Source organism: Anabrus simplex, chromosome X, assembly GCF_040414725.1.
Source record: "Anabrus simplex isolate iqAnaSimp1 chromosome X, ASM4041472v1, whole genome shotgun sequence".
In the NCBI taxonomy this organism is placed as follows: domain Eukaryota; kingdom Metazoa; phylum Arthropoda; class Insecta; order Orthoptera; family Tettigoniidae; genus Anabrus; species Anabrus simplex.
This window is the reverse complement of record NC_090279.1, coordinates 215044846-215169967: the sequence shown is the minus strand read 5'-3', so window position 1 is coordinate 215169967 and position 125122 is coordinate 215044846. Positions and strand designations below refer to the sequence as shown.

At 41.3% G+C, this 125122-nt stretch overlaps 1 protein-coding gene across 1 annotated transcript; it reads left to right on the top strand.

The window, feature by feature from the left end:
- The first annotated feature begins 27793 nt into the window (after positions 1-27793).
- Positions 27794-111813, top strand: LOC136886791 (phospholipase A2 imperatoxin-1). The gene is made up of 6 exons (XM_068230514.1): positions 27794-27840; positions 33139-33278; positions 36954-37081; positions 44051-44348; positions 103021-103185; positions 111687-111813. Exons 1-6 carry the CDS (start codon positions 27835-27837, stop codon positions 111769-111771), a joined length of 822 nt encoding a protein of 273 aa, XP_068086615.1. The 5' UTR covers positions 27794-27834; the 3' UTR covers positions 111772-111813.
- The last annotated feature ends 13309 nt before the right edge of the window (positions 111814-125122 follow it).

Genomic DNA, 125122 nt, shown 5'->3' with positions numbered 1-125122 from the left:
TAAATATAAAAGCTACTCTCTCACAGTTTCATTATCCGTCGTCATTCGCCAACTAGGGGATAAGTACCCTTTCCCCACGCATTACAAATTTATGATACCATGATCACATAACATCAAATCCAAATAGGGGCCTAACATGTTTTCCTCATGTGACTGCTAGCTCCTGATAAGAAACACGGAATAGCTCAGAGACAGAAGTACAACTTTTTTTAAAAACGTAAAAGGGATAAAACATTAAATTCCGGTATAATAAATCTGGAATTCCGCCAAAAAATCCGCTCTCCGCTAAATTATATATTTCTCCGCCGACAGTCTTCTAATTCAGCCGAATTTAGTGGAAAATCCGCCAAGTTGGCAACACTGTTCGGGAATAATGTTTTAAAATTCATAAATGTCCTCCTGTTTTAGAAATGCACAATATTCAGTCATTAAAAATGTACGAGTGATTTTCAACAATGACAGAAAGAATAAATTTGTAAGTGCAGTAGTTTGACAACAGTTTTTGGACGTGAAATAGTTTTTCAGATGGTTACTGTGCGTGTAACTGGTAATCAACGGTTGTGGTCTTAAAATATCGTTAGAAGCGACTCGGAAGTGAGAAGGGAGAGCGATGCTGCGTGATGCTCGGAGAGGTTGGTAACTGGAAGAGTGTTGTGACAACATTCGTGCATTGCATTCTTTCAATACTTTGTTAAACATAACTTCCGGATTGTTTGAAGCAGACGAACGTGATCGTTAGGGCTAACACTGTTGTTAGCCGGTTCGAGTCCCGTTGGTCAAAAACATTTTCACCAACAGAATGTTGGCCGGCAGGATAGGGGAGGTGGTGGTATACAATTTCCAAGAGCCTGGATTAAATACCAAACCTCTCCGCAGTGCTCATATGGAGTGAGGGCATATGACGCTGTTGATGGTGATTTGTCCGTCGGATGGAGACGTTAAGCCGAGCAGACACCTTGCTGCTATTCAAGAGTAGTAGGCTATGTACCGGCACCAAGTTTCACCCTCTCCCTTCCTACTATCATATATCACGTCATTCATTTCAGCTCATTAACTCCACTGATGAGGTTGACGTCAGGAAGGGCATCCGGTCATAAAAACCCGCCACAACAGATTCATCTCACCTCATACCCGACCCCGTAGAGAAACGCGACAAGGGTTGGACAAACAAAGATCGTTTGGAACACACAGTGCCGGTGTGTGTGGTATGAATGATCTTTTGCATAAATATACCAGTATAACATGCAATACATATTGCTTATGTCCATATTTTTTGCTTTTATCGAATAATTTCCTGGTGTCCTACATTTTCAGAGCATTAAGTAACCTAGTAACCTCGCCGCAAGCATAAAACAGTCTCCAAGATCTCCGCTGACATCAGTATTAACACATGTAAATGATAAAAATCAATCTCCGTAAACACCTGTCCTGCTCATAATCTATTTCTTACCCGCAATGTCGGTGACTGCTTACTTTGCCGGAATTGTAAATGGGTCCAGGGCGCCAATATTTTGGGGTGCAAAGTTTGCCAGAACTTAATAATTTATTTTGGTTTTTCTATAAGGAAATACTATTTTAATGTTAATTTATTTATCACCATTTTTTAATTTTTATAATTCACATTACGTCGCACCGACACAGATAGGTCTTATAGCCACGATGAGACAGGAAAAGCCTAGGAGTTGGAAGGAAGCGGCCGTGGCCTTAATTAAGGTCAACCCCAATATTTGCCTGGTGTGAAAATGGGAAACCACGGAAAACCATGTTCAGGGCTGCCCACAGTGGGGTTCAAACCCACTATCTCCCGAATGCAAACTCAAACCTGCGCCCCCCTAACCGCACGGCCTACTCACCGGGTATTACTATTATTATTACTAGGGCTCGGATGTTTAAGACCTAAAAATAAGGCAAATAAGCAAGCAAATATTACCTCAAAAGTGACTAAATATGACCCGAAAATGATTAATCTAAATATGGCTATTTTAAAATAAATTATACATCGAAACGGCAATGCCTTTGATGAATATTTGTTAACTAAATTATTTATTCTTACTTTCATGTCAATTTTCTGAATATACATGTTTAGCAGTTATTCACAGTCGATTGCGCTTGATTCACTCATCAAACATTTGTGAATGCATACCTATAAAGTACTAAGTTCGTTAAGATCACACAACATTTTAAAAGTATAGACATGTTTGCATTCTGCATTTCGAGAAAAATAGAAATCAATCTACTTTTAAATATTTTTGGGACGTTTAAGCCCAGATTTCATTAATATTATTCAAATGCGTTAACATTTTAATTGAGCATCACGAAGCGAATTGATGATGCTTGTTGTTTAAAGGGGCCTAACATCTAGGCCATCGGCCCACGAAGCAAATTAAGCAGATGTCTTTCAATACATTATGGTAGAAAAATGGGTGTTTCAATCTGCAGCTAAGGCTAAAATGTTTTATACACTAATTCGAAACAAAACAAAACAAAAACGCGTGATTTCACAAATGCTACAAGTTTAGAAGTAAGTGGAGAGAGGCTGAGGTTCAAATATCTAAACAAAGACAAGTGAGCGATTGCTGGGATGAGTTTTTCACGATTGTTTCTGTCTCTTCCTGGGTGACTGGGTTGCCGAGTACAGCGGGTGAGGTCTATGACTTTCACTCTATACAAAGAGTATTCCACTTATGTGATAACGAGAAGCAGTTTTGTGATCACTAGTTCGCACTCGGTGAGTCGAAGATTACTTTGCACAGCTACAGCTGTCGTCAAACCGCCGAAATATGACATTTCTACGAAAATAACTAAAAATATGACCTTATGACAAAAATAGCCCAAATATGCATTTATATGACAAATAAAAATCACTTAATTGTGACATTAATCACCTGATTTGCACCAAAATCCAACCCGGCAAGAAAATACATGCAAAGAAAAAATATGACTTTTCCTAAACATCCGAGCCCTAATTATTACCTATTCTCAATTTCATGGTATCGGGATCTAAACATATTATAGTAGACATGACTCATTGGCTTAATGGTCCGCCTTGAGGCGTTCGGTTCAAAGGGTCCCGGGTTAAATTCCCGGCCGGGTCGGGGATTTTAATCGCGTCTGGTTAATTCTTCTGGCTCCGAGACTGGTTGTTCGTGTTTTTCTCAACACTTCTTCTTATTCTTTTCCTACCGCTTTTCCCAAACCTGTGGGGTCGCGGGTGCAAACTGCGTCACACATATGTAGATTTGGCCCTGTTTTACGGCCAGATGCCCTTCCTAACCCCAGCCCGATATGGAGGGATGTAATAACTAGCTTTCTGTGGTCGTTGGTAGTGTGGTGTGTTGTCTGAATATGAAGAGGAGAGTGTTGGGACGGACACAAACACCCAGTCCCCGAGCCAGAAGAATTAATCAGAAGCGATTAAAATCCCCGACCCGGTCGGGAATCGAACGAGAGACCCTCTGAACCGAAGGCCAGGACGCTGACCATTCAGCTAAGGAGACGGACTGTTCGTCTCAACACTCTCATCTTCCTATTCAGACAACACACTACACTACCAACCACCACAGAAACACGCAATAATAATAATAATAATAATAATAATAATAATAATAATAATAATAATAATAATAATAATAATAATAATAATAATAATAATAATACGACTGACAGAAATAAATACTTTGTCGTCTCTCCGTGCTCCTGCACGATCGAATTCTCTAGCTGGATAAACAATCCTGGACAATAATTTTTTGGATGGCCTTATTGGGTTATCAAACACACCTACATAAGTACCCTCTTATTTCGCAAGGTCACCTGCAATAACCAATTATAGCAAGATTACTGTCCCACATTCATTTGCATGTCAGTATTGCGGGTTGGAGAGCTTCGATAAAACTCATTGGTATTGGTACAGTAGGTTCTTATCCTGTTTTCATGGGTTCATTTAATCCCCAGAGGAATAGTGCAAGAGTTTCTGCGTAGTATGGGCGGCTTTATTGAGCTGGTGAGTTCCATATACAGGGTCCCTCTTCTAAGCTCAGACTACGCCAGTTGTAGCATGGGAGACATGCAAGTGTTCGACCTGGCAAGCATGAGTCGCCAGTCTGAATATCAGCTGTTATCATTGCAACACCGTAAACGTTACTTGAAGTACGAGGCGGTTCGACGGGTACGCGATGTATTTGTTCAGCAATTTCCTGGTAAAGTGACACCTTCATGAGCACAGATTCACATAATCGTAAGTACAGTACTGCCTCAGTGCTCCATAAAAAACATGCGCGCTCATGGACTGTTGATGACATTGGTGCGAATCACCGAATAAATCACAACAAGTAGGGCTTTCGGTTTCTTCTGCAAACAGAGCTACACTAGTGTCCAAAAGTTAAGTGTAAGTTACGAGTAAGCAGGGCAACAGGAAATAGACCGTAAATCGTACCTCACGTGTTCGCTCTTCATAGGAAAGGAGTGTTCCCTGCCTTGACTAGCGGCGTAACCGCAAGGTAAACACAGCCAGTGCCTGCGCCCCATATTCCCTTAGTCGTGTTTTCAACCTGTTGTCCCGGTGTCCCGACGCCTCTTTGCCCCGTTTTGTTAGAAAATGAATTTTAATTTTAGTCTCTATTGTCGTCAATGTAATATTTTAAATGGTGCCGCTTCCGAACCCGGTGTGCAGACTTAGGGATGATAAAAATCATATAAGAATGATGTGCAATGATATCTTAAGTAGCAGAAAGGAGAGATCCTTCCTTCATGCTTGCCAGAAACCCACCATCCCGCCCCAGAAAGTATTGTTACTTATATAGAAGAATTAAAACTGAGACTGTGTAAATGAGCTGATCGCGACCATGTGCTGTGTTCCTATTGGCCGGCCAATGTTCGCGACGAGTTCCCATTCGCCGGGCAAGCTTTCTAATGCCCCCGACAGAGCTCGCATCGTGTGCAAGTACAGGGCTGCCATATTCGCTAAAAGTTAGAGAACCATGCATTTCAGATATATACTGTATAAATTATACCTTAAAATGCTTGTAGAAGAGGGATGTGTTCATTACCAATGCCACGGACCCACCCAGGCACATTTACTTTTATAACGTAATGGAAGAATTCATTCGTCGACATGATGTCATTCCCAGAATTATTAACTCGCTGATTCCATTACCAAACCGTGTAAAATAAAAACACGGTGTTACCTCGCACGACAAGAAAAAGAAAATGTAGCTCTAACCTATCTTTGCAAATCCAGGCCAAGCTCTGTCATGAGAACAGTGGCCACACTCGCTTCGAGAGGCTCGTAACTATCGCCGCGGCGCATACTGCCCGCACGGCAAGAAAAAAAATGTAATTTACTATTATCGTATAATGTCGTAACAGCAGATCGCTGGTAGACGCTCCTATCGGCAATCTTGTGAACGAAAAAGAAAAGAGCATCACCCGCCGCAGAGCCTCCCGAGTCACGCCATGTTGGATGTCTAACCTCACTTTCGCACACTGGGTATGGAAGCTTTACGTTTTAAATTATTATAGATACTGAAATTCGTGTATGGCAAGGTACCTGTTTTTATGTCCATAACAACTAAGCTAGCTGAGTGTAAAGAGGGAATATAGGAGGCTGTGACAATATTCGTTACGAGCAACAACAAATATGGCAACCCTGCTACTCTGCCTGCATTTGTTTTCCTTGCTTGAAGCGAGTCCCTGGTTAATTCTCTCAACAACAGCAGTTGGAGTGTCGTATGATGCAGGATTAAAGATGCCGGAACGAAAATGTATGTTCACTACTGCGTTGCAAGAAAGGTAAGTGCCTTATTAACTTAGAATTTATAGCGAATTTAATGCAATTCAACTCCCAGTAAATATGTATAGATCAACAGATACTTATTTTCTATCGTAGGTACACGTTCATAAAGAAACCACTGACCGATTGTGATTGTGATGTTCGTTGCACCATTTGTAACACCGAATTCTCTGTGTCCCATGGAGGGAAAAGCGACATTGAACAACATCTAAAATCAAGGAAGCATAAAAACGCAGAAATTGCGGCATCGTCATCCGAAATTGTAACTTCATTTTTTCGGCCAACTTCAGCAACAGACCGTGAACTGCACTTGGCTGCAATTGAAGGAGCCTGGGCTTACCGCATGGTTGAAGAAAATCATATCTTTCGCTCAAATGACTGTGCTTCGAAACTAATAAGAAATTGGTTTGAACAGAAATTCTCTTGCGCTCGTAAGAAGTGTGAAGCCATTGTTGTGGACGTACTTGCACCTCATTCTTATGAAATATTGCAGAAGGAATTGAATGAAGTCAGGTTTGTTACAGTGTTTACAGATGCTTCTAATCATGGGGAGAAAAATATTTTTTCCTGTTATGGTTAACCACTACAGGGTGTCCGTGTTCGAATTTTGGAAATTAATGAACGTCCTGGCGGAACAGCAGATATTGTTACCGTACAGATTATCTGATTGACGAGTTCGCAAAAAACAATCTTAACAACAAGATAATTGCATTCTGTGGTGACAATACTAATAGTAATTTTGGTGGGACAGCACGTAAGGGTTCCAGAAATATTTTCCATAAACTTAGGATGTTATTACATCGTGAAATCCTGGACGTTGGATGTGCAGCGCATATAGTGCGCAACACAATTAAGACTGTTGCTGATAGTTTACCTATCGATGCAGAACTTGTTATTCACAAAATATATTACCATTTTCACTCATACACTATAAGAAGTAGAATCACTAAAGAATTTCTGCAGTTTTGCTGAGATTGAGTACCAGAAATTGTTAGGTTACAGTAACACCAGGTGGTTAGCGTTGATGCCAGCACTTGGAAGAGTTCTTGCAATTTTTGAAGAACTGAGATCATATTTTCTGAGTCAGGAAAAATGTCCAATGATAATGAAAGATTTTTGTGAAAACCCATTGGCGAAAATTGTTCTTTTTCTGCACAACCAAGCTACAACTTTCCACCAGGCAGTTCTCCAAGTAGAAGGTGAGTTTACAACAGGAGTTGAAGTAGCCATGGCACTTTCTATGTTGAAAGTAAACATGACTCAGAAAAAGGAGAACAGTTTTATCCCAGATGTTGTAAAATGTGCTTTGCAAGAACTACAAGATGAGGGTAAGGTGAAAGTAGAGGATTTCCAAAAAATGGCTAATAGTTTCTATGATTCATGCATTCAGTACTTAAAAGTCTGGACTGACAGATTTGAAGTATATAAGAAATTTGAATGGATCTTGCTTAACAATATCCTTTATTAAAATTGTATCTGGGGAATCAAATGTTGATGATTATGCTATTTTCAGTGAATTTGTTTATCTCAAGCAATTTGCTACTGCAGACAAAATCACTCAGTGGAATAAAGAAGGAAAAGAAGTCCATCTGAGATGGGTGGAAATGTGTCAGTATTTCTCTTCTCAAAAACTATCATTCAGTACTTTTTCTAAGGTTGTAGAATTTGGGTTATCCTTGCCAGGTGCTAATGCACCTGTAGAGAGAGTGTTTGCAAGTATGAACAAAATATAGACATCAGAAAAAAATTAAAAGTTGGAACGCTGAAAGCATTGTTGCTTACCAAGTCAATCTAAAATAAAGTTGCTTTGAGTTTTTCAATTACTTGAAGCAAAATGAGAAACTTCTGAAGAAAATCCATTCTTCAGAAAAATATGTCCTCTAGGCTAACTGTATAACATGTTGTAAAATGTATGCGATTTTTATAGTAATTGTAATGCTTTAAATGTTCTACCTTCATTAGGCCTATTATAATAATTTTGCCTTATGTTTGTAATAAATAGATAAACAGGCATATAGTTTTCTATTATAGAAAATTATAGACCAAATAATACTTTTTTTAAAGTCAGTTGATAAGTGTTCCGTTTTCAGCTTGAGAAAATGTGGTCACATTATCTTAATGGACGATAATGCCCGACCGCACCGCGCTGCTCTGGTGGATGAATTTCTGGCTGAGAAAGACATTCATCGCATGGACTGGCCAGTGAGATCTGCGGATCTGAATCCTATAGAACATGCCTTGGATGCATTGGGGAGGCGAATTGTATCTCGTCAGCCTCCACCAAGGACCCTCCAAGATCGCATTACCCTTTCGGAGGAATGGGATCAACTGTCACAAGAGTTCTACCTGACAGTAGATGATAGCCAAGAGAAGGTGACAGGCATTGAGAATTCTCGTAATTTCACAGCTCATAGTAGTTGATAGCCACAAGAAGGTAATTAAGGTACTGTTATCTAGTAACCGTGCAGGCTGTGACGTAAGGTACTGTTACCTAGCAACCGTGCAGGCTGTGATGTAAGGTACTGTTATCTAGTAACCGTGCAGGCTGTGATGTAAGGTACTGTTATCTAGTAACCGTGCAGGCTGTGACGTAAGGTACTGTTACCTAGCAACCGTGCAGGCTGTGATGTAAGGTACTGTTACCTAGTAACCGTGCAGGCTGTGACGTAAGGTACTGTTACCTAGCAACCGTGCAGGCAGTGACGTAAGGTACTGTTACCTAGCAACCGTGCAGGCTGTGATGTAGAGTAGTGTTATCTAGTAACCGTGCAGGCTGTGACGTAAGGTACTGTTACCTAGCAACCGTGCAAGCTGTGATGTAAGGTACTGTTACCTAGTAACCGTGCAGGCTGTGATGTAAGGTACTGTTACCTAGCAACCGTGCAGGCAGTGACGTAAGGTACTGTTACCTAGCAACCGTGCAGGCTGTGACGTAAGGTACTGTTACCTAGCAACCGTGCAGGCTGTGACGTAAGGTAGTGTTACCTAGCAACCGTGCAGGCTGTGATGTAAGGTACTGTTATCTAGTAACCCTGCAGGCTGTGACGTAAGGTACTGTTACCTAGCAACCGTGCAGGCTGTGACGTAAGGTACTGTTACCAAGCAACCGTGCAGGCTGTGACGTAAGGTAGTGTTACCTAGCAACCGTGCAGGCTGTGACGTAAGGTACTGTTACCTAGCAACCGTGCAAGCTTTGATGTAAGGTACTGTTACCTAGTAACCGTGCAGGCTGTGATGTAAGGTAGTGTTACCTAGCAACCGTGCAGGCTGTGATGTAAGGTAGTGTTACCTAGCAACCGTGCAGGCGGTGACGTAAGGTATTGTTATCTAGCAACCGTGCAGGCTGTGATGTAAGGTACTGTTACCTAGTAACAGTGCAGGCTGTGATGCAAGGTACTGTTATCTAGCAACCGTGGAGGCTGTGACGTAAGGTAGTGTTACCTAGCAACCGTGCTGGCTGTGTTGTAAAGTATTGTTACCTAGCAACCGTGCAGGCTGTGACGTAAGGTAGTGTTACCTAGCAACCGTGGAGGCTGTGACGTAAGGTAGTGTTACATAGCAACCGTGCAGGCTGTGACGTAAGGTAGTGTTACCTAGCAACCGTGCAGGCTGTGACGTAAGGTAGTGTTACCTAGCAACAGTGGAGGCTGTGACGTAAGGTAGTGTTACATAGCAACCGTGCAGGCTGTGACGAAAGGTAGTGTTACCTAGTAACCGTGCAGGCTGTGATGTAAGGTACTGTTACCTAGGAACCGTGCAGGCTGTGATGTAAGGTACTGTTATCTAGCAACCGTGGAGGCTGTGACGTAAGGTAGTGTTACCTAGCAACCGTGCAGGCTGTGACGTAAGGTATTGTTACCTAGCAAACGTGCAGGCTGTGACGTAAGGTAGTGTTATCTAGCAACCGTGAAGGCTGTGACGTAAGGTAGTGTTACATAGCAACCGTGCAGGCTGTGACGTAAGGTACTGTTACCTAGTAACCGTGCAGGCTGTGACGTAAGGTACTGTTATCTAGCAACCGTGGAGGCTGTGACGTAAGGTACTGTTACCTAGAAACCATGCAGGCTGTGACGTAAGGTACTGTTACCTAGTAACCATGCAGGCTGTGACGTAAGGTACTGTTACCTAGTAACCATGCAGGCTGTGACGTAAGGTACTGTTACCTAGTAACCATGCAGGCTGTGACGTAAGGTACTGTTACCTAGTAACCGTGCAGGCTGTGATGTAAGGTACTGTTACCTAGTAACCGTGCAGGCTGTGATGTAAGGTACTGTTATCTAGCAACCGTGGAGGCTGTGACGTATGGTAGTGTTACCTAGCAACCGTGCAGGCTGTGACGTAAGGTAGTGTTACCTAGCAACCGTGGAGGCTGTGACGTAAGGTACTGTTACCTAGTAACCATGCAGGCTGTGACGTAAGGTAGTGTTATCTAGCAACCGTGGAGGCTGTGACGTAAGGTAGTGTTACATAGCAACCGTGCAGGCTGTGACGTAAGGTACTGTTACCTAGTAACCGTGCAGGCTGTGATGTAAGGTACTGTTACCTAGTAACCGTGCAGGCTGTGATGTAAGGTACTGTTATCTAGCAACCGTGGAGGCTGTGACGTAAGGTAGTGTTACCTAGCAACCGTGCAGGCTGTGACGTAAGGTATTGTTACCTAGCAACCGTGCAGGCTGTGACGTAAGGTAGTGTTACCTAGCAACCGTGCAGGCTGTGACGTAAGGTACTGTTATCTAGTAACCGTGCAGGCTGTGACGTAAGGTAGTGTTACCTAGCAACCGTGCAGGCTGTGACGTAAGGTAGTGTTACCTAGCAACCGTGCAGGCTGTGACGTAAGGTACAGTTATCTAGTAACCGTGCAGGCTGTGACGTAAGGTAGTGTTACCTAGCAACCGTGCAGGCTGTGACGTAAGGTAGTGTTACCTAGTAACCGTGCAGGCTGTGATGTAAGGTACTGTTACCTAGTAACCGTGCAGGCTGTGATGTAAGGTACTGTTATCTAGCAACCGTGCAGGCTGTGACGTAAGGTAGTGTTACCTAGCAACCGTGCAGGCTGTGACGTAAGGTAGTGTTACCTAGTAACCGTGCAGGCTGTGATGTAAGGTACTGTTACCTAGTAACCGTGCAGGCTGTGATGTAAGGTACTGTTATCTAGTAACCGTGCAGGCTGTGACGTAAGGTAGTGTTACCTAGCAACCGTGCAGGCTGTGACGTAAGGTAGTGTTACCTAGCAACCGTGCAGGTTGTGACGTAAGGTACTGTTATCTAGTAACCGTGCAGGCTGTGACGTAAGGTAGTGTTACCTAGCAACCGTGCAGGCTGTGACGTAAGGTAGTGTTACCTAGTAACCGTGCAGGCTGTGATGTAAGGTACTGTTACCTAGTAACCGTGCAGACTGTGATGTAAGGTACTGTTACCTAGTAACCGTGCAGGCTGTGATGTAAGGTACTGTTATCTAGCAACCGTGGAGGCTGTGACGTAAGGTAGTGTTACCTAGCAACCGTGCAGGCTGTGACGTAAGGTAGTGTTACCTAGCAACCGTGCAGGCTGTGACGTAAGGTAGTGTTACCTAGCAACCGTGCAGGCTGTGACGTAAGGTAGTGTTACCTAGCAACCGTGCAGGCTGTGACGTAAGGTATTGTTACCTAGCAACCGTGCAGGCTGTGACGTAAGGTAGTGTTACCTAGCAACCGTGCAGGCTGTGATGTAAGGTACTGTTACCTAGTAACCGTGCAGGCTGTGACGTAAGGTAGTGTTACCTAGCAACCGTGCAGGCTCTGACGTAAGGTACTGTTACCTAGCAACCGTGCAGGCTGTGATGTAAGGTACTGTTACCTAGTAACCGTGCAGGCTGTGATGTAAGGTACTGTTACCTAGCAACCGTGCAAGCTGTGACGTAAGGTACTGTTACCTAGTAACCGTGCAGGCTGTGATGTAAGGTACTGTTACCTAGTAACCGTGCAGGCTGTGATGTAAGGTACTGTTACCTAGTAACCGTGCAGGCTGTGACGTAAGGTACTGTTACCTAGCAACCGTGCAGGCAGTGACGTAAGGTACTGTTACCTAGCAACCGTGCAGGCTGTGACGTAAGGTACTGTTATCTAGTAACCGTGCAGGCTGTGACGTAAGGTACTGTTACCTAGCAACCGTGCAGGCTGTGACGTAAGGTACTGTTACCTAGCAACCGTGCAGGCTGTGACGTAAGGTACTGTTATCTAGTAACCGTGCAAGCTGTGATGTAAGGTACTGTTACCTAGTAACCGTGCAGGCTGTGACGTAAGGTACTGTTACCTAGCAACCAGGCAGGCTGTGACGTAAAGTATTGTTACCTACCAACTGTACAGGCTGTGATGTAAGGTACTGTTACCGAGCAACCATGCAGGCTGTGATGTAAGGTACTGTTACCTAGTAACCATGCAGGCTGTGATGTAAGGTACTGTTACCTAGCAACCGTGCAGGCTGTGATGTAAGGTATTGCTACCTAGCAACCGTGCAGGCTGTGATGTAAGGTACTGTTACCGAGCAACCATGCAGGCTGTGATGTAACGTACTGTTACCTAGCAACCATGCAGGCTGTGATGTAAGGTACTGTTACCTAGTAACCATGCAGGCTGTGATGTAAGGTACTGTTACCTAGCAACCGTGCAGACTGTGACGTAAGGTACTGTTACCTAGCAACCATGCAGGCTGTGATGTAAGGTACTGTTACCTAGTAACCATGCAGGCTGTGATGTAAGGTACTGTTACCTAGCAACCGTGCAGACTGTGACGTAAGGTACTGTTACCTAGCAACCATGCAGGCTGTGATGTAAGGTACTGTTACCTAGTAACCATGCAGGCTGTGATGTAAGGTACTGTTACCTAGCAACCGTGCAGGCTGTGATGTAAGGTATTGCTACCTAGCAACCGTGCAGGCTGTGATGTAAAATATTGTTACCTAGTAACCATGCAGGCTGTGATGTAAGGTACTGTTACCTAGTAACCGTGCAAGCTGTGATGTAAGGTACTGTTACCTAGCAACCATGCAGGCTGTGATGTAAGGTATTGCTACCTAGCAACCGTGCAGGCTGTGATGTAAAATATTGTTACCTAGCCACCATGCAGGCTGTGATGTAAGGTACTGTTACCTAGTAACCGTGCAGGCTGTGATGTAAGGTACTGTTACCTAGCAACCGTGCAGGCTGTGACGTAAGGTAGTGTTACCTAGCAACCGTGCAGGCTGTGACGTAAGGTAGTGTTACCTAGCAACCGTGCAAGCTGTGATGTAAGGTACTGTTACCTAGCAACCGTGCAAGCTGTGATGTAAGGTACTGTTACCTAGTAACCGTGCAGGCTGTGATGTAGAGTAGTGTTACCTAGTAACCATGCAGGCTGTGATGTAAGGTATTGCTACCTAGCAACCGTGCAGGCTGTGATGTAAAATATTGTTACCTAGCAACCATGCAGGCTGTGATGTAAAGTACTGTTATCTAGCAACCGAGCTGGCTGTGTTGTAGAGTATTGTTACCTAGCAACCGTGCAGGATGTGATGTAAAATATTGTTACACAGAAACCGTACAGGCTGTGCTGTATTGTTACCTAGCAACCGTGCAGGCTGTGATATAAAGTATTGTTACCTAGCAACCGTGCAGGCTGTGATGTAAAATATTGTTACACAGAAACCGTACAGGCTGTGCTGTATTGTTACCTAGCAACCGTGCAGTCTGTGATGTAAAATATTGTTACACAGAAACCGTACAGGCTGTGCTGTATTGTTACCTAGCAACCGTGCAGGCTTTGACGTAAAGTATTGTTACCTAGCAAGAGTGCAGGCTGTGATGTATTGTATCCTAGCAACCGTGCAGGCTATGATGAGAAATATTGTTACACAGAAACCGTACAGGCTGTGCTGTATTGTTACCTAGCAACCGTGCAGGCTTTGACGTAAAGTATTGTTACCTAGCAAGAGTGCAGGCTGTGATGTATTGTTACCTAGCAACCGTGCAGGCTGTGATGAGAAATATTGTTACCTAGCAAGAGTGCAGACTGTGATATGAAATATTGTGACGTAGTAACCGTGCAGGCTGTGATGTGAAATATTGTTACCTAGCAACCGTGCAGTCTGTGATGTGAAATATTGCTACCTAGCAAGAGTGCAGTCTGTGATGTGAAATATTGTTACCTAGCAAGAGTGCAGGCTGTGATGTGAAATATTGTTACCTAGCAACCGTGCAGGCTGTGATGTGAAATATTGTTACCTAGCAACCGTGCAGGCTGTGATGTGAAATATTGTTACCTAGCAATCGTGCAGAGTGTGATGACGAGTATTGTTACCTAGCAACCGTGCAGGCTGTGATGTAAAGTATTGTTACCTAGCAACCGTGCAGGTTGTCTTATGGCTGGTTTCCATCTGAAAATAGGATCGTTGATGGATGACCATGATTGGGAGACATATTTATGATCATTTCATATTCGCAAGGGGAAAAGTGGTTGCTTTTGAATGTGTATTTTCTTTCTTTATTTCTTAGTCTGTTTACCCTCCAGGGTTGGATTTTCCCTCGGACTCAGCGAAGGATCCCATCTCGACCCCCTCAAGGACAGTGTTCTGGAGCGTGAGACTTTGGGTTGGGGAATGAAACTGAGGAAGATGACCAGTACCTCGCCAAGGCAGCCTCACCTGCTATCCTGAACAGAGGCCTTGTGCGGGATGGGAAGAGGGGAGGAACCGGCCGTGGCCTTAAGTTAGGCACCATCCCGGTATTTGCCTGAAGGGGAAGGGGGAAGCCACCGAAAACAGTTATCTTGTTCAACAATTTCGAGAATTGCTGATAAAGAATTCGAACTCAGTTGGTTTCCCGAGGCTGAGTGGACCCCGTTTATTTGTATCTGAGAGATTGTTCTTATTGTAGTTATCTTTAGTGAGTTGGTATGCTAGTTCCAGTTTCTTTGCGTTTGATTTGTTTGCTTTCTTATCGAGTCCATTAATCTGAATTATTTCACTTAGGTATTTAAATTTATTAAGCTTGCTGATTTTCCCGTACTCTGCTTTTAGCTCTGTTGGCGAATCCCTAACATTTGACATTTTATTCACTTCATTTCAATTATTTTCCCATATATCGGCAATTTCGTAGGAAGGGGCAGAGGCATTTTGTTAATGGCCTGGGGCAGGAACAAATGGTAAAAACGGTCCCGAATAAGGCTAGGGTGTGCAATAAATAAAGCAAGGAGTAGTAACCCTTGTACTACAGAGAACAGGAAGTGGGATTCTACTGTCATCAATAGAGCTTCCTTCATTTACTTGAGACAACTGAAGATGGAAATGTCGGCGAATTGTGGTTTTGACATGTGTTTCATTTTATATATTTCTACACATTCTTAGTAATTTTACATATCATGTGAAGAATGTAATATTTTTGTACATCTCTAGGCAAATATTTAAAACAACTAAAAATTGTGTCAGCTCGTTTAATTTACAGACTATAGTAAAGTAATTGGCGAATTACATTTCATATAGAATATATTTCAATTGCTAAAGTTGGAAAAATTGTGTTTGCTGACCATTTGTCTGTGAAGTACAGTAGGTCCGAGTGTTCAACAACAGCACTAATCGGTCAGAACATTTCTAAGTGGCCAAAAGTCACGGGAAGACACTCAATGTGATGTTAATAACGAGTTGCTCCTCAATATGGCGGGACATTGACACTACAAGGTGTTGGAATGGTTCTGGAGGGATTTGGACGCACGCGTCTTGCACTGCTGCCCACAGTTGGTCTGTGTAGTTGGTGCGGGGTTCGTGGAGCGTACAGCAGCAACGACAGCATCCCATAAATGCCCGATTGGATTAAGATCGGGAGATCTGGAGGGCCAATCCATGGTCGTAACTTCACTGGAGTGTTCCTGCAACCACAGAGCGCTGACATGGCGCATTGTCCTGTTGAAACATGGATCTCCATCAGGGTTCTCTACGGCCAGAAAGGGATGCAGATCCTCTAAAAGAATGTCCACATAACATGCACCTGTCAGCGCTCCCTGCAGCTGGACAATGGGACCTACTTGCGACCATGAGAACCGCCCAGATCAGAACTGACCACCACCCGCCTCGACACAACCTTGTTGACATCTATAGCTTCATGGGGCATACGCTACACTCTCGCTCGATACAACTGGAATCAGGTTCATCGGACCATGCCATACTGCTCCATGGTCCATAGCTGATGTTCGCGGACCCATGCACATCGTTGAGCTCTGTGTCGAGGTGTCAGCAAAGGGACACGAGTTGGTCGTCGGCTGGTGAAGCCTATGCGGTGCAGTTGCCTCCTCACAGTCCTGGTAGAAATGTGTTCCTGACTACCAACATTCAACTGGGCAGTGATCTGACTCACAGTAGCCCGTCGAGCGCCCAGTATGGTTCTGTGGAGCCGACGTGATGTCCGTGGTCTTCCCGTGTAGAGGTTTACGCCGGTGATATTGAAGGAAACACGCTCGGCACTGTTGACCCGAATTCGCGGTAATCTCTGCAATGCTATGACCACGTTTAAAGTCGGTTAACCCGCGACGTGTTGCCATTTTCACGAAACTGGTGTCTGTGACAGACTGCTCAGGGGTCATCCACGGCACATTTTCTAATCGGACACCCCTTCCCGTGACTTTTGGACACTCAGTGTATACTCCCCAATCATTCCATTCACATCCTAAAGGCAAGGTCTTGTCGCTGCAACCACATTTGTCTCTCCTCTGCTGAGCGTTTCAGGTCAACACATTTTTTCAAATTCAGCCTGTCCATCACGGAATCCAGATGCTTCTTTCTCGGCCTTCCTTTTCCCTTCTTACCCGGAACTTCTCCTTCCAGCATAGTCGCGAGGAATGTGTTATGGCGAAGTGTGTGGCCAAGGAATTTGGTTTTCCCCTTTCTCACAGTGTTGATCAATTCCCTTGTTTCATCTATTTCCTTAAGGACCGTATTGTTTGACTTTTTCTCTGTCCAAGTAATTTTCAGCATCCTCCTCCATATCCACATTTCCATTGCTTCCAGGCGTTTTACGTCCTGTTTTGCTAAGACCCATGTTTCGGAACAATACAACAAAACACTCCACACAAACATTTTGATAAATTCTTTCCTAATTTTAATGTTAATGTTCCTGCTTGTCAGAACTGTTTCTTGTTATTTAAGGCTTGCTTAGTTAGAGCAATCCTCCTCCTGATTTCTGCGGTGCACCTGCTGTCCTTCCCAAGTAGCAAAACTGACTTACATGTTGTACATTTTCATCATCTACCTTAATGTTTATTGGCGTTTCCTCAGTTGATTTCTTCACAGCTAATACTTTTGTTTTCGAGCAGTTCAGTTTCAATTTTAATTCTTGTAGTGTTGATATTAAAAGTCGTAGCATTTTACTTATTTCCCTCTCTGAATCTGCAATTAATGCAATGTCATCGGCAAACCTTATACAGTTGTCCGTTAATTTTAATTATTTTTTGATATTTGAAGTATTTCGGATATGCCTTGTAATTTTATTATTTAATGCTGTCAAAATTATAAATCAGTAGACTATATAAATAAAGGAATATACGAACATTTTTTAAATTTAATGCATTAGTGGGACCGAAGACTGAAATTTTCAACTACAATTTTGCACATATTAGCATGACATTTTTTGAGCACGTTCATGAAGTAAATATTACGTACAATACAAAGTTGCAAAGCAGTGTGTTGATTCAATTTTCTTCAATTATTATTTTTTGATATTTAGTTACGAGTTACCGGTACTGAAAAAAGTTCCCTGAGACACACTTTTGGTTTCTATGACTTCGGTATTTGATAATGGTGCTTACATGCATATATAAACATCATTTACTTAAACATGTATCAGACTGGAAATGTTTGAAATTCTGGTTTGTTAATTTCTTTACAAAAATTATATACTGCCGTAATCAAATCAATCAACAATTACAATTCTTTACAAGTATCTTTTGTTAGTTGAAGATATTACGATAACTCCAGATAGCTTCATATCAGTCAGACAAGAACTGCCACTATATGGAGCTTTTCACAAGAAGCAAAGCATTGAAAAAATAAAAGGTGAGAGTTTTGAATGCACCTGTTATTTTTTTTTAAAGATTATGAGGTAAACAGTAGAACACCGTAAAGCGCTGACACCATACAACTGTCATTTGTCAAACCTTGGAGCCAAATTCGAACGGAAACGACAAAATATTGTCAAAAAATTCGTTAATGTGCCATCAGTGGCAGACACCCCCACACCGCAGCCCATTATAATGTCGGTACGGCCTTTAAAATTGGTGAAGCTTGAACTATTCCGCCATTTCCTGATAATAGAAGGAATGGTGTTATTTTTTAGCAATAATTTCGAAATTCAATTTTTTGTAAGGAAACCAGGAAATTTTGGTCATCGGTCCCCTTAATACTAATACATATTTAATTACGCATTTCACTGATAGTTACTACACATTTTACACTTTGTTATGACTTAAACAGCTGGCCCCGTGGTGTAGGGGTAGCGTGCCTGCCTCTTACCCGGAGGTCCCGGGTTCGATTCCCGGCCAGGTCAGGGATTTTTACCTGGACCTGAGGGCTGGTTCGAGGTCCACTCAGCGTACAGTCGCTTGGTAGTCCAAGGCCCTTCGAGGGCTGTAGTGCCATGGGGTTTGGTTTTATGACTTAAATATCCGGGCCCAAGTCATGAAGCACACGTCGTGGGGGAAGACCACTGTGTATAATAATCTCAATGTCATGAACTTGTTTTATAAGGTCCTGAAGACATGTTGAAATCCGTCCTTGTACCTTCCGCCTGAAAGTCTGTGCGCGGAAGGCCGATCTTAAGCTGTTAGCTGGAGGCCAGGACGGTGTGTTGAACTAGATCATTATTTTCAGACTGAGAGCGCTAATTGTAATGAGGGTACCGACCTTAGTCTTCATGGGGGCGTGTCATGGCCGCTAGAGGGATATACGAGGTGCCGACACCGCGAGAACCTGCTAGTTGGTGACAAGTGTATCGCCATGGTGACAGCTCGCTGCGTGAGCGCATTGCGTGTGGTAAGTAACACCTGTCTTTGCCTTTCTCATACTAACTTGGAACTTTCCATACCTCAAACAAAACAAGACATTTGCTGTTATGTATCGTGCGTACGTTGTTTTGAACGGGAATAATTCTGTTCCACAATTTCCTTGCCTCAAAGGCAAGAAGATCATCACGCGAGAGTATTTGTTTCTGTATCTAGTGTTATGACTGCATGCCATGTGTTGTCTACAGTGCTGCCAACACTTGATTACTTAAGTGCTAATGGCTACGGAGTAGTGGCACCGTGCCACGATTTAAAATAAATAAGTACCAGTGGCACTGCTGTATAAATACATATATGTGAAATGTTTACAAGAATAAAAAGGTATGTGACGTGAATATTTACCTTAAAGGGCAACTTCTTATTTATTGTGTTAGTAAGCGCAAGAACACACATCAATCAAGTCTGCTTTTCTACATAGAACAATGTGGCGGGCACTGTTGTGTGCTCACGTGACTGCCAACGGCACGGCACGTACAGGCCAGAGCTGTGCCGGTGTCAGCGGTAGTGCGTCAAGAGACATCGCTTCTGCAGTACCTACAAGTTCTGCCGGACCATGCCACTCTCTACCCGTTCTTCGCTACGGAATTCTTCATGCTATACAGACTTGTAGGTTACGTAGTGTACACATTGTGAGTAGTAAGATTGTATTAAATTGCATAGCTCTCAACGTTACCCTAGAAACGCGACGGGGAAGTCACCAAACGTCTTTTCGTAAGTGAAGACGGGGTTATTTTCACTGTAATGGTAAGCCCTCTTGTCTACCATCAGTCACGGTCAAGTTGGGGAATTTTCGTTATGACATCTTAGCGAGCACAGAAGAGAAACTGAAGGAATGGATGGAATATGTACCCAATCATTTCTTGGACCGCAGAAATGAGGATCATGGTGCTTGGGCAGACGATGGCGCGGGTATCACACGTGCAGAAGTATGCCATAAGAACAGCGAAGAATGGGAAGTCTCCAGGCCCTCATGAGGTGTATGCTGAGATACTGAAACTACTTGAGAAAGAAAAATCCCTTTCATTATTAGTTGACCTATTCGACAGTATCACCGCAGTGGAACCATTCCTCGAGACTGGCTCAAATCAACTTGCGTAATATTGCCTAAGTTAGCCAATGCAAAATTCTGCAATGAAAATAAGTTAGAACAATTAGTTTGATGAGCCACGGTCTGAAAGTATTCCTAAAAGTCTTGCATTCGAGAATTTACCATAAATGTGAGGAGAATACCGGAACCTCACAGTTTGGCTTCAGACATGGTTTTGGTACTAGAGAGGCAGATATTAGTCCAACGGTGTCGGTATGTCAATGTCGAAGTTTTTGCTTGTTTCATCGACTACGAAAAAGCCTTCGATACAGTCCGTCATGACGAACTTATGAACATTCTTCGATAATTAAGACTTGATGGGCGGGACATCCGTATTATTGGTGATTTCTACTGGAACCAGAGTGCTGGCATAAGAATTGATGGTCGTGTCTCGGAAGAAGTCTCAATTATGAAAGGAGTTCGCCAAGGCTGTACTCTTTCCCCCATGCTTTTCAACATCTATTCAGAAAAGGTTTTTTCAAGATGCTCTTTACGGAAAGACTCAAGGAGTTGTGGTTAATGGTTTCATCATAAATAACATCAGGTATGCCGATGAATCTGTGCTACTTGCAAGCAATCTCCAGGATCTATAGGAACTGTTTAATACTGTCACTGAAGCCAGCAACGCCATGGGCTTGAGGCTTAATGTATAGAAGACCAAGTGGATGGTTATAAGCAGGAAATAATAAGGCATTAGAGGTAATCTCACATCAGCAAAAGACCAGATCGCAAGAGTGGCAACATTTAAATACCTGGGATGTCACATGTCAGTGATGACTGGGACCTTGCTCATGAGATCCGATGCAGAACTGAGCAGTCCAGAACTTTTTTCAGAGACCTAGAACACTTTTGACAAGCCGTGACCTTTCCATTACACTACGGACACGACTACTCCAGTGCTACGTCTTCAGCATTCTGTTGTACGGCATTGAGGCATGGATACTGAGACCATGTGCAAGAAGTTGCAAGCATTTGAAATGTGGACGTACCGAAGGATGCTGAAGATACCTTCGACAGCTAAAATGACCAATATAGAAGTTTTGCACCGTAAGAACAAAGAACCAGAAATTCTCACTACCATCAAGAGAAGGAAGCTAGACTACTTTGGTCATATGATGCGGAACAGTAAATATCACCTACTGCAAGTAATACTCCAAGGGAAAATTAAAGGAAAACGTGGTCCGGGGAGAAGTAGGACATCGCGCTCGGCAACTTGAGCCAGTGGTTTGGGGTGACAGAGCTTTCTCTGTTCAGAACAGCTATGAACAAACAACATATCATGCTACTGATCGCCAACGTTCTGCGAGGGCATGGCACATGAAGAAGAAGAAGAAGATGTAGTATTTATCGATAGGATCACTAATAACATAAATATTTGAGAACTACATTTTAGGCCTTCCCCTAAACTACCGTTTCACTCAGTGTGAATAAAATGATTTATAGCCTAGATTTTAGTGGCTCATTCCCCGGCTTTACATACCAATTTTCATTAAATTCTCTTCAGCCGTTTTCTCGTGATGCGTGTACATAGAGCCAGCCAGCCAGCCAGCCAGCCAGCCAGCCAGCCAGCCAGCCAGCCAGCCAGACAGACAGACAGACAGACAGACAGACAGACAGACAGACAGACAGACAGACAGACAGACAGACAGACAGACAGACAGACAGACAGACAGACAGACAGACAGACAGACAGACAGACCTATTTCAAACGCTAACAACCAGATGACGGTTACTGCGTTGGTCAAAAGAAAACTAATTGATCCTCAAAAGAAGAAAATAGACCTCACGTTAGCAAAAAAGATCTTCATGGATTTACAGCCGTACAGTTTGGTTGAGGACACTGGATTTGTGGAGTACACTCAAGCTCTGAACCCTGACTATGAACTCCCGTCAACATATGTTTTAAATCATTCGCTGATAAACTCTCTGTACGAATCTTGTCAGCTTAAAGTACAAGAGTACCTTCATCTTGCACCTCCTGTCTGTCTAACTACTGACTGTTTGGCATCATTTAATACGGAAAGTTTCATGGCTGTCACCGGCCAGACACTATGACCATGTAAAGTATTGTTACCTAGCAACCGTGCAGGCTGTGATGTGAAATATTGTTACCTAGCAACCGTGCAGGCTGTGATGTGAAATACTGTTACCTAGCAACCGTGCAGGCTGTGATGTGAAATATTGTTACCTAGCAACCGTGCAGGCTGTGATGTGAAATACTGTTACCTAGCAACCGTGCAGGCTGTGATGTGAAATATTGTTACCTAGCGACCGTGCAGGCTGTGATGACAAGTATTGTTACCTAGCAACCGTGCAGGCTGTGATGTGAAATATTGTTACCTAGCAACCGTGGAGGCTGTTATGTAAAGTATTGTTACCTAGCAACCGTGCAGACTGTGATGTAAAGTATTGTTACCTAGCAACCGTGCAGACTGTGATGTAAAGTATTGTTACCTAGCAACCGTGCAGACTGTGATGTAAAGTATTGTTACCTAGCAACCGTGCAGACTGTGATGTAAAGTATTGTTACCTAGCAACCGTGCAGACTGTGATGTGAAATATTGTTACCTAGCAACCGTGCAGGCTGTGATGTAAAGTATTGTTACCTAGCAACCGTGCAGGCTATGATGTAAGGTATTGTTACCTAGCAACCGTGCAGACTGTGATGTAAAGTATTGTTACCTAGCAACCGTGCAGACTGTGATGTAAAGTATTGTTACCTAGCAACCGTGCAGACTGTGATGTGAAATATTGTTACCTAGCAACCGTGCAGACTGTGATGTAAAGTATTGTTACCTAGCAACCGTGCAGACTGTGATGTAAAGTATTGTTACCTAGCAACCGTGCAGACTGTGATGTGAAATATTGTTACCTAGCAACCGTGCAGGCTGTGATGTGAAATATTGTTACCTAGCAACCGTGCAGGCTGTGATGTGAAATATTGTTACCTAGCAACCGTGGAGGCTGTGATGTAAAGTATTGTTACCTAGCAACCGTGCAGACTGTGATGTAAAGTATTGTTACCTAGCAACCGTGCAGGCTGTGATGTAAAGTATTGTTACCTAGCAACCGTGCATGCTATGTCTTATGGCTAATATGGCTTGTTACAGTGTTTTTCACATTTAGAAAGACATACTGAGGACAATTTATCTGTTCGGCTTAAAGGCACACAAATGAATGGAACATCGACGAGAAAGTTGTAATTGTTGTGTCCGACAATGCTCCGAATATTGTTCGCGTAATCGAACGAAGTAAATTTACTAAGTTCGGCTGTTTTGTTCGTAGTGCAATTTGCGTTGAAGCAGAGTGAGTTACAAGTTGTTCTGAAGAAAGTGAGAAGCACGACAGCAAGGGCAGAACGACCTCCCACGATGTTCCAGCTGTGTGCAACTCGACATTTTACATGCTCGAACGCTTCCACAAAGTTTCAAGTGCTGTGAAAAGCACGGCTGCTGTAGTGGAAGAAGGCTCATTGTTCGGGACATGTGTGCAGTTTTGAATGGCGAAATAAGTGCAGACAAATATGTATCGGCGTCGAAGGTGGTTCTTTTAAGAAAGGGATTACTTTCTTCCTGCCAGAAAATGAAGTTTCATGGCTAGTGGTCGATTTAAACAAATACTGCTGAGACATTGAGAAGTGCCTGTACATTCTTCGATCCTAGGTTCAAGAAAGAAAGCGTGTTATACGACCTTCTTGATGCCGGAAAGATAAAAAAAGATGTCATCGCCGATGTAGCAGACCTACTTTGTACTTTTAATATCCCATCCGGGAGATGTTCGCGGAGAACTGGGAGTCCTGTTGCTACAGACACAGTTCCTGATGAAGATGAAATAGGCGTATTTTCACCATGGGCTACCTACAAATTTCAACACCCATGTCTCAAGCTATTGTAGAAGTAAACAGGTAAGCAAACTGCTGCTATCATTTCAATAACTTTAAAATATTCAGAGTGGCATTCTACTAACACAGAAACTCGGTTATTGAACACTCAGATTAGAGAAATAATGTTTATATTTGTCTTTTTATTACAGGTAGCTAGACAGGCAGATCCGAACGTATGTTTTCGAAAGCTGGTCAAATTTTGACTAACAGACGAAACAGACTGTCAGTAAATGAAGTGAAAAAAACCCCACTGTTCTTGAATGTGAATGGAAAACGTATCTGAGGGTTATTTTGTAGTAAGTTATGGATGGATGGCCAGACAATGTTACCTAGCAACAGTGCAGGTATGTCTTACGAGTATGACTGATTGTCATCTAAATTAGCAGCTCTTGACGAATGGCCATGATCGAGAGACATATTTCATCATTTGAGTTTCCCATTGGTAACTTTGACACCATTATTATTGTTATTTTTATTATTATGATTATTGACAACGTTGTGCGCAACTAAGTAGCGGGATTGAACTTATTTACGGAGATAAATTCGCTTTCTTGTCTTTTTTGTCTTTCTTGCCTTCATCATCGCACTGTGTTTTTTCTTCCGTCTATGCAGTGGCGGTTCTCATGTTCGGTTTTTCAGAAAAATGGTGTTGATAGTGCGTTGCTCACCGTATGGTCGATGTGCAGTGTAAAACATTCAGAAGGAAACAAAAGTACAGGGAATAGACAGTATGGGAAGTGGTTGCAAAGTGTTTGTTGCATTTTCTTTCTTCTAGTTTCCTATGCGATGTTATTGCACGCATTCTATTGAAATTTAGTCTTTTTTCGTACTGTACGGTTTTATGATAAACAATACGGTTTATTTCGAATTTCTGCGCGGTTTTTCAATTTTCGGCGGTTGGAAACGCTGGTGTGATATTTTCTCAGAACGGTGCTATAACTCAGATTTTCTTGTTTTTAATTAGTTAGTGATACGCCTCAAGTGATCCAGTTTCTAAAGTGTATAGTGCTTCAGGCTTAATTACAGTATTATAGTGTTTCAATTTACCGCGTTCCGAGACAGTGATTTCTTGCTGAACCTGGTCAATGTGATGTCCCTTTGTTTACTTCACGATTTATTTGCATGAGGGATTTTGTCAAACTGAGTTACAAGGGGCTGCTTGTTTAAGTATGGAGGAAAACCTTCCACGCATCAAGTTTTCTCATTCGAGTCCAGTTTAACATACAATTACACGAAGTTTTTCCAGGACTGACTTGCTTCTATCCTATTATTGTTATTATTATTATTATTATTATTATTATTATTATTGTTATTATTATTATTATTATTATTATTATTATTATTATTATTATTTTAGGACTCGAAAACTGAGGAAAAATCCTCTTTTTCTCTCGAATGTTGGAGGACGCAGCCCAACATTATATATGCTCATTGTGGGTCGTTGTAGACCAGAAAAAAAGGTGACTTTATTTGTCCTTTTTTTGCCTTTTGCGGCGCTTATTGGCTTATAGGTCCTTTTCAGAATTTTTTAGGTCCTAACGGCCTTTCTCCTTCTTTTGACTGCATTTGTACTGCCAATTCTCAATCCGAATCATCCTTAGTTCATACATCACCTCTTAAACATCTTTTCTCTACTAAATAATATATTTGAACCAGATCTGAAGAGAGAATTGAAATGAAATAGTGAAACTAATGCTTGAAAAACCACGGGGAGGTTGTGGGTTTCATAAATAGGAAATGTCCTCTCAGTTTTAATTACTGCGTTGATGGGGTGAAAGTTCCTTATGGGAATCATTGTAAGTATCTAGGTGTTAATATAAAGAAAGATCTTCGTTGGGGTAATCACATAAATGGGATTGTAAATAAAGGGTACAGATCTCTGCACATGGTTATGAGGGTCTTTAGGGGTTGTAGTAAGGATGTAAAGGAGAGGGCATGTAAGTCTCTGGTAAGACCCCAACTAGAGTATGGTTCCAGTGTATGGGACCCTCACCAGGATTACCTGATTCAAGAACTGGAAAAAATCCAAAGAAAAGCAGCTCGATTTGTTCTGGGTGATTTCCGACAAAAGAGTAGCGTTACAAAAATGCTGCTAAGTTTGAGCTGGGAAGACTTGGTAGAAAGGAGACGAGCTGCTCGACTAAGCGGTATGTTCCGAGCTATCAGTGAAGAGATGGCATGGAATGACATTAGTAGACGAATAAGTTTGAGTGATGGCTTTAAAAGTAGGAAAGATCACAATATGAAGATAAAGCTGGAATTCAAAAGGACAAATTGGGGCAAATATTCGCTTATAGGAAGGGAAGTTAGGGATTGGAATAACTTACCAAGGGAGATGTTCAATAAGTTTCCAATTTCTTTGCAATCATTTAAGAAAAATGCTAGGAAAACAACAGATAGGGAATCTGCCACCAGGGCGACTGCCAAAAATGCAGATTAGTATTGATTAATTGTTTGATCATGTGCAACCGGGCGAGTTGGCCGTGCGCGTAGAGGCACGCGGCTGTGAGCTTGCATCCGGGAGATAGTAGGTTCGAATCCCACTATCGGCAGCCCTGAAAATGGTTTTCCGTGGTTTCCCATTTTCACACCAGGCAAATTCTGGGGCTGTACCTTAATTAAGGCCACGGCCGCTTCCTTCCAACTCCTAGCCCTTTCCTATCCCATCGTCGCCATAAGACCTATCTGTGTCGGTGCGACGTAAAGCCCCTAGAAAAAAAATGATCATGTGCAAGATAAGTGGAATATTGACAGGAGAAAATTTTGAAGTGAGTGTTTTTGAAGAGGAAGATGTCATTTGCTTCAAGTATAAACGCTTAAAATCTGTTTATGCGTACTTTGTGGATGTTTCGCAACGTGCTGTCTGAAAAACGACGATCCTATACACCCCTGGAGATGACTATTGTGATGTACTGCAAAGCCAACTGAGGTAAGGTTTCTGAATTCCGATTTCAGTAACCCTAGTGTGGTTAAGATAAATATGATTCCAGTTATACTAATTTCAATTTCTTTCCCCAGGATATCCATTGCGGGTTCGCTGAATTCATTGGAAGTGGGAAAAATATTTCATTCTAAAGTCTGCAACCACTTTTTTTTTAACGAACAAGGAATTCCTTTCTTTAAACGGAAGAGAACACAATAAAATATGAAGAACTGAATTGAAATTGGCACGTGGTCCTTAGCAGGCCTCATCGGAAATAAAATAATAATAATACCGAGCTCGATAGCTGCAGTCGCTTAAGTGCGGCCAGTATCCAGTATTCGAGAGATAGTGTGTTCGAACCCCACTGTCGGCAGCCCTGAAGATGGTTTTCCATGTTTCCCATTTTCACACCAGGCAAATGCTGGGGCTGTACCTTAATTAAGGCCACGGCCACTTCGTTCCCAAGCCTAGCCCTTTCCTGTCCCATCGTCGCCATAAGACCTATCTGTGTCGGTGCGACGTAAAGCAACTTGTAAAAATTATGTTATGGCTTTACGTCCCACTAACTACTTTTTACGGTTTTTCGGAGTCGCCGTGGTGCCGAAATTTAGTCCCGCAGGGGTTCTTCTACGTGTCGGTGAATGTACCAACACGCAGCTGACGTATATGAGAACCTTCAAAAACCGCCGGACTGAGGCAGGATCGAACCTGCCAAGTTGGGGTTAGAAACCAGCGCCTCAACCGTCTGTGCCACTCAGCCCAACTATTATTATTATACTCATCAAACCAAACAAAAAGCATATTTGAGCTTGAAGTTGGTGTAAATGTGTAAGTATTGAGAACTTATATTTTAGGGTGTATATGACAAAATGCGTTCGGAACTAAGCTAGACGAGTATCGGTAAGAACTCGCTCACCCCAGTCAAGTTGATTGTAGATGAATTGACATCGCGGCTCGTAAATTGCCAAGGTCAGGGTCGGGGGAGGCTTCAGAGACGTCTACCGTCGGGGCGCAGAACTAGGGCGGCGGCAATCGATAGGGTCAGGTGTGGAAGTCGTGCAGTGAGGGAGGGTTTGTCGTTCACGGCTGGCAAAATGAAGGTGAGTTCTCGTGTTGTGTAACAGACGTGAGCTGTTCTCTTGATCATGTTATTCAATTAAGGAAGAAAAATAAGGTGTATTGGTGGCCATAAAGTCTGCAACTGTATTGTGTGTGTTTACAAAGCAAGAAAAACAATGTCAAGCAGTCGAATAAGGGAGGAATGAAAGAGGAAGGTGTTAATAATAATAATTATTATTATTATTATTATTTTTTGGTTCGATTTCGCCTTCTAGTGAGGACGATGATCGTCTTAACTCTTAGCTATGTTTTTTCTTAGCCCAGCACGCTTTCATTTTCCGGCTGTGCGCCTGCTTGCTGCCATCCGTCCACTTAGGTCCCTGTACTCTTTTTGCTTGTGAGGGACAGTGGGAAGACTCCCTGTAGGATGACCTGTTGGTACTGAAATCGGTTCCCTTTGATATGTAATGGGATCTGAAGTTCCTCTAGGTCTGACTTTACTGAGGTGATGGAAGCCTTTATCCTACTTGTCACTGTGATGGTGATCCTGCAGGCTCACAGGCGGGTCATGTGCCCGTAGAAGGTCAGTCGCCTTTTCCTCATACACGTGACCATGTCTTCCTGATGTTCGTACAGATCGTTGTTGTGCCATCCTCCTTTCTCATGGGTCTTAGTATCCTCCTCAAAGATTTTCCTTTGTGTAAGTTCTAGTTCCCTGAGTGGCCCCTTTCCTTTCATGAAGAGGCACTCAGAGGATTGGAGTGCACAGGGTCTAACTACTGCTTCAGCTTCAGGTTCTTGGAGGTGTAGGAATGATAGGCCCTCTCTGACTTGGTACACCTGGCGTCTATGGTCAAAATAATAATTAGAGCCCAGATTTTTATTCATTGATAGCTTAGAATGCTAACTTACTGAAGCGAGTAGCAAATATAGTCTACCTTCACAACGACTAGGTTACGGTCTTTGCATAAACATTAGGGGAACGGCCCCATCAGAACCCCTGTAATTTATGTTACTCTTGCTACGTTATGGAAGAGCGGGTGGCCGCACTTCCTACTAAACAAATTAGTTTCCATTCTAAACGGGCTTTAATACTACTACTACTAATAATAAAATTATCTTTTATGTATGAATAAAGACTGTACCAGTACAGAAGAGAGAGAGAGAGAATAAGAAATATCAAAGAAGGCAATAGAAGATAATTATATAATAATAATAATAATAATAATAATAATAATAATAATAATAATAATAATAATAATAATAACAAGTAGGAAACGAAATTTAAATAAGTATAATAAGGTAACAATCGTAATAAACAACAATATTAAGTATGAACGGCAACAATAATGGGCAAAGGTCGGTTAACAGAGTTAGGAAAAGGAAAGGTCACGGTTTTGCAAGGACATTAGAAAATTAGAAACCTGGAAAGGACTTCAGAGGAATCTCATAATTTTGTGTTTGAAGGATGCGAAAGGTGTGGATATGTCAACATCGGGTAGTGAGTTACCAAGGGTTGGGAGACGCTGGAAGGGTCGCGTGCTGAGTGTTGGACAGGGAGGGGAGGTATATTTAGTTCGTAAATGACACAGGTAAGTACATTTCTGCTTAATTACCTTCGTACTGGAACAAAATGTAATAAGGAACAAAGCACTGCAGGGGCATACTTTGCACAATGAAATAACATTTTCATTTCCAGATGGTAAATTTGAAGTAGAGTTATATACCACCAAGTTACCCCACTCTAGCCTGTGCAGTTCTAGTTCATTATTCTTTCTTTCTTTCTTTCTTTCTTTCTTTCTTTCTTTCTTTCTTTTTTCCTTCGATTTTGCCCTATTTTGGACCACGGTTGGTCCTTTTTCCTTCTCCCAGAACTTCTTCATCATTTTTCTCTGGTTCCCCTTCCTCTCGCCTGACCACATGTTCTTGGACTTTTCATTTTTCTTCCTGGAGCCCCTTGAATTTATCAATTTTAGCTCGAAATATATTTGTATTAAATATTTATTTTGGATTGATGCCAAGTTTCAGCATGACTTTTCTTGTTTCTTCTACGCATTTAGTAGTTACTTTTAATTTGATGATGTAGTTAAAGACTCTCCTTCATTCCTCTGCGGTGCCTACTCTCCTCTTACGTATGATGTGTGTGAACTCTGTCTGTATACATCTTCATTCTTTCTATTCGTCCATCTTTTCTTTTTTACGGGTCCTAAGATCTTCCTCAAGATTTTTCTTTCTTTCTTCTCCAGCACATACATTTCCCCTTTCTTATTTAGTATCAGACATTCTAAACTGTTCAGTTTCTCTGGTTTTATAACCATGCTCTGTAGGACACCGTTCTTTTGTTGTATTTCTGTACTAATCTGTAGGCTAACGCTATCTTTGTGGCCCTTCCCTTATTTCCTTCTTTATCAAGCCCATTCGGCTGGATCCATTCATTAAAATATTTAAATTTATTTATGACCTCTTAACTTTCCGGTACTTTGTTTCCAGATGCTTTTCTTTATTATGTTTGTATTTTATGTTCTTCGTATTTTCATATGAGATCCTGAGTCCTTGATTTCTCTACCATTTTTCGAGCATTATCTGGGCTTCTTCTTTATTATTATTATTTATTTTGTAATCGTCCAAGTACAAACAATATATGTCAGTGCGCTGGATTTTTATTTCTGTTATAACATATTTTAGAGTAACGATGGAAGAGAAACACTGATCCAACAATACTGTTTGAGAGTAACAACTCACAGGCCAAAGCAGGTGATTCTGAGACACTACCAAGCCTGTTTCAAGTACTTTGAAGAAACGTATCACAAGCCCACCAGTTGCTCTTCGGTGCGCATTATCAGTTCGTTTTGGTCTCTTCTTTTGTATTTGTTCACATGTTTTACGTAATTCTGAGACAACATTATGTTAATTCATTGCCAGCGGCAAATCCCCATTTATACGGTTCACTGGTAGTAGTGCCCAGCCCGCCTCGTGGCCCCGATCGTTAAGGCGCTGAAGTCTAAACGGTCTGTCACCGAGGTTAGCCGGTTCGAGTCCCGTTGATCGAAAACGTTTTCACCATCAGAATGTTGGCCGCGAGGATAGGGGAGGTGGTGGTATACAATTTCTAATCACCAATTGCCTGCCAAAACCGTGGACTAAATTCCAAACCCCATCGCAGTGTTCATATGGAGTGAGGGCAGATGACACTGTGGATGGTGATTTGTCCGTCGGATGAAGTAGGCTACGTGCTGGCACGGCTAATATCACCTCATACCCGACCCCGTAGAGAAAGGGGACTAATGAACTAACACTAGGCGGCGTTGTTGGGGCAGGCACATAGCATGTGCAATGTTATCTCACTTCTCAGCTTCTTTTCGCCAATATTTAGGCAAGCTGCTTTACACGGGACACATCCCATCTATCGGAGATGAGTGGCAGCAGAAGAGACAAATCACATCACCGCAATGGTCAATGTAATTTTACTGTTGATCATTGTTATGAGCTTTCCATGTTGTAGGCCTTCACATTTAGTTTTCTTCCGACTCGGGTTATTAGAGCATCTAATATAAAGACACTCCTTCCTTCTTTCACGGCCCCTTTTGTCTTATTCATCAACTGATTGTTCATTTACAATTAGAAATTTTTTAATAATCATTTTCACAATTTTCCTTGTCGAAATGGACCGATGACCGATATTCCCATGTTTTCTTTTACAAGTTGTGTTACGTCGCACCGACACAGAGCGACGATGGGACACGAAACCCTAGGAGTGGGAAGGAAGCAGCCGAGACCTTAATTTGCCTGCTGCGAAAATGGGGTTCGAACCCACTGTCTCCCGCACTTACGCGACTGCAGCTTTCGAGCTCGGTATATTCCCATGTTGGCAATACTCAGTGTTGATATGGACTAAGCAATTAAAGTCTAAACTCATGAATTCTATTGTCATAGTCGGTACGGTAAAACTGTACTGCCGGGCTGAGTGGCTCAGACGGTTGAGGCCCTGACCACAACTTGGCAGGTTCCATCCTGGCTCAATCCGGTGGTATTTGAAGGTGCTCAAATACGCCAGATTCGTGTCAGTACATTTACTGACACGTGAAAGAACTGCGGGACTAAATTTCGGCAGCTCGGCGTCTCCGAAAACCGTAAAAGCAGTTAGTGGAACTTAAAGCAAGTAGCATTATTATAATAAACCTGTATAGGACATAAATGATCAGAAATGTAATTCTACATAACGTAGTTATGTATTGTTTATCGTTAGGACCACTAATAATATAAATATTTGAGAATTAAATTTTAGGCCTTCCCCTAAACTACCATTTCACTCGGCGTGATTAAAATTATTTATAGCCTAGATTGTAGTGCGTCATTCTCCGACTTTACATAGCGATTTTCATTACATTCTCTTCTCCCATTTTGTCGTGATCCGCGTACCTACATACATACATATAGACAGACATGAAAGAAAATCAAAAAGTGAATTTCCTTGTTACTGTGGAAAAGGCCAGTACAGAAATAGCATTTTTTTAAATTCTGAGAAGTGTACAGACAAAACTCTTATTTTATATAATACTTTTTGCTAGTGGCTTTACGTCGCACCGACACAGATAGGTCTTATGGTGATGATGGGATAGGAAAGGGCTAGGAGTTGGAAGGAAGCGGCCGTGACCTTAATTAAGGAACAGCCCGAGCATTTGCCTGGTGTGAAAATGGGAAACCGCGGAAAACCATCTGCAGGGCTGCCGACAGTAGAATTCGTATCCACTATCTCCCGGATGCTAGCTCACAGCCGCGCGCCCTTAACCGCACGGCCAACTCGCGCGGTATTTTATATACTATAGAGATGTAAATAAAAATAAAGTTTTCCTGATCGGAGATAGCTGTATAACAGAGGAATTTCAAAATTTTTAAAATACGCAAGCTCATTTATCTTAAGGTACATAGTTTGAAAATTGGAATGGCATTAAGTAGGCCTATATTACTACCTTGTTCTAGGCAGCTATCCCTTGTGGATTTTCTCTCCTTTACGAACACATTAATAATCATTCTAATGCACGATAATGGTTTAGTGTGGCCTTTACCATGACAATAACATTTATAACAATGAACACGGCAGAAAACATGCATTTTGACTAAGTACGTCTTTCGAATAAAACGTACTGGAAGGTACATAAAAATATGAACAGTTTATTACGACTCTTTGTATGTTACGTATAGAAATACCAAATGCAGCCTCTACATTCTACACGGCCGTGGAGCGAATTCCTTGACTTGGATGTCTCGCTCAGTGTCGCGACCTCAGAGAGAACGTTCTTGGCACGATAACATATTTCCTGTTTTCTCGCTCGTTCCAGGCGTGGCTGCTCGGGCTGCTGCTGTCCTCAGTTCATCCCCAGTCTCTCACCATGTCCGCTGTGCTCATCACGGACCCGACAATGACTCGCATGGTGGCGCTCACGGAACGTGGTGGCAAGTGCACGTACTCGCTTGACAGGTGAGTTTACATTTCTCGCAACAGGTGGCCTTACTGATACCACAGCCGACTAGCTAGCTGATACTGAACTTCTTCACTGGCTTTCTATTCCTTGAGATTCTTCGCCCAACATTGGTTTTGTTCATGCTGCGATGGCTTTTTATTTTATTAGTCCTACGGACCTTCTCATGTGATTGTTTGCGATGGAATCAATCAATCAATACCATCTGCAATATCAAACCTTAATGAAACTTGTCTTTAGAAACGGCCATAAAACTCTTTCTTCTAAAAATCAGCCCTATAGCAACATATGGCTTGGAAAACATTTGGGAACATTTGAGTATGAAACAGTTAGATAAAATCGAGAAGTTGAAGACAATCTACTTGAAACGGGCTCTGTGCCTCTCCAAATATTCTCCTTCCCGGCTCGTGTATGAGCTATCCAGACAGGGATTTTATGTGGAAGAGCTAAGGCTACAGTTGTTATTTCCAGCAACAACACCCTATATACATCTGCTTCGAGACCTACGACCGAAGAAGGCTGACATCTGGGAAGATTTCTACTCTACCGATGCCATGCTAAATCGCGAGTGGGTTCAAGGTGGATATGAACAGCGACACCTGCTGACAAGGTTCTCCGTTCATGGGTTCCATTATAAACTGTGTAATATAAAGCGTTATCATGAACCAGGTTCGAACTGTGTATGTTTAAGATGTGGTGCACATTGTACTAGGTACCATGTTTTAAGTTGTAAACAGCGATCAGAATCACTGGTTAAATTTTGCAACGAATATTAATGTTTTATATCGTAATTCTTTGCACATTGTGCGCGTTAAATAATTTATTATAATGAAGCTATCGATAGCCTACTGGTTAAATCTGTGAAAATAACTTCTCTTTCTGCTCTGTTGATTCGATTAAGAAACCTGAGTTTTGACATTTGGTTTTAAATCTAGCACGGTGTATTACAGGACGTCTTTTGTGCTGTGAGCCAGGATGTCACTCATATCAAATACAGTAGAGACAATACGCGACACTCAGCGAGATATCGAGGGACAGCTATTAGATCTCTCTCTAGCGGATTGACCTGAGAACTACTGATTCTGTCATAAGAGCACGTGTATTTGTGTGTGAAGTTTTTGGTGTTATTTATGCGTTTTTAGTGAGTTGACATAATTAAATAGTAGCGTGTGTCATTTCTTGATATCTCCTCTCAACATGAGGGGAAAGGTGTGTGCTGTGTTTGGCTGCAGTAACTATGAAGTAGAGAAGAATGCGCGGTCTTACTTCAGTTTCTCTCGTGACAAGAAAATGTTAGTAATATTGTGTTTGCATATATATTCTTCCAGCGACAAACGGATTTTTATAGTACTTCATAATCTTCTGACCTTCTCGATCCATATTTTAACTGGCTTAAAATATAATACGCATATTTTGTTGTATAGTGCAGCAGTTAACCTTCAATACCGATGTGTTGTTGTAGTTGTGATATGTGGGTTTGATTTAATTCAGGAAAATACATATACATATGTGTGTGGCTGGTTGTGTTCCAAGTTACTCCATTTGGAATGTCGTAATGCGTTGTAAAGCACTAAAGAAAATATGGGTGATTTAAGAAATGTACACATTTTGTTGAAACAATATGATGATGCAAATTTTGCTTTACCCTAATGTAATGGCAAGTATTGCTTATAGGGAAAGTTTGAATGTTTTTGAGGCTAAATTATAGAGTCTCTTTCTGTTAGTAGGCTTCAAGTTAAAAGGAGAATTGTCCTGCTCTTAAATGTAAATTCATGGAATCATGTATGTGAGGAATGTGCCGATATTTTTGTTGACAACTATTTTAATATGATGATACAATGCTTTTAAATGAGAAAAAGGAAAATCTAGCCGTGAACGTTCAGGCAGGAATTCTAAAGCTAAAAAAGTAATGCATAAATGAAAGATCAAGCTCTTTCACAGCAGTCCACTTCACATCTTGATTATATGTCTAATTTCAGTCTTTAAATAATAACCTGTTAAATAATTCTTCATTCATTTATGCAGAATTGCTTTAGCAACTTTGAAGTTAATATCTTAGTAACACTTTCTTTCTGTACGTAAAAAAAATTATCCATTACCGTATATACATTTCGATTGATATTTGAATTTAGCGCGAATTTTCAGGTCAAGCCACTAGGAGCGCCACTTGCAACTTGTCTCCCATTTTAACAAGGCTAAATCCGGAAGTGTCGCGTATTGTCTCTACTGTATTTGGTCATATTAAGGCAGTTGCATTCACGAATTAAGTGTATTCATACAGAAGGTCGTTCGGGATCTCTGGGGGCGATGTTTGAAGAGTAATTAGCTTATGAAAAGTCATGTCTCCAGCAACGATCACGCTCAAACTATAGCCCGACAACGTACTTCGCATTGCAGCAGACGTTTCTGCAGGGCTGTCATGTCTATCATCCCAATCCTCCACAGACTTTCCAAAGGCCATCGATAGTTCGTGGACGTCCATTTCCTAAGGCCTTTTTAGGGGTCCAAATGCACAAAGGTCCATGCATGATTCATCGGGTGCCTTCACCGGAATGTCAGTAAAATAATTACATGTATTCCAGTTTCCATCTTCATTCTCTCTAAGAACAGACGAGTGGAAAGAGAGGTGTGGCTGGATGCTTTATCTTGATGTACCCATACCTTATTTTTCGCCCTCTCACACAGTGCTGGGATATCTGTGTTGTAAATGGGCGCTAAAAGCAGTTTCTGATACTATGTTCACTGTCACACCGACACAGACAGGTCTTATGGTGACGATGGGACAGGAAAGGCCTAGGGGTGGTGAGGAATTGGTCGTGGCCTTAACTGAGGTACAGCCCCAGCATTTGCCTGGTATGAAAATGGGAAGCCACGGAAAACCATCTTCAGGGCTGCCGACAGTGGGGTTCAAACCCGCTATCTCCGGAATGCAAGCTCATAGCTGCGCACCCGTAACCGCACGGCCAACTCACTGGTCTTAAAATAATAATCACAACGACAAAGAACACCGCCACCACAACTTTCCCCCTACTTCTCTTATCTTCCATGGTCGAGTAGGTAACATAACCTCCTCCATTCGCATTACATGATCCTATCATCGAACTCGATAAGTTCATTCCTAACTTAACATTTATCTACTCATTTCGTGTATTCTCCTGCCATTGTTCCCACCTATTATTATTCTCGCTACCTTCATGTCTGTTACTTCTGACTTATGAATAAGATATTCTGAGTCCACCCAGCCTTCACTTCCGTCAATCAATCAATCAATCAATCAATCAATCAATCAATCAATCAATCAATCAATCAATCAATCAATCAATCAATCAATCAATCAATCAATCAATCAATCAATCAATCAATCAATCAATCAATCAATCAATCAATCAATCAATCAATCAATCAATCAATCAATCAATCAATCAATCAATCAATCAATCAATCAATCAATCAATCAATCAATCAATCAATCAATCAATCAATCAATAGATAAATAAATAAATAAATAAATAAATAAATAAATAAATAAATAAATAAATAAATAAATAAGCATACATCTGAACTGAAGTTTTTTCCCACTCTTGCGTATTACGAAGTGTGGGGCTATCGTCTGATGTGAAAACATACATTCACAAGTTTACTTTTATAGAGGGAATCTCGTGTTCTTGTTACAGATCGTACATAAGACGGCGTGTGCTGGACGCCCCACGCTACATGGTACGAGAGGAGACGGAAGATGGAATGGACGCACTCATGGAGGCCTGTCAACAACGGGACGATAGTTCTGGGTTCGTCTATCCAGGTGAGTAATTGTACCGTACCTTACGTGTGACGGACGTGTTGTCGTATTCCTAGTGAGCACAATTGTTAATTTTCTCATGTCACAGATCCAAAGACTTACGTAAATCTTTATGAACATCTACTTTTACGACTAGAGTATGAAGAACATAGATTAACTTCATACAAATGATATCTTCAAACACTAATGTGAGAAAGGGCAATTTGTGTGCCTTAGTAACATAGCACTCTGAGGTTTATATGATATCAGAGCAACCTCTAAGAGAGGTACGTGTGTTGAATTTCATTGCATTCATGCGCGAAAAGGCAGATTCACAAACCTACATTTCAGGTTTCAGTCAGTATAATTCCAAAACTGAACTGTTCCTACGACCGAAAGCAACCATCCAGTGCAGATTATGATTTCCAGCTGCAGAGAGCCTCCATTGATCTCAGAGAGAAAAGCTGTTTACATTTTGACATAAATATGTTTTAGGGATGGGGTCATCCGAACATTCGTGTAACGTGATGCGACAAAATGTGTGACGGTAGTGTAACCATAGTAACCGTGCAGGCTGTGATGTAAGATACGGATGGATGGGCAGACAATGTCACCTAGCAACCGTGCAGGCTGTGATGTAAGATATGGATGGATGGCCAGACAATGTTACCTAGCAACCGTGCAGGCTGTGATGTAAGATATGGATGGATGGCCAGACAATGTTACCTAGCAACCGTGCAGGCTGTGATGTAAGATATGGACGGATGGCCAGACAATGTTACCTAGAAACCGTGCAGGCTGTGATGTAAGATATGGACGGATGGCCAGACAATGTTACCTAGCAACTGTGCAGGCTGAGAAGTAAGATATGGATGGATGGCCAGACAATGTTACCTAGCAACCGTGCAGGCTGTGATGTAAGATATGGATGGATGGCCAGACAATGTTACCTAGCAACCGTGCAGGCTGAGAAGTAAGATATGGACGGATGGCCAGACAATGTTACCTAGCAACCGTGCAGGCTGTGATGTAAGATATGTACGGATGGCCAGACAATGTTACCTAGCAACTGTGCAGGCTGTGTCTTACAGCTGGTTGCCATCTGAAATTAAGAGCCGTTGATGCATGTCCATTACCGAGAGACATATTTATGCTCATTTGATTTTCACAAAAGGAAAAGTGGTTTCTTTTTCAGACACATTTCATCCCTCGAATTTGTATGTACTTTTTTTAAACAATTCCCTTTACGTCACAACGACACAGGCAGGTATTATGCCGACGATGGGGCGGGAAGGAGCTAGGAATGGGAAGGAGGAAGGCGTTAATTAAGGAACAGCTTCTGTATTTAACTGGTGTCAGAATGGGAAGCCACCGAAAACCATCTTCAGGGCTGTCGATATTAGGGTTCGAACTCACTATCTCCCGAATGCAAACTAATAGCTTCGTGACCGAACCACGCGAACACTTGGTCAGTTTGAATGGTTTCCTTATTATATATAAAATTAAGTATTTTGCCAGAGGCCAGTCTTAAGTGTGTCGCAAATTGAACAGCCTGTTTTAACGAGCAGTCATCAGCCTCAACGGAATCCTGGAGCACAGAACGCTGTCCATGACCTCGGCGTAGGCTACAGTACTCCGCCCTTTACTTGCTCAATTGTGCTCCTTTAACAAAACGTTGAAGGTTTATTCTCCATTTCCGCATCCGTTCGAACGGTAGAGGAGTGTCAATCGTGAATAAACTCCGTGTTCTGCTTAATTTTAAAAGGAAACTCTACATTGCGAGGAGTCATGTGCACAGCGCGACAAATCCTCTCAGGCGTTATTCTTGGCTTACTAGACTTAGGCCCAGTTTCATCAACACATGTTAGTACTTAACAAGGTGTTAAATCATTTTAACATACGATTTAAGGAAATTTGCGTTTCATCAACAAATGTTAACATTAACAAATGTTAAACTGCGTATTAAAGTTAACATCAGCCATTTCCAATGTTAAATGGCTAACATTAGCATTTAGCAACCTGTTCCAAAATGGCTGCTGTGAATTTCGCTTTCGAGGCGGAATTGCTCTATTTAGATCTTTTACAAAACAATCCTGATCGAAGAAGAGTTCAGCGACGTAATGACTTTGAAAATTTGACGGATCTGAAATTTCTTCATAGATATAGGTTATCGAAAACAGTCCTTGCTAAGGTTGTTGACGAAATTCAAGTGAGGTTAGAATATCCTACGAAGAGAAACTTACCTCTTTCTCCAATGTTGCAGGTACTGATAATATTACGAGTTTTTGCTACTGGTTATTTTCGCATAATGGCCGGGACAATGCTGGAATTTCTAAAGCCACTGTTAATAGAGTTGTTTGTCGAGTGTCTGCAGCAATAGCATCCATGAGAAGGAGGTATATAACATTCCCTTCAGTAGAAGAGCGTCAGCAAATTATCCGCGACTTCTATGAAATAAGCCGTTTTCCTGGTGTTTGTTCTACGTGCAATATATTGCACACATGTAAGAATCCAATCACCTGGAGGCAATTGGGCCGAAATATATCGTAATCGAAAGGGATATTTCTCAGTTAATGTTAATGTTCAGGTGATTAGTGAGCCTAACCTCCAAATCAGGAATATACTTGCTAGGTGGTCTGGTTCTGCACACGACAAAACAATATTTAATAACTCCCATATCGGAACACAGTTTGAAGTGGGACAATTAACGAAGTGATTTTGTTAGGTGACAGCGGATACCCACTAAAAAAAGTATCTGTTTACCCCATTGAAAACCTCGCGGACTTTTCCCGTGCCTCGTCCTTCTCTTTTATCGTCAAGCCATCTGTGCGCTTGCACTCAATAACTTATATATATATTTACTAACTAATTCAATTAACAACTCTTCTTCGAAGGAGGAAAAATTAGAACTACGATTCCGTTTCACTTCACGCGCCATATTTTACAGCTGTGCTCAAACAAAAGCGCATCGGAGCGCGTTGTAAAACAGCATTTTCGTACCACTGCCTCCTTGATTCGCACCAGTTCGCGATATTGGGAGAGTTAACAGTCGATTAGTTAACATTTCACAAGAAAAGTTTGATGAAACGCAAGAAACCTAACAAGATGTTAAATTTCTAAGTCCGTATTAACTAACTACTTGTTAGTATATATTTAACATGTGTTGATGAAACCGGGCCTGAGGCCGCCATCTCACGTAGGCTGAGTGGAGCTCGAACCAGCCCTCAGATCCAGGTAAAAAACCCTGACCTGGTCGGGAATCGAACCCGGGCTAAAAGACAGACACGCTACCCCTACACCACGGGGCCAATTTCGTCTCGAACTCAGGATAATAATACTAATACTAATACTAATAATAATAATAATAATAATAATAATAATAATAATAATAATAATATATTTCATCCGTTTACCCTCCAGGGTTAGTTTCCCTCGGACTCAGCGAGGGATCCCACGACTACCGCCTCAAAGGCAGTGTCCTGGAGCGTGGAACATTGGGTCGGTTATACAACTGGGCAGATGGACCAGTACCTTGCCTAGGCGGCCACACCTGCTATGCTGCACAGGGGCCTTGCGGGGGAATGGGAAGATTGGAAGCGACAGGCAAGGAAGAGGGAAGGAAGCGGCCGTGGCCTCAAGTTAGGTACCATCTCGGAATTTGCCTGGAGAAGAAATGGGAAACCACGGAAAACCACTTCGAGGAGGGTGGACGTGCGAATCGAGCCCCTTCTAATTAGTTGTCCTCCCGAGGCTGATTTGACCCCGTTTCAGACCTCGTACCAGTTTTCAAATTTCGTGGCAGAGGTGGAATCGAACCCAGGCCTCCGGGGGTAGCAGCTAATCACACTAACCTGTACTCCATAGACGCAACATATTATTATTATTATTATTATTATTATTATTATTATTATTATTATTATTATTATTATTATTATTATTATTATTATTATTATTATTATTAGCAGTTTCCCTCTGGCTCCGCCCGCAATGTACAATGTATGATGTTGTTCGTTACTCTCCTCACGGATGTATTTGCAAAGTTCCGACTTAATGAAATAAAGCACATGATCTGCTGCGGTAATAGAATGTAATATTATGTCAACAAAACACTTGAAAATACATCAGACAAAGAAATTGAATTAAACGTTCCTTGGAACAACACTACGCGCCGAACTATTAAAAAGCCCTTCAAAGATCTTCGTCATGGAAGCAAATGTACTCATAACTTTTCTCAGAATCTACCAATTTAAGTAGTTATTACCTCAAAAGAAAGCGCTTGATCCACTGAGCGTTTTAGACCAAAACGAACTGCGTACCTCAATTAGAACCACAGATATGTTTGTTTCAAAGAAACAAAAAATTGAAAAAATGAAATAATTTGAGGAAGGTGGAAGTTAAGTGATTTATAGTGCCTGATGACAAATTTGTGCATGAATACCTTTAAGATAAAACAAAAATGAAGGAAATCGACCGGATAGAATGGCCGGACTGACTGACTTTAGTTTTCATAATTTTTTTAAATATATAGATTATTATTATTATTATTATTATTATTATTATTATTATTATTATTATTATTATTATTATTATTATACAGCCCCGAACCACCGAAATTAACTCTACGCAGTTACAATCTTAGCTTGTATCCGGGGCATAGTGGATTCGAACTCCACTGTCGTCGGCGCTGAAGATGGTTTTCCCATTTTTCTCCAGGCAAAAGCTGGGACTGTACCTTAATTACAGCCGCTGACTTTCATATTGCACCATCGCCACAAGACCTATATGTGTCAGCGCGACGTAGAGTGAAAAAAAGTAAATAATCGACGGATAAATGGAACTCATAATCGGGCGGCTCAAAAGCCAGAAAGTTCGTTTTAAGCTATGGAGTCATACCATGACGCTTCAGTGCCTTCTTTCCATAAACGTTTATTTAAAACTAAAGCATCTCTGATTGGCTGAACTCCGGCTCGCTTACTAACAAGTTCTGAACTTCCCTCCACGTTTACTCTTTGTTCGCGTGCTGTTGTCTGGACTGTTCGCGCCGATCACGCTTTATTTGGGTCGTGATGTGTCCAACGCGAATGATAATCAGATCCTGGATTTTTAGGCAGTAGCTAGAAAGCAAACAAGGAAGTGTCGTCTCGTGCGTTCTTCGTAATGTAGTGAGATTAACATAAATTCTAGGGGTTCTGATGGGCCGGACCCCTACTGTTTATGCAATACTCATAGCATAACCGTTGTGCAGTTTAGTGTGTACTTGTTATTCGCTTCAGTAAGGTTGCATTCTAACCCATTACTGCCTGTCATTCTGGGCTCTAATGGTTATTTCTAATAAAATATATCAGTAAAATTGCACGCAAGAGGTGCACCTCACTCGTAACGTAAAACATCGCGCTCTCTGGCTGCCTGACAGAAATATCTGAAGCACCCAGAAGGGGAGGAAAAACTTCACGTGTAGTGTTATTTGAGTGACTACAAAATCGAGTCAAACTTGCAATGAAGTTGGCAGTACGAGTCCACTTGACCCCGTCTGGCCTGGGAAGGGTGTCATAAAGCCGTTGTGTCCCCTCCTGGGGCAAGCTGGCCACTGGAGTATCTCAACACCTCACAGACAGTTCATAGAGCCACATACCGGGGTGTATGAGAGGTAACACATGAGGACGTAGAATGTCTGTGACGTACCGCTGAGCTGTCAAGAGTTCCCTCAATCACAACCAGCCGTTGCCTGAAGTCATACCCCATGGCTTCCCACACCATGACGCCAGGTGTACCTCTCCTAAACGTTGGAATAATGGGATCTCCTCCCCCCCCCCAGGCCACCGCCATACTCGCAGACGATGGTCATATGTTGTAGTGCAGAACCGCTATTCATCGCTGGACACAATGCGACGCCTTTCATGAGTAGTGAATGTTTTCTGGTGACGGTACCACGCAAGGGACGGTAATTCCCCAGTCCAGCTGACCAGCAGTCTCTGACCAGTGGTGCGGAAAGACACAGAATATTGCAGAGGTGTCAAAATACGGCGATCATCCCTTGTGGTGGTGAGTTGTGGTCGGCCGGAACCTTGACGATGAGTATACGTGCCCTTATGTTCCAACATCTGGCCCCTGTCATATCAGAGAGCCCCACAAATCTCAACATTCGACCAACCGACCAAATGGAGACACAAAATGAGCACCTTTCAAACTCTGTCAGATGCTGATAACTGTCTCACACGTGTATGCTCCGTGTTCTTCACAGTGACGACTCAACATCGGACGCTGTACACGCTCCTGGTATGTGGTGGCCGTTCTACCCGCCAATGGTGCGTACGTGTACGCAGTTACATTGACATCCGACCATTTTTCTGAGTGCTTCAATTTTTTTCTCACGCAGTGTATGTGATTCGAAACTTGTGTTTTTTGTAGACAGTGCTGCAACGCTGTATTGAGGGAGGTCCACCTTGAGAGGGGCTCTGCTGTGGACCAGGCACTACCGTGCTGCAACGCTGTATTGAGGGAGTTCCACCTCGAGAGGGGCTCTGCTGTGGCTCAGACACTACGTGCTGCAGGGCTGTATTGAGGGAAGTCCACCTCGAGAGGGGCTCTGCTGTGGACCAGGCACTACCGTGCTGCAGGGCTGTATTGAGGGAAGTCCACCTTGAGGGGTTGTCTCTTCTGTGATCCAGGCACCACGTGCTGCAGGGCTGTCTTGAGGGACTTCCACCTTGAGAGGGGCTCTGTTGTGGCTCAGACACTACGTGCTGCAGGGCTGTATTGAGGGAGGTCCATCTTGAGAGGGGCTCTGCTGTGGTCCAGACACTACGTGCTGCAGGGCTGTCTTGAGGGAGTTCCACCTTGAGAGGATCTTTGCTGTGGTCCAGACACTACGTGCTGCAGCGCTGTCTTGAGGGACTTCCACCTTGAGAGGGTCTCTGTTGTGATCCAGGCACCACGTGGCGCTGTGCTGTCTTGAGGGAGGAGTACTTTCAGGGGCTACGTGTTTTGTTGCAGGCACAAAGTGGTGCGGTCCTGGCAATAAAGCTGTGTCCTACGAAGACCTCGGCCGTCTGGAGGCTGAGGACAGGTGCTGCCGTGAGCACGACCACTGCCCAGCCCAGTTGGCGCCCGGAGAGTGCAAGAACGGTATTTGTAACGACTCGCCCTTCACGAGGTCCCACTGCGACTGCGACGCCCGCTTTATGCGGTGCCTGCAGACTGTGAACTCGTCCGCGGCTAACACCATTGGAGCCATCTTCTTCAACGTCGTGCAGGTCATGTGCTTCAAGGAGCGGCGAGCTTGCGCCTCGGAGTGAGTACACAATTTTCTACCGTACTTCTTATCTCTGCTGGAAATATGTAAACGTCAGATTAGGACGCTATGAGATTATGCATTTGTCAAAGGGATATCACGGGCGCTATCAGGATTGAGATTAACCCATTGGATGGGCGTCAAGAGCACTTCCATACGTCTTTAGAAGTTTTCGAAATTCAACGTTCATTTGTAAGTTTAATTAGCCGCCCATTGCGGGTGGCTACTTTCTAATCGATTCTGCCATCTCTCTTTGAAACTCTTTTCTCTACCTTAGGTTTGAGTATCATTCATATTTTAATAGATTATCTGACCTTCGTCAGGCCAATATACGCGCTCGTGGTATTGGTTTGTGAATTAGGCAATTTCTTCAGTATACAGGATGCCCAGGAGGAAATAGCAATATTCTAGGATGTGGTAGTATTCGCCATTGTGATCAAAACAGTTCATATGAAAATGGGATCAATATGACACGGTCGTCAAGAGAACCCTGTTTGAACGTAAACGTTGATGACCTGTTAAACTCTTTGTATTTTTGGTTAGTACCATTCCCTGGCCACCCAGGTTTCCCTACCTCAACCCCTTCGATTATTGTTTATGGGGCTGGGTGAAGAGTGAAGTCTACCGAAGATAAGTTAATACAAGAGGCGAACTGCTCGCTCGCGTAATGGATGCTTTTGCTGGCGTACGGGAAGGTTCACGATGATCTTCGACGGGCAACACGTACCGTAAACATTGCTTGGATGGGATAGACACTGAATTCGATCACCGAATTCGTTTATAAGAAGGTAATGGCAATGGTGCAGTGAATGAGTCTGGGAAGGTCAACCAGATGGAAAGGGCCATTCGGAAGGCTAAGATAAAGTAGAATACTACCCCCATTCCGTTATGAATAGCTTCTTTATTTGCTGGTAGTTCATATTAGCAGTAACACATTGAAAGTTTCGGCGATGCGAGAATGGGAATGGGCTAGGATCGAGAAGGCAGCGACCGTGGACTTAATTAAGGCATAGCCCCAGTATTTGCCTGGTGTGAAAATGGGAAACCATGGAAAACCATGTTCAGGGCTTTGGAAGGTGAGAGTCGAACCTTCATCTCCCGAATGAAAGCTTAGGATAGTTTATATCCGTCATTTATTTTTATTTATTTATTTATATTTTCATGCCTTTCTGTACAGGTTATGCCAAACCATATTATCTACCTGCATAAATATATTGAGAATTTTAATTGTTTAAAGTTAAAAGTAAGTTTAATTGAATTTAAAGTTAACGTAAAATGTAATTTAACTGAAATTTAAATTTTCAAAAATCATTTTAAAATTATTAAATGAATGTACGGTATTTACTATGATCACAAACTAAACCTTGAACAATTTAAATTATAACTACTAACTTCATATTTACATAATATTTATGTAATAATCTAACTTTTGAGGGTGCTTCTTTGTGTCATTAATCTCATAACACTCTATCACAGAAGTTTGATATCTGTACATGTTTCAGATAACACAAAATCCTATATATTTCATAGCAATGATGGCACCTGTAAAATATCATTGATATCGTAATTAATTATCGTAATGTCAGTTCTAATTTAAATATTTAATAATACTAAATTAAATTAACAATTTTTAAAATTAATTACAATCAATTAATTATAGTGTGGCTGTTCAGTTGATGGATTCCTTCCGCCTAGTATTTGAAGATTTTCTCTTCAATGGGGCAGGTGAAAGGGAGTAGGGAATCCCTACCGCCCTTTTGGACAGTTACAGGGAGGGAAAATGAAAATAATATATTCTTCGGACAAGGCAAATCTTAATATACTTGAAGTGCAAGAGTGCTTCAAGGAAGATGGGGTAGAGGAACGCCGTTCGTCTACGGGATCAGGTGTGAAGTGAGATGAATGTTCGTAGCGAGGTTTTATGACCGAATGCCCTTCCTGACGTCATAAACATTTAGGGAGCAGTTCATTCTCTCTCTCAGTATGTTAACCAAATTTTACCGCCATCTAACGTTCATTCGCAAGGAACGAATCACTCCCATGGGCATGCAGATTCAAAAACATCCGTGAATATGGTCTACCACTCCACTGATAACTACCTGCCTCAAGGTTGCTACATTCTGCGACACACAACATGTAAAATAAATAAAATTAACTGGAAAATATAGGCTACGTGTAACTTCATGATTAATCGTGGTGCCGGGCATTTCACGATGCCAACAACACGAAACCCTCGACTCTCGCGCCATTATGTTCGCAGATACCGGACTTACACAAAATTGAGAGCGGCTCATTAAAAATTGAATATATCAGTGAGAAATTATAACACAATATTCCTAAACGTGCTAATCAAACATGGTACTTCTTTATAACCGTGTTCCAAATTTCATGTTTCTTGAGAACATGATTTAAATTCAATGTCGAAATGCATATTTCCGTTTGAATAATATCAAATAAATGTATCTTAATTATGACCTTAATTTCGTGAAATTGAATAGGGTGGTTCAGGTTCAGACTTGGGTTCGCCTACTTTCTGTCCTGACGATGGAATGTGTGTTGGGTGAGAGTACTGCATGTGACATGGGGCACTACACTCTGGTTATGGTTTCTTCCTCCACCTCACTTACCCCAGCACTGTATATGCAATTGCACAGCACCTTGGTTATGTTCCAGTCCATGTAAACTCGAGTTCCAGGAGATGCCGGTCTTCAAAGACTCCTCCAGCCAGCAGCCGCCACTCACTCTACTATTCTCCGCCATTTCCAAGTTTCTTGGCCACACGTGACCAATATGTGGAGGAGGACACACGTCCTCTCGAATCGCCATTATGAACGCCGGGAAGGTATGCATAACCACTTAATTGAGCGGACGGATAAGTTGCCGGCTTGACTCCTAGTCATTCTAGTGCAAGGACACCTGTGTAACGCTGCTGTAGAGCGGGTTGTGGCCTCCGCAGGCTGAACATTCCTGATGTATAGATTACATTACACGGCAAGCCATTTCTATGTGTACACGCGAAGCAATACAGAGATCTGGGTCCGCCTGACGATTTTTATCAATCTGGCGTATTCTTCTCTGTTTTCTGCAAGGTGGAAGAGGTTCTCAGGGTTAGTTTAACTGTCGCGTCTTGTGAATCCACCAAACCCTACTGTGATCTTCCACCGAACTCTTCAATTAATGCGCCGTTATTGTCCTGAAAATGAAGATTGACGCAGAAGCTACCACTACTTGTGGAGATGAGGATCAAAGAACAGTGAAAACAGGGCAGTATCTGCAGTTGTCACTTCCTAGCTCTGCATCGATCTGAATTTTAGAAAATTAAATGCTCTACTATAAGCTTATTTAAGAATAAGATATAGATCATAGTCACGTAGCAAGCTGTGAAGGCACATACGAGAGTTGGAACTTTAATAATGGCAACTATTTGATTACATCTGATGCACAAGAGATACATGTTATCAAGTTTTACTGTGCTTCAAAGTAGTCACCAGCATTGTGTACAACCCATCGCCAGCGGGGAATCTGTATTGCCTTGCAGAACAGTGGCACAGTGGGTAAAAGCTTTCAATAACGGATCCTGAACTGTGGCATGTATGCGTCGCCAGGTCATCCTAGTACGCTACTGGACACAGTGAGCTGGCGCGAGGCACCGGATTAGCGCATACGACTGTGATTCACATTTTGAAGGAGCCCCTGGGCATGAGAAAAATCGTTGAAGGCTTTTACCCAGCGTGCCACTGTTCTGTAAGGCAATACAGACTCTTGAAGACCTTGACGACAATCACATTGAACTGCATTCGCTTCAGAACTGTTCCAGAGATCCGTCAGGCAGTAGACCGCTCCATTCGAACTAACAACACAACAGGCGCTGCTAAAGGTATCCTAGGACTTCCACATCGCTGGAAACGGGTTGTGACTACTTTTAGGGACAGTAAAACTTGGTAACATGTATCTATTTTTGTAATTAAATAGTTGCCACTATTGAAGTTCCAACTTTCGTATTTGTTAGAGTGACAATATTTTATTTATTTGTAGCCCATATGCAACATAGAAATATATACTTGAGTAACAACGATTTTTAATTAATTGATTCCTTTCTTCACATATTTCCGAGACGATATTTGGTTATTAAAATGAACAATTTTTAAGCTTTTCACCAAGGTTGTCGCTGTTCCCTATCCTGGCTGTTTTATCTGCGATTTTGATACTGACAGTCATGTCCTTGTCATTTCTATTGCTTGTAACATTGTGTTTTATGCTTATTTGATTATGCTCCCTGCAAGCAATAATAAAAAACCAGACATTGAACGCTCCTGAGAAGTACAAAATAAACAAACCTTCCAGTATTCACAAACTCGGCACTAAGCGTTCAATGTCTGGTTACCTTTGCCTCCAGGGATGAACCTGCAACTCATTTTCGATCTTGGATGAATAAATATTAGGAAAATTTTGCGTATTATGAAATGAAAAATCATATTTCCAAGTTTTTAGACTTCCTGACTGGGAATCGAAGCCATGTCCTTCTGAGTGAACTAAGAACGTATTTGTCACCTCTGATAGGCTACCCTCCGCAAAATATTATTTCGAACCCCCTTCCTAAAATTCTGACATAGTTTCCTACATCAATCAAACGTACTAGAGTTATGTGATACTTATCAGAACTGGCATCCACCATAAATGTTTCGAAGCTGCGTTGTTTCCCGGATGCTGTTATGACCGGTAAAGTGAGATAAAGTTGCAGCACTGTACAGAAATGAGGGACACTATTAGCAGTGGCAGAGTTTTATTACTATCAGAAGTTCGGGCAGTGCTTTTACAGTTCACAGGTCAGAAACTTTCATTTCCAAATATCTGTACCGGGAACGATGTTTCAGTTATATATTTCACACTATCAGTTCCAAAATCACTCTGTTGTGTCGAGATGTCACTTCAATACATTTCAAAATCATTCTGTGCTGAAATGACACTCAGACAAACATGGCATTCTGCTGCATTCTCACATCAATTTTCAACCGATACGCGGATTTATCACATTACGTAACACTATTGGTATTGGAACCTGTTATAGAACCTGCACGTACACGCTTGAAGAGACAATCAATTTTTCTCAATATTTTAACAGATTCTTCCACTTAAACATTTAGATGTATTGCTCCTTGAACTTATAAACTTGTGCATACGTCACAAGTCACAAACTGAGCTGACCACAACTGACTCTGATTAATTGCGGGTTTCCCTCTCAATGATGCAAGTGTGGGTTCCGAGTTCAACAGGAGGGGAGAGATGTAGCCTACAGCCTCATTGATTGCGGGAAAGTACCTCGGGAGATATGGCGACACTGACTGACAATCAGGTTCACTATGTTTGTGCTTGTGTGTGAATGTCCCTTGCCAGCCCAGCTCAACTGCCAGTTAACAGACAGCTCGAAGATTCTACAAATTACAATATTATTCTACAATATTATTTGCAACATGAATCACATCTGTAAGTAGGGGATGTTTAAATGGCATATCAGTACCAAAAAAAAATCATGATTTTAACTTAGAAGTGAAGCTTCCATGGTGTGAAGAGGTATCTAGTTCTTGTTGCGGATTGAGCCGCGTTGTTGTTTTCTGTACATTTCGTACCGATTGCTGACGTTTCGAATACATTCCACTATTCTTTTTCAAGGCGATTGAAGTACCCAGTCTCCCAGGCAGCAATCAAACTTTTGATTATTACATATTGCCAATGTTGCCAACTTATATTTTCAAGATCCGCTAAATACTACTAAAAATCCACTACAATTCCGCCAAGAAATCCGATCTCAAATAATGAGCAATGATAATAATAATAATAATAATAATAATAATAATAATAATAATAATAATAATAATAATAATAATAATTTCAGATGTCATTCGAAAGCGAAGAGTTAAATTTTTTGGACATATTTCAAGAATGCCTGATGACAGACTTCCTAAGAAAATCTTTAACCACTTCAATAAGAACAATAGGAAAGGCAACTCTTATGAAAGATGGTTTGTTAACACGAAGAAAGATTTGCAAGAAATGAACAACAAACATCAAGACATCCACAATAGAATCTTCCTAGAGCCAGAAACAGCGACCAAGAAGAAGAAACAACAATGGACGGCTGAAAGGAAAGAAGCAGCAAGCAGGAGGATGAAGGAGTACTGGCGCCAAAGAAAATTTAAATCAAGAGGAGTTACTTATGTGGTCCACGGCTAGAGAAAATCGATAATAATAATAATAATAATAATAATAATAATAATAATAATAATAATAATAATAATAATAATAATAATAAAAGTAAATATCTGCACTCACCTGTTTATTGAGTTTCACTGGGATTAAACCCCTGCTTGCGAGTCGGCGAGCCAAAACTTGTAGGCGTTTTAGCGCCGGGTGCAAACTAGGTGAATCCCCTACCTCAAGGACCACACACAGAACAGGCCAGTTCATTAAACGGTCTTCCTTCATAGCATAAATAGAGTATAATTGCTACTCTCTCACAGTTTCATTATCTGTCATCATTCGTCAACTAAAAGATAAGTAACCTTTCCCCAGGCATTACAAATTTATGATACCACAATATCATAACATAACATCAAATCAAATAACATGTTTTCCTCATGTGACTGCTAGCTCCTGACAAGAAATACGGAATAGCTCAGAGACAGTCTGGAGTACAAATTAAAAAAAGTAAAATGGATAAAACGCTAAATTCCGCTATAATAAATCTAGAATTCCGCCAAAAAATCCGCTGTCCGCTAAATGGTATATTTCTCCGCCGACAGACTTCTAATTCCGCCAAATTTAGCAGAAAATCCGCTAAGTTGGCAACACTGCATATTGCATAATTTAGCACAGAATAGGCTCGCTGGTTTCATTTCAAATATAAACGAAATTACTTATCCAGGTATTCTGTACTATAGCATGGCTTTGCGGGCCCCCTGCACGGCTACTTAGTTACGCCCCTGCCCGCTGGTAACATGAGTTACGTCATTATGTCGAACATGTTCCGACAACACGATCTCCTGCTGTACCTCATGTTTCAGGTACATACAGCTCAGTAAGTTGGGTGGCCTACACTAACAGGCGCTACGCTCGAGTACATTTTCTGTTCAAACTCTTCATGTGTCGGCAACGTCACTGCAGCGCAGCGTTTCAGTATTCATACACGCACATAATTCAGTGGAGAGTTCTGGACGTCAGAGTTACGCTGTCTTAAGTGAGATTTACAGGAGAGTGGGGAAAGCCGCTGAGGAGGATATTCTGCTACGTTTAAGTTAGGTCGAATCCACGGTTCTGACCATGATAAACTATTATAATTGCCAATATATAAGGATGAAATGTACGATCATTTACCATGGTTTATCGCCGTGTCGTCCTTGTACACGCGATGCTGTCACATAGCTTATCTTAATTCCTGTGAAACACACAATAACCATAACAAGCCACACACGATAAAAAACTCAAATTACGATAATTTGCATTTACGATAATTTGCCTCCGACATTCAGCGTTCTCTTTAAGTAATACTTGAATAACATTAACTCGAGAATGATGTATTTTTTCATTCAGGAGCTGTTAAAGTAGAAATAATTATCTTCTTGGTAAAAGAGAAGAAGCAGCTACTGCGGGGTTGTTTGGCGAAAGACTCTCCCTTTGCATGCTAGACGGAGTACGTAAACAACCTCGAAGAAGGAGAGTATTTGGGTGACCTTTGGTCAGGGCGTATACGAAAAAATGAGTAGAAAGGGTAAACGCAAGAGTCATTTTTACGTGCAGAATATAGTACACAACATGTGTATAGGAAGATTGTCATTTTTCGGACGTTTGAACAAAGAAAATACTGACAGCGGTCCGCCTCTGTGGTGTAGTGGTTAGTTTGAGTAGCTGTCACCCCCACAAGTCTGGGATCGATTCCCGGCTATATCACGAATTTTTAAAAGTGGTACGGGAGGTGGAACGGGAACCACTCAACCTAAGGAGGTCAACTGAGTAGAGGGAAGGTTCGATTCCCTCCTCGGTCATCCTCTAAGTGGTTTCCTGCCCTTTCCTACTTATCCTCCATTCAGATGCGGGATGGTACCTAACTTAAGGCCACGGCTACTTCCTTCCCTCTTCCTTGTCTATCCCTTCCAATCTTCCCGTTCTCCCACGAGGCCCCTCTTCAGCATAGCAGGTGAGACAGCATGGGCAAGTTACTTGTCCTCCTTCCCACTTGTATTCCAGACCCAATGTGTCACGCTCCAGGACACCATCCTCTAGGCAGTATAGGTGGGATCCCTCGCTAATTCCGAGGGTAAAACCAACCCTGTAGGGCAAGCGGATTAAGAAAGAAAGAAAGAATAGTAACAGACTGACAAAAACAAATTTTAAATAAAATCATAAAGCTTAAATTACAAGCATCATGGTTTACACAGGCATTAAATTACCTCAAAGAAGCAAACTTTGACGTTAAGGACACTCAAAAAGGAAGTTGTTTATGGAAAAATTAAATAAAAGATCATGGCGGATGGACAAGAAAGAAAAAGGAAGCAGCCACATAAAATAAAACAGCTTCAGAAACAGACCGATAAAACAGGTGTGGGCAGTGAGGAAGAAAGAACAAGTGTTATTCAAATAAATGCATAAAATACTCGTACTTTGAGAGCAAGAGATTGCTCGCATTAAGTTTGTAAGGGCTGTTTGTTTAAATCCCTGCCCGTTGAAGGAAGTTACGATACACTTTTAGTTTTCTAACAGATATTGCTGAACTGTAGCGGAACAAAAGTCTATCCCAGACCGTAATTTTTGTGAACTGTACACCTAATTGTGTATTACCCTGCAAATGCTACAGTGGTGTATTTAACGGATGTTTCAAGAGGACTAGTAAATACTGTGGTCTATTTTCACTCAATAAGTAATATAAGCGTGTGGAATTACAGCTGTTTGTATGGTCTGCATAAGAAGCGACTTGCGATAATTATTAAGGATACACAAATGGCTTATTGGCAAATTTATCGATGCAAATATCTACGTAAAATGTTCTCGTAGTAGTTCAACCCAAAATTATTTATTGACGCCCTAATCTTCTTCGTTTAGAGTACGTGTTCTAAATCCACAGTTCGGGAAAGCAACTCAGTGTTGAAAGCATCCTAGTTATAAGAGAATATATTCTTTATTTATTTCTCTTAATCATCGTTATCCGGTCGATTAGATGAGCAGTTTGTCTTTTTCTGCCACTACGAGCGCTAATGTGAGTCGATGGAGACTTTCACTTAAGCCCTTATAACTACATTCGATGTGGATCTTTTTCAAAAAGTCAAAATGCGGCTGAGGGTATTGAAGCAAGGAACACGATACAGAAATAATTATGAAAACAAGTTAATTTGGCTAGGATTTGAATCAAAAAGAAATCGAGTAATGAAACGAGCGATTTTGAGCTGTCTTGGCGAGGGACCAGGTCAACTCTTCATTTGTAGACTTCGCTTTTGAAATATCAAACAGATACAAATTAAAAATTGCTCCGAAGGAGCTTTATTCTTTTACCATAGGCTTTTTGGATACATGCTGACAAACATAAATACGTTCATCATTATAGACAAACATCTAGTTGTTGGATGTATCTGATGGAATTCGGGGTTGCCATTAGGAATTCCTCATACTCTCCTCCGTAAGTCTTCCCTAGCATGTTGAATTGTGCGCCGCAGTCACGTGCGGGCGAGGATTGAACTCCCCACTTGAAGAGTGAGTTTCTACATCTTCGTGCTCTGTTATCAACCGACTGAGTGCTCTCCATACCATGCGAGGTAGATCAAACCCACGGACCGCCCCACAGGAGCAAGGTAACATCTCACATGTTTCTGGAGCATTTTGAAGCGGGATGTGAAATCTAGTGGGACTATTTCCAAGTGTGAAAGGACTCAACGCCCTTTTCAGTGCCAAACGTCTACAAAACGTGGACTACACATAAGAATATGCATCCAAAATCATTTCCCTGTCTTTGATGGGTTTTGTGAAGTTGTGTGTAACTCCACACACAGTGGCACACCGAACACATGATTATATGTCCTCCTGAGACATGTGTAGTGAATAAACGTTCGCTCTCTCATATAAACAGAAGTTAATTAATGCCTTTTCTTTTTGACTTGGAGGGACAATTTACCTCGTCCGGTTGTAGCCAGCGCGCAACTAATTGGCTAATAATTTTTTTTTGTATAAGTTTGCATGACATAAGGTGGCTATTTCTCGCCGCACAAGGTAACGTATGCTGTTCCTTATTTCCAGGGACCAGGACGAACTCACGCCGTGCTCCGAGTGGGAGTTCAGGCCGAGCGCGAGGTACACCCCATTGCCGCCCATATTCTAGCTGCAGAGCAGAGCAGACCAGCCGGCGAGACTTATTGCAAGAATCCACAGTTTTGAACAGATGAATACAACAATTCAGCACGTCCTAGGAATCTTTGGGATTCGCTACAGACTAGACATTACGGCGCCGGGCTGAGTGGCTCAGACGGATGAGGCGTTGGCTCAGTGCGGTGGATATTTGAAGGTGCTCAAATACGACAGTCTCGTGTCGCAGATTTAATCGCACGTAAAACAAAAAGTAGTTAGTAAGACGTAAAGCCAATAACCTTTTAATTATTTAAACGAACGGCAATGTCTTACCAACGTCTCTCATACAGTGATTGAGTGAAAAGCTTATTCATAATTAACTGACTATTTTGGAAGCGATAATCGAATCTTGAAGATGTCCGTCAGAGGCCTAAGCGAAACCTCAGTAGAGGTTCCTATTTAACAAATATCAAATACCTGAATACTTTCAGGTGTTAACAATAATCATAATAATAAAGGGAAAACTTTATGGCGCTACAGTCTTGCGAAGGGGTCGCTACTCATCCCTAAGGCCTGCAGATTACGAGAAGGGACCTGGTCAGATCGACGAATCCTCTCGGCCGTTATTCTTGGCTTTCTAGACCGGGGCCGCCATCTCACCGTCTTCAATTGTAATCACGTAGGTTGAATGGATCTCGAGACAGCGAGACAGTCCTCAGAACTGGATAAAAAGCCCTGGGTATCGAACCCTAATAATAATAATAATAATAATAATAATAATAATAATAATAATAATAATAATAATAATAATAATAATAATAATAATAATACAATAGAATCTCACAAACTCGACCTAATAACTAATAAAACAACTTACATGTACGTGCAGACAAATGTGGTCATGTTGGTTTAAAACAACTGAAGCTTCATTGTTGAAATAGCTACCCTTCTTTGCTCTAATTTTTCCATAAATACAGTAAATACAGTGTCCACTTTGTGTTCAGCATCAACAAATCTAGGCTCTTGTCTGGCGTCCCGATTTCCATTATCTATATCTAGGTCTCGATTCCTGGCGTCTTCGGAAGGGATTTAGACAGGAAATGGCGCATGGCAGCTGGAAGGACAAATTATGGTTTTGGCCTGCATCGAAAGCCTAATTTATTTCATAATGTTAATTTTACGTCCCACTAACTACTTTTGTGGCCTTCAAAGACGCCGGAATTTTGTCCCGCTGGAGTAAATAAACGAACATGAGGCTGGCGTATTTGGTCAATAGACAAAGGAGTCTTAGGCAATGGTAGATTGGAATGCAAGTGTAATCTAGCCCGCGCAACGGATATGAGCTATCAGAACCCCTAAACGTTCTGCAACTCACCTACACACCTGTAAAGCGGGTAGATAACGCTTGCGCCTATTAGTGCCTTCAACGCCTTTCCCTATTGAGGACCTTCACATATCATAGTAGTGAGCAGGGTGTGAATCCTACAGCTTGATTTCAGCGGACCAGTGATCTATCGCCTGAACTGCACACAGCCCGGCAAGGCCTAATTTGAGACTGGGTGGGAAATCGGCGTTGAAAGGAGATACCGGTACTTCTCTGAACGAGAAATAACGAAATGTCATACGTTCATTTCGACGTGAGACTGAAAAGGAGGAAAACTGTGGATTCTTCCTATGTTAAGCAGTGTTGTTGTTGTTGTTGTTGTTGTATGTTAATAAAGGGCCTATTTTAAGCCACACTGCAGGTCGATGGCTCTCGCCTATCGCTTCATTAAACACAGAGATTTCTTTTGACGTAAATATGTCTTAGAGTTTCGGGTCATCCGAAAATTTGAATAACGGATCTAATAAAACGTGTGGCGAAAGAGTTACCTAGCAACCGTGTAGGCAGTGATGTAAAGTAATGTTACCTAGCAACCGTGCAGGCAGTGATGTAAAGTACTGTTACCTAGCAACCGTGCAGGCAGTGATGTATTATTACCTAGCAACCGAGCAGGCAGTGATGTAAAGTATTGTTACCTAGCAACCGTGCAGGCAGTGATGTATTGTTACCTAGCAACCGTGCAGGCAGTGATGTATTGTATTGTTACCTAGCAACCGTGCAGGCAGTGATGTAAAGTATTGTTACCTAGCAACCGTGCAGGCAGTGATGTAAGGTATTGTTACCTAACAACCATGCAGGCAATGATGTATTGTTAACTAGCACCCGTGCACGCAGTGATATATTGTTACCTAGCAACCGTGCAGGCAGTGATGTATTGTTACCTAGCAACCGTCGATGGATGGCCATGACAGGGAGACATATTTATGATCATTTAATTTTCCCATAAAGACAATTGACACCATTGTTTATTTGGTTAAGTTATCAGAGTAGTCGGTTCAGTTTGTAGGGTCATGGATTCAATGCCCGGCTGGACCGGGAATTTTTATCAAAGTTTCATTAATTCCTCTAGCTCGGGCTGTTGTTGATGGTCATAATACGCATCTCCATTCACGCACAACCAAACTCGTCAGAAATACATTGATGAGCTATTGACTGCGTTTTGGTGAAATTGCTCTGTGGTTGGCTAGGTGACTGTAACAGTACAGGGATCGTTCGCGTGGGATGAAATAGGACACGTGATTTTAGATCATGACCACCTACTCGTTCGATGAACACTCCACGGATATGCGGATACTTGCCTGGCCTTCAAGTTCACCCGACCTCACTCCTGGGATTCTGTGCAGAGGCATGTATGGTCTCTGAACACTGCTCCACCCAATCTGCGTGCGTTACCAGACGGTTAGGGATTAATATGGCTCCTCAACGGTTCCGTTGTCTTTTGGTGTCCAATGCGACGCACAACAGGGCGAAAAGAGATGCTACTCCAATTAGTGTCGGCGTTAAGGGCGGCATTCGCGCGTAAAACTGAGCCTAATATACAAGACGTGCCGACACGAAGTAAGTGGGAAAATGACAAGAAGCAGAAGAAGAAGAAGAAGCATAGGATTATGGCGCAGACGGCTAACCCAGTTGGGAATGGCAGTCAAACTAAAAAACTGATCAAGTTGCTATGGAAACTTCCTTATAAGTACCCAAGTTCCCCTGCGTTTGAGGCCAAATCAAGCAACCATGGTACTCCCTGCCTACCTTAAGAGGTAATTATATAGGAAACCTGAATCGGGCTCTCAGCTTGGGGCAGTGTGTTAGTGACCATGGGGTCCTAAGCTGAACTTGGTACGGTTTCCATATTCTTTTGTCAATCTCCTGACTTCAACTTTTTATTCGATCTACACAGGTGAACTGGTATTCAACGGAGCAAGGATTGGTAACCAAGGGGTACTTGGCTGAGCCTACCACTTATAAGCGTCAGTCTTCTAACTTCCTTGTTCTCTCGATCAGCGGTGACGCCGTCTCTCGGGCCAGGAGAACGCTGAAGGTGGCTGTCGTATATACCAGGAACTGCCGAGGATTGCCTTAGTGCAGGAGAATGGAAACATCCAGAAATCCATTCTCAGGGCAGCTGACGGTGTGGACCAGCACCGAATACAGAGGTGTAGAGCCGTGACCACCCGTCCTCTGCTCGGTTGGCCGGACGGAGTGCAGAGCTGTCAGGCCACGGCTTCCGCCCTTCGTGACTCTTCCCTTTCTTTGGTCATTATTTCATCTTTTGAGCAACCTCAGCTCCTTCTATCAGAGTTATGAAGGAATCCTTGCCCAGTTGAACAGCACTTCCTCTTAAAACGATATTCAACACTAGAGCCTGGATGTTTATGCAGTATGTAAACCAACTTACCTGATAGGAACTGTGGTCTACCCGCTTTTCTGCAATGTAGCGAGAGTGACATAAGTTTCAGGGGTTCTAACATACCGGAACCCTAAAATGTATGCAAATCTCATAGCAGAACTGTTGTCCGGGTAGAGTATACTTGCTATTTGCTTTAGTATGTTGCTTTCTAAACAATTACAGCCTAAACATCCAGGCTCTATTCGTCACTACCAACAAGCTGCTCGAGAATTTTCCAGAATGATGTCGAGACGTTTACTGTGATGGAGAAGGCTGGATAGAGTTTCGTACAGTGAAGAGCTCTGATGGGAAGATAGGGAACTACTACTAAGAAATGATGCGAAAGTGTTTCTGTTTTCGGCCGCTAGAGTTCACTAATACGTTTATTACAGATTTTGTAACTATTGTATTTCCGATGTTTTCTTACACGTTTTAAGGCTGTTTAATTCACAACACTTTCTCCTCGGTTCGCCTCTGGTTCTAGGCACCGTGATAATAAATATATCGGGCAAAGAAAAGGACCTCTTGGAAACCTTCAGGTAAAGAAAAGGAGGAAAATTACTAAAGAGACAGAGATGATGACCTCTTGGGACATTGCTCTATCAAAGAAAGCAACATGAATTCAAACTCTAATTGTGAGAGAATTATTCCTCGTGGACACACATGTTTTCTCTTGTCAACATACGGAACAATTGTCCTCAAAACGTAAAAAAATTTCCGTTGTTTTCTTTGACATGGCAAAATTCCAGAAAGTGATCCTATCTAACAATATGGGCCGTTGATTCGGTCATTGTTAGAAGACACAATGTCATTCACTTTATGAAGATGGAAGCACATGTTCATATTACAAGGAACTACTCCGCCGTGTTAAGGAAAATGGCAGTTATTACCTCAACTTGATAAATGAGATCAAAGTTTAATTAATTTCTCATAACCTTCTAGTCATGGATGACGTTGAAATAGACACATTAAACGCTTTAGAGTTTTGTCAGTGAGCTGCATAAATTCTAGTTCTGATAGTTATGCAAACCTCACTGCAGAACCGTTATGCGGGTACAATACACTTGCCCCTTGGTTAAATACGTTAGCATTCTAAGTTGTTAGTAATGGAGCGTACAATTCTTGCTGATAATTTCTTATTAAAGTGGAATTTCGTTTAAAACACACTGAAAACAATTCACAGCTTCTTACTAGAATGATTACCAACAATAAAATGTACGGGGTGGCAATCTGCAGACACTGCTACCTGTCACTGAAGATGTCCAAAAAAGGGCAAAGGCAGTAACTGATTTTTTCCTTATAGTTTTTAACAAGACTCATGTTACTGCTTTTCAAGGTTGAATTATGATGAGACGATTCCAACGATAGGAAAAACTCCCCTGCAGTTTCTGCCTTTTTCCTTAGCACGACACTGCTGTAAGACTGTTCTTGGTAAAACCGGCGGCTGAAATTAATGTTCAGTGTTAAAGACTCTGACTTTTATTGTTGTTTTTTATGTTGTCTATGTTGTTGTATGCATTGAAAATAAAGTATTATGCATTAATGGCAACTATAAATATCTTCATTTTTCCTAAAAATAAACCTTGTACTTTTCTTGTAACAATGGTTAAGTTGGACATTTTTGTATTTTCCTTTCAATTTGAGGAAAGATAAAACTAAATAATTACACCCTTACACAGGGAAACAACAAATCTTTACAATTGAGTGAGAAGACCAGTTTATTTCTATTACAGTAAAATCGCGCTTGTCCGACATTCGCTTATCCAACACCTTCGTAAAATAATCGTCTAAATTATGCACTCGAATTGCCAAATCGCGGAAAACTTTGTTAATTCTGACAAGAAAAATATTATCTCAGAAAACGTGGATGTTATGTCGTCTTCGTTCAAAGAAATGCATGGATGTGGAAATGCGAAGACATCGTCGGTGCCAAAATAAGACACAAATGATGATCCAAAGCGTGACATGGTGGCCATAAAAAGTCTAATATAAACCTTTTAAGAGGAGGTATGAATGAACATCAGACTTCTACATTTTTCAAGCTGTTGTCACGTACGTAGGTCCTTACTAGTAAGCTGTTTACTACATTTAATTCATTTACGTTATTGGTTTCGAAGTTATTCTTCTGGTCCAAACTCAAAAATGTATGGAGGCATACACTTGCGCTCCTTGAAAACCAAGATTAAAACCTTTCTTGGGCGATGATGCAGAGGCTAATCCCAAACTACTGAGGTGACTAGATGGACAAGATTATTAACAATTTACAAGCGAAAAACAGTTACAAAATCTAAGTCACCTCAAGATTTATTGAAGGGGAACTCGAGAGGGTACGTACTCTCTATCCCTCGTTTTCAGTTTAAGTACGTGATTTACTTGAACTATTACATGAGCAGAAAGAAAGATTTACATTTTAGAAAATTTACAGTTACATTACGAAAGATAGGGAACTTGCCCCTCGGGCCGGCTTGCGGAGATACGTACAGAGATAGAAACATGGTGGCCATTACCTGGGCTGATGTTCTGCCTTCCGAAGAATGAGGACCACCGCCTCCTCTCTTAACACAACACACTCAGTAATGCTACGATCAATAAGACAAGTTAACTCGAAAAAGCGACAGCTTTTATACCCGAGAGGAAGGTTCGAGAAGGCTCTGGACTAAATCCGAACACATCCTCTCATTTTATTGGATAGACAAAAAGTTACAAGAAGCCTATGATTGGATGAAAATTAAATACTCAAAATTTATGATTGACCAGACTCCCAAGCTGGCGGGATGAGTAAGAAGTGTTGCAAACCTTGAAGTATCAACAATAAGGAAAGTCAATTGAGTTCAGAAAACCTATAAACACAAAATTTCTTTAACTTTCTAGTTATTCCACTTTGCACCAGAGTGCATGGCATCAGTTCTTTAATAGATGCATCTATGGAGAAAAGTCCTAGTTTCCTGAAATAGTGTTGCAACCAGTGATATACCAAAACAAAACAAAAGAAATCCAATCAGTTTAGGAAACTTTAAGATAACATATTACTCTATCATTTTAGTAGTGCCATCTTTTGATCAACTTCTTGTACTAGATGTTTCAATTTTTATATGATAGATAGCGTTCTTCAAGGCGCTTCATTTAAATGCACGGGGTTGAGGTGTACTTCCCGGTACAATAATAATAATAACAATGAATAAGTTATTCAAGACATCTGACTCTCTCCAGTCACCAACAGCTAAATCACTACGTCCAGGAGTAGGAGTGAAATGTGCTCAAGAAAGAAACGACGTCCATTGTAGTCCTATACAAATAATAATAATAATAATAATAATAATAATAATAATAATAATAATAATAATAATAATAATAATAATAATATGCGTCGTTTACTCGGAAGCTTTATACGTCTCAGAAGCCACATCCTTTGATGGTCACTCTAAAATTATAGAAACGGAAAACCAAGAAAGAAAAATTCTCCTAAAAATGTATGTTCCCACGAGGGAAAAGGGAATGTGGATTAAGAGGAGAACAGCGGACTTGACAGGTTCACTGATGCAAGGGACGTCTGAAATTCTATGGCCATGTCTATGGAATGGATAGCGACAAGCTCACGAAAATATGATTTAAAGTAATCAGCTCAAAGAAGGTGAAAATAAACCTGGCTAGAAGAAACTAAGAAATTAATATCACGGATGACATCACAGAAGATCGTGGAGCCTTTAGTACAATCTAAAAAGAAAACTGGTAGGAAGTGGTCCACTGCACGAAAGATGCAACACAGTGGATTCATGAAGAGATTTCGGGAGGATACGAAGGCGAAAACCATCAGGCCAACGAACAAGTTCAAATCCTCTCTTTGAATAGGCATAACGAAGAAAGAAGAAATAATAATACGACTTTCGGAGACGCTCAGGTGCCGGAATTTTGTCCCTGAGGAGTTCTTTCATGTACCAGTAAATCCACCGACACGTGGCTGACGTATTTTAGGACCGGACTGAACGTGACAAACTGGGGTCAGAGGGCCGGCGCCTTAACCATCTGAGCCACCTAGCCCGGCTAAGCATTTATATTCGACGCCATTTGCGCTACCCGCGGGTCAATTTTCACGTTTCGTTTTACGCGACCAGACGAAAGAAAAAACCGACATCGTAAGGCGTGGATTCTCCCGTTCCAATACAATTTCCTGAGATTGAAATGACTACTTCAGCGACAGCTGCCATTATCTCACATCCATAAACTGTGGCGTTAAATTTATTTAGTCATAACTCGATGGGCTTTACAGGGCCTTAAAAATAATTTTACTGATCGAGCTGGCCGTGCGGTTAGGCGCGTGGAGCTGTGACCTTGCATTCAGGAGATAGTGGATTCTAATCCCACTGTCGGCAGCTCTGAAGATGGTTTTCCGTCGTTTCCCATTTTCACACCAGGGAAATGCTGTACTTTAATCAAGGCCACGGCCGCTTCGTTCCCACTCCTAACTCTTTCCTCTCCCAACGTCGCATTAAGACCTATCTGTGTCTGTGCGACGTCAAACAAACAGTAAAAGAAGAAAGAAAATAATTTAAACCTCATTAGTTCATCAAATGAGATTGGCATCAGGAAGGGCATCCGGTCGTGAAATGTGCCATGAAAATTCATCTCCCTTAATCCCCGGCCCCACATCAAGGAACGGGACTTAGTGGTAGACATACATTACTACAACTTCATCCCAAGCGCAGTCTGCCATAAGGACAAAATATATCGATTAAAAAACTAAAATATCCGCCTCTGCGCTGTAGTGTTTAGCGTGATTAACTACCACTCCCGGAGGCCCGGGTTCTATACCCTGCTCTGCCACGAAATTTGAGAAGTGGTACGAGGGCTGGAACGGGGTCCACTCAGACCTGGGAGGTCAACTGAGTAGAGTTGATTCGATTCCCACCTCAGCCATCCTCAATGTGGTTTTCTGTTGTTTCTCACTTCTCGTCCAGGCAAATGCCGGGATGGTACCTAACTTAAGGCCACGGCCGCTTCCTTCCCTCTTCCTTGTCTATCACGCCCAATCTTCCCATCCCCTACCAGGCCCCTATTCAGCATAGCAGGTGAGGCCGCCTGGGCGAGGCACTGGTCATCCTCCGAAGTTGAATTCCTCGACCCAATGTCTCACGCTTCGGGACACTGCCCTTGGAAGCTAGAGGTGGGATCCGTCGTTGAGTCTGAGGGAAATACCAACCCTGGAGGATAAACAGATTAGAAAGAAGAATTAAACTAAAATACAGTAATAAAGGGGAAGGAGTAACACCTCGCAAAAAACAGGGCTCATATTGCACCCTGTCCGAATTACAGACGAAGAAGGCGACCAACAGATTTCACAGAAATAGAATACATAACCTCAACGGTGTTGAGTTACAATCCAGACACACCCACTGGAAAAGAGCAACAACTTTAGTGGTATCTTGAGCTGATCCCAACAACTCCCATTAACTCGCATGATGGAAACATTTTTTACGCAAACTACTCCATGTGGGAGCCTCAAGAGGAAATCCACCACTGCTACAAGCAGTGCACTTGGGCCATCGGATTCTGGAGAGCCCAAACCACCATGCATAGATGAGTCGGAGCATCTAGGAAACCCATTGCCATCACACGCATCCAAACTGAATACACCAAAATTAAGACCTAAACGAAAACACATTTCTTTGGCACGCTGAACATAAATTCACTCCTAAAACAGGAAAACTTAAAACAACTTACAGACTTAATGGACCAGCAAAATATTCTGATCATGGCACTTCAAGAAACAATATTCACGGATGAAATAGCGATATAATCAAGCAACTATAGAATCCTGAAAGGCAAGGTTGGCATAAGGATCATGAAGAACATGCCACACTTAGGAACGGCATTTGTAATCAATAAAAGGATTCTAAATTCGGTTGTAGACTTCCAGTCTCTAAATGGAAGGCTCTTAATACTAACCATTAAGTCTGCAAAGAAAATATACACCCTCATTAATGACATGCGCCAATTAATGACGACAATCGAACTAACCCACAAAAGGTTGATGACTTTTGGGAAGAATTAGAATTGGTGACATCAAAAATTCCTGATAATCATGTGAAAATACTACTTGGAGATTTCAACGCACAGGTTGGACGAGAAAAAGTCTACAAGATAATAGTGGGGGATTTCCCAGCTCATAGAAGAACCAACAGAAATGGGCAAAGACTTACGGAGTTCTGCAGGAACTTTAATTTGAAACTGATGTCCACCCATTTCAAGAAGCTTCCTAGGAAACAAACGACGTGGGCATCACCAAACAAACTATTAGGAGAATATATACTTGATCACGTTGCAATCTCCCATAGAAGTCAAAAAGAAATCATGAATGTTAAAGTTAAGAAAGGAGCCAACATAGAAACAGATCACTATTTAACAATAATCAAGATAAAGTTTTTCCCAGCAGCAAGAAGAAACGCACAAACAACAAATTACTAAGATTCGACACACAAAAGCTGAAACAGAACAGCAACAAGTACCAAGAACTGACGAACATTGAAACAACTGAATGGAAGCAAATGCAGCAGACCAAGATAGGAGCAGCCAAAGAAACAACATTACTCAAGAAATCACGAAAACATCCATGGTGGAATGAACGATGTGAACAAAGATGGAAGGAGTGGTACTCATCAAAGAAAGAGGAAGATTACAACAGCTTCAAAGAACAGAGAAAATAAACAGCAAAAATCGTAAGAAAAAGAAAAAAGAAAATTGGAGAAAGAACAACTGGCTGAAATAGAACAAAACATCCAAAAGAATAACACGAGGGACTTTTACAAGACGTTTAAGAGGAGCCTTTCTAAATACCAACAACCGAGCTTATGTTTCAAGAAAGATGATGGCACCATCGCAACAAACAATGAAGAAAATTGCCAACTGTTAACGGCGGAATACTTTAAGCAGCTACTTAATTGCCCAGTGCCAGAAGAGAAGCTCGCAACAGAACCCAGACTCCTCCCCTGAATATCTTGCACGACGCTTTTCTTTGGTCTATTTTAAATTCATATCATTCGTCTCCAGACCCACATCTCAGACGCTTCGACTTCTGATCTCCGATTGTCAAAGATTCACAGCCATACAACAGCACTCTCCATTCGAAAGACATCTCAAATTTCTTCCTAATTCCAAAATCTAAATTTGCACTGACCAAAACGCCAGTTTGGGTCAAATACCATCACTGAATCACTATCATATAGCTGACACCCTGTGATGTAGGAAGTTGTTTGGCTGGGGACAGCAGGTATGCATATTTATTTTGTTTTCATAGCATGGTTGCTTTAAAAAATAATCATAAGCATTAGCAGGTTTTGCTTGTAGACGCGACTAGTATGACTCTGTATCGCAACGAATCTTTTAAGGTAGACAGTGAGAGGGGCTGGGAAGGTGTGGGTACGATTATCAAATCACAAGGTCAGCGGACGGGACATGAGCTAGCGCAGTGCTCGTGGGTCTTCGCGACATGCAGGTGAGTTCGCGCAGTTCGGCAGGTGCTCACGTCCTCACGGCTGTGTCTAATAGTATTCGAATTTCAATATAGAAACCAATTTCACTGAGGGAACCTCAAGCTGCAAAGGGTCGATGCAATTGTGCTGTATTTCGATTAAAGATATTAGTAGAGGAGAAGTTGATGGAACAGTGTATATTTCACAACTTTATGTAATTTTGATATCACGGCAAGGGAAGAGGGAGGAGGTTTGTCTGTTGGCTTGATCCTATGTGATATTCAAACATTTCCTGAGCTTTCACAAAGCGACTTTAACTCCTAAACCACTCATATTGTTGTTGTTTGAGCCAACAGTTGGAAGCAGCTCTCCATGCCACCAAATCCTGTCATAAACTTGTCATTTCTACATAAGTACTGGATGGTACATTTGCTCTAATACCTTGGTCTTCTCCTTGCCACCTGCACTTCCCTCAAACCCCAACTGAACAAGTGTGGGTGTCTTAAGATGTGCCCTATCATTCTACTTCTCGTCAAATTTAGGCAAATCGACCTCCTCTCTCTCTTTTTCTTACAACTGGCTTTACGTCGCACCGACACAGATAGTTTTTATGGCGACGATGGGATAGGAAAGGGAAATGAGTGGGAAGGAAGTGGCCATATCCTTATTTAAGGTACAGCTCCAGCATATGCCTGGTGTGAAAATTGGAAACGACAGAAGACCATGCTCAGGGCTGCCGACAGTGGAGTTCGAACCCACTATCTCCCGGTTGATCTCTCACCAGTTCGATTCAGTATCTCTTCAATCATGATTCGATCCACCCATCTCACCTTCAGCATTCTTCTGTAACACCACATTTCAAAGGAATCTATTCTCTTTCTTTCTGAACTAGTTAACGTCCATGTTTTGCTTCCATTACGCTATAGTTAAAGTGAAAATATGAAGGAGATCGGGACAGACAAAATGGCCGGCGGCGACTTCAAACAGAGTTAATGAACGTAAACCCAGATTGACATCATAGCCATGTAAAAAAATCCCAAAACGGAGTCTGGATTGTTTTAAAAAATAAATTAATTCTGAATCATTTTTTGACCGAGAAAAAATAGCACGCAAGAAAGCTGAGAAGAAAACAAATCATATCAAATCATCGCGATAAATCAAGAAGACACGTTTAAAAGAACATTGAAGAGGAATTCTATTCTAAAACAGTGAGAAATAGGGAAGAAAATCCGATATTTAGCTAGCTGAACTGTGACATCGGGGAGAAACAGGAGGACTATCAGCACCTTTAGGCAATCCGCTGTAAGAAGAGAAAGAACTGAACCAACCATTTAATATTTACTGGCCAGAGAGAGGGTGTTGCCCTCTAGGTGGCCCGCCCCACCCCTTCAGGGTGGGGAATGAAAACATTTGATAGATAGATAAGATTTACATTATCCTAGAGAAATTGGAATCAATAACCAGAAACCAAATATATATTTTCATCATAAATAGTTGGAGAAATAAGAACATTAGAAGCTAAATGTACAGCATAAACATGTATTGTGTCATTCGAATTGTATCTTATGATTTCATGATCGAGCTTGACACCATGGGCTCTTTCTCAGACGTGGTAGTGGATTGCCCGAGATTACATAATTTGGCTCAAAATGACTCATCGTGACCAGAGATGACGTACAGCTACCGGCCGCGAGGATCGCATATAGCAGCTGAGAAGGAGAGGTCAACTCAGAGGGGCGAAGGAAGCGAGATAAGTTTCTTGTTTTCAAAATTCTATGTGTCATTATGTAGAGAATGATTACTATAGCTCAACTGCACGTCACATTTGCCAAACATGACCGTCAGAACTAACCTATTTCATGTAAACTGACGAATTATATTTGTGCTAGTCAATATGGTGTAGGATGTGACATCGTTATAAGTGAATTCTAACCTTAGCCATAGTTTTGCTAGTGCCAGTAGAGAGAGTGTTATGTATAGATAGATATAAGATCCCAAATCATAAGGAAAGGCTATGTTGTTGTAATTCAAAGAATATGGGGAAGAATACATGCTGTGTGAAATTTAGATGGATTTTAGGAGGTAATAATATTGACGACGGCTATATAATGCAAAGAAGAAATAGATCCTATATGAATTATGGGCAAATGCAGAAGCAGTATCTTCGAGGGAAGTTTAATGTTATGATAAATGAAAGCTTATTAAGAAGATTGAAATGAGGAAAGCAGTGACTACGAAGTGACAACGTTGAATTGAAATGTAATAAATACGAAGGTAATTACGAAGAAAGAAGAAGGTATTGTGAAATTAAATGGGAGTATGTTCGTATTGAATATTCATTGTATGGCAATATTTATGTCCAGAAGTGTGATCACAGCGTATTCCCATCATAACTAATAATTCATAGTAATGTACCATAGTCAGCTGATAGCCTGCATACTTGAAATATCTGTCGATATAAGGGACTGTAATAGGATTATTGACACATTTAGAGTTTCTCCTTCCCAAACCACGTTAAGGCTGAGGTCATGAAGTAATTAAGTAAAATGACACAACAAAATACATGGAGAGGACAGTTTATAATATTGCCAAGCTAGAAAGCTTGGCACATATTTGACTTCAAATGCGAATTTACTGTTAATGTAAGATAGGTTTGGCATATTGAAGTTTATTGATGTAACAAATGAATTTAACGCATGAGTGATAACGAGGACTTGATAACAGCAAACAGTGGCCGTATACGAGAAACTTCTTGAGCATTCCTAAACCCAAGAAGTCAACGGAGGTCATAATAAGGTTGCAGGTGGTAAAATTTCAGATAATAAAGATATAAAGTAATAAGAATTCACATCTAAATAATGGAGATCAGATTAGGTTCAGTCGGAGTAGATCATACCTTAGGTAGTACGTTGTACTGAGGATATTAAAGAACATCATACTAGTTAAATATGATGCTAAAATCCAGTTTTCAGTTAGACGAGTAAACGAAGTTTGACTAAGAAAAGTAGGTTTAGAATGTTGAGAATTGTCAGGTTTAGACTATAAATGACCAGTTTAACTCATATGAACGCACATTGAAGAAGAAATAAGCCTATTTCAATTATCAATATCAATCAAGTAGAATGTAAGGCACGTAGGCTTAGGTGTACAAATGAAGAGTCAGCGTTTCAGCGGTTGCTGATTCAGTCGAAGGAAATGACTTGTACAGATCCACACTTTTTCTTCCATTATTCTCCTAGGTAACCAATCCTCTTCCATTCGCCTCACATGGCCCCATCGCCGAAGCCGGTTTATGCGTGTAGCGTCATCTATCGAGTTCATCCCTAACTTAATCTTTATCTCCTCATTCTGTGTACCATCCTGCCATTGTTCCCACCCGTTTGTACCAGCAATCATTCCCGCTGCTTTTCATGTCTGTTACTTCTAACTTATGAATAAGATATCCTGAGTCCACCCAGCTTTCGCTCCCGTAAAGCAAAGTTGGTCTGAAAACAGACCGATGTAAAGAAAGTTTTGTCTGGGAGCTGACTTCCTTCTTACAGAATACTGCTGATCGCAACTGCGAGCTCACTGCATTAGCTTTATGACACCTTGATTCAATCTCACTTACTATATTACCATCCTGGGAGAACACACAACCTAAATACTTGAAATTATCGACCTGTTCTAGCTTTGTATCACCAATCTGACATTCAATTCTGTTGAATTTCTTACCTACTGACATCAATTTAGTCTTCGAGAGGCTAATTTTCATACCTTACTCATTGCACCTATTTTTCAAGTTCCAAGATATTAGACTGCGGGCTTTCAGCAAAATCTGCCATTAAAACCAAGTCGTCATCATAGGCCAGACTGCTTACTAAATTTCCACCTAACTGAATCCCTCCCTGCCATTTTATACCTTTCAGCAGATGATCCATGTAAACTACGAACAGCAAAGGTGAACAGTTACAGCCTTGCCTAACCCCTGTAAGTACCCTGAACCAAGAACTCATTCTACCATCAATTCTCACTGAAGCCCATTTGCCAACTTAAATTCCTTTGATTGATTTTAATAATTTACCTTTAATTCCATAGTCCTCCAGTATGGCGAACATCTTTTCCCTCGGTACCCTGTCATATGGTTTCTCTAGATCTACGAAACATAAACACAACTGCCTATTCTCCTCGTAGCATTTTTCAATTTTTCTGATCCTGACAGCCTCTCTGTGGTCTGAAACCACACTGGTTTTCATCCAACTTCCTCTCAACGACTGATCGTACCCTCCCTTCCAAGATGCCAGTGAATACTTTGCCTGGTATACTAATCAATGAGATACCTCGATAGTTGTTGCAATCCTTCCTGTTCCCATGCTTATAGATAGGTGCAATTACTGCTTTTGTCCAATCTGAAGGTACCTTACCAACACTCCACGCTAATTTTACTACTCGATGAAGCCATTTCATCCCTGCCTTCCCACTGTACTTCACCATTTCAGGTCTAATTTCATCTATTCCTGCTGCCTTATGACAATGGAGTTTATTTACTATTCTTTCCACTTCCTCAAGCGTAATTTCACTAACACCATTTTCCTCCTCCCCATGAGCTTGGCTGTTCGCAACACCACCAGGATGATTTCTTTTTACATTGAGAAGATGTTCAAAATATTCCCTCCACCTCTCCAGTGATTCCCTGGGATCTATTATGAGTTCACCTGAATTACTCAAAACACTGTTCATTTCATTTTTCCCTCCCTTCCTATGATTTTTTATTACTGTCCAGAAAGGTTTCCCTGTTGCTTGACCTAGCCTTTCCAGTTTATTACTAAAATCATCCCACGACTTCTTTTTGGATTCAACAACTATTTGTTTCGCTCTGTTTCTTTCATCGACGTACAAATCCCTGTCTGCCTCGGCCCTTGTTTGGAGCCATTTCTGATAAGCCTTCTTTTTAAGTTTACAAGCTGCTCTCTCTTCATCATTCCACCAAGATGTTTGCCTTTTCCCATCTTTACACACAGTTGTTCCTAGGCATTCCCTAGCTGTTTCTACTACAGCACCAGTGTAGAAATAATGATTAGCTTGGTGTATTATGATAGAATAAGATAGCTAGAAGTAAGGTTTCGCATACATGACTTGGGTATCATTGCCAAGATGTGTAGGATGGAGACGTCCATGGTGAAGATTAAGGTTGATGATGTAGTATTCGATACGTCAGGAAGTCGTTCTTTTTCGGATCCCACGTTAAATCGAGCAAACTATGACAATCGCAGGGAAGCTGGCTTGTAATCCTTTACGTCGACCTGAACGCGGACGGCGTAAAGTATTTCTAATTCCCATATTAATGATCGAAGTGAGCAAATGTCTTTTTGTAAGAAAGACCTTCCTTGCTTGTGCTAGTCTGCATGACATGTCCTCCTTACTTCTGCCAACATTAGTTATTTTACTACCAAGTAACAATAATCTTCTACTTCCTTTAAGACTTCATTTTCTAATCTAAAATTACGTGCATCATCTGAATTCGTTCGTCTGCACTCCATTAGTTTTGGTTTGGACTTATTTAGATCTTCTGCAGTCTCAGATAAAATAACAATATCATCAGCAAATCTCAGGGTTTTGATTTCCTCACCTTGGATTGTGATTCCCTTCTCAAATTCCTCTTTGACTTCCCTTACCGCCTGTTCTATATAGACATTGAAAAGTAGGGGGGACAAACTGCAACCTTGCCCCACTCCTTTCTGGATTGCTGCTTCTTTTTCAAAGCCCTCGATCCTTATCACTGCAGACTGATTTTTATACAGATTGTAGATAATTCTTCGTTATCGGTACCGTATCCCAACCACCTTCAGAATCTCAAAGCGCGGGGTCCAATCATCATTATCAAATGCCTTTTCAAGATCTACGAACTCCATGTATGTGGGATTGTCCTTCTTAATTCTTTTCTCTAAGATCAGACCTAAAGTCAGGATTGCTTCACGTTTTCCTAGATTTCTTCTGAAGCCAAATTAATGTTCTCCAAACTCAGTTTCAAATTGTCTTTCCATTCTTCTGTAAATGATACGTGTTAACATTTTGCAGGTGTGAGATCCTAAACTAATGATGCGGTAGTTTTCACATTTGTCAGCACCGGCTTTCTCGGGAAAACGTATTATAACATTCAGCCGATCGGATGGCACTTCTCGTGTCTCATACATCTTACACATTAAATGGAATAACCTTGCCATGCTGGTTTCTCCTAAGGCAGTCAGTAATTCAGAGGGAATGTAATCAATTCCAGGTGCCTTGTTCCTGTTTAAGTCTCTCAAAGCTCTGTCAAATTCTGACCTCAAAATTGGTCCTCCTGTTTCGTCAGCACCAACAGCCTCTTCTTGTTCCAGAACCAAATCATCTACGCCTTTACCTTGATACAACTGTTGGATATGTTCCTGCCATCTTTCTGCCTTGTGTTCTTTCCCTAGAAGTGGTTTTCTATCTGATATCTTATTATTCATATACCTAGTTTTTCTTTCTCGAAAAGTTTCCTTGATTTTCCTGTATGCTGCATTTACCTTCCTTAGGACCATACAACCTTCAACATCCTTGCACTTCTCCTTCAGCCATTCTTCCTTAGCCGTCCTGCACTTCCTATCCACTTCATTCTTTAATCGCCTGTATTCCTTTGTTCCCTCTAAATTTTTTACATTCTTGTACTTTCGTCTTTTATCAATCATGTCTAGTTTCTCCTGAGTTATCCATTGATTCTTAGTTGATATTTCCTTTCTTCCTAAAATTTCTTCAGCAGCCTTACTGATCACACTCTTCACGACTGCCCATTCTTTCTCTAATGTGTTTACTTCAGTCTCTTCATTTAGACCTTATGCAACATGTTCCTTGAAACAGTCCCTCACTGTCTTTTCATTCAATTTCTTTAGATTCACTCTGCTAGCATTCCTTTCTTTCTCCAAATTCTTCAGCTTCAGATGACATTTCATGACCAACAAGTTGTGGACATTGTCCACGTCTGCTCCTGGGAAAGTTTTGCAATCCAACGACTGTTTTCTGAATCTTTGCCGAATAATACGAAGTCTATTTGATACCTTCCAGTATCTCCAGGTCACGCCCACGTATACAGGTGTCGTTTGTGGTGTGTGTCCCAACTATTATCAAGGACTACGTTATGATCGTCGCAGTATTCAATTAGCCGACTTCCTCTTTCATTCCTTTGTCCCAATCCGAATTCTCCTACTATATTATCTTCTCTTCTTTGCCCTACCACTGCACTCCAGTTTCCTAACACAATTATATTCTCTTCACCTTTTACATATTCTATTAAATCTTCTATCTATTCATATGTTATTTTCATTTCTTCATCATCCGCTGAACTAGTAGGCATATAGTCCTGCGCTATTGTAGTGGGCAATGGTTTGGTGTCTATTTAACCACAATAATCCTTTCACTATGCTGGTCGTAGTAGATTACCAGCTGCCCAATTTTCTTTTACATTATTAAAACAACTCTTGCATTTCTTCACATAAGGGCACCACACGCAAGCAACACAGACACACGGTGTTCCTCACATAAGGGCACCACACGCAAGCAACACAGACCCATGGTGTTCCTCACATAAGGGCACCATACGCAAGCAACACAGACCCATGGTGTTCCTCACATAAGGGCACCATACGCAAGCAACACAGACCCATGGTGTTCCTCACATAAGGGCACCACTCGCAAGCAACACAGACACACGGTGTTCCTCACATAAGGGCACCATACGCAGGCAACACAGACCCATGGTGTTCCTCACATAAGGGCACCACTCGCAAGCAACACAGACACACGGTGTTCCTCACATAAGGGCACCATACGCAGGCAACACAGACCCATGGTGTTCCTCACATAAGGGCACCACTCGCAAGCAATGGACATACGGTGTTCCTCACATAAGGGCACCATACGCAAGCAACACAGACCCATGGTGTTCCTCACATAAGGGCACCATACGCAAGCAACACAGACCCATGGTGTTCCTCACATAAGGGCACCATACGCAAGCAACACAGACCCATGGTGTTCCTCACATAAGGGCACCATACGCAAGCAACACAGACCCATGGTGTTCCTCACATAAGGGCACCATACGCAAGCAACACAGACCCATGGTGTTCCTCACATAAGGGCACCATACGCAAGCAACACAGACCCATGGTGTTCCTCACATAAGGGCACCATACGCAAGCAACGCAGACCCATGGTGTTCCTCATATAATGCACCACTCGCAGGTAACCCCAGACGCATGGTGTTCCTCACACAGTGAAACTAATGACGGGCACGAATTCGCGATGCCTGTCAGGAAATTTCACCGTAAATGGTGAATTCCGCTGGCACGGGGGCTGGGTGTATGTGTCGTCTTCATCATCATTTCATCCTCCTTAGGATGCGCAGGTCGCCTACGGGAATCGTACCTCCAGGTCACAATTATCAGCTCGAGGTCGAAGTCGCTTAAATTGTCGCCACGTCTGACATTCACAGGAGAAGTCAGCATGTTATCGTAACTTTGTAATCACCAGATTTTTACGCACTAATGCGTTAGAATACCAACCAACTCTCCTGGTAGGAACTATCGTCCACCCGCTCTTTCGTGGTATATTGAGAGCAACATAAGTTTTAGGGGTTCTAATAGGCCGGCACCCTATTGTTTATGCAACCCTCATAGCAGAACTGCTGTCCGGGTAGAGTAAATTTGTTATGTTTGCATTCTAACCTTTTACAGCGTAAACATCCAGGCTGTTAGCGATCACATGGTATCGCGTCATCACGCCCAACCAACCCGTCACAAGAGGAACACCATGTGAACACCCGATCTCTGGTTATTATCAAGAAAGTGTTTTTCTTTCTTGTAGCTGAGACTGCTTCTTCACCTCGCCCACCTCTTGATCGGCGTGTCTTGCTACTCGCAGTCGCTGGTCCGGCGATTGGAGGAGCGCTCAATGGCGCAGTACAGGCGCACCATTTTTCCAGGTAGGTTCTGCTTTCAGTGAGTCACGGTTCCATTTTTCAATAAAAAATGCATCAAAATGCCGTGTTTAATCTGACATGAAGGTTTGATCCTTTGACCCCTCAATCTATTACTTAGTTCGTTGATTCACTTAAACTCTTCTAGAATTCTTCAGATGCAGCTGTTCTTGAAGACGAACCAAACTCGTCAAATATAATTAAAACCTGAAGAGGCGAAAATATCCCTATAATTCTATACATATAACTTCTTTCTGAAATCTACATTAAAAAAGAGTTTCCTTTTGCGAAGGCAAACGATCTTGAATATATCTCTCAATAAATGAAACTCAATATTCTATGAAGGAGAACTGGAACTTTATGTCGAACGAATTTAACAGGTAGCCGCAGCATCTTTGGCGACCAAGGCCTTCAGTAACGACTAATGTGACGCCACTCCCGTTACGTATTTTTTTTTACACAAATATTAATTTTAATGCACTGCGGAAATCTGACATCTGCTCTTTGACCCCGTATTCTATTACTTAGCTCGTTGATTCACTTACACTTTTCTTCAGATGCTGTTATTCTCGAGGACGAACCTAAAGCGTCATATTTAATTAAAATCTGAAGGCTTTACATGCTAAAAACCACCAATAATTTTACACTCCATAAGCTCACACTTTTGTAAATCTATGAAGATCTCTGCATCTTCTTCTTCTTCTTTTCCTGCCGTTTTTCCCCACACCTGTGGGGTCGCGGGTACGAACTGCGTTGCACATGTGGATTTGGCCCTGTTTTACGGCCGGATGCTCTTCCTGACGCCAACCCTCTATGGAGGGATGTAATCACTATTGCGTGTTTCTGTGGTGGTTGGTAGTGTAGTGTGTTGTCTGAATATGATGAGGAGAGTGTTGGGACGGACATATACACCCAGTCCCCGAGCCAGAAGAATTAATCAGAAGCGATTAAAATCCCCGACCCGGCCGGGAATCGAACCCGGGACCCTCTGAACCGAAGGCCAGTACGCTGACCATTCAGCCAACGAGTCGGACATGAAGATCTCTGCATCGAAGAATAAAAAAAGAGTCTTAATTAATTTACATTTCAAATATCTTGAAGTTGAAAATTATAAGGACAAAATGTTGAAAATCCTTTTATAATCAATCACGTCAGTCAAAATAGTACCGTACGTGACACGCATACAGGCCATATATCCGGAGCTTCTTTTCTCCAGCTGTCTGGATAACGGGTTAGTAAGGTGTCCGGGATTCGACTTCTGACCGTGTCGGGAACAGGAATGCCAGTTATCCCGATTGAAGGTAGTCAATATTAGTAAAAATCTCCTCTTCTTGTTCTTGCATCATACCCTCTTTGGATGTTGGCTGTAATCAGGGCGATCTGCTTCTTGTTCTCAGCAACTCAGGCCATGATATTCTTCTTCTTCTTCCCCTACTTCTCCTTCCTTCAATTTTATCTTGTAAGGTAATCTCAAGGAGCGTATTATATGGCCAAAATATTCAAGTTTCTCCTGTTTGATGTTGTGCATCACGTCTGGCGATCAGATCCCCTACAACTTATGCAGGTCACCTACATAACCATAGAACGGTTAGCCGATACTCTCGCCTTGTTCAAATACGTTTGCATTCCAACCTTTCAAAGCCTAAAATCATTTCCCCAATGTTTTAAGAAGAATTTTTTTAACATTTCGCTTTAGGTCACACCAATACAGATGGGAGAGGGAAGCAAGCAGCCTTGGCCTTAATTAAGGTACAGCGCCAGCATTTGCCTGGTGTGAAAATGAGGAACCACGGGAGAGAAAGTACAACTGGACAAGCATCCTCTATTAACACTTTATCAGAGGGAGGAATGAAGAGTTCCAAACTTCGTTAAATGCAGAAACCTAATACGATCGTGGTCGGGATTGAACAAGAGTTGACCAAGGGACAGGATAGGTGAAAGTGAGGAGGAATGCCAGGACTTATCTAGAAGAACCGTGGTTGTCAACCCACGCTCCAATGCTGGGCTGAGACTGTCAAAGAAGGCCACAGCTATGTAAACAATTAATTTGTAATAGCCTTGTTCTCAATTGTAACTGCACCGCACTTCACGGACGTGTTTATTTAATAATTGTTGCGAAAACACCTCATCGCTCTCAAGGTGACTTATGCAAACGTAATGTATAGGGCCCGGATTTTTATGCAGTAATAGGTTAGAATTCAAACTTACTGAAGCGAGTTGCCAGTATAGTCTACCTTCACAACCGTTGTGCTATGGGGATTGCATAGATATTAGGGGTAAGATCCATCAAAACCCCTGTAATCTATGTTACTCTTACTACGCTATGGCAGGGCGGGTGGCCGACACTTGCTAATAACCAAATTAGTTTGCAATCTAACCTATTACTGCATAAAAATCCGGGCTTTAGTAATGTACACTAAATGACTACCGGAGGTCGTGAGGGCGAGTACACGGCGGGTTTCATAACCCTACTGTAGCAGGCGTTCTTCAATGCCGAGAAGAGATTATCACAGGTACTGATGAAAAGCGAGTCTCAAGTTGATATCGTGGAGCTCGAACAAGGCCGTAGATTTTCATCACGTAAAACCCACGTGCATTTTAAAGAACGCAACATAGGAATAAACGAGGGGCGAAAAAGAAGAAGAATCAGAAAGTTAGGAGGAGAAGAAAAGGAGGGAGGACTCGTAGAAGAAAGGCAAATAAAAAACAAGATATAAACGGGAATGAAGTGAAGGAGAAGAAAAGTGAAAGGACAAATAACAACACGATGAATAAGAAGGCCAGGAATATAATAATAATAATAATAATAATAATAATAATAATAATAATAATAATAATAATAATAATAATAATCACACGTATTCCTTTTCTTTACATCTTGATTTAAGTCGCACTGACACAGATAGGTCTTATGGGACAGGAAAGGGCTAGGAGTGGGAAGGAAGCAGCCGTGGCCTTAGTTGAGGTACAGCCTGGTGTGAAAATGGGAAACCAGGGAAATCCATCTTCAGGGCTGCCGACGGTGGAATTCGAACCCATAATCTCCCGAAAACTGGATACTGGCCGCACGTAAGCGACTGCAGCTATCGAGCTCGATAATAAGCAAATTGAAATAGGAAGAATTGGTTAAAAACAAAGAGAAAGAAAAAATTGAGATGAATAACAACATAAAGAGAAAGAGGAGTAGAATAAAATGAAGAGGCGGAGGAATGGAGGGAGATCAACTAGACGAACAGGAAAATAAATACTGGGACACAAGGAAAGGAAGTTAATGTCTATTAGAAGAATGAGGGTAAATTTGTTTCTGTTGGTGATCCTTTAGCTTAGTACATTTGTTTAAAAACGTTGTCTTTGAGAGTTCTTAGTAATGTTTAAAATAATTCTGATGTGGGGCATAGCATCCTCTGTCTTTCGTAAGAGGATCTGAAAGGGAAGATTATATATACGAGTCTCTCATCTTGAGAGGCTGCAGTTCGGTCTGACACTATTTCACCTTCCTTGTCTCACTCCGACCACAACGAGACTGAAGGAAATACTACATTATGGAGCCCGCCGTAGACCTCACCATATTTCTATCAATAATTTCATTCTTCGAAAAGTGTGAACTCTCGCATTTCTCTTCTCCCCCCCCCCCTCCCCACTTAATTTCGTGTGGCTATTCATAGGCTTGTCCACCCCTCCTACGAAGGTCGGGGCATCTGTGTGTATGAGAAACTGCATGTTAGTGTGTTAGAGGTTAGATTTGTGTGTGTTGTGCAAGTTGCAGGGATCTTAGGGTCAGCACAGGCGACTAATCATCTAGCCTAGGGAATTAACCATTTATAATTCACACAGCCGATCCGGCTGAGAATCGAACCTGCGGATCTCTGAATCAATGGACACGGTGACCAGCACCCCCCCCCCCCCCCCACACACACACCAAAAAACGGGGATAAGGTATTTGAGAAAAGAGATAACAGACGAATAGAAAGAAGGGGAGATTTTTTGTCATAAGTTTTAATCTTTGCATTAAGAAGGTGTTTTTATCCCTACACTACCAACAGATCAGAGGGGAGTGAGCGGCCTACTAAGAAATGTTGTTTACTTTAGTGTCAATCCCAAGTGAGTTATATGGATATATGTCTTATTTTATTAATTAGATATGATTCACCACCTCTATGGTTTAGTGGTTAGTGTGATTAGCTGACCCCTCACCTCCGGAGGCCCGGGTTCGATTGCCGGCTCTGCCACGAAATTTTAAAAATTTTACGACAGTTAGAACGGCGTCTACTCAGCCTAGAGAGGTCAAATAAGTAAAGCGTGGCTCGTTTGCCACCTTAACCATCCTCGAAGTCGTTTTCTGTAGTTTCTCCACTTCTAATCCACGCAAATGCCGGGATGGTACGTAACTTAAGGCCACGGCCGCTTCCTTCTCTCTTCCTTCTCTATCCCTTTCAATCTTCCCATCCCCCCAAAGGCCCCTGTTGAGCATAGCAGGTGAGGTCACCCGGGCGAGGCACTGGTCCTCCTTCCCAGGTGTATCTCCCGACCCAAATTCTCACGCTCCAGGATACTACCCTTGAGGCGGTCGAGGTGGAATCCCTCGCTGAGTCCGAGGGAAAAACTAACCCTGGAGGGTGAACGTATTAAGAAAGAAAGCAAGAAAGAAAGCAAGAAAGAAAGAAAGAAAGAAAGAAAGAAAGACAGAAATAAATTATTAATCCAAAACTTCAGAAAGGATAATTGTTTCCAGAGGTACTTAAGTTTGCTAAAGATCGCTTTAACTATATCCAGTTTTAAATTTACATCAGCATGTTCTTTCTCCGCCTTCACAAGATTAAAACTACCTACTCAGTAACATGACTCAAAAGGGCAAAAGATGTACATAGGTCGATCCTCCGAACAAATAGCATTAAAAAAACCTGACGCAAGGGAAATTGAACGACAATGCAATCATGTATGTGCATAATAAAGAATAACCTCAAAACTGTGGCGAACATTTAGATCAAACGATTGATTTTTCGTAGGAACACAGTCTTTATCAATGATAAATAAAAATTCCGCCAAGATTTAAATTTTCCTCTGAAGACTTAACATTTTTAGTTTCTCTTTTAATATTATATTAATAAAGGCCAGAAATCAGGGAATTTGCTCTTTTTAAACTCAGTTTGGTATTATTCTACGATAAAATTTGACTAACTTATTATATGTTTTTACGTTAAGATTTGAGAGACACAATTTTTAGTTCCTTAGCTACCTTCCTCTTAATATACATACAGTATATTTAGAATGTAAAATATCTTACGGCATTCGTTCGTAAGGTAGCGGGACCTAATTCTGTCCCCTTTCGTAATTTCGTCCCCCTAGGGTTGGACGGTTGGTACCGCACACAAGTAGCCACATTTTCTTGTTGTGTGCACCACATTTAGTTTCCGTGTACCAGGAGGATTCATTTTCATGCTGAACTGAGTTAGTAGAGCTTGTTATTCCTAGAGTGAACACTGAAATGTATATGAAATATTGGACATTTCAGTCGTGTGCTCTAGTTCCTGGCATGTAATCGCTACACTGAGGTGGCTGGCATGAGTTACTGTAGCGGCCGTTAAAATAAATTAGGGAATGTTCGTATTTTCGTCCCCTTTCATTTTATATGTTATTTATGAAGTTAAGTATTATTTTCAGATCGGAAAACGCAACCGGTGGGATAAGGAGGATATGGAAGAGGCTATTAAGGCAGTGAGGGACAAGATAATGGCTTACAAACGTGCAAGTAAAACGTTCAACATTCCACGAGCAACGCTGAAATACTATGTTAAAAGGATTACCAACAAAACATTTTTTATAAACGGCCTTCAAGTAACTGATTACATGGAAAGTGTTTGGTAAGGTTAGAAGGGAAAAATATTTTAAAATTAATTGTGCTTTTATTAAATTTGTTGGGGGAGGAAATTAGGAACACATTTTTGGTAGTTTAGTTCTTGTAGTGTTTATGTCAAATATTGACTACATTACAGTTTCATTGTAACTTGCCGTAAGTGGAGAATGTATTCAGTAACATATACACCAATTTCTAGTCTTCTCCATAATATCCCTGAGTTTCTGTTGAGAGGAATCATTATTGGCACAATGCCTTACTCATTCATTATTATTGGAAAATAGTTTATGTTTTTCCAACAAGTCCTACTCGTTGAAAAATACCTAAAACTGCATTTTCATGAGGGTTAAGTTTCGACATTTTCCAGGCCCTTTTTACAATTCCCTTTACGTCACATCGACGCAGATAGGCCTTATGGGAGAGGAGTATGAAGGCAGCGATCGTAGCCCTACTTAAAGTGCAGTCCCAGCATTTTCCTGATGTGAAAATGGGAAACCACGGATTAACATCTTGAGGGTTGTCTACCCACTTATCTTCCGACTGGACTGTGAGTTACAGCACTTCGGCTGCGTGCACACCGAGCGCGCTTCGCATAGTGTGTCGCGTGTAGCGTGATATGCTATGCATAGCGCAAGGCGTGCTTGCTGTTCACACCGAAAACTCTACGCCGTGTTCTCAGCTTAGTTTAGCGCAAGGCGTTTTAGGGTGCTCATAAACTAATGCCGTTGTCCAAGTACACTAGAAACAGTTGAAAATTAGAAAGTAGAATCGAAAGTGGGTTCATGAAATTAATGAAGAATGAATTACTTTCGGAGAATTCCATCGTTTGTACGGAGATGCAAGATTTTATCGCGATAAATTTTATGATTACTTAAGAGTGACAAAAAATACTTTTGACCTTCTAAACCCTGCAACTGAAATGTGGCGACAAGTAGCAGAGAAGTATTGAGAAAAATTCAATTTTCCAAATTGTCTAGGAGCACCGGGCAGCAAACACGTGGAAATTAAATTTCCGGCTAAATTACGCTCTTTATATAATAATTATAAATAGTATTTTGCAATATTGTTGCAATTAGCATACACAATTTTTCATCGTAACAAAGGTGGAGTAAATGTGTGACAAATATAATTCATAAACAGAAATATTTACTTCCAAGCCCACTACTAGCCTGCAGAGTGATATTCTTCACGTTACCACCCTCCATTGGCAAAATTATAAGCCGATATGACAGAGTTTGAGAGATTCTATGCACTTTATCACAAAGTGTCCTGCTACATGGCTAAATGGTTACCGTACTGGCATTTGGTCACAGGAGTCCCGGGTTCGATTCCCGGCAGAGTCGAGAATTGTATCATAATTAGTAAATTCCATTGGCACGGGGGCTGGGTTGTATTTGTGTATTCATAATCATTTCATCCTCATCACGACGCAGGTCACCTACTGGCATCAATTCAAAAGACCTCCACCTGGCAAGCCGAACTTCTCCTCGGACACTTCCGACACTAAAATCCATAGGCTACGCAATTTCATCCTGTCACAATGTTAAGCCCAGTGAAGTGTGACGGTAGAAGTAATATTACTGTATGTGTTTACTGTAGGAATGCGATAAAACTGTTGTAGATACTTAAGTCCACTTATTTTGCAAAACAGTTACATTTTTATAGTTTTTGTGTGTTGGGTTCCACATTTCTTCTCTTTAAAACACTGCATGAATAATTTCTTTTTCCATAGCTTCAGAACCAGCTAGGTAACGCTAAGCAATTAACCAACACTGCGCGTTGTCTGGCGCTTCGCTTAGCTGTATGGTAGGCGTTCAGCGCAGCAAAGCGCGGACGGTGTGAACACCTAGCTTAGGAACAAAGCACTGGTTATGCTTAGCGTGACGCTTAGCGTTGAGTAACACGCGACACACTATGCGAAGCGCGCTCGGTGTGCACGCGGCCTTCCAGTAATTCTAAAACTCTGCGTCGCTTTGCTGCCTCGTAGCGCCTTGTTGTTTGTCTACCGGCACAACAATGAACCTGCACTGTCATGTTTAAGGAACCTTGTGGTGTGGTCACGGGAATAAATCCAAGGGCGAGGACGACCTGGGCCGGTTCAACGACACCGATGCATGTTGCAGAGAACACGACCACTGTCCAGATAACATCCCCGCCGGGGGCTCGAAGCATGGACTCGTCAACACAGCGTCCTTCACCAAGTGAGTTTAAGTAACATTTTCCTCCTTTCTCCCCATCAAATTCTGTTTCTGATGTTCATGGAGTTGTATCTTGCTTCTCCACGTGCCTGTTTCTTCCCGGACGGTGTAAGCTGGTTTCCACAGCATTTCCGTTTGGAAAACACCTTTTACACTTAGAAAACAAATCCCAAGTAAGGTACACTTCTTTACTGAGCACCCAAAGAGGATATGTCATGAAAACGTAAAAATTAAGAAGGCGGGAAAACAATTGAAGATCGTTAAAGCAGACTCAGTCTAGCCAATGTGACGAACAGAAAATCCCAGAAGACAACAAACTTTAACACTCTCAGTTACACGAAGTAGAACATGAAATATTCTGGAAAGCAAGAGGTGGGCGTTGCTTTACGAGAAGCAGACGTACCCGTGGTTACATTAAACAGGTTTTTTTTATTTCAAAGTGCTCCTAATAACATTTGCCGGAATCGGGAAAAAGAGGGGACTTTTTCTGGCCTAAAAACAAAAATAACCATTTTTAGTCATTTCATATTACCGAATTCCCTCATACGCAGTGACATAAAAACTGGAAAGAAGGAAAAAGTCAGTGGCGGTTCGTGCTTGAATGGCTTTTGAGCGCCGCCCCGCCATCTTTTCAAGAACACCTCAATCTGTAACTGATTGCAGATGTAGCGAAGTCGAACTTATGATGGAGTGCTATTCAGGTATACAATGCGTTATCTTTAATATTTTGGCTGTAAACATTTCGCAAAGGCTGTCAGACCGCGGGAGCCTCTCAGCAAGCACGGTGTCTTCTCTTTAGCCTTGAGGTGGCCGGGCTGAGAGCCCTCAGTACGTCCCTAGAGTTTAGCGAGTGTACAGGCTTGTCAGGGGAAGAAGAGGAGAAAGAAAGACGATACAGGCTTGTCAGGGGAAGAAGAGGAGAAAGAAAGACGATACAGGCTTGTCAGGGGAAGAAGAGGAGAAAGAAAGACGATACTGGCTTGTCAGGGGAAGAAGAGGAGAAAGAAAGACGATACAGGCTTGTCAGGGGAAGAAGAGGAGAAAGAAAGACGATACAGGCTTGTCAGGGGAAGAAGAGGAGAAAGAAAGACGATACAGGCTTGTCAGGGGAAGAAGAGGAGAAAGAAAGACGATACAGGCTTGTCAGGGGAAGAAGAGGAGAAGAAAGACGATACAGGCTTGTCAGGGGAAGAAGAGGAGAAAGAAAGACGATACAGGCTTGTCAGGGGAAGAAGAGGAGAAAGAAAGACGATACAGGCTTGTCAGGGGAAGAAGAGGAGAAAGAAAGACGACACAGGCTTGTCAGGGGAAGAAGAGGAGAAAGAAAGACGATACAGGCTTGTCAGGGGAAGAAGAGGAGAAAGAAAGACGATACAGGATTGTCAGGGGAAGAAGGGGAGGGAGAAAGACGATACAGGCTTGTCAGGGGAAGAAGAGGAGAAAGAAAGACGATACAGGCTTGTCAGGGGAAGAAGAGGAGAAAGAAAGACGATACAGGCTTGTCAGGGGAAGAAGAGGAGAAAGAAAGACGATACAGGCTTGTCAGGGGAAGAAGAGGAGAAAGAAAGATAAACGCTGTTCTTCCTTGGTGCAAGCAGAGAGTGGCGTAGCCAATTTACGTCGCAACACTGAAACCTACCACTGACGTAGACAACGGTGCCATCTAGCGGATCACAATGCCATAGAGCCAACCTAAAAAGAATTAAAGCAAAAATTACTGATACTAACTTACCATTGTATTATTCTGACAGAGCAACCGAATATTCAGCCAAGATGGCAGAATGAGAAGAGGAGGAATATGATTACTGCCCTGGATGTTTTAAAATTGCTACTCGAACATCAAGCTCATTTATGCTCTGTTATGCACCATTTTCTCGGGAACTACAAAGTGTGCTGACGGGACATCTGTGACGTATACTGAACGGGGATGTCACGGCGATATTCACTATCCAAGTATTTCTAACTCAACACGTAACAGCAAGTATAGGTCAATGTCTGGGTGTATTCAAGCTGCCACGGTGTGCGGGCCAACTGTGGAGATGTTTATTCGAGGCCGTTACTCTGTCCGGCTGACTACCGACGATAGTTTTGTCATAAAGTACAAGTGTTCGTGTCAAAATTTGTAAGTGTCGGAGGTGAAAACTTTGGACTCTATTTTTGTGTGTTGACTATCTCGAGTCGTCAATAGTTGACAGATTTGTGTGTTGAACTGGAAAAGCTCGAATAATTAACATTATTTTTCAGAGAGTAGTATGAGCTAGGGGATTCTAAAACACCACGTCAGCTGAGTCAGCACCCGAGGTCATAAATGTTATTTCTGTGAATGAAGTGTGCCGAGAATTAAAACTCGTGTGTGTTCACGCGTAGTGATAAAATGCACGTGTGTAAGGCTAGCTCACAGCATTCGCTTGTCCTACAATCAATCCCGTATTTTGCGCGTGTTCGGTTTTACGATAGAGAGTGTTGTGTGTATAACATCAAAGAAGTGTAGAATAGAAAATAAGAAGTTGTGCGTTTGTTATCATGTATAGTCTGTTGTTATCTTACACATCAGAGAGTTTCAGTGTTCGATTCCATGCATGTAATTTTTTACGGTAACTGTGTTATGATTCATGTGTAGACAGCATACGAAAGTAAGGGGTGAAGTAATTTTATTCTACCATTAATCAATGAGAACGGGGTTTGTTTCGATGTCTTGTATCTATTTGAGGTTTTTTTTATTTTTTTTAATGCAGAATAGAGAGAACAGAGTTTGAATCCATCATTGTTTACTCTGCCACGGTGACTAAATCAGAGAGATCAGAGTTCGAATCTATATTTGTAATACAATTTTTTTCTGTTGCATGTGTTAGAGATTTTGTTCACGCGTCGGATAGAGACGTAAAGCCGTAGCGACGGTGTTTTCCAGTTCAGAACACGATGGGAATGTATGCTGACTATTCAAATCTTTAATGTAAGATAACAACAGTCTATATATGTTCTAAGCACAAAATATTTTGCTCTTGGTAGAGGGCATAGCACAATGCATTTTCCGGTTCAATGTAACAGGATTTATTGACAATATGTTTTGTCTTGTTCAGGAGGGGAGGTCACGCGTTGGATGGAGACGTTAAGCCTTAGAGACGGTGTTTTTCTTTTTATGTTCAGAACACGATAGGAATGTATGCTGACTATTCAAATCTTTACTGTAAGATAACAACAAACACAAAAGAATTGTTCTTCTTGGTAGAGGGCGCTGCACAATGCATTTTCCCGTCCTCTGTAACAGGATTGAACCTGTACAGATTAGGAACATGTTTCATCTTGATCAGGAGGGCATCTGTCTGTAAAAGTGTCTCAGATAACGGTAAAACTGTAAGGAGGCATTGAGCTGACCTCCGTGACGTCACGCTAACGGATACCCTCCAAGATGTTGTCAGGGAAGGCGCATGTCGAGAAGGGCAGCTAGCCATAAAACTAGGGTACTCTGAGTTTATACCCCTTCTAAGATGGTGTCGGGAAGGGATATGTCGAGAAGGGCAGCTATCCTTAAAACTAGGGTGCTCTGTGGTTAGGCCCCTCCAACATAGTCTCGGAGGGTCCTTTTAAGCTCCAAGATGGTGTGGGGGAAGGGCATGTGTCGAGAAGGGCAGCTAGCCTTAAAAGTATGGCCTTCTGAGGTTAGGCCCCTTCTAGGATGGTGTCACGCATGCACGCATGGCTGTCTCGTTACGATGACAGCAGTGAGGTTAGGGTCGTTCAAAAATTCCTCTAGTCAAAAGCACGTGGGTAAGTCCCGCCAAGATAACATCTGTCGGGTTAGGGATCGTTCAAAATTTCGCGGAAAAACAAGTTCACGTGATTAGGACCTGTCAGGATAACAGCAGTGAGGTTAGTCATGCACGCTAATTCAAAATTTCGCGCCGCACGAGTTTAGGAGCTGTCAAGATGGCGGCTGTCATCTTAGTCACGGTCACTTGATCAAATTCCGCACCAAACAAGTGCACGAGATTAGGAGCTGTTAAGAAGGCGGCTGTCAGGTTAGCCACGTTCACTTGTTCAAATTCTGAGCCCAAATAGCCAAAAATAGGATCTGTCAAGGTGGCAACAGTAAGGTTAGCCACATTCAATTGTTCAAATTCGGCGCCAAAACAATTGCATGAAGTTAGACCTATAAAGATGCCTACTGTCATCTTGACAGCTGTCTAAATTCCGTACCCCACGTGGTGAAGAAGGCAACAGTGAGGTTAGGATTTGACAAGATGGCAGCAGTGAGGTTAACGACGTTCACTTATTCAACAAGGGCGCATGGGTAGGACCTCTCGAGATGGCAGCTGTATAAATTTTGCGCCCACGTGGTTAAGATGGCAGCAGTGAAGTTAGCGACGTTCTCTTGTCCAAAAGAGTAAGGATGACAGATGTCAATAGCACGTTGCTTTGTTTGCAAACAGTAGTACGTGACTTGTCACTTGGTCATGTGGTCAACGACTTTGTCAGGGGTCAATGACCTCGGGTACTGACTCAGCGCAAAAAATGCTGATGAGGTGTTTTAGAATCTCCCTAGCTCATACTACTTTCGAGGGAACAATCGTGAATTATTACTGACTTGCATAAACTGCAACGTAATACCAACAGTAAAAACCGTGCTTTAATTCATTTCATAAGACTGTGCCTTAGTAACAATATTTATTTCGTAAACACTGTGCTTTTATTTATTTCACAAGACCTCAACGACAGAATTTGTATCGCAAAATCTGTGCTTTAGTTTATTTTTGTAAAACTGTGCCTTTGTGTCAGAAAAGGTTCAAGATTTTGTGAACCGTGATACTCTATTAATTTTAGTTACGTCGACAAGTGTATCGAACGACTATCATTTTATTTACGTTGAACTTTGTTAATCTCTTTATTTCGTGGTGAACTGTGGGACTTGTAGGTTCTACGAACTGTCTTGTGTAATCATATTCAGTGCAGAGCGGTAGAGGAGGGTCATGTCATTCTGTGTGGTGCCTATACACTTCATTACTCCCTTCGCGGGATCTAAGTGGAATTAAATTCTAAACAAATAATTCCACAATGAACACAATCGATCATCAGGCGTCAGACTCACGGGTTCGATCCCGATCCTCACCGGTGCTTCAAGATCCGTCAACCGCCGTAGGATAACGTGGTGCCATGGTGCTGAGAGGAGATCCATGGCGAGTGGCGACCTTTGTTTGGACTTTCTCAAATCCATCCTTCACGTCTGTAAGAGGTTATATATTTCTTGCCTAACTTCAATAAACAATAAATTTAATTCTAAAATTAACTTATTGAAATGCCCTTCTCTGTGTAGTTCCTAGCATGGACCGTACACGCCCTGGCAGCAATCCATGCTCTCCGCTGGAGTACGGGCGTTCCGGTTACAGTACAAACACATGCACTGTGGCAGAAAGGGTTTGACTTCATTAGTAGATGTTCAGGTAATAATTAAATAAGAACCAAAAATGTTTTAAAAGATGCTCAAAAATTTGCGCGATTATAATGTTTTCTTTATAAACATACATTCATCTTCATTATAGTGAACCCGAGTGACTTAGGCCCATAATCAATCATGATTTGATCGGTAAAATAATATGGTACATTTATTGAAATACAGAGGAGTGTATTTGAAAATATTTCGTTTAGGTAATGTCGAAATCAGAGCGAAGGAAGGACGACAGACTGGAGCCTGACGGATTAGCTCAACACGACAACTTTTAGCTACTTCACAGCAGGGAATATCATTAGTTGGCGTACAAGGAAATACAGAGTCCACAAATAAGTCTTGGTCAGAAAGAGGAAGGGGGAGAGTCATACAAAGAAAACCCACCACATGAGTAAGACCTTGGGATATTTTTGGTAGGACGGAAATTCCATGACCTCATGGAAAATTACAGCGGCTGAGTGTACGTTCGCTAGCCTAAGTTCGAGCAGGTGGAGATTTAAATCACGTGACCGCTTGCCGGCCAATAGTAAAAATTTGATGGGAGACTCAGTGATACCATCTTAAGGAATGATGGATGAGATATTTTCGTAACTACAAAAGTATTCAGTAATAAATTAATATGAGTACGCGGATGGATGTAATGAATTTATTAGATGTCACGCATGGAAAAATAATCAATACTTAATGGCAAATTAAATAAATTGAAGGCTGGATTTCTTGGAAACCGGACAGCTTGAATCTCATTGGCTGAAAGAAGACCACGTTGTCAGGGACGCTTACAAAGGCGCGAAATGTGAGGAGCGAAATCCACCCATATCTCCTAAATCTGTGATCACCTGGAGTTCATATTTTATCCAGCAGATATGCTAGCGGAGTGGATTAATTTGATGTAAATTTTAACTTCCAATTCGGAGTGCAAGTACCGATATTAAAAATCCACCCCCTCCCTAAGGGGTATGACGTCAACGAATCCGCGGGAAAAAGGCTTCATCCATATATACGGAGCTGAATTGACGCTCGCCAGCCACTTGTCTTGAATCGTTGGAGCTGAATTGACGGTCGCCAGCACACGTGAATTGAAAATCGGGAGTTGAACTGTTGGTCGCCGGTAACTTAGAATTCTACGGACGTACAGTCATTTAATGGCGCGAGCATCCGCCAGTGTTTGTAAAGTGTGATCGCGCTCAAGCAACATGTTAAATCTGGAAATAGTTAACGTAGGATAGTGTTTTTTTTATTTATGAATAATCAGTGACGTAAAGTAATTACCCTGCAAGAGAGTAGTATAAAATATATCACCATAAGTACGTACATAATAGACTGTGTGACGAACAGTACTTTAAGGAAGTAGTAGCCTGTACTTAGCTATACCGAACCGATGTAATGAACACGTCAAGAATGCCGTATGAATCGGGCGTATCGCGACGGGCGAAATAGTTGACACCTCGTCGTACGTGTCCAGGTCCATTGTGCGGTAGGTGGACGAAGATTAAATAGTGTAAATATATTAAATTCTTGGGTCTAGGATAGAAATTTGTTGTATCCAAATTAAAGTATACAGTGTTAACGTAGTAAATGGTGAAGGTTTGTGGTAATCAAGATATGAGTGTAAAATAATAATGTGCCAGGAAATCTTTTGTGAAACTACGCCATCAAGGATGGAGGAGTAAAACGCAGAGAGGGGCTGGATGAAGCCTCTCGTCTGCAAAGCTGCAATGGAATACCGATAACTAAGATGAGTACTAAACTGTAAAATATATTTGGGAAATGTTATCGTGATGGGAAAAATGGGAATAATTTGGTCATACTTGGTTACCTTCTGTAACAAGATGGGTCGCTTAACGACCCCATCCTAAATTTGTAGCACGGACAGTAGTAAATCATAATAATGTAAATAATCGGGTCTTTTATGTATTCAGTTTGTTGGAGATGTAAATTTGTATATATAGTGTAGTACGTTAAGTCATGCATGCATTCATATTTCTTTGTAGTCGATAATTTTCTTTACATTTGATTTTAATTATGCTAGTTAAATAAGACCCGATATGTGCTTTTATGTTTTGTCATTTTAACGAGCCATTTAATGACATGGAAGGAAAATCCAGCTTCGCCATACCAAGTGTGTTTTGTTGAAATTAATATGGTCATATTTTCAAAGTGAAGTTGTTAAATTTGTGAGATGCGATTAATATAATATTTCCAAGTAAATCATATCTGGAGTGATTAGTGCCAGAATAAATTGAATTTGTAAAAGGGGTTATGCGTTAAACATAATAAGAGTGGACTACCGTATTACAGGCGAAATTATTATTATTTTTAAATATTAATAATAATAATAAATAAATAATATAACTATTTTTTTTAAAGAAGATATTTTTTTTTTAAATATGATTTGGAGATAATAATAATTTATGTGATCAAGTGTTGAGTTTATTGGGAATCATTTAATGACGGGAGGTCGTTTTTAATTTGGAATTAAAGTGCGTGATAACTTAATTTGATCGATTAATAATATTGAAATGTAGATCGGTGTTAATAATCCGTACATGTTAATGAACGTGTGGTTTAAATTACGGTCCAATTTTTTTTACGTATAAGTGTCGCGTTTTGAAGTTGCGATTCATTAGCCGGAACATGTAGTGCTAATATTACGAGACCATGATTGTCAAATTTTGGTAAATATAATTTCAAGATGTTACGATTATTTGTGGAGAATGAACTAAGGCATAGATCCAAATGAGATAGAAAATGTGAAAGAATTTGCAGTCAGATAATAAAAGGTCGTACGATGTCCGAAATGAATAAATAAGTCAGTTGATAATTCTGTGAGGAATAAATAAATGAATCGAGGAATATTGAGATAGAGAGGAAAATAAATTCCGTACGAGAGACACTTAGGATATTGATATGAGTGTAAAATGTACGGGCAGTGTCACAGAGAAATACTGAGTTACGCAGCGGGTAGAATTCGAACCCGTGACAGCATGTACGAAATAAATAGACTGCACAGTTATTCGTTGAGATACAACGGATCTAAGAATAATGAGAGTTCAGATTCCACAGAAATGATCGTATATTGTATTCATTGTAATAACGAGTGAGGACAATCATGATGTCGTGATAATAATAATAATAAATATTGCAGATAAATTGCAGCCTTAATTAATTGAGCGTTGATAACGATGTTAAACGGGAATCTAATTGAGAATATGCAACCGATAATAATAACAATGTAAGGACGATGTTAAATCATCGCGATCAGATTAATAATAATTGTCATAATAAGAACTGCAATGATGTTTGGTTGATCAGTGAATGTTTGTAATTGCGACCGATATCCTAATCTATATGTTTTGGCGCAAGTGACCGGTTCATTAATGATAATAACCTTTTTAAGTGACGTGAATAATAATAATATCTTGAGTCACCTATTCATTAATAATAATAATAATCACGAGAGGGATATAATAATAATAACAGTAATAACCATTTGTGTTTGCATCCCGCATAATAATGATGATATTAATCAAACGTGACAGTGCCAGGAACCGTTGAATAATAATAATAATAATAATAATAATAATAATAATAATAATAATAATAATAATAATAATAATAATAATAATAATTTTGAGGATGATAATTTCATGAAGATTGTGACGAGCGTGGATTAAATTATTTGGTGACAACGTCCCTCTATTCGTATGTTGAATAATGAGAATGATAATATTAGAGTCATTTGGTACCTCTTTATTGTACGGTTTCCGTACGGGACGATGTTACAGTCATACTTGCGTGTTTGTTTACTTCGCTCGCGATGCGAGGGAGGTCACTGGCCACGGTATTTCCCACCGCTTCTCGTTATCTCATCTGTGGCAGTAGTCTACTGAGGCTAACTGGAAACAATTCAGATCACATGTAAATAATATGTAAATGCTAAATCATTGGTATGGCATCAGCTGGATATCGTAAGATAGGAACTGTCCGTGGAATCCAGTTTTCGCACTTCACGAGAAACATTACCCAGTCCGAGTACCGGTCTCGGAAAAATGTATATAGCCGGAGTACATCATCTTAGTTAAATCGGGAAGCCGACCGTAACATGGGTTATGCTCGGGCTCCCGATAGAAGGAAGCTATATCCTTGAGTAACGGTTCGATTCAAATGGAATCGATCCGTAAATTATACCTCCAAAATGTCATTTTATTTCAGAAGCAACGCAGCAAGATATTGATACCACTTGCGGTATGGCAAGTGATTTATATATGTAACATGTGTGTAAATTCAAATATTGTTGCCACGTGTATCAAAGTTTTATACGTCAAATGGCGTAATAAACCGCTCCTTCTGGCAAATTATTTCAAAGGAAACCACTCTCATATTCTTTTTATTGTAGTTAGATGATGCCCTTTTTAAAGTAACAGTCACTTCCTAGTCCTATCATGGAGTCCTTAAATCCAAGTTACAATCGAGCCTTCCCCCTTTTAATTTTAAGTTGCTCCGTTCATCCCCGTGTTCTATTATGCCGTTATATTTATATTTGATGATTTAAATAATGAACCGACACCCCTGAGATAAATGCTAGTCTGGGACTCGGGAGGTGGACGGGTGCAAAATGGCTGGCCCAAAGTGGGGCTTTAAGAACGGCAAAGTGTTGCTTTAAGAACGGCAGAGAGGCAAATTTTATTGCTAATCAATTTTTATATTTTTATGCTTTTTTTTTCCAAATTTTATATTTTTAAATTTTTGATTTTTATTAATTGATGACCGCATCACGGTCAAGTGTGTGTTCACTTGTAACGTAGTATCATGCTAGAGTAAGGTTAGTTTCGAACGGAGCTAGATTTGACTAGTTATTAATATAATCCATTGCTAATCTCTTCAAGTTTGGCAATGATTCAAAATTCAATAAGCTCGAAGATTTGATGTTTCTCTTTTTCCCATATGAAATTTAATATTATTTTGGTAATTCAGGACTCCATTTAAATGTCATTGGACATGAGATGAATATTATAAACAGCTGTTTAGGAAGGCTTGAAATGGTAAAAATATTACTGAGCACCAGTTCAAGTTATTAGTTAAAAAGAGGTTGAGATGGTATAAATTAAAATTAACGTATTTCAGGGCAGGAGATTTCCAATTTCACCGTTGTTTTTAATGTTGTTGTTGTTGTTATATTGGAGCGGTTTATTGTGGAATCTTAGGCGCAAGCCAGCATTCAAGTTGAATGACCTGCAAATGTAAACAAGTTTAAAAGTCAAAATTTTTTTTTTGTCAAATGAAAGTTAGTGTAGGGGTATAATGTCATAGGATAGGGCCTAGACCCAATAGCGTATTCCTTCGTGTGCAGCAAGGTGAGAGGCCGATCGGCCCTTTTGCTTTCTCAAAAAAAAGTTATAATGTCTGACGACGGTGGGGAGCGATCCCAGGACATAGTGGTAGAAGGACAGGGAGAGATGAAAGCTCTCACGCTAGAGGATTTAATGCGGAACTTAACTCTGAACATGGAACGTAGGTTCGATCAAGTACAGGCTAATAGTGTTTCATTAGAAAACAAAATAGATCAAGTACAGGCTAATAGTATTTCATTAGAAAATAAAGTTGATCAAATGCAGGCTGATAATGTTTCAACTAAACATGAACTTGCAGAACAAATGAAGGTTAATAGTGTTTCACTAGAAAACAAAATAGACCAAGTACAGGCTGCGTGTGAAATAAATAAATCAGAACTCAAGGCACAAATAGATGCAGTTCAGGCCGCGAGCGTAGCGATGGGACAGGAACTTAGGGACAAATTAACTCAAGTCCAGGAAGCATGTCACTTCGCGAAAGACGAATTAAAAGTGCACATGGATGCGTACATTACCATCGTTAATGAAAAGGTTGACCGCGTTAGAGATGAGGCTCAAATGGAACGCGCAGAAATTAAGGAAAAATTGAACGCTAGTGTCAAGGAACTCGCCGCTCTGCGATTAACTGATAAAAAAGACATAGAATCACACATAGAGGAAATTCGGGATGAGTGTAGGAAGGAGAATGACATCGTCCGGGGACAAGTAGAAGAAAAATGCGCGCAGATAGCTGGCACCTTGGACAAGCATGACAAGGGCATGAACGAGTTACGTGGGGAAGCCGCACGTACACTTGTCATCGTAGCAGGACTGAAAAACAAAGTCGAAGAACTAACTATAAATTTAGAAGACCGTAGCCAGAGAATAACTAAGTGCGAAGACGCAAACTTAGCGTTATTCCAGCGGACGGAAGATCTAATCGAACAGGGCCAATCATTTGCAGACACGGAAGTTCGCTTGTTAGAACAATGCAAGGCGTATAATGGGCAAAATTCCGGCACAAAAGAAATAGCAAGTTGTAATCCCGACGGAATGGATGACATCCGAAAAGACTTGGAGATGTTGAAGGCTAGGTTGGAACCATCAGCGTCTAGCCAAGATTTTAACCTCCAATATCGCGAATACGAAACCCATGATAACCAGGGGATTCATAAGAAAGGAGGCCTATCCCATGCTGATACACACGGTTTCAAGTTTGAAAACAGAGATGGGTCGTCTACGTCATCAAGTGCTATCCCGACATCGGTGGTACACGTCATTAAGATGTCTGATGACAAGCCACCAAAGTTCGATGCCCGTGGGCATGTCACCCCGAAAGGTTTCATCCGGGAAATCGCCGGTTATATAAGTGAGAATAAAATACCAGTAGAGCGACAACTGCGAACAGTCGAGAAATTCCTAGACGGAGCACCAGCTGTATGGTTCAGGGCTTTCTTGTATACTTTTGAAGATTTTGAAGGATTTCGGCGGGCTTTTCTCCAAAAGTTCTGGAGTATTCAGGAACAGCAGGAGTTAAGGCTGGAAGTATACTCCAGACGATATTCAACATCTTCACCCACGAAATTCTCAGATTACTTTGTGGCACAATTTCACAAGCTACGAGAGCTTGATAATCCAATGAGCGAAACAGAATTGATTAGCGCCATTGGAAAACAATTGCCATTCGAGGTCCAACGAATGATGATAGCGTCAAATGTCCAGACAGCTGTCGATGCGGAGGCTTTATTACGTCAATTAGACCTCACAACGCATCATTCGAACCCAAGACAAATTAGGAGCAGGGACCAACAGGTGAATAATATCGAACGGACAATCGAACCGAAGACCACTAGTACGAAGAACCAGGGAACTAGTACGGATCCGGAACCTCGTCGAGCATATAATACGGAGTGGAAGCCGCGACAATGGACGAGACCAAGGAATTTTGCGGAAGGCAACCGGCAAACCAACCAAGGGAACTTTCGAGCTGACAGGGGATACCGTGGATTCCAGAGAAGTAATTATAGGCCGTATCCAGCTAGGAATCAAGGGAACCCGCGATATTACCAGGGAGGATCTCGTCAGGAGAAGGATGACAGATATCAAGAGTCTAGGCGGTACATAGAAGAGCTGAACAAGAGAAAATGGAAGGAGGCGATCCATGATCGGGGCCGTGATGAGGAAGCGACAGGAGCGGAGAGCTTGCAATTCCAAAGAGCAAGGATAGGTGGCAGCGCCTTGAACCCAAATGCACAGACGTTCGATTCGGGACAAGGAAACAAAGAGATGTGACTAGAAGCAGAGGATGAACGAGAGGAAGCAGATGACGAGCCGGAAGAAGATGATGTCGAAGAAGAGGATGAAGAAGATGACGGAAGGGAAGAAGAAGTCCAAGTAATCCATACACCAATTGAAGCAAGGCCATGTCCAGAGTGTGGAGAGATAGACAGAGACGTGCAGGAATTTGTCAATGCGATCCATGATATCGAAAGACAGAACGAGGAGTTAAGGGTCAGGAACCAGATGTTGAGAGACGAAATCAATAGCCGTCGCAGAACAGAGGATCCAATGTCAAATCATGATAGTGATGATATGGACACATCATAAAAAAAAATCTCATGATGCTCACTAGATTTTTTTTACCTGAGCAAGAGGAAGATGAACCCGAGTGACTTAGGCCCATAATCAATCATGATTTGATCGGTAAAATAATATGGTACATTTATTGAAATACAGAGGAGTGTATTTGAAAATATTTCGTTTAGGTAATGTCGAAATCAGAGCGAAGGAAGGACGACAGACTGGAGCCTGACGGATTAGCTCAACACGACAACTTTTAGCTACTTCACAGCAGGGAATATCATTAGTTGGCGTACAAGGAAATACAGAGTCCACAAATAAGTCTTGGTCAGAAAGAGGAAGGGGGAGAGTCATACAAAGAAAACCCACCACATGAGTAAGACCTTGGGATATTTTTGGTAGGACGGAAATTCCATGACCTCATGGAAAATTACAGCGGCTGAGTGTACGTTCGCTAGCCTAAGTTCGAGCAGGTGGAGATTTAAATCACGTGACCGCTTGCCGGCCAATAGTAAAAATTTGATGGGAGACTCAGTGATACCATCTTAAGGAATGATGGATGAGATATTTTCGTAACTACAAAAGTATTCAGTAATAAATTAATATGAGTACGCGGATGGATGTAATGAATTTATTAGATGTCACGCATGGAAAAATAATCAATACTTAATGGCAAATTAAATAAATTGAAGGCTGGATTTCTTGGAAACCGGACAGCTTGAATCTCATTGGCTGAAAGAAGACCACGTTGTCAGGGACGCTTACAAAGGCGCGAAATGTGAGGAGCGAAATCCACCCATATCTCCTAAATCTGTGATCACCTGGAGTTCATATTTTATCCAGCAGATATGCTAGCGGAGTGGATTAATTTGATGTAAATTTTAACTTCCAATTCGGAGTGCAAGTACCGATATTAAAAATCCACCCCCTCCCTAAGGGGTATGACGTCAACGAATCCGCGGGAAAAAGGCTTCATCCATATATACGGAGCTGAATTGACGCTCGCCAGCCACTTGTCTTGAATCGTTGGAGCTGAATTGACGGTCGCCAGCACACGTGAATTGAAAATCGGGAGTTGAACTGTTGGTCGCCGGTAACTTAGAATTCTACGGACGTACAGTCATTTAATGGCGCGAGCATCCGCCAGTGTTTGTAAAGTGTGATCGCGCTCAAGCAACATGTTAAATCTGGAAATAGTTAACGTAGGATAGTGTTTTTTTTTATTTATGAATAATCAGTGACGTAAAGTAATTACCCTGCAAGAGAGTAGTATAAAATATATCACCATAAGTACGTACATAATAGACTGTGTGACGAACAGTACTTTAAGGAAGTAGTAGCCTGTACTTAGCTATACCGAACCGATGTAATGAACACGTCAAGAATGCCGTATGAATCGGGCGTATCGCGACGGGCGAAATAGTTGACACCTCGTCGTACGTGTCCAGGTCCATTGTGCGGTAGGTGGACGAAGATTAAATAGTGTAAATATATTAAATTCTTGGGTCTAGGATAGAAATTTGTTGTATCCAAATTAAAGTATACAGTGTTAACGTAGTAAATGGTGAAGGTTTGTGGTAATCAAGATATGAGTGTAAAATAATAATGTGCCAGGAAATCTTTTGTGAAACTACGCCATCAAGGATGGAGGAGTAAAACGCAGAGAGGGGCTGGATGAAGCCTCTCGTCTGCAAAGCTGCAATGGAATACCGATAACTAAGATGAGTACTAAACTGTAAAATATATTTGGGAAATGTTATCGTGATGGGAAAAATGGGAATAATTTGGTCATACTTGGTTACCTTCTGTAACAAGATGGGTCGCTTAACGACCCCATCCTAAATTTGTAGCACGGACAGTAGTAAATCATAATAATGTAAATAATCGGGTCTTTTATGTATTCAGTTTGTTGGAGATGTAAATTTGTATATATAGTGTAGTACGTTAAGTCATGCATGCATTCATATTTCTTTGTAGTCGATAATTTTCTTTACATTTGATTTTAATTATGCTAGTTAAATAAGACCCGATATGTGCTTTTATGTTTTGTCATTTTAACGAGCCATTTAATGACATGGAAGGAAAATCCAGCTTCGCCATACCAAGTGTGTTTTGTTGAAATTAATATGGTCATATTTTCAAAGTGAAGTTGTTAAATTTGTGAGATGCGATTAATATAATATTTCCAAGTAAATCATATCTGGAGTGATTAGTGCCAGAATAAATTGAATTTGTAAAAGGGGTTATGCGTTAAACATAATAAGAGTGGACTACCGTATTACAGGCGAAATTATTATTTTTTTTAAAATATTAATAATAATAATAAATAAATAATATAACTATTTTTTTTAAAGAAGATATTTTTTTTTAAATATGATTTGGAGATAATAATAATTTATGTGATCAAGTGTTGAGTTTATTGGGAATCATTTAATGACGGGAGGTCGTTTTTAATTTGGAATTAAAGTGCGTGATAACTTAATTTGATCGATTAATAATATTGAAATGTAGATCGGTGTTAATAATTCGTACATGTTAATGAACGTGTGGTTTAAATTACGGTCCAATTTTTTTTACGTATAAGTGTCGCGTTTTGAAGTTGCGATTCATTAGCCGGAACATGTAGTGCTAATATTACGAGACCATGATTGTCAAATTTTGGTAAATATAATTTCAAGATGTTACGATTATTTGTGGAGAATGAACTAAGGCATAGATCCAAATGAGATAGAAAATGTGAAAGAATTTGCAGTCAGATAATAAAAGGTCGTACGATGTCCGAAATGAATAAATAAGTCAGTTGATAATTCTGTGAGGAATAAATAAATGAATCGAGGAATATTGAGATAGAGAGGAAAATAAATTCCGTACGAGAGACACTTAGGATATTGATATGAGTGTAAAATGTACGGGCAGTGTCACAGAGAAATACTGAGTTACGCAGCGGGTAGAATTCGAACCCGTGACAGCATGTACGAAATAAATAGACTGCACAGTTATTCGTTGAGATACAACGGATCTAAGAATAATGAGAGTTCAGATTCCACAGAAATGGTCGTATATTGTATTCATTGTAATAACGAGTGAGGACAATCATGATGTCGTGATAATAATAATAATAAATATTGCAGATAAATTGCAGCCTTAATTAATTGAGCGTTGATAACGATGTTAAACGGGAATCTAATTGAGAATATGCAACCGATAATAATAACAATGTAAGGACGATGTTAAATCATCGCGATCAGATTAATAATAATTGTCATAATAAGAACTGTAATGATGTTTGGTTGATCAGTGAATGTTTGTAATTGCGACCGATATCCTAATCTATATGTTTTGGCGCAAGTGACCGGTTCATTAATGATAATAACCTTTTTAAGTGACGTGAATAATAATAATATCTTGAGTCACCTATTCATTAATAATAATAATAATCACGAGAGGGATATAATAATAATAACAGTAATAACCATTTGTGTTTGCATCCCGCATAATAATGATGATATTAATCAAACGTGACAGTGCCAGGAACCGTTGAATAATAATAATAATAATAATAATAATAATAATAATAATAATAATAATAATAATAATAATAATAATAATAATAATAATAATTTTGAGGATGATAATTTCATGAAGATTGTGACGAGCGTGGATTAAATTATTTGGTGACAACGTCCCTCTATTCGTATGTTGAATAATGAGAATGATAATATTAGAGTCATTTGGTACCTCTTTATTGTACGGTTTCCGTACGGGACGATGTTACAGTCATACTTGCGTGTTTGTTTACTTCGCTCGCGATGCGAGGGAGGTCACTGGCCACGGTATTTCCCACCGCTTCTCGTTATCTCATCTGTGGCAGTAGTCTACTGAGGCTAACTGGAAACAATTCAGATCACATGTAAATAATATGTAAATGCTAATTCATTGGTATGGCATCAGCTGGATATCGTAAGATAGGAACTGTCCGTGGAATCCAGTTTTCGCACTTCACGAGAAACATTACCCAGTCCGAGTACCGGTCTCGGAAAAATGTATATAGCCGGAGTACATCATCTTAGTTAAATCGGGAAGCCGACCGTAACATGGGTTATGCTCGGGCTCCCGATAGAAGGAAGCTATATCCTTGAGTAACGGTTCGATTCAAATGGAATCGATCCGTAAATTATACCTCCAAAATGTCATTTTATTTCAGAAGCAACGCAGCAAGATATTGATACCACTTGCGGTATGGCAAGTGATTTATATATGTAACATGTGTGTAAATTCAAATATTGTTGCCACGTGTATCAAAGTTTTATACGTCAAATGGCGTAATAAACCGCTCCTTCTGGCAAATTATTTCAAAGGAAACCACTCTCATAATCTTTTTATTGTAGTTAGATGATGCCCTTTTTAAAGTAACAGTCACTTCCTAGTCCTATCATGGAGTCCTTAAATCCAAGTTACAATCGAGCCTTCCCCCTTTTAATTTTAAGTTGCTCCGTTCATCCCCGTGTTCTATTATGCCGTTATATTTATATTTGATGATTTAAATAATGAACCGACACCCCTGAGATAAATGCTAGTCTGGGACTCGGGAGGTGGACGGGTGCAATAGACCGTTATGCCCTTCAGCGTTCATTCTACAAGCCTCTGTAAATTTACTAAATGCAGCCACAATCCCCTATTGCAACTAGGGTTGTGGCCACATTTAGTTCTATACCTCTTATTTTTAATTCGTTAGAAACTCAGTCTAACCATCGTCTTTTTGGTCTCCCTCTACTTCTCTTACCCTCCATAACAGAGACCATTATTTTCCTAGGTAACCTATCTTCCTCCATTCGCCTCACATGACTCCACCAATGAAGCCGGTTTAGGCGTATAGTTTCATCCATCTAGTTCTGTCCTAGCTTAGCCTTTATCTCCTCGCTCCGAGTACCCTCCTGCCATTGTTCCCACCTGTTTGTACCAGCATAAATTTTCGCAACTTTCATGTCTGTTACTTCTAACTTATGAATAAGATACCCTGAGTCCACCCAGCTTTCGCTCCCGTAAAGCAAAGTTGGTCTGAAAACAGACCGATAAAAAGATAGTTTCGTCTGGGAGCTGACTTCCTTCTTACAGAATACTGCTGATCGCAACTGCGAGCTCACTGCATTAGCTTTACTACACCTTGATTCAATCTCACTTACTATATTACCATCCTGGGAGAGGACACATCCTAAATACTTGAAATAATGTACCTCTTCCAACTTTGTATCACCAATCTGACATTCAATTCTGTTGAATTTCCTACCTACTGACATCAATTTAGTCTTCGAGAGGCTAATTTTCATACCATACTCATTGCACCTATTTTCAAGTTCCAAGATATTAGACTGCAGGATTTTGGTACAATCTGCCATTAAGAACCAAGTCGTCAGCATAGGCCAAACTGCTTACTACATTTCCACCTAACTGAATCCTTTCAGCAGATGATCCATGTAATCTACGAACAGTAAGCTGGCTCCATGGCTAAATGGTTAGCGTGCTGGCCTTTAGACATAGGGGTCCCGGGTTCGATTCCCGGCAGGGTCGGGAATTTTAACCATCACTGGTTAATTTCGCTGGTACGGGGGCTGGGTGTATGTGTTGTCTTCACCATAATTTCTTCCTCATAACGACGCGCAGGTCGCCTACGTACGTCAAATCAAAAGACCTGCACCTGGCGTGCCGTACATGTCCTGGGACACTCCCGGCACCAAAAGACGTACGCCATTTCATTTACGAACAGCAGAAGTGAAAGATTTCAGCCTTGCCTTTCTTTAAGAACCCTGAACGCAAAACTTTTTTTTTTTTTTTGCTATTTGCTTTACGTCGCACCGACACAGATAGGTCTTTTGGCGTCGACGGGAGAGGAAAGTCCTAGGAATTGGAAGTAAGCGGCCGTGGCCTTAATTAAGGTACAGCCCCGGCATTTGCCTGGTGTGAAAATGGGAAACCACGGAAAACCATCTTCAGGGCTGCCGACAGTGGGGATCGAACCCACTATCTTCCGATTACTGGATACTGGCCGCACTTAAGCGACTGCAGCTATCGAGCTCGGTGAACGCAAAACTAATCAACCATAATAATATGAATTACTATAAATCTGCTATAGAGTATTAAGAACATAATATATTTAATTATAAGTACAAATATTCATGACTGTGTCATCTAGATGACAAAAAAAAGGTACACAAAGGAAGCAGTGTATTTTTTTTCACTGTTCACTGGATCAATCAGTCTCTTATAAATTCAACATATGTATATCCACAAGTCATTGTAACAAGACTTCAAAATCTCACAAAGGTTGTTCAAGTAGGTTAGATGATATTGAGGATACATCAGTGACCCGCGTTTACACTACCAGGTCCCCATAAGCTTCATAATGGGTATCTCAGTTTCACTTGACCAAATAGTGGAATCACCTCACCTGTTCAATTTATAAGTCAGCTTCTGGACAACGTCTAAGTTAGTGAAAGGTGCAATTTTTGTTGATGCAAGTTGCTTTTACGTCGCACCGACACAGATAGGTCTTATAGCGACGATGGGACAGGAAAGGGCTAGGAATGGGAAGGAAGCGTCCGTGGCCTTAATTAAGGTCAACCCCAGCATTTTCCTGGTGTGAAAATGGGAAACCACGGAAAACCATCTTCAGGGCTGCCGACAGTCGGGTTTGAACCCACTATCTCCCGAATACTGAGTGAAATGGTCTGTTGCAGGTCCCACTGCGATTGTGACGACAGGTTCTACCAGTGTCTCAAGGATGTGATAGCAAGAACCAGGCCCTTGGTAGCAGTAACTGTAGGAACAGTTTACTTCAATGTTGCAGCACCTCAGTGCTTCGATGAAGACTACCCCATCGTGAAGTGCCTCGAGGAACACGGGTAAGTCCAACATTGCAGCTGAAACTCCCATCGTAATCCGTGCCAACAATGCGTGTTTCTTTATTTTTAAAGGATATTAAAATGCCAGTATTTACTTCTGTAACATGTTAAGTTTTTGAGATATGCTCATTTTAAAAGATCACACCCTCTTTCACTTCTTTTCACACCCCCTTAAGTGGATTTTCCGAAAACAAAGTAACTTTTAAAGGAGATTCCATCTACAAATTTTAATGTCTTTAACATCTTCAGTTATTGAGATATAAGTACCCTAAGTGCGACAGGCTTCGGCAGCCGGCACAATTCCTATTCTCGCCGCTAGATGGGGCTCCATTCACTCCATTCCTGACCCGGTCGAATGATTGGAAACAGGCTGTGGATTTTCCGAAAACAAAAAATACGTGTTTCTTTATTTTTAAAGGAAATTCCAAATACCAATTTACGAGTCTTTGAACTGTTCTGTTTTTGAGATATAGATATTCTCATTTTAAAAATTCATCCCTATTTTCACCCCTTAGCAAAGAAATATCCAAAAATCTCCCCTTAGTGAGCACCTACACTCTAATATGAATGTATCCCCAAAATTTCATTTCTTTATGTCCAGTAGTTTTGGCTCGGCGATGATGAATCAGTCAGTAAGTGAGGACATGTTATTTTATATACATAGATTATTCAGACAAAAAAGCCTCCGTCGCTCCGGTCTCCCTGCGCTGGGTTCTATGGTTCAGATCCCGGTCAGTCGATGTGAGATTTGTGCTGGACAAAGCAGAGGCAGTCAGGTTTTGCTTCGAGTTCTTGGTTTTTCATGTCATCTTTCATTCCAGCAACACCCTCCAATATCATTTGAGGCGTTGACATGGGAAAGGTTGTAAAAAAAAAAGTCGAAGTTTAGTTTTTCATGGAAAACGCAGTAGGTCTAAACGCTCACGCCAAAGACATGGAAATGGTAGAACTTCAACTGGTACGTAGACTAGTTTCTACGATTGGCGCTAGACCGGAACCTGTGTTAAGTCCACGAAGTCTGGCATCGAGAAGGTAGTGTCAACCAGTGCCTCTGGTGGAATTAAGTATAACCTTTGCCGTTTGTTGAAAGTCAACTGCATGTGAATCTTGTTGATAAATATTATAATTCGTTATCATGATACTTCAGTTGCCAGAATGCCTCCGAAACTTATTCCATTCAAAATGGTAAGTCGTTACTGCCAGCATCTTGATATGAGGACCGTCTTATCACGCGTTCATCTACATGCAGACCGTATAACCAGTTGGAAGGATACTAACCAGCAGCAAACTGAAAAAAAAAAATTATTGGCTATGCTGGATTTCTGGATAAAAATATCATTTGATTTATCATGAAATTTCCGTTTGAAACAAACAGGTCACTTGACAAACTAATTACACAGTGATTTTTTCACAACGTACAGCATTTCAACGCGAAATTTGTGCCTGAATCATAATTAACATAAATTTGTATGTTAAACTGAAAAATTGATTTTTCCTTGATTTTACATGATATATTTTCAGAAAAAACAACTGCTTCAGAATGTTGGGAAATAACTTCTGTAGAATTCACATTTTATGACTTACTACCATTCCCATGTCAATGCCTCATTTAATTTCTTCTGTCAATCAATCAATCAATCAATCAATCAATCAATCAATCAATCAATCAATCAATCAATCAATCAATCAATCAATCAATCAATCAATCAATCAATCAATCAATCAATCAATCAATCAATCAATCAATCAATCAATCAATCAATCAATCAATCAATCAATCAATCAATCAATCAATCAATCAATCAATCAATCAATCAATCAATCAATCAATCAATCAATCAATCAATCAATCAATCAATCAATCAATCAATCAATCAATCAATCAATCAATACTGATCTGCATCTAGGGCAGTCGCCCAGGTGGCAGATTCCCTACCTGTTGTTTTCCTAGCCTTTTCTTAAATAATCGCAAAGAAATTGGAAAATTATTGAACATCTCCCTTGGTAAGTTATTCCAATCCCTAACTCCCCTTCCTATAAACGAATATTTGCCCCAGTTTGTCCTCTTGAATTCCAACTTTATGTTCATATTGTGATCTTTCCTACTTTAAAGACATCACTCAAACTTATTCGTCTATTGACGCACTCCCACACCGCCTCTCCACTGACAGCTCGAAACGTACCACTTAATCGAGCAGCTCGTCTCCTTTCTCCCAAGTCTTCCCAGCACAAACTTTGCAACATTTTTGTAACACTACAGAACAAATCGAGGTGCTATTCTTTGGATTTTTTCCAGTTCTTGAATCAAGTAATCCTTAATTATTAATCATTAATAATTGCCCCAGAAGAGTGTGAAAAGCTTCGGCAGCCGGCACAATTCCTATCCTCCCGCTAGATGGGGCTCCATTCACTCCATTCCTGTGGATGTTCATTGACTGAGCACAGTGATTGATTGAAGCTTAAAGTCATTATTGTTAGAGTTCCTGAGTTAAAGCATTAAAAAATCAGAGGTTTATCGTTTTTGTTGTCAGATTCTGTGTTTTTTAGTACCTGTACTTCTCGAATTTAGCTTTTTATAGAAAACTGGTAAAAATGGGCATAATTAGTGAAATTGCACACATAATAGTCGGGAGTAAAACCATACTGTTTAATCACACATTGCTCGTCATGCAGATTTGAATACAAACATCAAGAAGTATTAACACACCCATGAATATGCATATTTACAAATGTACAAACACAATTTCAAAGTGCAATGTACTATTCTGAATGTATTCATTTATCACAGTGCGATAGACCTACAAGGAAGAGGAATTTCGATGTTGATTGAAGTACAACATGCCAAATATTTGAATGGTGTCCTCGTTCACTGGAGACCGCTCGACCGCTTGACGCCACGCTGAAATGAAATGGCGTATGGCTTTTAGTGCCGGGAGTGGCCGAGGACATGTTCGGCTCGCCGGGTGCAGGTCTCTCGATTTGACTCCCGTAGGCGACCTGTGCATCGTGATGAGGATGAAATGATGATGAAGACGACAGAATCGAACCCAGGACCCCTGTGACCAAAGGCTAGCATGCTAACCATTTATCCATGGAGTCGGACGACGCCACGCTGTTCGCGTGTTGGTTGGGAAAAAAAATCGCTCCTTGAGTAGCGCATGGCTTCTTCTCTTGCAGTGTTTATCCAAAACATCTTTCTTCTTCCATTCAAGTATTTGATTACAATGTCGACACATCAATATATCTGTATCGCTTACATAAAAATGTTCCGATTTGTAAGTCTCGGCACGCTGTTTGATCGTCACTTTACTTCTACCCCTGGTTACCATGGCTACCGTACTTTAAAAGAGAACTACTACTCAACACCAAGAATAATCAACTCTGATCAAGGGTCAACACAAACTGAATGAACGCATTAAGCTCTTTGATTGGTTGTCCTTTGCAATGCTATTTGGCCGTTCAAAGATATTCCACACAGTGAAAGATTTAAGACGCCGTAATGATTCTTTCTCCTGAAACAAATAACAACGTATATCTTATTTTAAACAAAGATATACTCTATGTTAACTTCTCATAAAACCGAGAATTTCGCATCTATTTCGTATAAGCTGTATAATTTCGCATTTTGAATCAATTTCGCATTTTATCGCTAATTCCAAATCACTAAAAATCACTCGTAGGGGTCATATAAGATGAAAGCAGATACACTGACAAAGTTTCAACATATCTCGCATTGATCACAAACTCTAATTATTGTATGATCGGGCGAGTTGACCGTGTGGTTAGGGGCGCGCAGCTGTGAGCTCGCATCCGGGAGATAGTGGGTTCGAACCCTACTGTCGGCAGCCCCTGAAGATGGTTTTCCGTGGTTTTTCCCATTTTCACACCAGGCAAATGCTGGGGCTGTACCTTAATTCTGTACCCGAGAACCAAACTATCTTATTCTTTTGCCTGTTTGAGATAACGCGGAGTGTAGATGACGAAAGAGCGCTTTATTGAGCTAGACTATGGTAAGTCTGGTAAAACAATAAGTTTACGAATTAGCAGTGTCAGTATAATCTTTAGTCCTGAGAATCCTGTGAGCCAACTTATTCCAAATCCACTTACGATACTTTGGTTCTTGCGATAGCCTAAGTCCGTTTAAGATAGTTTGCATTAAGATATTGTGTTACCATTGTAGTTCAAGTCACATTATTGACAAGGATTTTGTTGACTTAGGTGGGAATATTACCATTGTTGCATGTTCTACTCGGTTTCATTCATAAGAAGCAATGAGTCGTGGACGGATGTTGGTTGATCTTGCACTGCTGCTAAACCCGTGTCCAGGAGGTAAGAATAATATTGATTAGTACAATATATTTCTATTTCTATGCTCTACAGATATTGAAAAGTAAATTGTTGACGTTTTAGAAAAGAGGCTTCGTCTTTATGAGCCTCAGAGTAATTAACTTGTTAATCAATTTCTTTTACAGGGTTTAATGACAATGACAATGAGCTTAAGGGAACAGAAACTGCCTTTCCTTCTATGAATCTACAAGTAGATAAAAAAAGTGGAAGTAAGTATTAAGTTCACCGCACTTTATAATCATGAAAGGTTATACTGTATTTGAGAAAACGTTGTTTGTAAGAGCCAATGCAATTTGTTCAAGAACTGTTATTTGTTCGCGTGCTTTTATTTGTTGAATACTAGACAGGTGGGCAAAAGATAAAAAGATAAAAATCAACACAGAGAAAACAGTCAAAAGGACATTTCGGTAAGGTGGACGAGAGGCCGCAAGTGATTTTTTTGCTATTGGCTTTACGTCGCACCGACACAGATATGTCTTATGGCGACGATGGCACAGCAAAGGGCTAGGACTGGGAAGCGGCCGTGGCCTTAATTAAGGTACAGCCCCAGCATTTGCCTGGTGTGAAAATGGGAAACCACGGAAAACCATCTTCAGGGCTGCCGACAGTGGGATTCGAACCTACTATCTCCCGAAGACTGGATACTGGCCGCACTTAAGCGACTACAGCTATCGAGCTCGGTAGGCCGCAAGTGAGAGGATATACTTAGGATCTACAGTCCTCAAGACTGTCAATACATTTAAGTATCTAGGACTGACCATGCAAACAACAGCAACAACCTATAGAATTTACATAAAGTCTAGAGCAACGGCGGCCACCAAAGCAATACATGTTATTAACAATTATCAAGCTTTCACTAGAAACTGCTATGAAACTATTCGATGCGACAATTGCGCCAATTGCCACATATGGACTGGACATTATATGGGATAAACTGGGTCTGGCTGAGCTGAAGACAATTGAAGCAGTGAAGTCGCGCTTCCTGAAAGCTACACTGGGAATATCAACATACACAAAATCAAGGCTTGCATGTGAGCTTGCAAAGGAGACCTTTTCCATCGAGGACCTCCGAATGAAGCGAGGGCTTCCATCCATAGACGCTTGGGAAAAATTACTGCAGGACGGAGTGAAGAAAAGAGAAAATATCTGGCTCGATTTTTAATCAACGGAGGCGATGATGAATAGAACATGGACAAAGACTAATCAAGACATGCGACATTTCGTTAACTCGATGACGGTCCATGGGTATCACCATAAACTGTCCAACACCGAGTACTTCTTTGACCCTGACGAAACCTGTGTTTGCAAGCTGTGCAGTGAGCATTGCGGTCGATATCACGTAACCACATGCAAAAACCGGGGATTATCCATTGTGAACTTCTGTAATAGTGAGAGGTGACAAACTTTGTTTATACCTACCATACACAATTTGTGTGATGTATCTTTATTAATTATGATGATTAATAAAGAGTTTATTATTATTAATATAGTTTTTGTCCACAGGCCCCTACTGTTACGATGCCCGATTTTGTGAAGAAGAAGAAGAGTACGGAGAAGATAGTGGAGGAAAGGTGTACACTCAATTAGAATGTGTTAAAGTGAATTCGCATTACACTGACGTAGGTTACAATGATCAAGTCTCCACGCCTATTTACCCGCCGCTTGTTGCTGAAGAGAATGCCGTACCAATTTTCAAGGGCTTGTGGGTAGTTATGGTAAGAGATCACAGTCCCCACAAGAGCATTCGTTGGAGAGTGACTTTAATAATACCCCATCCAGTGCCCTTTCTTCTGTTCGTGACATCAAGCAAACAGAGAGCGGAACATTTTTGCTCCCCTCTCGTACAACTGGTGCTAGATTGGTTCCGTACTCAGATTCTGAAGATGAAGATGAAGAGTTTGAAAATAATAAGAATGGTTGTAGGAAAAGGTAAGGAAGTACTCTTTTGTGGAAGAAGAATGTGAGGAAAGTAAAGTTATTAGGTGCAGAAGAATGTGTCTCTTCATCTGGGAAGTTAGTTGTTAAGCGTGTCCTTCGTTCTGATGTAGAAACTGCAGAATGAAATGTTCTAAAAAGGTAACTGAGGTTGAAAGACAGCAAATATTTAATGAATTTTGGAGCGCAGAGAAGAGTTGGCACCTTAAAAGACAGTACATTATTCCCCTTGTGGAGGAAAAGCCAGTTATAAGGCATAGGCCACGATGTCATGAGACACAACGGCAAAGAACAGCAACAAATATTTATCATTTAAACGTTTCAAACAATAAAATCCTCTTTTGTCAAGGAATGTTTTTAAATACACTGAGGATAAGTATTCAAATGGTGTAAACTGCCTTGAAAAAGGCCACTGGATGTGGTATGAAATAAAATCTCAGAAGAGCTTTGTCATGACATTAGAGCACATATTGACAGATGAGAGTCATTACAGCAGGGAACGAACGAAGAGGAAGTACATAGGAAGTGAACTGAATCTATCTTTATACTGCCAAGAATGCACCAAGGAAGGAAAAATAGCAGCAAAAGAATGGCTGTTTCGAAAAATATTCAGTGAAGAGTATAACATCGCTTTTAAGTTGCCAGGTAACGATACGTGTGACAAATGCGATGAATATAATATCCAGATAAACCAACAATCGTCCACACAACATGAGATATCTGAAATTATAGAAAGGAAGAAAGAGCACTTGGAAGAAGCCACCCGCCGCTACAAGATGAAAGCAAATGACGAGAAAACTTGGGGCGGAGACGAAAAAGTCGTCGTGGTGGACCTACAGAAATGTTTAGCGACATCAGATATAACAAATTCAGAGTGCTACTACCTCAGGAAGTTATGGACACTAAGACATTCCTAATGCATGATGTGTGATGAAACCTGTGGAGGCCGTGGACGAAATGAGATGGCTTCATGTTTCTTGAAATGGGCAAATAATCATCTAACAGATGAAACACACATCCTCACTGTCTGGTCAGATAACTGCTCAGGTCAGAACAGAAATCATCAAATGATTATCATGTACTTCTGGCTTATTTCAAAATGGAAAAATCTGCAAGTTATTAACCACAAGTACTTGTTGCGTGGGCACACCCACATGGAAGTGGATACTGTACGCAGCATTATTGAAAGGAAGAAGACAAGGATCGAGACACAAAACATCTTTACTTGCAATGATTGGATAAACTTAGTAGAAGAAAGTGGAAAAAATTCGAAGTTGAAAGAATGTATTTGTCATATTTCAAAGATTTCTTGGTTTTTTCAAGCAAAGACAGCAACATGATTGTTCTGAGGAAGAAAAACACCCTGAGAGAAAACGCACATATTCCTGAAATGGTTTGGATCCAGGTGAGAAAAGACAAACCATACGCCTATAAATACAAAACCTCGTTCCAGGATGAAATGTTCAAAGAAGTCGATTTGAGGAGGAATACCACAAGTGCCAGGACATCTTTCGCACAAACTCTTCCTGTTATTAGAACTGATAAGAGGTCAATTAGTAAAGAAAAGTTTAAGGACTTGTGCAACATTTTGAAGTAGGTTTCAGAAGAATATCACTTGTACTTCAGGAATCTCAAGACTGAAGAATCCGTTACAGAAGACTACCCTGACTCGGAATAAAAATTGTCTGGTTAGCAGTTTTGGCTCATGATATATAAACTTTGTCATAAGCGCAGTAGCGCTCAATGCTGTACTGAATTTTATTGATGTTTTCTTCCTTGTGATGTTTATATGTTTATAATAAAGTCAATGTGAAAGGAGTTAGCGCTATAATTGTATAGTTTAACATGTCTTTCTCCTATCCTAAGTCCTCTCCACATCCTGACAAACCCATATCTCAAGTGCACAAAAGTATTTAAGAATGAGAGAACAAAACCCGTCATCACAGTATTAAGTACAATTGCCTATTATTATATAAATGTTATTTCAGTCTTTTGTTACGACCTTGTAGGGAAAGTTGCGAGTAAAGTTCGTTTTCTGGTTCTACAGTTAAACTTACCATTTGAACTTAAGATAGTCTGGTTCTCAGGTACAGAGTTAAGGCCACGGCCGCTTCCTTCCTATTCCCAGGCCTTTCCTGTCCAGTCGTTGCCATAAGACCTATCTGTATCGGTGCGACGTAAAGCAAATAGAAAAAAAAATTAAAAATTGTATGTTTTAGGCTGTTTCGACGGCGGTGTGTGTCATACGAACTAGACAAAAGTCGTCCCAAGGAATGGCAGTGGTTCGACGCCAAGTTCTTCTAGCAGAGTCTCTAGTCTCGAGTTCCTAGAAGACGGAATTCTGGATGCACAATTTCAAGAAGGACCCTACTGACATATCTTTCTGTTTTATGTCTTTGGTGAACTGTTCGCTTGTTCTTTAAAGGAATAATAATAATAAAGTTATTGATTTTACGTACCACTAACTACTTTTGACTGTTTTCGCAGTCGCCGAAGGGCCGGAATTTTGTCCCGGAGGAGATCTTTTACGTGCCAGTAAACCTACCGACATGAGCACCTTGAAGTACCACCGGACTGAGCCGAGATCGAACCAGGCCAGAGACTGAAGTCAGCCTGGCGTTGTTTGACAGTTGTCAGCTGTTACGAGCGCTACGTCCAGCCTCGAGGGGTGTACAATACATGCTGATAATTAAAGCCCGGATTTTTATGCGCTAACAGGTTAGATTGCAAACTGATTTGGTTAGTAGGAAGTGTCGGCTACCCGATCTTCCACAATGTAGCAAGAGTAACATAAATTACAGGGGTTCTGATGGGCCGTTCCCCTAATGTTTATGCAAACACCGTAACCTAGTCGTTGTGAAGGTAGACTATATTTGCTACTGGCTTCAGTAAGTTTACATTCTAACCTATCAATGAACAAAAATCCGGGCTCTACAAATTATAATACTGGTTCTTACTGCACGACAATGCAAGACCTTACACTGCTTTATCTGCCACTGTCGTCCCATATCCACCCGACCTATCACCTTGCGATTTTTTCTTGTTTCCGCGAGTGAAATTGCGACTGAAGGGAAAGATATCGCAGCTGACAATTGTGTACAGATAGCCAAGGGAACTACTTCGACAGGAGCTAAGATCATTACTTGGTAAGTGAAACTTTTCTATCTCTTTACTACCTAAGTCCTGGAACTTTTCTGACATTCATATTTCATATATGATTAAATGAGTTCAACACGGCGTTTAGATAACAAGTACGAAACCACAAATCATTGTGTACTGTAGATAAGGTAAGGGTTATTCTGCCCGAAGGCAGGTCCGAACCTCCGCAGAGGTGTTCCTGAGTCGGAGTTTACGTGCGGTAGGGTGGCCAGTTCCTTTCCGCTCCTCCGTTCCCTAACCCCCCACCAGCAGCGCGTGGCAACCCATCCAACTCCTGACCGCGCCCAATGTTGCTTAACTTCGAAGACCTCACGGGATCCGGTGTTTCAACACGACTACGGCCGTTGGCGTGTACTGTAGAAGGAAGATATTTTTTAAGGTTATAGGCTACAAACCAAACCAAACCCCATGGCACTACAGCCCCTGAAGGGCCTTGGCCTACCAAGCAACCGCTGCTCAGTCCGAAGGCCTGCAGATTACGAGGTGTCGTGCGGTCAGCACGACGAATCCTCTCGACCGTTATTCTTGGCTTTCTAGACCGGGGCCGCTATCTCACTGTCAGTTAGCTCCTCAATTCTAATCACGTAGGCTGAATGGACCTCGAACCAGCCCTTAGGTTAGGTAAAAATCTCTGACCTGGCCGGGAATCGAACCCGGGGCCTCCGGGGAAGAGGCAAGCACGCTACCCCTACACCACGGGGCCGGCTTATAGGCTATAAAGAACAAATAAAAGGAAATGTTTTTAGCGACTGAACCTGATTAACTCTCCCTTGAAAAATCGTGAAGCGAAATAGTGACTAATACTACTTCGCTACGCTTCTGAAGCCCAACAACATGTTAAAACATACATGGACAAAGGAAAATACGATACTGTTAGAGCACCATTCGGCTTTCCTGTTCTCTGCTGTGACGCCCTTGTAGTCACGAGAATGATCTACAGGGTGTATCAGGCAGTGGCGGAGGGTGGGGGGCACAGTACTTTTCCCCACAACTCTTTCTTCGCTACTGACCAGTATCACCGCACTCATTCACGACTTCCGCGCGAAAACAAACTAATTCAGTACTGCCAAACCTCGCAAACGCGGGATGCAAGGCAAAGGCTCAATTTGAATCATAATTACTGGTCTCAAATATTACATATCAATATAATTATTTATTACTTGTCTTAAGTAATAGGGAAAACAAGGTCATAAATTATTATTGAATGTTACTGTATGCGGCCATGGGGATTTGCTATTTGCTTTACGTCGCACCGACACAGAGAGGTCTTACGAAGGCGATGGGATAGGGAAGGCCTAGGAATGGGAAGAAACTGGCCGTGGCCTTAATTAAGGTACATTCCCAGTATATTCCCGGTGTGAAAATGGGAAACTTCGGAAATCCATCTTCAGCATTGCCGACAGTGGGGTTCGAACCCACTATCTTCCGTTTGCAAGGTCACAGCTGCGCGACCCTAAACGTATGGCCAATTCACCCGGTCATGGAGATTTGGCTGGTGCATGATCGTGAGGACATCTTTACTGCTACGGACTCTGGCCACGTGAAAGACTCTTCCCGCACCCTTCCTCCCCCCAGAAAACGCCCACCAGCACGCTTCCCCCTTACATATTAACCCCCTCACCCACACTATATCCTCGGACGGAAGCTGCAGAGTCCGTGCCTTATCTTGAACCTGAAAACCAGTGAACAAGTCAGTGACCTGAGTTTGATATCAGTCTTCCTTATTTACAGTTTCACAATGAAATGTAATGAGATGAAGTTGGGATCGGAAAGCTAAATGAGAGAGTTATAAACAATAAACTAAGGTCGTTGGGACATGTAAAGAGGATGGAGGAGAATGTAATTCTAAGCCCGGGCGAGTTGGCCGTGGTGTTAGGGGCGCGCAGCTGCGAGGTGGCATCCGTGAGATAGTGGATTCGAATCCCACTGTCGGCAGCCCTGAAGATGGTTTTCCGTGTTTTTCCATTTTCACACCAGGAAAATGCTGGGGCTGTAACTTAATTAAGGCCACGGCCGGTTTCTTCCGATTCCTAGGCCTTTCCTCTCCCATCGTCACTATAAGACCTCTCTGTGTCGGTGCGACGTAAAGCAAATAGCAAAGAAAAAGAAAGAATTCCAAGAAATACTCTGGGGACAAAGTGCGAGGGCAAGAGAGCAAGAGGAAGACCTAGAACAAGGTGGATTGAATCAGTGAAGAGCGGCATTCAAAGACGAAATTTAGACTGGGAGAAGATCGTGGAAGTGTAATGGTTGAAGGAAAGAGGAAGATGGAGAAGTGCCATAAATACCCCGATCCGGCAAGAGCTGTAGAAGGGGAAATTATGATGATAATTAATGACATGTACATTTTAAAAACATTATTCGAGTCCAATATTTGACCTCAAATGTCGAGAGAAAAAATAACCCTTTCGTTCTCCAGGGACGACACTGTCCGGGAGTCCTTAAGGGCCGGCAGCTACTGTTTCCAGGGAAGATAGAGGACGTCAAATGAGATAAGAAACATTAGTCCGGAAACGATCGAGTCAAGAGTTAAGAAAAAATCCACTCATTTGAGTTCGTTTACCTGCACTAGTTTCACAAGCTGTGCGGGCATTGTCATGAAAGGAATAACCATTCTTCGTTATATTTGGAAGAAAGTTACGATGTTTTAACCATTGCATGTAGACCAGAGGAGCCTGGCGACTGACTTGCGCTATAAGAAAGGAGGACATAAAATGCAGACTAGCAAAAGCAAGGGAGGAATTTGCTCACTTCAAACATTGATATAGAAAGTAGGAGGATGTTTTTGAATACTTTCATCTGGCGCCTGACATTGTATGGAAGTGAAACACGACGCTATTTAGCTCCGAAAGAAAGAGAATAGAAGCATTTGAAATGTGGTGTTACAGCAGAATGCTGAAGGTAAGACTTGTAGATCGAATCACGAATGAAGAGACACTGAATCGAATTGTTGAGAGGAGATCGATCTGGCGAAATTTGATCAGAAAAAGGGATAGAGTCCGCCTCCGTGGTGCAGTGGTTTTTGTGATAAGCTGCCACCACTGGATGCCCGGGTTCGATTCCCACCTCAGCCATCCTCGAAGTGGTTTTTCGTGGCTTCCCACTTCTTCTGCATGAAAATGTCGGGATTGTACCAAACTTAAGGCCACGGCCGCGTTCTTCCCTCTTCCTTGCCTGTCCCTTCCAATCGCAACCACCCCCACAAGAACCCTGTTGAGCATAGCAGGTGAGGTCACCTCAGTGTATGCCGGACCGAAAGTCTCATCCTCCAAGACGCTGCCCTTAAGGCAGTAGAGGTGAGACCCTTCGCTGAATCCGGGGAAAACCAACCTTTGAGGTAAGGGATTAATTAAATAAGAGTATTAATAATATAGAAGATGCAGTATAATAGGAGCTGTTCAGTTGGTTCCCGAGGGAAGCGTAGCTGGTAATAATGGAAGCGATAGGCCAAGGTATGAGTATGACAAACAGATTAGACTCGATGTAGGATGCAGCAGTTACGTAGATATGAAATGTTAGCACATGATAGGGTGACATGGACAGCTGCATGAAACAAGTCTATGGACTGATGATCCAAACAAGAAAGAAAGTTGAACGGTGAGCAAAATTGGTAGTCTTGGTTTCTTACTGGATATGAACTTAGAGAATGAGCATAACATGAGCAGGTTTCATGTGGAGTCCCTTCATGGCGCGGTAATGAAATGGCGTTTGGTTTTTATTGCCGGGAGTGTTCGAGGACAAGTTCAGCTCGCCAGATGCAGGTATTTTGATTTGACTCCCGTAGGCGACCTGGGCGTCGTGACGAGGATGAAGTGATGACGAAGACAACACATGCACGCAGCCCCCGTGCCAGCGAAATTAACCAATCATGGTTAAAAATTACCGATCCCGGCGGGAATCGAACCCGGTACCTCTGTGACCAAAAGCCAGCACACTAACCATTCAGCAATGGTGTCGGACATTGCGCGGTCACAGGCAATGAAAACCTTCACCTCCCACTTCGTAGCCTATGCGACCTGAAGGAGGTTACAGGTGTTGTTTCTTGAGATTGAAATTACGACTTCACCGACGTGAGTTCTCTGGTACAGCTGTCATTATCTCACATCCATAAACTATGGCGTTAAATTTATTTAGTCATAATTTGATGGGTTTTATAGGGCCTTAAAAATAATTTTACTGATCAAGCTGGCCGTGCGGTTAGGCGCGTGTAGCGGTGAGCTTGCATTCGAGAGATGGTGACTTCGAATCCCACTGTTAGCAAATCTGAAGATGGTGTTCGGTGGCTTCCCATTTTCACACCGGGCAAATGCTGGGGCTGTACCTTAATGAAGTGCACGGCTGCTTCGTTCCTACTCCTAACGCTTTCCTATTCGAACATCGCCATAAGACCTACTGTGTCAGGGCGACTTAAAGCAAAATTGTAAAAAAATATGGATAAGCATCAGCTGATATTGGCGTCAGGAAGGGCATCCAACCGTAAAACGTTGCATGAAAATTCATCTCACCTAATCAGCAACCCATATAAAGAAACGAGACTTAGGGGTAGACATACATTACTACAACTTCAGAAACTATTAGAAAAATACGACTGAAATTTTATGGCGATATTCAAAGAATGGACAGTGAAAGACAAACCAAAAAATATTAAATTACGCCTCCTCAGTAAAAGTAAAGAATAACTGAATAATCGAAACTGAAAAGACCTTCAAGAAATCAGCATAACAAGTGAAATTATATGGGACAGCGTAGTGGAAATACGTTTTTGAAAATCATTATTTGTAAAAATTGAAAATGAACAGGGGTTCTGAAATACATTATGATGTAAACTTCCTTAAATGCTATACCAGGCGGTTAGCGAGCGCCGTACTTCCTACTTACAATTGCCCCTCATGCACGAGTGATGCATGGGATGCCTAATCACTTGCTTCCGAAGGTGCGCTACAACGACCTGTATTGTAGATATTGTGAAACAAATAGCAGTCATTTTACTGCGCACGTTCCATAACAGGGTGCATTTGTAAATACGCCAAAGGCGCAGAAAAGATTCAATAATTTCTTAATTTATACACGTGTAGACACTCCACCCTATAAAATAGTTGTTTCTTTGAAACAAAAACTAATACTTAAGCTCTGTAAGTCTTTAGGTTCCTTCAATCGTGAAATTACCAGCGGTTCACCTCACTGTAGCAGTTGGTTCATCAGTTGGAATACTATACCTTATAATAAAAATATCGTTGGTCCGATATTGGATATTATAAATTTTGCAGCCGACTCATTCCTGGTTGCCAGCGTTTCGCCCCAGTGTGCTAGGTTGGGCTCATCAGTAGGTTAATGGCACACCTACGAAGACGCACGGCTAGTTCATACTGTGTAGGCTACTTGGAGCCACCCGCACTATGAGAGACTGTCTCATTTACCAACTGATGAGCCCAACTTAGCACACTGGGGCGAAACGCTGGCAACCAGGAATGACTCAGCTGCAAAATTTATAATGTCCAACAACGCACCACCTACATTGGTATTATGAATTTACTCATTCGGAACAAATGTTTCAGGTTCCCTATGGGAATCATTCCAGGACTCTGACGCTAGTGCGAAATTGGGCGAAATACGTGCAGACGTCTGTTTGGAGCTCTGCCTGCATTCTGACCAGATTCTCCACAGATTAAAATGATGTTTGTGTATTCGTAGTTGCTGAACACAACAGCCATTGCCGATATGCAGACAGCAAATGTAGTCCTGCTGTACACTAGTACATACACAAACCCAGTACTAATCCAAGGGGTTGCATTAGACGGGTAGCGCCGTGAAACATGCTGCGAGCGACAGTCCGGTTGTTATCCCTTCATATTCTGACATAACCTGCACGCTGCCAGTAGTGCCCCTGTTAGTAGACATCCCATTCATCATTTGTGCGTGCGGGACATTTATGAGTAGAAAGTACGGCGCACGCGAACCGCCTGGTATGTGTTTTTTGATGCTCATCAAGTAATAGGCTAATAGAGACGCCGCAAGTTTTGACCCGTAGGGATTATTTTACGAGCTGGTAACTCTACAGAGACGAGGTTGCTGCATTTGGCCAGCATGGAAGCCGCTACCAGCCTTTCTAAATGAATCCATATTATATAATTTTTTGTTTTCATGTAATTGTGAGAGTAATATAGCTTCTACAACGATGTAAGATGTCTCATTCCATTTGTTATAAACTCAAAAAGTGTTCAAAATTGCTACAAATGTAAAATATCCCTTTATAAAAAAATGAATGTTGATTCGAGTACCATCACCGATTCACCATCACATACCTGACACACCATAATACAGGAAGTTCAAACTTCACATAATTTTAGGTACAGATAGAGAAACGGTTTAAAAATCCACCCTTAAGGGGTTGTATTGGGGGTTAAACCCACCAAAATTAAAATATTAACTCCTACAAAACCGTCCAAATTTCACAATGTTAATTAATAGGGAGTTTGAATTCATTCCAGAAAAAAATAAAAAAATGCATTCGTTTAAAGAAAACTGACTTATGAAGCTGAAATTCCAGTATCGAATCAGTCATATCAGTTGACCGCTAGAGTTTCTCAACTCAATTACACCTTCAGGAATGCCACCACACAAACTCACCCTGAAAGCTGGTGCAATTGCCTTGCTTATCAGAGGTATTAGCTTGGACTCGGGACTACTTAATGGAGTTCGCATGGTGGTACGTGACACATGGAACAATCTGTAAACGATTTATGTATAACTTTGTGCTGGGAGGAGAGTTTGAGTAAAGGGACGAGTTTCTGGACTAAGCGGTATGTTCTTAGCTGTCAGAGGAGAGATACCGTGGCGTAGAATGACATTAGTAGTCGAATAAGATTGATTGGAGCTTTTAAAGACAGGAAAAATCATGGTTAAATTTATCATTACATGATGTGATCGGTTTAAGTCGCGAAATCAGCAGAACTCTCCAAGTGGAAGAGCAGGTACAATCTGAATTGAAGAGGACAAATTGGAGCAAATATTCATTTGCCGGAAGAGGAACTAAGGATTGGAATAATGACTGATATATTTCCAAGTTCTTTAAAATAGTTTCAGAAAAACCTTGGTTAAAAATTAATAGGATATCTGCCATCTCAGCGACAGTCTTAAGTTCAGAATACTTGATTAATAAAATTGGAAGTTATTACAGGTGCTGGAAAGGCAAGCATTGTTTTCATACCGGCAATTAAATTAGTTTCTACCGATGTAAAGACGCTTTTGTCCAAGACGGGCGGCAATTCCCGTTAAGAATGTCATCTGCAATGAGGATAAATGAAGTCCAAGGACAGTTTTTTCAAGAAAGTAGGAATCTATCTCCGCAAAACTGTGTTCACACACGGTTAATTGTGCGTAGCATTTAGCCGCGCGAAAATCTAGGGGACGCCGAAGTTAAAGTAAACAGTAAAAAACACTGTTTGTGCAGAAATTTTCCTGTGTGATTCTGTTCATAATACAACAGGTGTAATCATCGTCATCATCATCATCATCATCATCATCATCAATGTCTAAAGGTAATTGTTCTCTGTCCTCAGATCCTCGTTTCATTTAATATTGGGAACCAAAATGAAGATTCTGTGCCAATTCTTGAAGAAATATTTTCCTCCGTCGTCCTCGGCCTTTCTTTCCCGTGATTTTTACTTCCAGCAGATTAGTAAGAAAGGTGTTATGTCGCAAGATATGGCCAGTGCATTTAGCTCTTCTTCTCTGTATTATTAGCATCATTCTCTCTTCCCTTGTATTTCTTGCAGAACGCTTGTGTTTGTTCTCTTTTTGATACATATCATTCGTCTCTAGACTCACGTCTCAAACGCTTCGAGTTCTGATCTCTGATTGTCGAAGATTCACAGCTATACAATAGCACACTCCATACGAAAGACATCATAAATTTCTTCCTAATTCCAAAATCTAAATTTGCACTGATCTAAACGCCAGTTTGGGTCAAATAACATCACTGACTCACCATCATATACCTGACACCCCGTGATGTAGGAAATTGCTTGGCAAGGGACAACAGGTGTGCATATTTTTAAATTTAAACACATGCCATCAACATTTTCCATGTCATAGCATGGCCGATTAAAACATCATAAGGATAAGCAGGTTTTGTAACAATATTCATCTACTTCGTTTAAGACTTCATTTCCTAATCTAATATTACCTGAATAATCTGACTTCGATCGACTGCACTCCATTACTCTTGTTTTGGACTTAGTCATTTTCATCTTGTACTCCTTGCCCAAGACTCTGTTCATACCATTCAGCAGCTTCCGCCTGTGCAATATAAATGTTGAAACCGAGAGGGGAAAACTGCAGCCTTACCTCACTCCTTTGTGGATTGCTGATTCTTTTTCAAAGCCCTCGATTCTTATGACTACAGACTGATTTTTGTACAGATTGTAGATAATTCTTCTTTCTCGGTATCTGCTCCCGATCGTATTCAGAATCTCAGATAGCTTGGTCCAATCAACCCCATGTACGTGGTCTTGTCCTTTAAGATCAGACATAAAGTCAGAATATCTTCACGTGTTCCTACATTTCTACTGAAACCAAATTGATCTTCTTCCAACTCAGTTTTTACGTGTTTTTCCTTTCTTCTGTAAATAATACGTGTTAAAATCGGTAAGTATACTGAGATCAGAAACGACTTATTTCGATAAGGACTGCGTGATTAGTCTCTAATAAGCTTCCCATTTTTAATGTTGATGTTTTACTACATACTGTAACATAGATATGATTGTCGAGGGCTCGCTACTTCACATACCGTCATCAACTTTTCTGTAGAGCTTATTACGCCCAATAATTCTACACGTACTTGAAGGGGGTTTCAGACCACAGAGGAGCTCTCAGGATCAGATTTTCAGTACGAACTATGCGATGTTTATGTTTAAGAGATTTTGTAATTTAAAGCGTACATTTTCATCAGGAACCTTAGATATATTTGCTTATGCTGATGGTGTCACCATGATTTTCGACCACGACACAGATTTCCAGCAGCTAGTAACACAACTAGAGACTTACGGTCACTATTCTGGAGCAGTTATTAACTTTCAGAAGAGCAAGACAGTGCTGATAGGTGATAGGGCAGCGAGTACAGAGATCTTCCGCCATGGATGAATGTAAAAGAGGAAATAAAGATATTAGGAGTGATATTTTTAAATAGCGTGCAGAAGATGATTCAGAAGAACTGGTCCCATGCCCTCACCACTGTGAAAGGCGTCCTACAACAAGCTAAATATAAGTTACAACTCCTGCAGCAAGGAACAGTATGTAAATGTATATGCGTTCAGCAACACCTGGTATATGAGCTAAATCTTGCCAATGCCACGAATGATAGGCTTCAGCAATAGGATGGTACATATGGCAGGGTGCAATATTACGGATCAGTAGAGATACACTTTCACTGGCTAAATCTGAAAGAAGACTCGCACTTGTTGACGTGCATACAAAAGGCAAAGCACTCTTCTTTATACGAAATTGGAAAGTAATGCAATCACCTGCACACACCACATCAAAAATATCCCTAGAGCTATGGTGCAACCCCAGCGAAAGTAGTAATCCACCGGCAGTGTATGATATCAATCACCACGCGCCGCATGCACGATACGATGTGAATTGAGTTATATCTCCCGGGACCTTCTCTTACATCTCCAGAAATAACAACGAACATCGTAAAGACGGCGCTGATGGTCAAATCGTACCGTGTTTGGAGGGATGCATGAAAGCGTGCAGTTCCCGACGCACCTCGTAACACATAAAATACCCACATATAGTAAGCTACACCGCATCTATATGAAAGAGAAAGAAAACGAACTGTGCACGTTGTGTCGGAACTGTAGTGAACCATACATCACAGACTTGCTCAGTGTGAAATCATCCAGCAGGTATGGAGAAAATTTAAGGGACTATTACAAACCGTTATAAATCAGTGAGACATCTACATTGGATCTGAATGGTTAATCCATCCGACCTTCAGTGTGACGCCATCTGAACTGAACAGTGCTGCTACTAGGATGTTATCTGCACAGCGTTACACACTTGAAGTCCTGGCAGTGAAGAAGATATCTTCTCGGATATGAGTGTCTGGATAAGGAAAGCTCTTACTTGTCCGAAGAAAAGGAAGTACCTGGAGAAATATGCCAGTGAAGTAGCTGGCCCATGTTACCAAAATGCAAGTGCGGTTTCACACTATGAGCGCTCCAGTACTGCAGTGTGAGAAAGGAAAAGCGATTGTGTTGAATTTGCTTAATTAATTTGAAGTTAGTGTGGAACCATTTATATACAAAATGTTTTGACTTTTTCCGCTTGTACTAGTTATTGTTCAGTTACTAATTTGTTGTTTGTCAGTTAAGGAATATAAATAATTAAAACAAAATAGATCTAGAGAAGACATATTATGTCAAAGTACAAGACAAGAGATGTAAGCCGCAATGGGGATATAGGGAGGTTATTACAGGCAATCAAAGATATTTATGATGATAACAGGGCATTACTGATAATTTATAGCTCATGTATTCTTGGTTCGAAGTACTTTCAGGGGTTAGACACATTTGCTGTTCATGGTTTAGAAGGATATTCTGATGAAAGGTTTAAAGTGCAGAGAGAGATTCACTTAAATGAAAATTTAGTAAGCAGAATTTACCTAGACACGTGATGTAGCTTCTGCGGGTGATTTGAGGGGAGGTTTTCAACCTCTTTTATTTTAATGTAATTTTGTAAACGGGTGGTTTTCAATGCAGAATTTTCAGTGAAGTCTCACGACTCTGGTACTATTCCTTACGGGGAAATATGTTATGTAGGGGAACAATGAGTGATACCGCTCTGTTGTTTCCCCTTCAACCTTGCAGCGGGTGTCTAAAGTTGTGAAATCTTGTCTCGGCCATAAATGTTCCTCCTTTAGTCACACCTGATAGTAGAGGATTAGCCTCTGCATCATTGGGCCATACGCCCTCTTAGGGTTTTAACAATTTCTATAAGAACTGAAGGTGTTTTGCCTCCTTGTATTTTGTTTACGACCGATTATGTGCAACCATTTTCTTTTTCAGTTAAGGCCATGTAGTATGGGCAATTATGCCCCCTGTTCATTCGGTAACTGTTTCTGCGTCTTGGTTCCCTTTAGGAACAGTGCTTAATGTTATTGAAATTGTGGAGTAATTGTTGAACACTCTAAAGTGAGGTCACCCGATGGGCCTCCTAGTGTAATTTCTGCGAGGCTATTCTATATTTTTTCGGAGCTCAGACTCCGGAAAATGCACCTTCTTGCAGCAAAGCGTGCTGTTGTAAAATATTGTCCCTGTCAAGAGCAATAAGGCTCTGTTCTATGTAAATTAACTGCCCAGTTTTTGTACCTGATTTTCGGACTCTAAGTCCCCGATATTATTAGAGATGACAAGCTCATTAATAATCTGTTATTCATTCGGATTTTCTATCTCTCAATTTTAAACTAGAAGAAAGGAAAGGAAAGAAATGAAGTTTCTAAATTTGTTGTGTTAAGTTCTGCTCTAGTTAATTCCTTGTCCAGTCATTCAACCAGGCACTTCTTATTTCTCTGTGAATCACTGAAAAGCCGTAATAATAACAATAATCAACGACATCATCATCATCATCATCATCATCATCATCATCATCATAGCTAGAGGACCACAGCATTCCTTATAAACAGGTGAGATACACCTGTCCTAGTCACATTGTTTTCCCTTCCCTTTTCAACGGTTCTTTGAACATATAATAAGAAACACGTTATGGTATGCCGCAGTTCGTATCAGAATTCATCCATTCTAACGTCATCATGCGGTCTGTTTGGTAAAAATATACCCATACATTCGCTTTTTTTTATCCTGCAGTTCTTGATGTAAAGCTTGGTATTGTGTCGTAGAAGACAATGATATTTTTAATCACAGTTGTTCTGTATAGAACGGTTGTCTTGTGAGTTCATAGGTTAGTCTCGAAGGAGTGTTTTTTAAAGATACACGCCTTCATTCTTTCTAGTGTAGCGAGGTTATCCTTCGGTAGGTGTTCCCAGATAATGTCCAAGCCATATTTAAGCGTAAGGAATTTCATGTTTTTATCCGTATTGAACTGAGACCACAATTAAATAAGCTTATAGTAGGTTCCACCTTTACAATGTTGTTATCTGATGTTTACAACATTATTTATTACAAATTACAGGACATATTTCGGTGTACAATTTTTAACACCATCATCAGCTGCATGAAAAGTGTATAGAAACTTGGCGATCAAAACAATGAACAGCATATTATCATACTTAACTCCTTATATGCAGGCAATAGAATGTTGTTATAATTAAATGTAACATCTTATTATGTTAGGTTAAAACTAATTTGTGTGACAAGGAGATTCTTGCAGGTCAAAATATAAAATTCTTCATTTGGTATATGAATGGTCTTCGGTTCCTTAATGTCTATAATATTATACACTCGTAATATTGGTTTCACATGCGATCCTAAATTAG

Coding starts and splice junctions, on each gene's coding strand:
- LOC136886791 (XM_068230514.1), top strand. Junction 44,349..103,020: donor CGGCGAGCTTGCGCCTCGGA/GTGAGTACACAA, acceptor GGTCTGTTGCAG/GTCCCACTGCGATTGTGACG. Junction 103,186..111,686: donor AAGTGCCTCGAGGAACACGG/GTAAGTCCAACA, acceptor TGTATGTTTTAG/GCTGTTTCGACGGCGGTGTG.